At 41.6% G+C, this 109,894-nt stretch overlaps 3 protein-coding genes across 7 annotated transcripts; 1 reads left to right on the top strand and 2 right to left on the bottom strand.

The window, feature by feature from the left end:
* The first annotated feature begins 3,744 nt into the window (after positions 1–3,744).
* LOC121854744 lies at positions 3,745–16,057 on the top strand. Its single transcript, XM_042349482.1, has 5 exons — positions 3,745–4,076; positions 5,885–5,964; positions 10,284–10,425; positions 10,619–13,415; positions 16,023–16,057. Exons 1-5 carry the CDS (start codon positions 4,050–4,052, stop codon positions 16,055–16,057), a joined length of 3,081 nt encoding a protein of 1,026 aa, XP_042205416.1. The 5' UTR covers positions 3,745–4,049.
* A 1,033-nt stretch (positions 16,058–17,090) lies between these two features.
* LOC121854694 lies at positions 17,091–29,177 on the bottom strand. The gene is made up of 3 exons (XM_042349409.1): positions 29,130–29,177; positions 28,970–29,004; positions 17,091–21,469 (listed from the first exon to the last, which is right to left on the bottom strand). Exons 1-3 carry the CDS (start codon positions 29,139–29,141, stop codon positions 17,725–17,727), a joined length of 3,792 nt encoding a protein of 1,263 aa, XP_042205343.1. The 5' UTR covers positions 29,142–29,177; the 3' UTR covers positions 17,091–17,724.
* A 2,793-nt stretch (positions 29,178–31,970) lies between these two features.
* On the bottom strand, positions 31,971–66,767 carry LOC121854762 (carbohydrate sulfotransferase 11-like). Of its 5 annotated transcripts, none has more exons than XM_042349516.1 (8): positions 66,311–66,767; positions 42,923–42,973; positions 40,177–40,286; positions 39,361–39,438; positions 38,719–38,888; positions 37,643–37,725; positions 33,369–33,572; positions 31,971–32,954 (listed from the first exon to the last, which is right to left on the bottom strand). In XM_042349516.1, exons 2-8 carry the CDS (start codon positions 42,928–42,930, stop codon positions 32,588–32,590), a joined length of 1,020 nt encoding a protein of 339 aa, XP_042205450.1. In that variant the 5' UTR covers positions 42,931–42,973; positions 66,311–66,767; the 3' UTR covers positions 31,971–32,587. The 5 variants fall into 5 exon arrangements, with proteins under 5 accessions (XP_042205450.1, XP_042205449.1, XP_042205448.1 ...); XM_042349515.1 differs by lacking the exon at positions 66,311–66,767 and adding an exon at positions 44,807–45,257; XM_042349514.1 differs by lacking the exon at positions 42,923–42,973.
* Positions 66,768–109,894: the final 43,127 nt, after the last annotated feature.

The following is a 109,894-nucleotide window of genomic DNA, read 5'->3' as shown; positions in this document are numbered from 1 at the left end:
TCACACAGTCTGGCCTTCAAAATACTATATCCAACAGAAAACGCAAAAACAACACAAAGTAATTATTGTATTTTTTCGTCCGTGCTGGCGATAACTGAGCGTAGGTACAGGATGCAGCGATAAAAAACAGTAGTGTTACTCTTGTCCAGCGTCAGAAAGAATGCCAGTACAAACGAAAGAGGTGTTGGATGTGAAAGTGTGCTCTATAATCGTGATGTTACATTAAGGCCATTATGCGGTCAGTCTTAGATTAGAGGTTGGGTGTCCAGTTTTTAGTTCATTAATATGTAACTAACCGATGCAGGGGAGAGAGAGAGAGAGAGAGAGAGAGAGAGAGAGAGAGAGAGAGAGAGAGAGAGAGAGAGAGAGAGAGAGAGATTGGTACTCACACGTAACATAGATCTGAATACTGTTCCTGTTTTCCTCCGAGAGATTTCAGTCACACTAATCAAATCCTATTTTCAGCTGCGTCTTCTAGCTCTATGAATATCACACCTGACTGGTTGACTAATCATGACAACTATTTCACTCATTCTGTTGATCTCCAACCATGGTGTAGGAGCTGATCTACAGGCCTACATTGTGGCTATCTGACCCAATCTATGACACACACACACACACACACACACACACACCACCGAAGGGTCAAGACGTACCTGGCGCTCCTCTCGGAGCAGCCAGGTCAACTGTTATGTTGGCCCATACCAACTCCCTCCCCTGAACCCTCCTCCCCACCGGAATATCAACAAGTTCTCGCCAGAAGTTACAATTTCATTTAGGAAAGGAATGGAACCAATGTTAAACAGAGGTGGACATTGGTGAACAGTGCTTAAGTCAGTGAGAGCAACTCAAACGTAACAGTCGTACCCAAGTTAATCTTCACACAGTGAGGTCCCAGGTACCCAGTGATAACGGCCCGTGAGACCCAACAACAACCAGCGATGTGTTAATCCGTCTACGATAGGAAGGCCTGGGGCCACACCTCACTCATATAACACCATCTGTGAGGGAATTATTACACCACGTCAAGTCCCTCATAACACCATCTGTGAGGGAATTACTACACCACGTGATGCCCCTCATAACACCATCTGTGAGGGAGTTACTTAATCCACTACGTGAGGATGTACGAATGGACAACTGGGGCCACCAGCGAACACCATCTGTGAGGGAATTATTACACCACGTTCGTGAGCCCCTCATAACACCATCTGTGAGGGAATGTGAGGCCCCTCATAACACCATCTGTGAGGGAATTACTACACGTGAGGCCCCTCATAACACCATCTGTGAGGTAATTACTATACCACGTGGTCCCTCATAACACCATCTGTGAGGGAATTACTACACCACGTGAGGTCCCTCCTAACACCATCTGTGAGGGAGTTACTACACTACATGTTTGCTGTTCAACACCTACATTAATCTGAATGTTCACTGTATGTTCCTTTACCCATCTCTAATGAAGGCTTTTGTTAAACCACCAATGTATGTAATAAGTCATTTATGTCCAATGTATATTTTCAGCCCTCGGGCTGCAGAACTTTTTCAATAAACCGTTAATTATTATTATTATTATTATTTATTATTATTACACACACACACACACACACACACACACACAGACATACACACTCACACACACACACACACACACACACACACACACAAACTCACACATACATACACACATGACTCTCACGTTCTTGGTGAATGACAATTGTATTTCATCACCATTTCAGCAGTTTTACATCCTGTTTAGGCCATAATGGCTTAAACTGAGAAACGCTGGAATTAAATCATTGCCTGAGAAAGTGACAACCTACCTCACTGACATCTTGCTGACCTATAACTGACCTCATTCCCCAGCTGACTGAATGACCTTCTCTGGGATACAAATATGACCTCTTGGCATCACAATAATTACTCTTACAAACACATTCAGGGGCATTTAAACTTGTGTTAGGGCATTGTGATAAGCATTTGACCTGTCCAGTACATGACTTGAAAGTACACCCACAAAAGTCCTGTCGCCTCTCCCACTGCTTCACGAACCCCAAGATTCAGACTCGTGAACCCGAAGCAGTAGACACTAATACATTATTCTATCTATAAATGCTTCGGATTCACATGTTTGAATCTCGGGGTTCGTGGTTCAGGAGGAGAGGAGACAGGACTTTTGTGAGTGACTGTGAGATCAAAAGAATAGTGCTTTTATTTATCATTATTTGAGAATAGAACCAATGAAAAAAAAAGTCTCATATTCGGGGTTTTTCATTGGCTAGAGACTACACCCAGACAGTGCTTGTGGTAGAATTCATAATTACCTGGAGCTATTAATGACCTGTTTTTATTGCCATTGCGCATCAATATGTCTATTTTAATGACCTTGGTGACAGAAACTCTACTAATCTAACTATACCTGAAAACAACAACATAGCGATAAGAATTCAGTGGTTTCCGGGTCCACAAAAGTACTCCGCACACCTGAGATAACGCGTTTAACTCTACCTATGTAATCAACAGAATCAAATTATGTAAACAGAACAATATCATGTAAACAGAACAAATAATGTGTAAATAATAAAAAAAATAATTAGTGGCTTCATAATTATCCTCATTATGGTCGTGAGTGTTGACCTGTGAGGGAGAATAAGGATGGAGGGAGGGTCATGGTGCTCGGAGGATCATCTGAGGATGAGTTAAGTGTAGGGGAAGGAAGGATGACAAGTACAAGAGAAGGATGCCTGGAGGATGAGTCGAGAAATAAAACGAGACTGATTTAAGGATGAATATGACGAGGGGGAGAAGAGAAAGAGGAGGAGGAGGAGGAAGAGGTTGTGTGGTGAATTAATAGCTGTTTGGCTGAATGACACGCCTGCACCTGCACGCCCGCCCAGCACGTTACAAAGGTAGGTAGATAGATAGATAGATAGATAGATAGATAGATAGATAGATAGACACGTAGATAAATAAAAAACTGTAGATAAATACTGTAGATAGATAGATAGATAGATAGATAGATAGATTTACAGATTTTCTCAATAAAGTTGTAATAAGTTCACCTGAGCAGCATTTACTCAGACAGTACAGGTATACAGAGACAAAAGAATGAGAGAGAGAGAGAGAGAGAGAGACTACAGTATTTCATAACCTCACGTGCAGATAATTACTTTGAATTATTTAATAATCACGGCCCCACCAGCAGTAGGAGTGAGCTCAGAGTGAGTGCACAGAAACCCATATGCTCACAAATTGTCCTGTCCGCTACCACTATTTTTCTGCTATTGCTGTATTGCCCCACATCATTGCCACATTTTAATCAATGTTTAATATCGAATGTTTCTATTTTTGGTAAAATGGTATTCAGTGAACCATGTGTTATTGCAGTATACATTATGTAGTAGCCCGAGACACAGATTTACTGTCCTGTGTCTCTACCTGTAAAAATTATCTCTACATAGACGTGTCTATATATTTTAGGTCATCCATTAAATAATCAAGATTTGTAATATTAATATAAATACAAATCACAATATAAATATAGTTGTATAAAGATAAACATGAACACATAATTTCACACTTACTTCTATTACTCTGCGTAATCAATATTTAACAACAATTTCCAATGCTTCAGAGCGCCACAAAATTTCCTGTCACGCACGCTCGTGTGTCCTCCCGGAAGCCGTGAATGGATATACAGTATATAAAGCATCACGAACGTTACCGTGTGTTTCAGTCTGCTGTGGCGTTCATCGTTGAACGTATATATCCTGGCGCCAGCTTATCCAGTGACGTCACACGATGTTTATACCCGGAATGTTTTGATTGGTGCGTTCTCTGAATGGCTGCCACTCTGAGTTCTCGAAGATTGAACTTGTCAAGATTTTTAGTGATAACAAGATCATCACCAAATACTGTTAATAATTCAAAGTGACGAAACAGGTTTAGTTAATATTCCAAGTACTGTACTGTACTTATATCTGTCTTTGTCTTCTTCCTCGTATCTGATGTTGCAGTGACGTCACAAATACGCCAGGGCGTTCGTGATGTTGACGACGCATGTGGTTCTTTTAGTAAGTCTTGTTTACGGTGTTCTCCAGCTTAGCTTTAACCTGACAACAAAACGAAATTTATATATATATACATATATATATATATATATATATATATATATATATATATATATATATATATATATATATATATATATATATATATATATATATATATATATAAGCAAGAGTTTTCTACATTAATTTGCTTACCCTATTTAAACTAAAGATAGAGAAATATGCAAATGACGTACAACTTCATTCACTAAAACCACGTCTTGATGTTGTAAGTCCTCGGCCACAGATTCTCAAGACGCGTAAGTTAAGTTTTCATCTGAAGTGGAGATGTGAGGAGCCATATTACTGGTGCACTACAACACATACAACGTGGACATTATAGAGACTGTACAGCACAGTACTGTACTGTAGCTGGAAGTGTTCTCTCTTACGGGGAAACTCGACCTACAAGTCTTCGAGGGTCTGGTGTGGGAATTTGTGTTGAGAGGATGATGTGACACCTGTTATGATGTATATTGCAGATACATGGTGTGGATACATGATGTGTAAACTTTGTGGATACATAGCGTATACACAGGTAGACACAAGGTGTTGACATAGGTTGTGTACACCTGATGTGAACACATTGTGTAGACACAGGGTGTGTACACATAGTGTGAACAAACGGCATTAACATTTGATGTAGACCTATGATGTAGACATACTGTGCAGACACATAGTGTAGACATAGTACGGACAGATTGTGTGAACACATGGGAGTAGAAATATGGTCTGGCCACAAACACTGTAGATACATGGTGTAATTACTCAGCATAATACGAACGCTTGGTGTGAATGACAGATACCATTTACTAAGGATGCACTACGTGAAGCCCCAGTGTGTACGTGGTGTGTGTGTGTGTGTGTGTGTGTGTGTGTGTGTGTGTGTGTGTGTGTGTGTGTGTGTGTGTGTGTGTGTGACCACCAACATCCTCAACATCTTCCTGTCATGGTAGTAATAGCCTCCAGCACAAAACACAGCGTCTCGTCTCAGGATGTCATAAGCATATCGTAGGATGAATTCTCCACCTTAGACACAAAGGAGCGTAAGTTATATCCTTCCTTTAATTAGAGATGTGAGAATTTATCAAAGAAATCCACCTATAAGACGACATAAAGATGGATTTTCAAAGATTCTTAAGTCAAATTTTCGAATAACTGAGATTTGATAATGCATTTAGCTAGCTCATATAAATACCAATACCATAGAACTATTCTCAAAGGTTTCAAACATAATTTTTTCCCATAACGAGTTGACTTATAGTATTAGGATAAACATTGAGTCGAAACTGCAGTGAGACTCAACCCTCAGTCACGGGGAAACGCTTTTATGACTGAACTTCCGAGAATCAGGACACATGACTAGGATATCCTAAAAAAATTCATGGGTAAAAAAAAATTTCCCTCGTAGCTGGTGATGAGAGGAGTCGAGTTACAGTTGATTCTCAGTGTAATTCTCACGTTGTCTGCTGTACGTTGTCTATGTCGTAGTTAAGAGGTATTCACACATCACTATATAGAGGAGGATTTAACCTACTGACCTTTGAGAATTTGTACCCATGCAGAGGAAACTGTATATCAGCTTTATATAAAAGTATTAATAAATCCCATGTTGCCCTCTTACCTTCCACAACAATAACCTGAATTATTATAAGTACATAGATACACACGTCTACACTTGTTTATGTAAATATATATCACTTATTTGTATAATTTGCTTCATTATATAACTTTAGGACAATAATCAAAGAGAGTATGTGGCACCGTTGCAGGTGGTGACGTCATGGTCTGGGTGGTCACTCACGGAGGCGTCTGGTTCAGGAACTTCGACTGCAAGACAATACAACGTCAGGTTAGTGTAGTCTCCCCTTAAGTGATTTTCTCTAATTAAACCTATTATCAAAATATACTGTTCATTGATCTAACATTAAACGACGAAAAAAAAACCCTACAAGATTGCTGATAGAAATGAAATTGAAAGTTGTATTTTTTTGTGAATGAGAAAACGGAACAAGCCACCGACTCAGGTACGGCGCTCAATATATATTTACGTTTGAGTGCAGTGTTAGTCATATTATGCCGGGCACACACACAGGGGCTCTCAGAGGGCTACTTTATAGGACACCAACTGGCAATCCTGTGCAAGGGGAGTAGCGAAGCATTACAAGCATTCACGAGGGAACATGAGAAGTGGACAAAATAAAACCACCTCCACACAGTACACGCTCACTGACGAGTCGACTGGGTCATACAACGCCTGTGGAAATAAAGCTTTTAACAGTTAACTTGGGCTGTCCTTCCTTGAATCGATTCATGGTTTATTAGTGTTTTTGTTTTTTGACACTGTACCCGAATGCTCAACTAATGTGAACTTGTATGGCGAATCTATCTATCTATCTATCTATCTATCTATCTAATACGAGGAAAACACATTGAATATATTGCTTGTTTTTATTGTATCGATATTACTAATTAGTTGATCAGTCAATTTTGTAGAGTGGCAAACAAGAACTGGTGTTTATAAGTATCAAGGAGAGAGAGAGAGAGAGAGAGAGAGAGAGAGAGAGAGAGAGAGAGAGAGAGAGAGAGAGAGAGAATTTTTACTCAAGATCCTCGTAAAATTAAGTAAAAAATATAAACAACTTGGAAGATGCATAAACTGATTAAACTTAACTAATCTAACCTAAACCAAACTAAACCTAATCCACCTTAAACCATGAGGATGAAAGCGGTTTGGTATCATTTTGGTAACCAGTAGTGGACCTAGAAATTCCTCAAGTGGGGAAGGGGGCGATGGGAGGGGAGGGGGTAGTATCAATCCCCATAACTTCAACCTCATCAATCATCAATCATCAATCATGACGTCATTCAGATCAGCGTCATTCGGGTCCTTCGTAATATTCTGGTATGTGTCATAGAGAAATTTTCATAATACGTGTTATAATTTACCCCGTTACAAGAGATGATCGGCATTGCAACATTAAGTTTTGGGGATGGTTGTTTGACACGAGGTAGACCCCCTCCCCCCCCACCACCACCTGCGTGTAGTATTGTTAATTACTGACACGTGAGGAGTAATGTGATGCTACAGTAACGCAATTACTTGATGAAGTGTATTGATACAACGATACTGTGATACAATGACACGGTGGTATTCTGATACGTTAATGCTGTAATACTGTGATATAGGGATACTGTAATACATTGATCGTGATACATTGATATAGTGATACAATGGTGCACTGATACACTGATAGAGTAAGACAGTGATTCAGTGGTACAGACTTGTGCATATACAAGAGTTATCCTCTTTATCAGTAGTCGGTCGATCAGGACTCTATTACAAGGTCTGCATGGGCTGATGAATGTACTGTACCTGTGTCAGTGTTGGTCTGGTCTAGTTTTAAATGAGCTCACAGTCGGTGTCGTTATTTTAAACGTTCGCAACTTTTTTACTTTAAAGGAGTTCGTTCTGGCAGATTTTGTTTTTATACTTGTGGCTTCTTTAACATGATGGGCGACCACCCACTAGCTCCACATATGAACACTTGACTGAGTAATGTCCTTTTAGGTGATGATAAACTCTATTAAATCACCCTTTGCCCGTCTACAGTAGATGAAGACGTTCTAATATCTCTTGGCATGTGGGTTCAGTTTGGTAGTCCTCCTTTGGACATTCTCAACCAAACTGTCAGTCTTCAACATATTTCAGGGACCAAACAGAACGACATTATTCAAAGTGTGGGAGCACCTCACTTTTGAAGAGCCTTATGTGGGAAGAATCATCTAGGTAGGTGTGAGGCCACTATGAGCATGATTCATCTTCTCACAATTATCCGAGAACATCGGTTCATTGTCAACATAAACCACCCAGGTCTTTTTCATATATAGTTTCAGTAAATGATGTTTCCATATTACGTTGGGACATGTGATACATCTCCTTACTATTGCTATGACCAAGTTGCATCTTGCATTTAGTAACGTTGAATCTTAGCTGCCATGACTCTACCTGTATAGACAAGCAGGTAATTATATATTTATCAGGTGTGAATAAGTGAAATTAGTAAGTCTTATTTATAGAGGAATAAATATAATTTTTTTTGTTGCACGGTGAAATGTATTATGCTCAGAGCCCTGATGCGTCCACCAGTTGTAGAGTGAAAAGAGGAATGAAGCCTTACTACGATCACATTACCCGAAGACATGAAATAAATATTGGACAGCAATTTAGTAAGCTAGATTCAGCCCCGTTCTTGTATTACTTTGCATGTGTAGTTTAAGGGACTTTTTTACTCAGTGGTAAAGTGTTCCCTTTAATGAACAAATGGTCACAGGATCAACTTCCGACCAATGTAGACAGGGCTCCCTCTTGTACACGAGTCTCTGTGCAACAGTAAAAAATAAATACACTCTGGGGCGTACTAGCCCATAGTGGAACAACCCCTGGGTACTGTAGACTAGCATCCTGTCAAGATGGTGAAGTAACCCACTAGCTGCTGAATGATAAGAGTAAGGAGATCAACACCTATCCGGCCACTCAACACCATAATCGGAAAATTAGTTGTATAAATTAAAACAAATATCCACAAATTCTCATCACCGCCACAACGAGTAAACTCACCATAAGCACAACCAACAAAAACCGTGAATAAATCCATTAAATCCTCCCTAGTAACTGGAGAAATGAAAACGCATGTTAATCCTTCCTGTGACAAAAAACGTTTTCAAGTTACATATTCCCGTAGTGGAGATATGAGAGGACGTCTAGTCTACTCACTTCAGCCTAAATAGAAAACCCAAAATGTCGCCGGTATTGTGTTGAGACTATTGTAGCTTTGTGCCGTGTCTGTAGTTAGAGAAACAAGGCTACCGATTTAAATCATGAAAAAATTTGAAGCCAGCATTTGCACTTTTGATATTTCTAATGTAACTATCTATAACGTCTATCTATCTATCAATCTCTCTATCTATCAACTTATTGTCATTATTCCTCTCTCTTTTCGATATTGTTTGGATGATTGTGTACGGAGTTAAAGGAAGGGGAGGAATGTCAAGGAAAGTGGTGGAGCAGAGGTATTGGGGGTCAACAATGAGGAGGCAAGACAACATGAAGAAATATTCACACACACTCACACACTTGTTCACAAAAAAAAACCACATTCTGAGATATATGAATAATACAAATGTCTATTTAGTAAAATCGTTATACAATCTACACTGATCCAATATATACGCAGACAGTGCAAGTATACAAACAATGGTGGTAAAGAAAAACTCGATTCATCCTAAGATAGCTCATGAAAATCCTTATAAGCTTTCCACGGGGCTCTCTATCCATTTATCTTTTCCAACACTGTCAGCTTACTAGCCATTTGGGACTCAACTCGCAAAGCAGTAGAGAGGCAAGCGTACCACCACAGTACCACTAACAATAACTAGAACCCTTATGTGAGATGTGAGAATTTATGTATGAAACTATCGTACCAAACATGGCCTTCATTACACCTCTTATCGGACCAGAAAAATATATAAATTCATAAATGGGAGAGACGCTCAGTCAAAGAAAAAAACACATTAAGATTTACGGAAACTTACTGAATATGTTAAGAAGGCACAGAGCAAAATATTAAGCTCGATCATGAAAAGCAATGAAACCTATATAAACCTATATAAACAAGGCCACGGGCCACGCACTGTGCAATGATTAAGCAATAAAAGGATCAGTCAGGAGTGAAATAATTGCTGATTTGCTGAAACTTGGTACAGGAAATAATTTTCGAAACACTCACGCAGATGATGTAACCGTAAAGCATGATGTGTTACTTTTATTCTCTTCGCCACTGATCGGCTCGTTAGCAGCTTGTTCTTGGCGAGGATTGTCTGACAGCACAAACACACTCCTATTAAATAAACTCTTACTGGACAGAATACTGTCTCATAAGTATGTGTAATAATAATAATAATAATAATAATAATAATAATAATAATAATAATAATAATAATAATAATAATAATAATAATAATAATAAAAATAATTCAACACCCGAAAGCTAAGAATCAAATTACCAATGTGTCTTTGACTTCATTTTAATATTAAGTAATGTGATCATCTACTGTGCATACAGTACTGTATACTGTTTAAGAAACTGATTTTCCCCATTTCTCTTACAGTGTACCATCTGTGGATTCGCTTCAATATCCATGTTCTGTCTATAACTGCGTTTGGGTAACAAAGAAAATGATATCTAAGGAAAGCTATGGTAAACACGGGCAGTACGGAGGCGTCATCAGATCACCAAGGGAACTCAACAATGTTAGTGTAAAAATATAAATGACTACAGTTTATTTAACAACATAAACTCTATGGGATAATTAGGTTTAGGTTTAGAGACAACTGATACAAATATAGATTGCATTATGTGTTTGGGATTTAGGATGGACACGTACAACCAACCGTATATAACTTTAACATAATAATTTAGAATGTTATTTTATATTTTTTTCAGAATAACGAGATTGGTCGCGGTTCATCTGTGATTACAGTTGATGAAAATGGACACCTTAGTCATCAAAATCAGTTCCTTACATATTCCGTCCCATTACAACCTACATCCCATTCTCTGGAATACCCAATTGCTTCATCGCCTTTAGTTGACATCTCCACACCTTCTTCCGCGTACTCTTCCCTCCTCTCTCTAAGATCTTCGTCTATTACTGCTTCTCCAACTGCCACTCTCAATCCTGACTCTTCTTTTTATGCCAAGACATCATCTTCAATTACATTTTCGCCTTCGTTTCCTTATTATCCTTCTGTTTATCCATCTTCATCATCTAACTGGTTCATAAGGAGGCACCAACGATCTTCTTCTCTTTCTCCTTATTTATCTCATTTCCTGTCTCTAAACACCGAGAGACCTTCTTCATCTGTGGTGCAACCCTCGCTACTAGACCTCTCCCAAAGAGACTACACAACACAAAGTTCACCCGACACACACCAAGCCCTGAAGAGGACGCCCTTCACTTACTCTGATCTCCCGATAGACGATGATTCTGCTTTTATTCCTTCGATAGATCCTGTTGTGTCGTTTTTGACAGAATCTCCCTTGAGATCTGCTGTTTCTTCTTCGCCTTCCGTCACTTCTCATCCCATCTCAGTTCGATCGCCTCCCTCTGAGTCGTCTCACGCACCTTTGTCCTTTCCATATGCGCCTCTTTCTTCCGGTGTTAGCTATCCATTTCATCTTCTTAACATCTCTTCTCTATCAGATATTCCACATTTATTAGCTTTCACTTCTTTCCCCTCACAATTCCCTCGTCTCCCAACAGAACAGGAAGAAGATCAAGAGAATTTCAAAACTTCTGAGACCAACGCCGGGTCATCCGAGGATCATGATCCGTCACCTCCTACTGTCACTGACCAGGACTTAGTTGCAAGGCTCGCCCACCTCTTCCGCCACATCAAAACGACCCAGAATACTGAGAGAGTTATGATGAAAGAAAGTAAGACGAACATATCAACAGACACCCTAAGAGGGATTCATGCAAATGACTCTCAATTACCAAATCCTAACTCGCAAGGTGAGGCGAATCATACAGGCTACAGTAGCTTGTTAGAAGGGACAGAATGGCTTAAATTTATTAAGAGGTATTTTACGCCTCGGGACACGCAAATGAAAACTGGAGGACGACCCGAGGAAGATATGGAAGAAGTAGACAAACAGTCAAATTTAGCATCAAAATTGGCGAAGATTAAACATGACTCAGGTGAAGAAGGCGACGCACAGCAGGATACCTTAACTTTCTCTCAGTTCGACACAATGATCTCCAAGCTGACCGGAAAACCCTTGTCTCAACCACCCGAGCAGAAATATGTAGATCGAATTATGCGGAAATCCATGATGGTCGAGGATAGTGAAGACGTAAGATCAGCACGGGCCAGAGATTCGTGGGTAGCAGCAGAAATTAACATGGGGTCGATGGGTGTTCTTACCCTAGACATTGGTGATTATCTAAATAAAGAAATATATTTAGACGTAGATATTAATAAGTCGTTACATTCAAAGGGTAATACAGCTTTCAGTTCGACGAATCAAAACAGACCTGGAGCATCAGAAGATGAAGGAAATCAAACAAATATTACCACAGGTGCAGATGACGCGTTAAATTGGATGAAAGTCGACATCCTGAAACGTTTAGGATCTGACCTCAGCCCGGGAAAAGTTACGAACTTGTTTTCACCGCCTGACACGACCTCTAGCAACACCAATGCTCGTCTACGAGAAAAAAGTGCTCCTCATAGCGATGATCATTCAACACCTTTTGATATCCATATCAGATTCTCTTCCCCAATGAAGAGAAACTCACTGCTGAAGCTCTCCAACATCTTACGAATGAACAGCTCCATCGCCAACGGCCAAGACCCTAGGAATCCTCTGATACACCTGAACATCGCGTCCGGGATGGAACCACAGAACACGAATGCATCAAATAACTCACCTCTTTCAAGCCTATCACAAGCTTACTACTATTTTCATCGTCCGGGCCAGCAGGGTGTCGCTGACGATCGCCATCAACTGGATTTCCCAAGAGGTAATGAGAGCCCCAACAACCACCAAGATCGAGGACAAGCAGCAGTCAACAAAACTCAGGATGACCCCATCAACTCCACTGGTCTCTCGAAACTTATACCAGTACTAGATTTGATCTCAAACAACGAAACCATGAGTGCCCTGGACACAGGCAACAAGGTGGAAAGATTCCTAGAGACAGCAATTTCTTTCTGGGATTCTTTTATGAAGCAAACAGAATCCGACTCCTTTGATGATCTTCAGCGCCCACCCCTGCCTTCCACACGCCTCACTGCGCCAGGAGAAAGGTACACAGACACCCAGGAGACGAACGTTAATCCTCTGGAAAGATTCACGAAACCACTGGAAAAATTCCTACAACCTTTTATCCATCAACAAAGGTCGCGCGTCAGCCTGCAGACTACAGAAAACCGGCCGACAGAGACATCCATGAACATGAACAGCAGTTTCTCACACCCACCAGGTCCTCAAGACTTTGGAAGTGTGAGTCCTTATTTGTTGCCTCCTATGAACCCTAGTGAGTCGCAGCTGCTGGCGTGGAGGATCTCTGAGATGCTGGCTGACGGAGGCCCACAGCTGTATGGCGAGAGAAGGAATCGCCAGGTTATCGCTGGAGACAGAGGTGTAGATGATGATGGGGACAAAAGTGACGATGATGATGGTGGAGACAAAAGTAACGATGATGATGATGGGGGCAAAAGTAGCGATGATGATGGTGGAGACAAAAGTGACGATGATGATGATGATGGTGGAGACAGAAGTGACGATGATGATGATGGTGGAGACAGAAGTGGAGGTCTCGGTGTTAGCAAAGAGACAATTGGAAACACAGAGACCAGTGGGAAGGAGAAAGATGGTCTCCAGGTTGACGGTAAAATAAGAGCAGCCCAACAGATTAATGCAGGCAGTTTAGGAGACCCGTTTGTTGTCGTGAAGGCGCCAGATCTATCCAAAAGGCCCGTGACGTAAAAAACTGACCTTAACAGATATATCTGAAGGTGGGTTGAAAATACTGTGACATCATAAAGTGGTCTAGAAAAATCCTGACGTCATTAATTGGTCTACAAATCCTGTGACGTCATAAACGGAGCTGCATACCTCTAATAACATCTGTGACGTTATAAATACAAGACAATTTCAAAACTAAAAAACTTAACTTTGTCATGAAAAACAAGTGTACCATTTCTCATTTTAGATGTAAAACAATATCATAGTCTTCACACCTAAAGCTTTGTTTCATTAACTGTATTAATGACGAAAGCATTTCACATGGATGTTGTTCTATTGGTGTTTTGAAGCTCTGACAGATTGAACTATTTATGTTTCACTTAGAATAGATTTTAAAATTGAGTTTATTTATGCTGTATATATTTTGTACAGGGCGGCGCATAATTCAGTTTACAAAGAACAATTTGAGTGAAACTACGACTTTGGTAAAATTACTTCTGTGCCAACCTGTATATAGTTTGTTTACAGCAGGGCTTTATATCGTTAATTTGTACACGCATGTGGAATAAAGGGAAGAAATATTTGAGTGGTGGTTATTTCCTGACCGACAGTGTGGCAGCAGCTACTAATATAAACTAAGTGATGTTTTATTCCTCTGTTATATAACCCACTGTTGGAGAATGTTTCTCCCGGGTGGTGGTTGGGGCGGTCCATGGCGCCCACACTCATGACCACACCGAGACAAGTCTAGTTAGAAGTGAAAGTGAGTCTTCTCCTCCTGACAGTGCAGGTAAATGTCCAGTAAACCTACGACACACAAAGACACAGTGTGGTGGGCACTTTCACTTCCCCGTATAAAGTCAGGTACTCAAGCAAAGTTTAGATCAATGGCTGGCTATCACAAGAACTGATGACAAGGTGTACAGTATTCACAAACGTCTTTCTGTCATGGAAACTATGAATATAATTTCTGATCTTATTTCCATAAACATAATCGATTCAGTTGGACTAGATAAATTGTTTTAAAAAATCTCTTAGGAAGCGACACCTGCCTCAAGACTCACGTTGAGTGCTAGTGATGGAGTCCCTTCTCACCTCCCTGTTCATTATCAATTTATTTTGCCTCGACCAACACGCATCACTCAGTAACCACCAGCGTTATATCTCAAGCCAACAGTTTGCCTAATGTCTCGTTATATATTTATAACAATTTGTTGCATAATAAATTGTGTCTGACTTACTTAACTCTTTGAGGACGATGACCTTGAAGGGTTAAAGATGAAACAAACGAAACTTTATTCACTTCAGATAAAGATGAGGATTCAGAGATTGTGGTGATCTTACTGTTAGAGTTAACCACAACCTACCTTTAAAGGTTAATGACTCAACCATATTAGTTTTACCTCTAAACTTTGTAAGATATATACGTACTATTATCATTAAGAACCAAAGTCTAACACCCTAACTACTCCTAAAGAGAGAAATGCATAAAGCTACTTCAATAGCACAACACCTTCACCACATTTTACCGTGATCGACCCTGAAAGTTTAGTCTGAAACATTTGTGTCTTAACTGTTTCTCTGTGGCTTCAGGGGTTAACTTCAGGATAATTTTATGTTTGTTGTAAACATCTTGGCAGTAATGTTGGCCACACAGGCAGTTTCTCACTAGAGGACCAGCCGTCACCACACACTGGAGACCAGCCGTCACTACACACTGGAGGACCAGCCGTCACCACACACTGGAGGACCAGCCGTCACCACACACTGGAGGACCAGCCGTCACCACACACTGGAGGACCAGCCGTCACCACACACTGGAGGACCAGCCGTCACCACACACTGGAGGACCAGCCGTCACCACACACTGGAGGACCAGCCGTCACCACACACTAGAGGACCAGCCGTCACCACACACTGGAGGACCAGCCGTCACCACACACTGGAGGACCAGCCGTCACCACACACTGGAGGACCAGCCGTCACCACACACTTACCTGAGGACAGTTCGCCTTGTTACTAAATTCAAAGGACAAGTGAGTAGTTTGTAGGGCTTTTAAGGTAGAATGGGACAAATACTGTTGAACTGCTTGTATATGTATGTATGTATGTATGTATGTATGTATGTCATGTTTTATTGTGATATTCTCATTTTAACGGAACATAATTAATAATTCTCTTCTTAGTTGATGTTATAGCCTGTACTTACCTGATTTTTTTAATTTTTATTTACTGTATATATTCTATATAATTTACTATTGTAACTTGTTTTTACATATATTTAATTTTGTACGTTGAATAATTATATTATAATAAATAATTTTTTTCTTCATATGGTTTGCATTTTTTCAGAATTTTTTACTTTTTTGTACAGTTTGTGATGATATACCAGGACCATCTGAAGATTAGACACCCCAGTTTATTTCAACTGAAGAATAACAACATTAACCTAGGCTAACTTATCCTTACTTAACCTAATGTAATCTTCAGGTGATCAGTTTGCTATACACACAAAACTGGTAATGTTGACCGTAATTCCTATTCACTTAAAGATATTTATTAATGCTTTGGTTCTCTAAGTATTTATATACAAATAAACGTAACCTTTTCATTCTTAGTGAGTGAAACCATTACCCCGTAGAGTGTGGGACAAATGCTGTACCTTGAGTTATTAAATGCCTGTTAAACCCTTGAGTACAGCTACTTAACCACTCGAGTACTACGACTTAACCCTTCAGTACACGGTGTTGACCTTTTAAGAACGATGACTTAATCCTTTGAGTACAATGATTTAACCACTTGATTATACAATGCCTTACCTCCTTCAGTAAGATGATAACCCTTCAAGTACAGTGACTTAATCCATGTGAGTACAATGAGCTATTCCTTAAAGACAACGACCAACAACTCGAGGGATTTCTTCCTCCTACTCAAAGGGTTATTGACCTGACCTATTTGATGAAGATAATCGAATACCTTTCATTCCTTCAGGTCATTCCAGGTCTTTACTTGGGTCAGTCTCTGTACCCGGAACTAGAGACAACTCTTCATTAAGTCCTCCCACTACCTTGGTGAAAGTTGCTAGGATGGGGATTCGAACCAGTGACTTTTTGGCGAGGAGTCGTGTTCTACATCTACTCGACCATCGTATGGACAGATTGAGATTTAGGAACCCAGGGGTGCAGTAAGAACCCATGATATAAGCAGGCTGGGGGGTATGGTGGAGAACCCATGATATAAAGAGGCCGGGGTACAGTGAAGAACCCATGATACAAGCAGGCCAGGGGTGCAGTGAAGAACCCATGAAGTGAGCTGGCTGTGGGGTGCAGGATATTTGCGTTCAGTGTAACATTCAGTAAGCAAATGCAACGACCTAAGCTAATTACATTACCTATATATGCTGCTTCACAATCACACAAAACAGGACAAAGAAACAATCAAATAAGTTGTCAAATCTTTTAGTAGGATTTTACAAGTGATTCTCATATGTTAGGATATAGTTAATATAATAATATTTGTGTGGAGGAGGAAAATAATTGTATTAGTTCGTAAGATTAAGGTTAGATTTGAAGACAGATTGGATTATTTTTTTTTATTCGACCGTCACAGATAGACAGAGAGAGATAGACAGAGAGAGAGATAGACAGAGAGAGAGAGAGTTAGTTTTCGTGTTTCTGTGGTGACTTGAAGATAAGACTTGCACACGATAAATATTTCTTGAAAAGTGACAAAAGAAAATGTAATACAATCAATTAACATGAACTTGAATGTATTTAGAACACAATAAAGAATGAGAAAAATAAATCGTAATGAAAGTAATGCACCGTAAAATATGATGTAACATATGTGATAATTACTTAGGTGTGGATAAAGGAAAGGCGTTGTCAGTCTCCTGAAATAGTTTATGATGTCAATTATGTGGTGGTTGTCACTTTCTCACTACTGAAGTCACTTTTGTCATTACTGTTGTCACTACTGTTGTTACTTTTCTGACCACTCTTGTCACCTTTCTCAAAACTACAATCACTAATATTTTCCTTCCCTGACGATGCCACTGGGACCATAAAGTTATGTCCCTAGGCACTAGAGGACCTAAACACCTTTTGGAAGCCGTAAGGGTTCTGGCCGATTTTGGTGGTGTGAGAGAAGGAACTAGGGAAAGGCTGCATGGGCACTCCGTCTGAGAAGGAATAAGGGTTGACAAAAATGGTCTTCAAGGATTCGAAGGCTGTTGTAAATGCTCCGAAGTCTTCCATCTTAATGTCGATGCCGTAGGGATCGGAAGAGATGTGGCCACTTTTTTCAAAGGGAGTGTCGAGTGTCCTGGAAGCAATGGCTTCCTTTTCGATGGCCGATATAAAGCCGTAAGGATTGATATTAATCTGACTGAAGTTACTGAAGCTGGACTCGGTGTCGGGGTACTTTTCGATATGCTCAGAGAAGCCGAAGGGATTGGATTGGATTTTATCGGTCGAAGGAAGGACATCGGTGCCTTCCTTCAATTGGTGGAAAGAACTTTTGAGGTCACTTGGCTTGTAATAGTCACTCTGAATCTGATCAGAGAAGCCGTACGGGTTGTTGGCGATGTTTTCGGTCTTACCAAACGACGAGGGTTCGAGGTCAAGCTGTTCTACCTGGTCGGAAAAACCGTATGGATTTTCGGGAATGGAGTCAACGGCATCAAAACTAGAGGTACGCGTGGATGGGGAAAAAGATGAGCGTTGTATCTGGCTGGAGTATCCATAGGGATTTGCTGGGATTCTCTCGAATTCTTCGAAAGTTGATTCTGCGCTTTTCAGCTTCTCGATTTCGGAGGCGAATCCGTAAGGGTTGGTAGCAATATTGTCGAAAGTGACAAAACTTGAAGTGAGTTCCTTCTTTGACTCAGGAGCTTTTTGAATGTATTCAGAATATCCATATGGGTTGACATCGATGGCCTTGACGCTCGCAAAACCTCCTGGTAATTCGTCTATTTTCTCAAACTGGTCAGAGAAGCCATAGGGGTTGGAAGGTATTGACTTTATAGCCTGGAAACTGGATGATCTTTCTCTCTTTTTATAACTGGGGTGTTCGACAAACCTTGTGAAGCCATAAGGGTTTTCAGGAATACTTGTTACAGTCACAAATGGTGTGGGAGCATCAGGAATAGACTCCACCTTTTCTGAGAACCCATATGGGTTTTTGGATATTAAAGGATATCTTACGAAACTCGAGGGCAGACTTTTGGATGTATAGGACCCGAGAACATGTTCTGTGGAATAACCATATGGATTAATTGGGATATGTTCAGTGTTCTCGAAGGCGGTCGGGGAGGGTGACAATGTCCTTATTTTCTCTGAGAACCCGTAGGGGTTAGATGGTATTTGTTCAAAGCTTGCGAATCCAGACGATCGTGATGACGGCGTGATTGAGGCTCCCTGGATATGTTGAGAGAATCCATAAGGATTTTGAAAAATGCTTCTCATATTGGCAAAACTAGATGGAATATCATCAAGTCTAATTAAGTCATCCGTTAGTCCGTAGGGATTGGATGGAATGGAAGAAACCTTTGCAAACGAAGATGGTCGACTGCGAGGACTTGTGTGCCCTCGTTCTATTTTCTCAGAAAATCCATAAGGATTGAGAGGAATCAATCTGACAGAGTCAAAACTGCTTGGTTCATCATCTAAATTCTCAATATTTTCAGAATAACCATAAGGATTTGATACGATGCGAACAGGTGCCTTTAATCCACTTTGTAAGACACCTGCACTGTGTGCCAGTCTCTCGAAATTATTAGGGAGACTGTAAGGGTCAATTAGTTCAGGCAGACCATAAGGATTGTTTTTAATGTTACTAACTTCTTCGAAACCATGAGGTTCTTGGTTGAGGGAAACGACTTGATCTGAATATCCATATGGGTTATCTGGGATTAACTCACCAGCTGCAAAGCTTGACTGGCTATATTTTGGGCTATAATTTTCTCTTACATGTATCTCGGAGAAGCCATACGGGTTTCTGATAATTTTATCGACATTTTCATAAGCATTCTTAGCCTCATCAAGCCTTCTCAGCACTTTAGGCTGACTGCCACTGCGTTCATTGTCCTCATAAAGGGGATACCCATAGGGATTAACTGGAATAGACTCAAATGCAGAAAAACCTGTTGTACGATATTTTAGGGCGTAGGATCCCGTTTCTACTTGTTGAGAAAAACCATATGGATTTTTGGAGATCAGTTCTGACACTTCAAATCCCGAGGGAGTGTCGTCTATCTTTCTATAAACTTCCGATGTACATCCATATGGATTTGTAGGTATTGTCGCAAAGCCAGCAAATCCACTTGTCTTCTCTCGTGGGCGGTAAGGCAGTGCCTGAATCTGATCGGAGTAGCCATAAGGATTCACAGAGATCAAATCTACAGGAGCAAATGATCCTGGGATCTCCTTTAATTCTTCGATATTCTCGGAGAAGCCATAAGGATTTGTGGGAATAGCTTCTACCTTCTCAAAGCCACTGACGGCGGTCCTCATCTTGTAAGGTTTCTGCTCGATATTTTGAGAAAAGCCAAAGGGATTGGAAGCGATTATATCAAAGGTTTCAAATGCTACTGGAGCATCTCTTAGCTTCTTAATCTCAGTTGAGTATCCATAAGGATTATCAGGGATAGTTTCTACCTTCTCAAAACTGCTGCCAAAGTCTTTGACTCTGTATATATCTCTTTGAATGTTTGTAGAGAAGCCATAAGGGTTTATTGGTATCGATTCAACTTGTTCAAAGGCCTGAGGCTCCTCATCTAGCTTCGTCAGCCCTGGTGAGAAGCCATACGGGTTATCGGCAAGTACCTCTACTTCAGCAAAGCCACTGCCAAGTGTTTTTGGTACGATGTTCTCACTCTCAACATTTTCAGATAAACCATAAGGGTTCGACGCAACTGTCTCAGTAAGTTCAAAAGCCTCCGACTTGCTCCCCAGTTGTTTAATATGAATAGAATATCCATATGGATTATCAACGATAGTTCCCACATTATTGAAAGAACTACCAGCAGTTCGTGGTCTGTAGGACTCCTTCTGGATGTTTTCAGAGAAGCCATAGGGGTTCGAAGCAATGACTGGAATAGCTTCAAATGCTTCAGGCTTGTCACTTAATTTTCTTACCTCAGTTGAATATCCATAGGGATTGTCGGCGATGGTTTCTATCTTCTGGAACAAACTGCCAACATATCTAGGTCTGTAACTCTCTGTCTGAATATTCTCAGAAAAACCATATGGGTTCAAAGGAATTAAAGGAACAGCTTCGAAAGCTTCATTTTCATCAAGCTTCTTGAATTCTGTTGAGTACCCATAAGGATTCTCACTGATGTCTTCTACCTTCTCAAACACACTATCAACGTTTCTTGGACTGTATCTCCCAACTTGGATATTCTTTGAATAACCGTAAGGATTCGAGGCTATCTCCGGAACTGATTCAAATGCCTCGGCCGGATCACTTAGCTTCTCGATCTCCAAAGCATACCCGTAAGGGTTGTTAGGGATGGTCGCTATCTTCACGAAGCTGCTGCCGGCGGTTTTGGGTTTGTAGCTCTCTTTCTCCAAGTTCTCTGAGAAGCCATATGGGTTTGAAGCAATGACGCCGACAGAACTCTTGAAGACTGATGGAGACGCCCCGAGCTTCTGTACCTTAGGGTAGAGTCCATAAGGGTTGGACGCAATGGTTTTGACTGTCTCGAAGCTGGAGGAGAGGTTGAAGGGCTTAAAGTGGGCGACAAAGGTGATGCGGCCAAGGGGGTCATCACTCCCGAATGCTGCTGGTGGGGGCGCTGGGAATCCTGGGATGTCGTATCTGAGGGAGAAGAAATAAGTCTCAGCGTTACTAGACGATATAATGCCGTATATAAATAGTCACTGTGAGGTATCAAGAGAAGGTTTTAAGAAGTCTTGGAAAATGTCCTCCAAAACACACACACACACACACACACACACACACACACACACACACACACACACGCACTTATGGCATCGCTATAAGTAATGGAACAACACTAAATACTAACAACCATAACAAATGTATGTGATGGTAATTAAATAAGTTATTAAATATTTCTACACGCGATATGTGTTAACCGAAGCCTGGATGATGTTCTGGTGTAGAATTTGAGAAAGATGGATAGACTGATAGAGAGATAGTTCGAAAGATAATCAAAGATATAGATAAATATAGATTGATACACAGAAAGATAGACATATAGATATATAGAAAGATAGATAGTAAGACAGACAGACACATAGAAGCAAAGACAAACACCATCCATGGATTTTTTAATAGTAAACAACAGCAGAACTGAAATCATAGACATCACTTAGTTGAAGGTAATGTGATCTCTCGCTGCTCTTACGGTAACGAGTGAACGTAAGGTTTTATAACTATTTTTTGACCTGCACCGCGTTAAGAAAATGAAGGCAAACTGGATAAATAGAAACCTGACGTAAAAACTTAAGCCGGGTCAATCCTGGGCCACGACACCTGTACCTGCCTCAGGGGGTTCCCGGCGGTGAGGGAGTTGTGGGGGTGCAGGTGAGAAGGGAGGAGTAGAGAAGGGGGGCAAGGTGAGGGGGATGTGGGGTGCAGGTGAGAAGGGAGGAGTAGGGAAGGGGGGCAAAATGAGGGGGATGTGGGGTGCAGGTGAGAAGAGAGGAGTAGAAAAGTGGGGCAAGGTGAGGGGGCTAAGGAAGGAACGCAGTAATGATGGGGTATAGGTAAGAGTGTTTGTTTGGTGGGGGTACAGAGAGTAGGAGTGTGAGTGATAATTATGGAGGGTAAGATGGAGAGAGGAGGTGTTTGGGGGTATGGAGTTATGAGAGGTGGAAGAGTTAGTGATATGAGGGAGGTGCGGGGCAGCAGGGGAGGAGGGAAAGTTTAGAAGGTCATTGACACGCAGGTAGGGTGTTGGGCTCTTAAGCTACTCTCTCTCTCGCACCGCTGGAGTTGTAAGTGTATCTCAGGTTACGTAATTTTACACTGAGAGAAGTGATGGCGGTCAAGTGGATTGGGAACAAAGTTGCCTCCCTGTGTAACGACTGCAGGGTTGAGTGTACAGTGTGTTGTAATCCCTTTCACTATGCTGTACTGCTCTACTCACGCTATCTTACTGATAACTGTGCAAAGTACATAAATTCGTACAATCAAGGTCCAATATGCTAAAAAAAAAATCACTGAGGTGCAAACAGTCTCCCACCTCTCACGACTGACTGTTAAATATCTTCGTTACTAGGAATATCTTAGAGGAATTTCATATTTAACTTAAAATTTATGGATAACTAAGTATAAACCCACTTGTCCTACTTTATAGCCCCTTAAAACAAACGACACGTCCATAATCTATCCCTAAAAACTCAATAAAGGTAAATTTGTTATCCATTATCTAGCCCTGATAAATCCCCCTGTACTATAAAAAACCCGTCCATCCCTGACGCACCTTAAACTGGAATCAAAACACAAGAGAGATAATAATAATATATTCAGGGACAATGTTAAAGGATTGGTCCCTAATTCACATACTGTACAGCGGCGGTGTTTACTGAATTCATAGATCTGGTACCTGGATGCTGGTGAACCAAAGTATAATCGTTATGATGATTCAACCCTTTGAGGAATGTGATATACCCCATTACGGAAGATGGTTCATCGTTTCGAGGGATATGGTTTAACCCTTTGAGGACGGTGGTCAAACCCATTGATGCTATAATTAACACAGGTGAGAGAGAAGAACAGATCGTGTGGTCAGGTGATAAGTTTTTCCCGATATGGCTTATAATCCCCTAAACAATGCTTTTTATGATTGGTTGATCAGTTTCTGTGTCTATGTGATCAGTATCTATACCTGGTGGTTAGTTTCTCATACAGGCAGTGTGTTAAGAGGCCAGGTAAGTAAGTGGGTGACCTTATGTTTCACGAAGGGAGATAATTTAGGGTCTCCTTTCTTTACCGCCCACAGTCTACCCAGTTGTTTCATGTAGATCAAAGTTTATACACACACACACACACACACACACACACACACACACAAAATCCTACGTTGGCAGAATGGTAACAAATGAAGACAGGGGTTGTAATGATTAAAGAGAATAAAGTCTCATGAATTTACTATGATTTAAAAGAAGAAAACATAAACAAGTGAATTATTAGGATTTTATGATATACAAATTAACGGGGGTTTAAGATACGAGAAATATTAACCAGATGTTGTTAAGAGTGTCCATCGTGTTTTGATCCCAACTGAACATTAACGAAAGAGTATGTTTAGTAGTGAAGGAACATTGTATAACGGGGAAAATGTTACACAAAAACAGAGAGGGAATGAACAGTTCACAACAGGAAAGTGGTGACCTTAATCATGTGTGTGTGTGTGTGTGTGTGTGTGTGTGTGTGTGTGTGTGTGTGTGTGTGTGTGTGTGTGTGGGTGTGTGTGTGTGTGTCTGTGTGTGTGTGTGTGTGTGTGTGTGTGTGTGTGTGTGTGTGTGTGTGTGTGTGTGTGTGTGTGTGTGTGTGTGTGTGTGTGTGTGTGTGTGTGTGTGTGTGTGTGTGTGTGTGTATGTGTGTGTATGTGTGTGTGTGTGTGTGTGTGTGTGTGTGTGTGTGTGTGTGTGTGTGTGTGTGTGTGTGTGTGTGTGTGTGTGTATGTGTGTGTGTGTGTGTGTGTGTGTGTGTGTGTGTGTGTGTATGTGTGTGTGTGTGTGTGTGTGTGTGTGTGTGTGTGTGTGTGTGTGTGTGTGTGTGTATGTGTGTGTGTGTGTGTGTGTGTGTGTGTGTGTGTGTGTGTGTGTGTATGTGTGTGTGTGTGTGTGTGTGTATGTGTGTGTGTGTGTGTGTGTGTGTGTGTATGTGTGTGTGTGTGTGTGTGTGTATGTATGTATGTGTGTGTGTGTGTGTGTGTGTGTGTGTGTGTATGTATGTGTGTGTGTGTGTGTGTGTGTGTGTATGTATGTGTGTGTGTGTGTGTGTGTGTGTGTGTGTGTGTGTGTGTATGTGTGTGTGTGTGTGTGTGTGTGTGTGTGTGTGTGTAGGGCATGACAATAGAATGTGACCTTGTCCTGCCCACGCTTATACTCTTCCTTCCCTCTCGCTCTCCTTCCTTACCTCTCACCGTTACTCCCTCTCTTTCACCCTCCCTCCCTGTCTCAAACTCACCTCCTCCTTATCACCCCCCTTCTCTTCCTCTCACCTTCCCTTCCTCCTTCTGACCCCCTCTCGCCTTTCCTCTCTCTCTTTCACCCACCTCTTCCATTCTTTCTCATTCAGCCTCTCTCTTTTTCTCATATTTGACCTCTCACTCCCTGGAGAGAGAGAGAGAGAGAGAGAGAGAGAGAGAGAGCCTACAGAAGCAAACTATCGTCTTCAACCACCACAGACTCAACCAACATAATTAAATCCTTCGAAAATTACTTTCAACCTAATTACCCATCAACCAACAAAATCATATCACCAGGTAGAAGTAGCAACAACCAACCAAACAATCACCCAAACCCCTCGAGAATCCTGGTAGACAACGGCAAACAATGAACAAAAACATGACCAGATTCTTGAGGGACTTGATAACTATGAAGGCCAACACCGGTCATTCCTGGAACTGGAGGTTGGTACCAACTCTTACGAGACCAATATAATTATAGCAAACCGGACTGAGCGGGCTAACACAAACTGGCAGTGGTGGTGGTGAGCGACGTACAGCAAGGCATGTATCCAATTTTATTTACAGTTCTACATTAAAATCTTCCTATTGTTTATTAATCACAAGGAGAACAGATTATATATATATATATTAGAAGTCACAGTATCAAGCTGAAGGTACTTTTTATTTCTGTTCTGACATTGACCTTTAGAAGTACGACATCATAGAGGGTGAAAGTTTGTGACACGAGAAGACAATAAGCTTGACATTAACTTTAGTTTTGTCACACGAATCAAGAACAAGACTTGAGATGCACTACTCAGACTATAATTATGACGGCAAAGAGTATCACTACCTCAAAACAGGCCAATAAGTCCACTCTTACCAGACAAACGTAAAACCGTGCCTCAATAAACAACCTCAATCCGCTGGCAACAAAAATGACAAGCTGTTTAATAGGCCATAAACCTATACTCTACCACATAAAAGTATTAAAATGTTTCAATTAATCAATCAATCAAACAAACATTCTCCTGTCATTCCATCATCCCTCAAGATTCAGACACCACCACACCACTCGCCTCTAGCTCAACTAACCATGAACTATGTACTCAACTCTACACTTATATCGTACCCACACAACAACGGTGCAAGGGGACTGTCAACACCCTACCCCTGGGGCGATAAGACCTTCACAGTGCGTTCAGAAAGTTGTGGTGTAAGGTGATCAAGATATAAATGACTTCTATTTGTTCTCCCATATACAAGGCAGAGGTAAAGGTGGCTACTCCCGTCTTACCATTGAGCACCCTGAGGTGGTAGGGTGTGTTTAGGGTGAGGTAGTAGGATGAGATGGTAGGGTGTGGTAGTAGGGTGTGTCTAGGGTGTGGTAGTAAGGTGTGTCTAGGGTGTGGTAGTAGGGTGTGGTAGTAGGGTGTGAGGTAAAGGTGTATTTGACAGTTAGGATGAGATGGGACTTGGGCTATGGGTGAACCATTAACGACCCACTCACAAGAAAGATTCTAGTGAATAATGGTGACGTGTGTGGCTTTGATTTTGAGAGAGAGAGAGAGAGAGAAGGGGCGGATCCAGGAATATCAAAAGGGGGGTCCAAGAAGTTGTGGGTGGGGGAACAGGGCGAGCGCAACGAACCCACCCAACTGGGAGGGTTTGGTGGGGCGCTGTAAGTCCCCCCCCCCCCACCACGAAGATTTTTTTTCAAATCTGACCAAGATCATAGGCATTTTGAGGCCATTTTCACTTGATATTAGAAGATATTCTGAAGTCAATAGCATAAACTTTTTTACTATACAAAAATGCCTGAAAAGATGGGTCCAGACCCCCAGGACCCCGCTGGATCCGCCCTTGGAGAGAGAGAGAGGCAATCCGCAAGTCGACCCGCGACCGTGTTGCCGGCTAAGAGCTTCCAGGAAATTGTGTTGCCATACAGAGTCCCACAAAAAACCTACTATCTTTATCTTAACTAAATAATTTATTTTATGAATACTAAACCACTTACTGCTTACTTGAATAAATATTACTTTTAAAGAAACACTTCATTAAAAAAAGTAAAAAACAACAACAAGGGATAAGCACTAGATTTTAATTAGAGACACAGGGGGTAACCTGCACCTCAAGCAAGAGACAAGTTTTATTTACAGTACACCGTAAGACTCGCCTCTTGGTTTCTATTCATGCCAAATAAAATAGAATTTGAACGTCAATTTAGATTTAGATTTGGTATGTAAACATGCGTAAAGTGTGTGTAAGGGAGAGGGGAAGGGAGGGAGGGAGTTGGAGGATAAGACGTCCAGGATCCTTGAAGGAGTTAAGGTCACGGCGAAGGATATTTTTTTTTCTCCTAGGTTGAGTTTAGTCAAATTTACGATACAATATTTATTTAACCTTCACTTATCGGGCTTAATTAATTCTACCTAATCTAAGCTAATCTTCGCTGACCTTAACTACCTCTAATCTAACCTATCTTACTTAACCTACTATAATCTCATCTAACATTACATAACCTAAACTAACTTTACTTAAACTAACCTCATCTCAATCTAAGTTAACACCTGAACCTCACCAAACTTAACTTTACCATACCTGACCTAACCTAACCTAACCTAAGCTAACCTAACTTAACCAAACCCAACCTCACTTAACCTAATTTAACCCAAACTAACCTAACCTATCCTATATTAGCTGTGAATTATAGCCAGCTGGTGTAATGTTAGCTTTCATTACCGTCTGTATAGCTGACGATAGCTTTATAATGGCGTTACCTGAGAGCTATATCTGTAATCAGGGTTAAAACATACATCCATTAAGAGTAACAAGACTGTATAAACCTGAAACCCTTAGTCGGGGATTAAGGCGGGTAATGGGGGCGAGAGTAAAGAGGCAAGAGAAGGAATGTGAAAGGGAGGGAAGGGCTTTAGGGTAACTGTAACCTTGACAGAATAAGTTACGTAAGAAAAGGTTTGTGTTTTTAACCCAGATAATAGTTGTGGTGGTGGTGGTAGTAGTTGTGATTGGATAGTTATTAGTAGATAAGGTAGTTGGGGTGGATTGTGGTTGTAGTGGAAAGTATATATGGTGTGGTTGGTTGAGATAGATTGTGGTTACCTGGTTAATAATGGTAGTCGACCTTGATGGGGAGAGAGAGAGAGAGAGAGAGAGAGAGAGAGAGAGAGAGAGAGAATCAGGTGGGCTTATAAACAAGTGGACAAGTAAACTACAAAGCAATACAAATTTTATGTAACACCTCCAACACTACACAGCAACACCCCCAATACTACATAGCAATATCACCAACATTATATAACACCTCCACAACTACACAGCAACACCCCCAATACTACATAGCAATATCACCAACATTATATAACACCTCCAACACTACATTTTAACCTCTCCAACACAACACAGTAACAACTACGTAGTAACACCTCCAACACAACATACAGTAGTAGCATCACCAACACTACATAGCAACACCTCCAACACTACATAGTAACATCTCCAACACTACGTAGTAACATCTCCAACACTACATAGCAACACCTCCAACACAATATAGTAGCATCACCAACATAGCAACACCTCCAACACTACATAGTAACATCTCCAACACTACGTAGTAACATCTCCAACACTACGTAGTAACATCTCCAACACTACGTAGTAACATCTCCAACACAACACAGTAACATATCAAACACAACATAGCAACAACGCCAACATTATATAACATCTCCAACACTACATAGTAACACCTCCAACACAACATACAGTAGTAACATCTCCAACACTACGTAGTAACATCTCCAACACAACACAGTAACATATCAAACACAACATAGCAACAACGCCAACATTATATAACATCTCCAACACTACATAGTAACACCTCCAACACAACATACAGTAGTAACATCTCCAACACTACGTAGTAACATCTCCAACACAACACAGTAACATATCAAACACAACATTGCAACAACGCCAACATTATATAACATCTCCAACACTACATAGTAACACCTCCAACACTGTATACCGGTTGAATAAATGGGCACTGAATGAATGCATATCGATCAATCTATTTAACCCAGACACACACTTGTATATCCTCAACATAGATAATTAATTCATAAATGAAATACAATACTTACGATAATATTTGCCCAACCAGCGTCGTGATTAATATCTGAAAAGAAATTTGGACACGACTTAGAAACTGATATCAACATGTTTGTGATGGTTTGATGTTCATTTGTCTTCATAAATTTAAAAGTCTTTCTCAAAAATACATAATTCTAAAGGAGTACTTACAAGTAGACGCATCTTGTACGGCGGCAGCTTTGGTTCTGATGCCGTCTGCTACTCCCCACAGCCGACTCTCCTCCTCAAACTAGCCAGCCAATCACAATACGCGGGCCACATCCGATTAACCAATGGCTGAGCTTTAACCATCCACACAACCAACCAATCAGCAAACTACACTTACATACCTGGCTGACTAATAACCTGATTTGTTACTAATTCAACCAATCACGACAAGTTTCTCATTGGGGTTAGGGAATTTCACAGGTACATTCTGCACATCTTAACCAGTCACGGGTGGTATTACAAGGCAGTTAGCCATCGAGCTGTTGGGAGGGTACCTAACCTCACTGACTTGTGTCTTCACTTTCCAGGAAGCCTCGTATCTTCAGTTTCCAGGAAGCCAAGGTCTTATAAAGCTAACTTGTTCTACCTGGCTACTACCTCCTGCAGGGTACACTCATATCAAGGGGTGGTCCACGATGTTGCTTGTGTGTGAGGTGGGATGGAGTAACCCACAAGCTGTTGAATGATGGTGGAACTCCTTGTCATATATATTTCTAACTATGATGACGACCCTCGAGAGCTGCCACGGTCAAACAAAAGAGGCTGGATAGATTCATGGATGATAGAGAGTGGTAGTAACTCTCGACAGGAGCTGCCATGCACAGGACAACCGGCCTATTGCAGACTCCTTACTTTCTTATGTTCTTATGTGAAAGGTGCTACCTGCCCTGGGTTGACTTGACATCCTGGATATATGAGCAATAGTGTAAATGGGACTGCCCTATATGGGCCAATAGGCCAGCTGCAGTTTCCTCCATTCTTATGTTCTTGCAGTGGGGCTTTTCAGATACTGATAACAAACAATTATTGTACACATATGGTAGTGGTTGTGTGGTGTAGCTGAGTTCTGCATCCTTGTGTGTGTGTGTGTGTGTGTGTAATGTGCATATTTGGTGACTTAATTAAATATAAAAATATAATAATAACAATGCCAACAATACCATAAAATCATTTAAATAAACGTTTAATTGTTTTAAAAGTAAATACACAAAATCTGTACAGCATTACATACAAACACTCAGGACATAAAATACTATACTAACAATCTAGGTAAATACAATATTAAAAAAAAAAAAAAACACTCCAATCTTTGCATATCAAAAACGTGTAAAAATACCTTACATTATTATTACTTATCAATTACGTATCAATATCACAAGAATAAAAACTGTGCATATATTACGTGTAGCATCTATGTCAACATCTAAAACACGAATAATACTTTAACTTAAAACACAAAATTATTCTCATAAAATTTCTCAGGTAAATTAACAACATTGTATATAAATTAAACACAACTTACCTGTGCCTATTCCACCCCCCCCCCTTCAAAAATAGATATTTCAAATTATCTAAAGAAAAATATAATCATGTGTTCAGTTATACGTCAAGGCACACTCGTAAATCACACAGGTGTACATACCAGAGGAGAGATATAATAACTGAGGTTTGTATATTTTTAGGTTATATAATTCTCACCTTCTTAGACATTACAATAATTAGTGGTTCATAATTCATAGGCTTCATAATTCTAGGGTTCTATAATTTTATCAGACCTACAGTATAATAATAATTCACGGGTTCTATAATTATCAGAGACTACACGATAATAATTCATGTTCCATATAATTTGTAGGTTTAATTATAATCCCAGTCATTAATATAATTCCTGGTCCCTTAATTCCAGCGTCTACTCTAAATGATGGTCCATAAATAACCTCAATAACAACCCTCCGCAATAGCCACGACGTCAATAACAACCACAACTACAACAATACCAACCAACCATAACAAGTCTCTTGCAGTCACAACTATAAAAACATCAACCACAATCATAACCCTTGCAATCACGGAGACTTCAACCACTATAACCATAACAACAACAATTACAACAGTATCAATCACAACCACAACAATCAAAAGCCTTGCAATCACAGCAACTTTAACTACAATAACCAAATTACCAAAATGCTAATCAACCACAACCACTGGAATCATGGCGACGTCAGCCACAGTAATAACAACCACAGCTACAACAATAATAACAATCACAATCCTATCTATTACAACAACTACAACCAACCCTCATTACATCATACTTGTCTCTCCGAACACGCCGAGAGAGAGAGAGAGAGAGAGAGAGAGAGAGAGAGAGAGAGAGAGAGAGAGAGAGAGAGAGAGAGAGAGAGAGAGAGAGCAATCAATGGTCATGACTTCCACACTCGGACCAGAAGATACACACACACACACACACACACAGGGTAAGGACGTGTGTAGTCGGCGCTGCCCGTGAACGCTGCCGTGGCCTCTTGACCATGGAGATAGCTGCCCGTCTGGTCTGTCGGGCTCTCCCCTTCCCCATGAACAGCCCACAAGTGATATACAAAAGTGACAATTTCAACTCGAAAGAAAGAAACAAATGTTAGTGACAACTGTGCTTGACCTGACCCTCACACCCAGCCCGCGGTACACCAACACTAGATGACAACCCAAGAAACACTCCAAACTACACCAGGGGAGAAGTGAGGAACAAGAACCCTGTGTGAGCTGGAGGACCTACCCGGACCACGTGGTACATCTGCAGCTGTAGTGAGGTAGCGGCTTAACAGCCAGGCTTGGCGCCGACATCAGGTCACAAGAATGTCTACAGACCAGCTCCCACAGTACCATATCTACAGTAAATCTATATGTTGACTCTATCTGTGTTATGTATCTGTATTGAAAGCTTTTGTCAATCAAGTGACCCACTCCCCGATTCCACCATATGTAACTTATCATCTCTGTTCATTGTATATTTTCAGCCTTCGGGCTGCCATGTTATCTTAATAAACCGTTAATTATTACACACACACACACACACACACACTTAATCATCAACACTAAAATAACAATATCCAGTAATTACTATGAGATATTACAGAATATAATACTGCTGCCTGGAGAAGATACAAACAAACTTACAGATTTTAGTTGAGATCGCATTATTGTATTATTATTTTTATTACAAGAGCACCATTGTCCTCAGTTGTTGGGTCACACGAGGTCACATTCACACAGCGATCTTCATGTACATCTGTTAGGCAGGTCGTAGAGATTTGTTTTTTAAGATACCTTTATAATACTTATCAAGGTGAATCACAGCACAGATTAATCACAACTCCAGTGTTTTGAAAAAAAAAAAAAAACAAACAAACAAAATACGCTAACTATCCTGTTTGAATTACTTTTTTATCTTATTCAAGACCAAGTGAGAAGTAGAGCTTAACTCCGTCCCTCCTTCTTTCCCTTACAAGCAAGTAACTTAGCCCCTTCAACGCTCAGTGAACGCCGTAGACTGCTGAATGTTGACGGTTCCACGCCGGGGTTATCGCCTGCAGGAGGAGGAGGGTGAGGAACTGAGATCAGACGAACTCGTAGTCAAAAGCCACAAAGTCTGCGAGATATTTGTTGAAGAAGTTCATTTTCTCATTGTGACTCAGCTGATTGAAGTACTTAGGATCGTAGCGACGTGCATGGAACGGACGGTCAGACGCGGGGAAACCGTCCACCATGTCCGTAGCACCGAGCCAATCAAGGACATAATCGGCGTCAACTTTAATTGTCTCGTACTTGCCGATAAAGTCGTATTGCACGGCACACGGGTTACAAATCTCGTGCATTGATAACCAGTGTTCATTTCGCTGTTCGAAGGTGCCATGCCCTGGCTCTGAGATGAAGCGGATGAACTCAGAGAAGGTAACGTTGTCCCCGTGGCTGTCTTTCGTCCCTCTGGTGATGTGAGTGAGAGGAGAGGGAGAGGTAGAGTTAGTCAGGAGTGAGGAGGTTATGTCCGAAGGGGGGAATGGGGAGGGTGGGGTGGGGGTGGTAGGGAGACGGAGAGGGAAAGAGAGAGAGAAAGAGTAGGGTTACAAATGAGAGAGGGAGGAAGGGAGGGAGGAGGGGAGGTAACAAAGAGGGCGCTTTCTATCTTTTCAATTCTTATCTATCTTTCTACCTAATCCTTATCACATTAACAGTCTCCTGTATCCTAAATTATCCTTCCCACTTTCCTGTTTTTTCTTCGCTATCCCATTATCACCCACCCATTTCTCCCTCCCTCATCTACACTTCTTCCCAATCCTTTCTTTCCCTTCTTTCTAATCCACCTTTATCACTCTTTATCGCTAATTCTACCTCACTTACCTGTATTTCTTCTCGATCTTTTCTCCAATCTCCTTGTGGAAGTTGTAGGAGCTTTGTCTGTCGACGTTTTCCAGCTTGTCCTTGTAGGCAGACAGAACCCTGTCAAACGGATGTCGTACAAAAAGGAACTTCTTGTATGTGTTTAGTTTCTCCATACTCTCTTTAGTGGCACTGAGAAGAGGTACTCTGGTGTGGACTGTGTACCTGTAGGTGGAGAAGGAAGAGGTAAGTACATAGATAGTGGTGGGTTGAGTGTGTGTGTGTGTGTGCTGTCTGACTCTTGCTCGGGCGGCCTTCTGCAACCGTCGAGTCATCCCATAATGCAGTCGAAACAATCAAAATAATCAGATTAAGAAAGAACTTAATATTGCTACCTGGAATGTCAGAACCTTATTGGACAGAGGGGAGATAGAAAAACCAAGGAGAAAAACTGCCCTGGTCGCTAATGAACTCAAGAGATATAACATAGATATTGCTGCTCTTAGCGAAACCCGACTGAGTGGGGAGGACTCTCTGACGGAAGTGGGGGAGGGCTACACCTTTTTCTGGAGGGGGCTCCCAGAAGACACGCGCCGTGACTATGGGGTGGGTTTCTCTGTCAAACCATCGCTCCTTTGCAGCATACCTGAGACGCCTGCTGGAATAAACGAAAGGCTCATGACATGGCGCATCCCTCTGGTCAAAGGTCGCTTTGTTACCATCTTCAGCGCTTATGCACCCACTTCTATAGTATATTGGAAACTGCTCTTGCGGATGTACCACCAACTGACAAAATTCTTCTTTTAGGGGATTTCAATGCTAGAGTTGGCTCAAACTATGAAACATGGGACAAAGTTCTGGGCAAGCATGGAGTAGGGAAGATGAACAACAACGGACTCCGACTCCTTACACTGTGCTCAGAATACAATCTTACGATCACTAACACCTAGTTCCAGATGAAAACCAAATACAAGACCTAATGGAAACATCCTCGATCAAACCACTGGCACCTCCTTAACTATGTTATTAGTCGCCAAGATGACCTAAAGGAGGTGCAAATCACAAAAGCCATGAGGGGTGCAGACTGTGGCACGGACCAAAGGCTAATAAGATCCAGAATTCGAATGATAATTCGACCCCAACACCTGAGGCAAGGCCCCAGTCGTAAACTTAACATCAAAACCCTCAGTAATCCTGAAACCTCTAACTCATTAAAAAACAAGATCACCGAAAAACTCCCAGCCCATGAAATTATGGAACCTGGCACTGTGGAAGATGGCTGGAAAGAGTTGAAGACTGCAATGAGTGAAGCTGCAATGGAAACACTTGGCTTTTCTAAAACGCGACATCAGGACTGGTTTGATGAGAACTCACCTACCATCCATGATCTTCTCAAAACCCAAAAATTATCCCACGATGCAGTGCTATCAAATCCTCAATCACAAACACTGAGGGACCGGTGAACCAACATCAGGTCAGAAACACAAAGACTTACGCAGCATGGAAAATGACTGGTGGGTAAAAAAAGCACAAGAAATTCAAGCCTTTGCTGATGTCAGTAACACACACGGCTTCTATGAGGCAGTTAAGTCCATTTATGGCCCACAAAGATGAAATGTCACACCAGTAAGATCTTTAGATGGCACCACACTCTACAAAAGCAATCAAATGATTGCAGTAAGATGGGCTGAGCACTTTAGCACACTTCTAAATCAAAATAATCCAATAACACCTACAGCACTGGATAACATCCCACCCATGCCGACCCTGCACCTTCTGGATGAAGCTCCACTTCTACAAAAAGTGGAAATTGCAATACGAGGGCTGAGCAACAACAAGAGCGCTGGACCTGACGGCATTCCTGCTGAAATCTACAAACATGGAGGTCCCCATCTGACTGAGCGCCTCCATAGCCTCTTACTCACCATATGGGCCACAGAGACCATCCTCCAAGATTGGAAAGATGCAAATATCATAACAATCTATAAGAATAAAGGTGACAAATCAATCAGTGGTAACAGCAGGAGCATCTCCCTCCTTGTAGTTACTGGCAAGATCCTGTCAAAAGTCATGTCATCAAGACTTCCCCAACACCTAACAGAGAACACTCATCCTGAATCCCAATGTGGATTCAGGAAAGATCGCAGTACAATAGACATGGTCTTCGCAGCTAGGCAAATTCAAGAAAAGAGTCGAGAGCAAAATGTAGACCTTTACACCGCCTTCATTGACCTCTGCAAAGCTTTCGACACAGTAAACAAAGAACTGTTGTGGACTATGTTGGAGAGGGTCGGTGTACCACCAAGATTTTTAAACATCCTCCGCCAGATGCTTGATGGAATGCAAGCCCGGGTACGTGTGGGTGGTGTGCAGTCAGAACCATTTAGTGTCCAAATGGGCGTAAAACAGGGCTGTGTGCTGGCACCTGTGTTGTTGAACATCTTTTTACTAACTGTAACACAGTTCTCACACAATGCCCTTGGGCCTGATGCAGGTGTGAGCATACGGTACCGTCTTGACGGAAGCCTTTTTAATATTAGACGTCTGGAAGCCTACACAAGGACCTTAACAACTCAGGTCATAGAACTACAGTATGCAGATGACTGTACAATAATGTCACATAACAGAGAATCTATGCAACGTGCACTGGACTTGATCTCAGGTATTTACAGCTCGCTTGGTTTGCAAATTAACACCCAGAAGACTGAGATTTTTGTCCATCCCAATGTTCCACCAATAGAAGCATCACAATTCTATAATGGAGATTCTATCAAAATAGTAAACCAGTTTAAGTACCTTGGTAGCACTCTCACACTCACCTGCTCACTGGATATGGAAATTCAAACCAGAATCAATTTAGCCTCAGCTGCATTTGGACGTTTGAGAACAAGAGTCTTTCTCAACAATGACCTCAAATATGGAACGAAGACTGCAGTTTATCTTGCGGTCTGTATATCTACATTATTATATGCTTCAGAAACCTGGACGCCCTACAAACTCCATATCCAAATGCTGGAAAACTTCCACACTAGACGCCTTGAGCGTATCTTTGGAATATCCTGGGAAGATAGAGTGACTTGTGAAGAACTATATCGTCACTCAAACACGACCAGCAATGAAACCATGCTAGCCAAGACACTTGCGCTGGCTTGGACATGTTATCAGGATGCCAGACCACCGGCTTCCAAGACGAATATTATATAGCAAGCTCTCACATGGAAACCGCTCGGCGGGAGGACAGAAAAAGAGATATAAGGACCACTCTAAAACTCTACTCAAGTGCTGTAATATACAACCAAATTCACTGGAGCAACTAGCCTCAGACCGTTCCTTATGGCGCTCAACATGCCATAGAGGAGCGGAAACACTTGAGACCTCACTGAACCAAAAGAGAGCTACTAATCGAGCCCAACGACATCAGAGGGCTCAAGGCATAATTCCTCTCAATGAACAACATCCCTGTCACCTATACAACAAGATCTGCACCTCCAGGATTGGCCTCCATAGTCATCTACGGTGGCATCAGAGGAATAACACATAACTCATCAAACATCTCATCTGGAGCAACGTCGTCATTGACTGGGATGAACTGCCATAAGCAAGTGTGTGTACAGTATTTCAAAAGGGTGTACTGTACTGTACATTGATGGAAGAAAACCTGAATATGGTGCTCTCTGTACGTAAGCACACACACACACACACACACACACACACACACACACGGACACACAGACACACACAAACACATATACACACACACACACACACACACACAATCCAGCTACAACAACGCTCTCTCCACCCTGGAAATACCATCCCTCAGTGACCTCCACCACCAAGCACTGCAAGGTTTGGCAGTGGTCTACTGCACCACCCTCGCCACCTCCTGCCACCGGCAGTCCCCCACCCACCTCGCGCAAAATTCAGCCCATAAGAGCCCACACTGATAAGATATAAGAACAGCACCATCACATCTATTGTTAAAATAACAAACATCTCCTGATTTATGTACTGTACAGCCCTGTAGATGTACTGAACGTATATTATTATGTCTAAATCACATGTAAGTTTGTAAATTTTCAGCAACTGGCTGCAACTCTATTAATAAACCGTTTATTATTATTATTATTATTATTATTATTATTATTATTATCATTATTATTATTATTATTATTATTATTATTATTATTATTATTATTATTATTATTATTATTATTATTACTACACACACACACACACACACACACAGGTAATATAGATGGAGGAACACATATAGGTAAAGAAAATCCATTTACCTGCCAATTAAAGCCAGGTCCTGGTCAGGTGGAACTATACCTGTTGTTTTCATCCACACTCTTTTCCAGCTGGTACAGGCAACCTGTAGAGAAAGATGGAGGTGGTGAGGGAGGGAGGGAGGGGGGAGGAAGGGGAAGAAGAAAGGGAGATAGGAAAGAGGACTAGAGAGGGAGAGAAGTAAGGAGAGAAAGAGAGAAAAGCGAGAAGTGAAAGGAAGTGATGGAAAGAAAGAGGGAGAAAGAGGGAAGGAGAGGGGAAGGGAGGGGAGAAGAGAGGAAGGGAGGTAAGGAAGGAGGGCGAGAGAAAGGGAGGGTAGGGAGAGGAAAGGAATAGGTGAGGGAGGGAGGTAACGAGGGAGAGGAAAATAAGGAAGTGAGGGTATGGGGAAGGGAGGGATGGAGTAAGAGAATGATGGAGGAAGAGAGGGAGAGTGGTAGGGAGGGCAGGGATGAACAAGGGAGAAGAGAAGAAAGAGAAAGGGAGGAAAAGAAGGAAGTAGAAGGAATTATTGGAGAAGTAGAAGAGTGAGGGAATGTGGAATGGATACAGAGTTAGCGGGGAGGGAGACAAGGGAGGAAGGAAGTAGGAAGGCAAGGAAGGAGGCAAGGAAGGAGGCAAGGAAGGAGGGAAAGAAGGAGGGAATAGATAAACAAAAGTAGGATAATGTATAAGAATAACAACCTAGGCCGATTTTTTTTCATTAAATAATTTTCGTCTTTCCTCCTAAAACTGATTTATTCCATAACAACACAACAAAATATACAAGAGATGTGTGTGTGTGTGTGTGTGTGTGTGTGTGTGTGTGTGTGTGTGTGTGTGTGTGTGTGTGTGTGTGTGTGTGTGTGTGTGTGTGTGTGTGTGTGTATGTGTGTGTGTGTGTGTGTGTGTGTGTGTGTGTGTGTGTGTGTGTGTGTGTGTGTACGTTCACTTGTGTACGTTTGTGTACATTCATTTGTTTGCTTAGCATATATGTGAATCGTATCAACGTTTATCGGTATTAGAGAGAGAGAGAGAGAGAGAGAGAGAGAGAGAGAGAGAGAGAGAGAGAGAGAGACCCACACCATATTTCTCTCACCTTCGGAATAAAACAATAAATAGCCTTTCTCTTGTCATCGAAGTGCATATGAGATAACATGAAGCTGCTAATAGGGAGGGAGATATTCAGCGTCCTACAAGCATCGTTCACGTGTTTGGTAAGGGCTTTGCTCCTCTCCTTGGGTCCAGGTGTGGTCACTGATACTGTATCTGGAAAATAAATGGATCGGTGTAAGGAGAGATGAGTCTGCTATTCTCCCTCTCTCTCTCTCTGCTTGTCTGGTTTGAGGATGATGGTTTAACCCTTTAATGATGATGGTTTAACCCTTTAATGATGATGGTTTAACCCTTTAATGATGATGGTTTAACCCTATAAGGATGATGTTTTAACCCTTTAAGGATGATGGCTTAACTCTTTGAGGATAATTGTTTAACCCTTTAAGGATGATGGTTTAACCCATTAAGGATGATGGTTTAACTCTTTAATGATGATGGTTTAACCGTTTAAGGATGATGGTTTAACTCTTTAATGATCATGTTTTAACCCTTTAAGGATGATGTTTTAACCCTTTAAGGATGATGGTTTAACTCTGTAAGGATGATGGTTTAACTCTCCCCCACTCCGCCCTCTCACCCTCACCTCTTAACCACTCCCCACACCACTTCTTCCCTGTTACTTTACCGTTTTTAAAGTCACCGGGCAGCGCGTACGCTTGTAGGAACTTCAGCTGGTCTGCCGTGAAGCTTATTGCAGAGATACCTAGGGAGAAAGAGTGCAAATATGAGAGAGAGAGAGAGAGAGAGAGAGAGAGAGAGAGAGAGAGAGAGAGAGAGAGAGAGAGAGAGAGAGAGAGAGAGAGAGACTGTTATATTACAAAATTTCATATTCAAGATTGTAGTTTATTAAAATAGGATTAAATATATAATGATCATCTATTATTATTATTATTATTATTATTATTATTATTATTATTATTATTATTATTATTATTATTAAGGTAATTGAGATTATGAATTAAGAGATAAATTTTATTCTATTTATGTTAATTTTGAGAATTTAAGTCGTCGTTGTTTTCTTGTTCATTTCCGATTGATTCTCTCTTTCACCACCACACACTCCCCCCTCTGTATCACCACCACACACCCCACCACCACCACACACCCCCTCTGTATCACCACCACGCATCACCACCACACACTCTGATCACCACCACACACTCCCCTCTGTCACCACCACACCACCACCCCCCTCTGTATCACCACCACCACACCCTCTGTATCACCACCACACACTCTGTATCACCACCACCACACCCCTCTGTATCACTCCCCCTCTGTACCACACATCACCACCACCACACTCTGTATCACTCTGTATCACCACCACACACTCTGTATCACCACCACACACACCTCTGTATCACCACCACACACACGTACTCTGTATCACACACACACCCCCTCTGTATCACCACCACGCACCCCCCCTCTCACTCACCTGTTGGGTTGTCAGGGTAGAGTATGGAGTACCCCAGGAGCATCATCACCGCCACCACCAATACCATCAGCATCTGCCTCCCTCCTCGACCCACCGGCATACTGAGCGCACTGTCGGAACATACACGATTTCTGTTATACCGTCTATGTAGTTATTTATACGTATACAGTATTATACATCATACAATGTTTGTTTTTTGTTAAATAATAATAAATTTTGTTATAGTAGGTTTATCTTCCCTCGTTGTTTCATAAAATAGTTAAAATATTATAATCTTAGTTGATTTATAAACTATTTCACCAGGATTAAAGCCGGTGGATAATGTGGATCATGGATTATAAAAAAATATATAGATAAATCCACAACTTATCCATGCCAAGACACGCAATAAACTATTAATTATGACAGAAGCCCCGGCACCCACTGCTCGTGCATAAGACGCTCTACAGGTCCCGGTGGTAATATGTATGAGTCGCTCGTTATCGCTGGTAATATACAAAATAATTTCATCATCATACTGTATATAGCATAACTTTATTTCCACCTGCAGGAAATAGTTTCGTCGAACATTTATCAGTCGAGTGATTTATTCGACGTATTTGTGGAGAACTGCAGTCGAGTTGTCACTGGCCATTCTAAAAAGCTTCGGATAATAAGAAGATTCGGATAACGAGAAGCTTCGGATAATAAGAAGATTCGGATAATAATAAGTTTCGGATAATAAGAAGCCTCGGATCAAGTGTTCTGGGCTCTCAGTCATACAACTCAGCGGCTGCTCTTGTCTGTCCAACACAATCTGTTGTATATAACTGTACTGTATCTATTTAAATAATAACATACAAAAGACTCAAGTGAAGTTCAGGCGCCATCACCGCTCAAGTAAATATTCCGTACAGTGTCAGGCAGCATGTACGGGGTGGGAGGCAGACCTGGCTTTTGAATACTGTACTGTACTGTACTGTACTGCACCTGCTGAGTAAGGTTTTGATATGTAAATGAACAGGTGTTCATGTTCATTTGCATAGTTATGTATTCCCGGTATATATGTATGTATGTATGTATGTATGTTAGGCTATAGAGGGATAATCACCGATTGAACTTCAAATTTTTTTAAAGTTTTTGCCAGATAGGGATAAGTTTTTGTTTTATTGGTACTACGTAGTGGATATTAATTGGTGCAGAGAATATGGTAAAATTAACCCTGTTTTATCTGAGACGTTGTTTACCACCAGCATGCAACAAAATTATACTTAAAGTATGTAAGGTGAAGTTAGCTAACTTTAGGTTAGGATTTTTAAGAAACTTTCATTTGTACGTATTATGATGATCTAAATACGAAGTTATCGTTATTAGGAAATTATTCCTATTTTGTGTAACACACACACACACACACACACACACACACACACACAACAATGTCGTAAATATATCAGAAACTTTAATATATACAGGTAAATCAATGTAAACAGAGGTGATTATAGTTTTCAACATCAAAAACAATAATAACGAAAACAATAACAACTACTATTACTACAACAATAACAAAGCCACCTACTACTACTAATACTACTACTTCTACTACTACTAGTAATAATAAGCAAAAAGAAAAATGAAATCAAGAACAATAACTCCAACAGCAACTACTAATATTACAACAACAACAACAACAACAACAATAAGACAACTAAGGCAACACGTTAAACAACAATAACCAAAACAATAACATCTACTATTACTACAACAATAATAATGATACCTTTATCCTTATCTTTTTTATCGTGGCCTCCAGCCTCCCCAAGACTAACGACACCTACTATACTACTGCTACTTCTTTTTTTTTATTACCTTAATATTAAATATCCTAATACATAAGTAGCTAGCCTAGCAGTGTTGAATTAATTGATTTGCAGATCTATGAGGCATTCAGTGACTGTTACCTCAAAGTCGATATCTGTGACTGTTGTCGGCTTTGGGGCAGATGCTCTCGTTCCCCTGAGGCAAAGCAATGCAGACCTAAGCAGAGAGGAGTACAGTCGAGATCTTCTGGGCTGCAGCTTCTGTTCGGAGATCACCTCCGCGAGTCTGGAGTAGAAGCATCTTACACTTGGTCCCATCCCACCAGAGGTTGTGAACACTAGAGGAGTGAAGCTGCCCTGATTGACGTTCTGAATTCTCTCCCCATATGCCCTTATCTTGTCGTTCTCGTTCCTCCTGTGTGCAGCATCGAGAGCTAAGTTACGGTGACATGCGGCCATAGGGTCAAAAATCCTTATGTCAAAGAAGGCTCGCTGTCCCCGCGTCCAGAATCCTCGAGCGCTGATGTCAACACGGGCTTCGTTGGATGTGTTTGAAGTCCTGTGATAGAGGTTCTCACCGTCCTACTACTACTACTACTACTACTACTACTACTACTACTACCACCTATCATAACGATAATTCTTCCAGAGTAGCGAGAATCAGGAGGAAACAGATCATCACAACACTACAGATCATCACACACTCATTCAACATCCAGCTGTAGTCACACACACACACACACACACACACACACACACACACACACACACACACACACACGCACACACATTCCAATATCAATCTATCAGCATGCCATCAGCAGCAGTCGTCAGCACTACAGTTCTTTCCCGTTTAAACCTCCGAGGCGATGGATATCCACTCATTCACGCACACCGTTGCTGCCTGGACAATCATCACCCTTTTGCTTCTGGGTTGTTCTTCGCCTTACCCTTCCATCTCCTTTCCTTCTTGGTCTTTCCCCTTCTCCTACCATCCAACTCTGAATAGTAATAATAATTTAATTAATAGTAATATTTATAATTTCAATAAGAGAAATGAGAAAAATAATAATAATAACTGTAATACTACTACTACTACTAATAATAATATTAGCAATAAATACAATAATATAAAAATAATGAAGACCAAGAAGGAGGAGGAAAAGAAGCAAGAGGAGGAGGAGGAAGGGAAGGAGGAAGAGGAACTACAACAATAACAACAAGAGATAAACTGCTCTCGGGGTCAGTACTTAATGAGACGACTGGACAAGCTCATGGCAGACCGAAAAAATGAGTGTGTACGACACGAGAAAAATGACCCATTGTGTCCTAAGATGTTTGTTTATAAAGGGACCTGTACCCGCTAAAATGTACTCATATGGGGTATTACAAGGCACTCAGACCCTCTTACGTGCATTATACTATAAGTGCATCCCACATCAGAAAATGCCTCAACTGGGAATATGGTAATCTCTCTCTCTCTCTCTCTCACACACATACACACTATTCAAAACGTCAAACTCAAAGTCGAGATTTTCTTCTATATTATCTATACAAAGACACCCATATACACTAATGACTTAACAACAATTTGTATTTTTAAGGCTAATGTGTAAGTGTGTGTGTGTGTGTGTGTGTGTGTGTGTGTGTGTGTGTGTGTGTGTGTGTGTGAGTGTGTTTGTGTGTGTGTGTGCGTGTGTGTGTGTGTGTATGTGTCTTTTTACTGATAAGCACTTGAACAAAACTGTCACATTGTCTACTGTTGTCAGAGGTCAACCAAGTGTACTGTATGATGAAAGCCGAGAAGAACCTGGAGGTGTAACAACAATAGCAACACCAATAATAACAATAATAATAACTATGATAATAAACTAATTAATTGAAAACAAAACTATCTTACAATTTAAGAATAAACTAAACACACTAGCAGTTTCTCGCGTTTCATCGTCTACCCTGTATATAAAATGGAATCACACCAGTAGAGTCAATATTTATTTTTCTATCGTTACCAAATAGTCGTAAAAATATCTATCTGATTTTACAAATTATACTTACATAAAATTTAGATTCGTTAAAATAAATATCTAGAGATGATTACGACCGAAAATATACTAATACATGTCACCAGGTGGAAGGTTTCACAGGTGTAGCAAATGAAGGTGAATTAATACCGACACACCTGTATCCCCCCATGAATAATTACTCATAAACCTGGGCACACACACACACACACACACACACACACACACACACACACACACACACACACACACACACACACACACACACACACACACACACACACTGTACATATAAACCTTGGCTTTCTGGGTCAAAGTGTGCGTGTTCTGTAGTCGTTTCTTAGCTTCATCACTCACCCTTGACGACCGTATTCAGAACACCGTGTATAGTTCAATGATTATTGCGTCTCGGTATTATTATTATTATTATTCATCCTGATTTGCAACAGATTTTATGACATGAGTCGATATCGAAATGCGCGTTTTTCCCGTTGTTTCTCGAAGGAAATGTGTGTGTGTGTGTGTGTGTGTGTGTGTGTGTGTGTGTGTGTGTGTGTGTGTGTGTGTGTCTGTGTATTTTATTTAATTAGTATTTCCACTGATTTGCTCTCATATTCTGTTTGTACTGAAGTTACATACATACATACATACATACATACATACATACATACATACATACATACATACATACATACATACATATAATAATGGTAACATTGCAATATGTATTTACTAACAATATGTTACATGTAGAAATCCAGATGATATTAAATGTTATCTACAATAATTCCTTGAGATAAATGCACTGCATACCTGTTTAACAGCAGGTGTCACAGGTGCTCACTCGACCCAGTCATGTCAATGTTGTTGTTCTTGTTCACCCTGTATCCGTATTTTTCTGGCTAAATAAACTGTTTCGATATCAATACTAACACGGTATAAATATATTTAAATCTTCATCAATCTATTGAAACTAAATTGGTTAATAACAATAATAATGAGGAATACATCTGAAGCGTCCCTTGGTAGGCAGCTTCTCTCACAACTCTTGTCAACACGACTATTTTCAGAGGTCCAGCTGCCTACTACGTCGACCATTACTACCATTAATTGCCATGTCACAACGACCACTAATACCACAAATGCCCTGTCAAGTATAAAACAAACAAAAACTTTACTCGAATTCTACTTTGGGTATTTTTTCAAGACTAGTGAGATGGATATACAGTACTCCCTCTTAAACAAGTGGAAAGAGACTGACTAATCTTATCAACTGTGCGTAGTATTACCCACCACCAGGGTGCAGCACCATCCCCTGTGACGTCTAGATAAAGTGATGTAAATTACGGACAATTGAATACTAAATAACTTTACTCAGAACACCTGAAGAATAACTCCCTCCAAGCTTATTTCATCTTAACATTAACCACCCAAACGCTAACCTGTCCTAACCTAATATAACATAACCAAACCTAAACTAACATCACCAAACCAAACCAAACGAAACTTAACTTAACATAACCTAACCAAAACTAACTTAACCTAACTGGGGTGAGAGGGGGGAATGAACTGTTTCTCAGGCAGCGCATAATTAGCATAACACTCGAGAGGGCCACTAAGATACAACGCCTGCCTTATGTAACATCCTCTCATACCCAAACCTTCATAACGTCAATGTTTCTTAACACTGACTATCGGGTGTCTAACAGCTCTCCTCTCGAGGTGACATTTCATAGGTGGCAGGCGAGCTTAGCAGGAAATACACTTACTGGGAAGGACAGGTAAATATTTGCCAGAGTATTAAAGGAATGTAAGGAAGAGCTTAGTATGCCCTTCGCAAAGTTGTTTAACATGTCCTTAAAAACAGGTGTAGTACCAGAATCCTGGAGGATAGCGAATGTAATACCGATTTTCAAGATGGGGGATAGATCACTATCCTCTAACTACCGCCCAATCAGTCTAACATCAATAGTAGGCAAATTACTGGAAGCAATCATTTCAAACTCTATTCGAAATCACCTGGAGAAGCACCGATTGATCAATGATTCCGGCATGGCTTCACAAGCAGACGTTCATGTCTAACTAATCTATTAACATTCTTTTCATTAGTTTTCGAATAGGTGGACGAGGGGCACAATTATGATGTGGTATATCTCGACTTTAGCAAAGCCTTCGACAGAGTCCCCCACGAAAGACTAATTAGAAAGGTAGAAGCACATGGCATCAAAGGTAATATCCTTAAATGGATTAGGGCGTGGTTACAGGACAGGAAACAGAGAGTGAGCATTAATGGCACAAAGTCCCATTGGAGAACGTCACAAGTGGAGTTCCCCAAGGCTCAGTACTTGGACCATTATTATTTATTATATAGCCTACATAAACGACATAGATATCGGCATAGACAGCAACATAAGTAAATTTGCTGATGACACTAAAATAGGACGTGTTATTAAATCTGACGAGACTCCACAAAACTACAGGAAGATTAAACAAATTTTTCGAATGGTCTGAAAAATGGCAGATGAAATTCAACGTGGACAAATGTAAAGTACTCAGTATAGGATATGTAAACAGGGAAACCAGATGCCAGATGAACAACGATGCCATAGAGAAATCCGACTGCGAGAGAGATTTAGGATTAATGATAAGTAGGAACCTTAAGCCAAGTAAACAATGTGTTTTTGCTCGTAACAAGGCTAATAAAGTACTTGGGTTCATACAAAGGAGTGTTAGTTACAAGACTAGCTAGGTCATCCTAAAACTGTATCTTGCTCTTGTGAGACCACACCTGGATTACGCAGTTCAGTTCTGGTCACCGTATTACAGAATGGATATAGAATCCTTGGAAAGAATTCAGAGGAGAATGACAAGACTAATCCCGGGCATTAGGAACCTTGAGTATAGAGACAGGTTAAAGCATCTTAATTTGCACTCCCTTGAGAGACGTAGAGTGAGGGGCGACCTGATAGAGGTGTATAAGTGGAAGGCAGGGCTAAACAAAGGGGACATCACAAAGGTATTCAAACTATCCAACCAGGAGAGACAGAGAGCTCACAACCACTGAATGGGGAAGTTTACCACTTAACTAAGGGTAGCCTCCAAGTGTTACTCAGTCTCTTCCATGGAGAGGATTCACCCCTATCCTCTCAGATCTTATAAAGTGTACACAGTGCGTAACTAAAATAAACCACAGAACACACAAATAAGTTTTGACCTCAGAAGCCTGTCACTTAAGAGTTCCAGAACTTAACAGCAATAATTTGTGTTATCCAGATACTATAACAATGAGACTTGCCTACTGTACCCAGCCTACCTACTACAGCCTGTCCATGTGAATTACCAAATCTACTACAGTTAAATGCATTAACTCAAATACGGATAAAATGGCAAAATGCTGGTTAAAAATATCTCACACTTGCTATTTTACCTTCACTCCAGAGGTTCAGAATAAACCAAAACTAACACAAACTACAAAAAGGAGGAACACTTAGCCAAATTAACTCAAAGTAAAAAAAAAAAGTACAAATTACAAAAGTAATATTCTGTGTGTGTGTGTGTGTGTGTGTGTGTGTGTGTGTGTGTGTAATAATAATAATAATAATAATAATAATAATAATAATAATAATAATAATAATAATAATAATAATAATAATAATAATAATAATAATAATAATAATAATAATAATAATAATAATAATAATAATAATAATAATAATAATAATAATAATAATAATAATAATAATAATAATAATAATAATTAACGGTGTATTGAAAAAGTTCACCAGCCCGAAGGCTGAAAATATACACTGGACAAAAATAACTTATTACACGCATGGGGTAGGTGGGTCGTTTAACAAAAGCTTTCATTACTGAAAGGAGAAGGAACAATGATTGAACAGACAAATTATTATAGTTTACAGTTGATGGCCCGGGCCTGGGCTGGTCATGGAGACACCAGGTGGTGTGGTGTTCACGTGGTGTAGTAACTCGTCCTCGGGTGTTGAAATGAAGGACCTCACGTGGTCATGGGACACCGGGTGGTGTGGGGTGGTGTCACAGTACCTCGCCCTGCTGGGTGGTGTTGTGTTATCTCGTAGTCAGAAGACAGTTGTCAGTTCCCAGGGGTGCTTATCTCAGTGGTGGGTCACTGCTCTCACTGGTACTGTCTAGTGCTGAATTCACTGGCTTAAACTTCTGTTCATCACTGTTCAACACTGATCCCACTTCTTTGCGAAATGAAATTGTCACTTTTGATGATGTTGATATCCCGGTGGTGAGGATGGGTCGGGGAGAGGGACTTGGGGAATGGGCCGAGCATTGGCCAAGGGGGACAGCTGCTCAGCAGGAGCAGCGCCTGTGTGTGTGTGTGTGTGTGTGTGTGTGTGTGTGTGTGTGTGTGTGTGTGTGTGTGTGTGTGTTATACAGAATCTCCAAAATGTGATTATATTAATTTTCCTTCTATTGTTTTATTAGATATGATGAGGATGTTGGTCCTGGGTGGTTACCGGGCAAAAGTATGTGGAACTACTGGAGGAGGATCAGCTTCCATCAGTGAAGAGTTTGCTGTTCCCGGAGCCAGAACACAAGATTACAAAAGACATGACTGGTATATGTCAAAAAGCGCACTGAAAATATATTTTATCATGATCTGTATGGCACCTATGCACAATATTGTCATCTGTCAGATGGATAAGTCAAGTTCAATTGTGTATTTACATGTTAATCCATTGCACCCAATCCAGCTTGACAATTGGTTTTATTAAGTCAATATTGTTTCCAGGAAGCCGCATCTGAACAATGTGATTACATTTAAGTGATGGTGCTGATTAACTGTTTTGATAACTATCCACAAATGTTAAGGCCGAAGCGTTACGAACAGTATCAATTACGCTAAACATTGTCGTCAATATACAGAGCTCTTACTGTTATGTATGTCTCTGCAAAATAATCATGATCAGTTTATATAACATGCACATTCTTTATGTAAGATATCAGGAAATATTGGTACCACTAATTACGTATATCACAATATTAGGCTGCTACAACACCGTTCACAATGTGTATTCAACATGGAGTAATGAGGCACAGAGTTCCGATCAAGTTTCAAATTGTGTTAGTGTGGCAGCACTAACTCTGACTCGCTTAAGAGTGCCGATCACTTGTTTCGAGCACGTGTGGCCGAACCCATACACGCGCAGGGAGGAATGCCTCAGGGGCCTTCTTGAACCACTTCGTTTGTAGTGTCAGTTTGTTTCGTGCAGTAATTGTAATGGTAGTTTTTTTTACCGAGTGTTGAGTACCTCACTCTCGCTCGAGTAAAGGAGGAGAGCAGACTGGTGGAAACGCAAGAAAGGAAGGACGAGGAAGAGATGGATAAAGATGGAAAGATTAAAGAAGAAGGATTGAAAGAAGATGTGGAAGAAGAGGAGGGAACAAATAAAGAGATGTATAAATTAGAATAGAGAAGCAGTTGATGAAAATACGAGGAAAATGAATGAAAGGCGAATGAATGAAGATGAGCTAAGGAATGAACGCATGGAGACTGGTTATGGGTGAAGATAAAGATAAGAGAAGTGTTTTTAATTGGAGAAAAACGTGTTACTGTTTTATCTCATCTCAACTCCCTCGTGATAGGGTGAGGGGTGGGGGACGGGAGGAGAGGAGAGGGGATAGGGTGGAGAGGATGAAGTGCTGTCAAGTACTTTTGTTGGGCCTATCGTACTCTTAATCTTACTGTGGCCCTCAGTCTACTTGACACTCTCACTGACAACATACATAACATTCAAGAAGATCCCACAACCAAACTCATAATGTTGGGCGAGTTTAACATCCACAACACACACTGTTTGATGTACACTCCTCACACTGTCCAAATGGTTGTTGTAGTGGAGCATTTTACAGCCTTACACGGCCGGTTAACACTCCCACAGTGGTTCATCATATTGCTAACATTATCAAACAGCTCGGGAATAAAAATTAACTCAGTGATGTACAGTATAGCTTCTGTAATGGACACAGTACAGCTGATCCATCTTTCCTCACAAATCCATTCCACCATTAAACTCACATAGTAGTCTTCGCATGCTTTCTCTCTATGCTACAAATACAAAATACCTAATACAGTATTTAGTAACTGGCATGAAACTACACAATTGAAAATAAGGTGTGAGAGCATCATCATCCAAACATCACACAGGAGTGGGATTTTAGTTATTACCTGTACTTCAAGTCGTCACCTGGAAAAATTCGGGCTGGGTGTGTAGTGTTGGGGCACTGTGACATACAAAATAGATTCTAGGGCCGTTTTGGTCATGAAGGAAGAGCAGGTTTGATTCGGGCCCTATTCTCTCAAAACCTGGTACAGTAGGTTAGGTTAGGTTAGGTTCGGTTAGATTCGGTTAGGTTCGGTTAGGTTAGGTTAGGTTAGGTTAGGTTAGGTTAGGTTAGGTTAGATTAGATTGCATTAGATTACATTACATTAATTATATTAGATTGCGATAAGGGATTAGGGGTGGGGGGTTAATCACTAGATGAAATAAGCTAGGGTGTCTAATCTTCACGTGAGGTTTCAAATGATTAATATTCAACCAGCAAACAGACTTCCTCGCACGTCCGATCTGGTAAAAACCCTGACTACATCCTGCATATTCTCTCGGTACACTCTGGTATGTTGACTATTGTAACCGCTTTGTTTGTTTACCGAAGAGATGGAAACAGCAGATGGAAAATGAAAGAGACACGAAGAGAAAAGAGATGAAGAGGAAATAAGGGAAAAAGAATTAGAAGTGAAAAGAAGAAAAAAAAAAGAAAATAAGAGTATAATTACAAAATATAAATAAAAAAAGAGAGGAAAAAATTAGCATTATTGGTTACTATTAAAAGTAAAAGTAGTTCCCATACGCTTGGCAAACATCTCACTATACACTGAACCCTCCGAATACCAGACTAATTCTTGCAAACCATGTCCCTTATTGGGAGGAATCCGTTATTGAGAATATCCGCTATTGAGAAGTTCACTATTGAGCGGGTTTACTGTATTTATTAATTTATTGGGATATCTGTTATTGATAGGGTTTACTGATAGATAGATAGATAGATAGATAGATAGATATATAGAAATAAAGGTGTTTAACTAGATGGATAGATAAGAAGATAGACAGAAAATTGTGTAACCAGATAAATAGATATAGACAGGTAGATCGACTTACCTGGTATAGACAAACAGATAGACAGATAAGTAGATAATTATTTGGTAAAATGAGAATATAATATCACACTGGTTTAGTACATACCAAGAGAGTGCAGGTGTATACAATCAACGATAAACAATAGATCGATTCAACCTAACCTAACCTAACCTAACCTAACCTAACCTAACCTAACCTAACCTAACCTAACCTAACCTAACTTAACCTAACCTAACCTTAAGGATCACCCTTCACCTAAGCTTATTTCACCTGTTGATTAAATACCCTAATGCTTCCTGAAGGGGGTTAGGTTAGGTTAGGTTTGGTTAGGTTATGTTAGATTGGGTTAGATTAGGCTAGGTTAGGTTAGGTTAGGTGGGGTTAGGCTAGGTTACGTTGTGGGTCGGTGACCTGTTCCCGGGTGGACTATTCCCTTAAAAAAAAATCTTCACAAACACACCATATTAACAAACACACTACCTTAACAAACACACTACCTTAACAAACACACTACCTTAACAAACACACTACCTTAACAAACACACTACCTTAACAAAAACACTACCTTAACAAAAACACTACCTTAACAAACACACTACCTTAACAAACACACTGTCTTAACAAACACACTACCTTAACAAACACACTACCTTAACAAACACACTACCTTAACAAACACACTACCTTAACAAACACACTACCTTAACAAACACACTACCTTAACAAACACACTACCTTAACAAACACACTACCTTAACAAACACACTACCTTAACAAACACACTACCTTAACAAACACACTACCTTAACAAACACACTACCTTAACAAACACACTACCTTAACAAACACACTACCTTAACAACACACACTTAACAGGCCGCACTGCAGCCCGAACGGAGCGCACTGCAGCCGAAACAGGCCACGCTGCGGCCAACAAGACGCACTGCAGTAACAAGGCGCACTGCAGCCAAACAAGGCGCGCACTGCGTAACAGACGCACTGTCTTGACAGGCACGCTGCGGCCAACAGGCACGCTGCGTAACAGGCACGCTGCCTTAACAAAGACGCACTGCGTAACAAGGCGCACTGCAGCCCAACAAGACGCACTGCCTTAACAGGCCGCACTGCCTTAACAAGGCCACACTGCCTTAACAAACCGCACTGCGTAACAAAGAAACACTGCCTTAACAAAAGAAACACTTTGCAGCCAAACAAGACACACTGCAGCCAACAAGGCACACTGCCTTAACAGAGCACTGCAGCCAACAAGGCACTGCAGCCAAACAGAGCGCATTGCGGCAACAGAGCGCACTGCGTATGGAGCACGCTGCGGCCAACAGGCGCACTGCCTTGAGCAAAGGCACTGCAGCCGAAACAGGCACGCTGCCTTGAACAGGCACGCTGCTGGCCAACAGACGCACTGCGGCCAACAGGCGCACTGCGGCAACAGGCACGCGATGTTAACAAGACGCACTGCGTAACAGACACGCACTGCAGCCAACAAGGCACACTGCCTTGTGGAGCGCGCTGCGTAACAAGACACTGCGTAACCAGACGCGTTGCAGCCCAACAAGGCACACTGCAGCCAACAACAAGACGCACTGCGTAACAAGACACACTGCCTTCAACAAGGCACGTTGCGGCCAACAGGCGCTGCGCCCAACAGGCACGCTGTCTTAACAGGCCGCACTGCCTTAACAGGCCGCTGCCTTAACAGGCACTGCGTAACAGGTACACTGCCTTAACAGGCACGCTGCTTAACAAGGCACGCTGCAGCCCGAAGCAAGGCGCACTGCGTGAAACAGGCGCATTGCGTGAAGCAAGGCGCACTGCCCTTGAACAAGGCCGCGCTGCGTAACAGACGCGCTGCAGCCAACAGGCAGCACGTTGCGGTAACAGACGTACGCACTGCGTAACAAGGCACGCTGCGTAACAGGCCGCGCTGCGTAACGAAAGGCCGCTGCGGCAACAGGCCGCGCTGCGGCCAACAGGCCGCACTGCGTAACAGGCGCTGCCTTAACAGACGCACTGCGTAACAGGCCGCACTGCAGCCAACCAAGGCGTTGCGTAACAGGCACTGCGTAACAAGGCCTGCGGCCAACAAGGCGCACTGCCTTGGCAAAGTACTGCCTTGACAGGCACGCTGCAGCCCAACAAACACTACCTTAACAAGCACTGCCTTAACAAACCGCACCTACCTTAACAAACACACTACCTTAACAAACACACTACCTTAACAAACACGCTACCTTAACAAACACACTACCTTAACAAACACACTACCTTAACAAACACACTACCTTAACAAACACACTGTCTTAACCCACGAAAACAATTCTTTCTCAAACACTCTCTCTTCTCAGCCTCACAAACACACATACGACAATACGTTCACAAACACACAACACTTGAGGCAGATTATAGACAACCTAACCTAACCTAACCTAACCTAACCTAACCCCCCAATTTATTGATTTCCTCTTTCACATTATAACGAAAGCTTTAAATTCGACAACCATTTAAAAAAAAACACGAAAAAAAAAAAGACAGTGTGAATGGATATAATGTTTTCTGGTTGAATCTGTGAATGTTAACTTCCTGTTTCCGTCTGGCTCAAAGGGGCGTCATGCAGTTAGTTATAATACCGACGCCATAATTTACTGTTTGATAATAAATGAAATAGAGATTTGAAATATCCGTAATGACGTTATTACTTTACAAATGTTTATATTTTTACATGTATAGAGGTTTACCCGTATGATATTCAGAATGGCTCGTAAGATAGTTACAGGTGTTGTGAATTAAATATAGCACGTGAACGATAACCCGATAATTTATTTAAGATTGTGTGATATTTCGTTATATTGATATGAAAACTTCTGATAATTCACAGCATTTAATTATAATTCCTAATAAGCATGCATAACCAAATAGAAAACGCCTTAATGATAGAAGCTTGTACGCTGGTGCGCTTAATAGACTTGCTGGCGTGAGTGGTTTAATGACACGAGTGCCCAATACCTTAGGCTTTAATTAAGACCATGACCTCATTGTTTAAAGGGACACTTGTGTTTTTATAACTGGTGATAAACACTGAGCAGCTCTGATGTGTTGGATATGGTAATATTGCCTTTCAAAATATTCTGAACAACGTTATATTACACAAAATAAATGAAGATAAAGTGTGCCCTGATATCACTTGCCACACCTGGATAACTCAGTGTAATACAAGCTTCTGTTTTCACTTTACACTTGTGGTATAGATATCCAAACAGTGGCTCGTATGTAGATAATCAGCTCAAATTTTGTACCGCAGTTCATGTTATCATTTCCACCATGACTATAACAACATTAACAACTAAATGTGTCTTGTTGTTAACTGGTGGTAGAATGCTTCCCCCGCCAGTGGCTCATACACATTGTACGATTAATAAATGATATATCGCAAATCAATCAACATTTAACTGTTAAGGATACTCGGTTCTGGTTCACTTTTATGCTGAATTTGATGTCTGAAAATATTAACATTGAATATGAGTGGAAATAAAAGTTGAAAATAAAGATATGACAAACAAATTTAGGCTTTAAAGGATCATATTCCCAACTATATCTTCTCTTTTCACTAATTATTACACATATCAAGACAAATGACACCAAACAGATGATACAACAAATAATAATGATAATTTTATAAGAGTAGCAACAAGAGTGTAAACACCGCATATTCGTTGAACTGATATAGTAGCCTACTCTGTTTAACCCAGACAATCACGTTCATTTACATCACCCCTGTACTGTCCTCATTCGAATAGCCAATGTAAATCGCTAAAAGATGTAAATCATCAGAGGTGTAAATAGCCAGAGAATGTAAATAGTTGGGTATAGTAAGAAAAATGATAAACAGAGGTTGAAATATTAGCCTGTGTTTACAGTCGGGTCCGCTGACACGTGTGGCTAAACAGCGCACGACTGTTCACGTTAAGAAAGATTAGGTTAGGTTAGGTTAGGTAAGTTAGATTAGGTTAGGTTAAGTTAGGTAAGTTATTATAGGTCACTTAGGTTAGTTAGGTTAACTCTTCAACTCTGCCAAACACCTAAACCGTTGTCTTTCTTTAACACTTAACCATCGTAAATTGAGACTGCCTTGTCCCTTCCTATTTTTCACTTACACACACACACACACACACACACACACACACACACAATAGATACACAAGGCCATTGAATGCATTTATACAACCATAAACATTCATTAACATTGAAAAGCCATTTTATCACATGTTATTTGTATATTAATGGGTGCATTTATACCCCCCCAGAGCAGTGGGTGTTTGTTTACGGGGGAGGTGAAATGTTCGGCTCATTGTTGACGTAGTAAATTATCACCTTTACTGCACTAACAATAAGTGTACGTTGCAATATAACCTTGTCATTCCAATCCGTATCCTAGGCTTTTGTGTTATTTCAGGCAAATGTCGTGCCTTTCAAACTTTATTTATCACAATACATTTAAATATATCTCCTGGACTTTAGTTTGTATGTTTGTACAACTAAAGCACCACAAGAAATACTTTAGTCGCTACTATATATTAGCATATACCCAAGTATGGTGACTTTTAAACTAACATTTTATTTGTACGGAATCAAATGTCATCTGTGACCTGCAGTGTGATGGCTTGTACAACGCCTCCACACAGTGTCCGTACATGTGCCAAATAGCTTTATTGATAATCCCTATCAACGTTTATACCAACCTGACTGCAAGCGTGAGATATTCCTCTGAGTTACTGTGGAAGCAACTTCATCACAAAGAGTGCGGTGGCAGTATTAATGTATCATTCTATCGTCATGTTGATTTTGATTTATTTTTCGATGCTATTGTATTTAATTTTATGTCTTAGGTCTGATCATGACAGGTGATTTGTCGAAGCGTTACCAAATAAATGTTGCTGTTTATCCATACGCTGGTACTGTTAGTCAGCCTTCACCCATTTGTTATGTGAGGTCATGACTCCTGTCACCTCATATCTACAGTATTACTACAGTGAGCACAACAGGGAGGAAAGGATCTTCTGAAGGCAACTGCACTTATAGTTATAATTAACCTATCTTAAGCTGCACTTATTTAAATACATAACTAAAACTGAATTACATTGTTTTTCTTTTAACCTTTCCTTCTTTGGTACTGCGTATATATTCTCTATCACCCACTACATTGATTGGTGTCCTTAGAGGCAGGATCAGACACTCTACTAGTAATATTTTCTATTTGAGATAACACAGTGCAGTGTGTGGAACCAAAGATATTGTGTTTATAAAGGGTGGGAGGTACGGGAGTCAACCTGGTAACGTCAGCAGAGCTCCGCCCACCTGCGCGCGGGATGACCCTATAGACCTTGATAACAACTAATAGACGACACTGAACCAGGTGTTTTACTGAGCCAGGTTACGTTTCGGTGCTACACTTAGTTAAACTCAACATAAATTTTAGTTTTACATGTGGTCTGAAAGAGCGACCCATTTTATCGTTTGTGATCAGTTTTAACCAACACTAATACACTAGATAATACAAGACACTTGATAAGAAATGAAAATATGGTGTACTTAGTGCTAGGGAAAATATTCACATATCAGTTTCTCAGAAAAAATATGCGAGATGTAATGTGATGGCGCACGTTAGCAGTGGGAATACTACCTGAGCTAGTGCTAGACCTTGAGGCACCGATGCCCCGCTGGACAGGCTACAGCCCATCATTGGAAAGTAGGGCGACTGGACTGATTACCGAATGAATAATTTTCGTGACAACATGTATTATGCCTAATTTATGCAATCAAAAGAATAGATTCCTTGAATTATTGTTATACCTTTTTAACTGCAAATGTATACAAAAAATATTAAGTCTATATAACATAATCTCAGGAGTTAATAATAAATTATGGTCATGCTGCTTTAATTTTATTTTTCCATCTAAGCCTAATCAATGTTGTTGTGACCCACTTCTACTTGAGACGCACTCATATTAATGGTGTTGCTCACGTGTCAGTCATACTTCCATCACGTCATCCATTATTGGGGTCAAGCCAATGTTACCTGTAGTAGACCCTATGATTAGGCCATTATAATGGAGGGTGATAAGGCGTTCTCTGATAAACCAAATTATTCCTCACATTCATGCCGCGTGTTCTGGCCACCATTCTGAGGGACAATACATCTTTGGAGGATTCAGATACTGAGCCCCAGCCACCGCGACACTACTGTGAATTCTGTATCGTAAAGATTATGTCATTATTATCTAATAATGATCTAATCTATTTTGTCAAGTTATGTAAAACATAATGGGGTAAATTATTTCATGAACTTATTAAACAAAACAATGACATCCTTTCCCAGTCCTTAATGAGAAACGGAAGTACAGTGTAAAAGCTCGATTGTTGACCCGCTCGGGTGATCGTTTACGTGTTAGCGACGATGGCAGGACAGCGACAAGTGGGGCCACTGCTTAAATTTGGTTTACTAAATCTTGAAAAATTTACCCCAATCTTGAAAGCTTGAAATAAATTTTTGAAAACCTCCTATGTATTGATAAATTCGATAGTACTTTTTTTCTAAACTTCATATTATTTTTGTTGTGATATCTAAGACTCGTCGTTAACTTAGAAGTTATAATGCTATTTTGGCAAATTGTTTGCTAGGTAATTTGGCATCCCTGGACCCATGATTCGCCAATTTCGCAACTCTAAACAACATTATTCTTCCCTTTTTTTAAATAAATGTTGAATTATAATTTTTTTAGTTGTTGCAGTGTAGAAGAAACAATAAAAATTAATTACTTAGTAATTGGATATAATTTTGTCATACCTTGATTTTTTTTAACGATTTGGAAATATTCAGACACGAATCTGGTAAACTTTTTTTTCATGAGTGGGAGCACTGAAGTACTTTGTACTCACGAGGAAAGAACTAGTATACCAAGTACCAGAGAAAGAATAATTGAAGTTAACCTTATGATAGCACTAAGGCTTTGGCGTAGTGATCCAGACAAAATGGTTTCCTTAAAATTGCTATAATATACGAGTATCCGGACTGGTGAATCTAAATGGATCCAAACGACTGTTAGACCACCTGTGCAAAGGTGAGATACGACAGCACTTCCCACCACCCTGGCGGACAGTTCACTTCGATATCACAATGCCGACGTATCCGCCTAAAAAATTAATTAACCAAAGTATATATCTCTAACACACTGCCAAAGTGAGAGCTCTTGAACACATACACACTCTACAGACTGATGATAACATCACACAGACCATCTACACTGATGAGTTTCTTAACACCGCCTGTAGGAGGGGGGGGGGGGGCAATACAATTGAGAAAGGAGTTAGAATTAACAACTGGACATCCACTCTGCAAACTGAATTAGTTGACATCTTCACAGCCATTAAAATTTTTCAAAACACTGTTACTGACAGTCTCATCATAATTGATGCCCTATCTTCACTCCTTGCCCTTGACTCCTTCAACGTAACAGGCGCTTGTCTCGGAAGCCAGACACAAATATGCATAAGACAAAGACACAGTTGAATATGGAGCAGATAACAAGGTTACTAGATTACAAAATGTAACGGCTAGATTAAAATTAAGATATAAACACTGTACCTCTGGCAGTCTATCCCTCAAGCAGATGTGAACAAAACCAAATGTAAAGTGTGTGGCCAGATATGTGGCCACACTCTCCATCACTACGTCCTTGACTGTGTGAAGAAAGAATATCTTAGGGACAGGTCCAAGCACACTGTGTGTGAAATGGAACAGCACTTTATCTCCAATGACAAGATAGCCGACACATTGAGACAGTATCCACTTTTTTGCACATAATAGCTTAGTCAATTCCTATAGAACCAAACACACAATGTGCTTGAATACTTCTCACGCAAATGTGAATAACAAAGTGTGCGGCCAGACATACTGCCTCACACTCCTGCGGCCAGACATACTGCCTCACACTCAGGCAGTTGTTAATGCGTCATCATGTGTACAGAACTAAACAAACAATGTTTATTAAATATTCTACAACATTCAATACCATAATATCCTGACCACTGGGGACTGCTATACACACCCATTGTGACCTCTACTCTGTAATCCTTTTGCGCTACCGCTCACAGGATGAGTATGGGGTGCACAATAAACTAGTCGCTGTATGTGCCAAATTCAATTTCAAATTAGATAACAAAAAGGAGGCAATGACTATTAGTACAGCTACTAGTATTACTGCTACTAATAGTCTGATGTTACTGCGACTAGTAGTACCGCTACTAGTATTACTGCTACTGTGTCGATTGTCGTTTGTTACGGTGTAGCATCACTAAATGAGATTATTTAGTACCCGTAGAATATAATCTGGGAAAGGTATTGTTATTTACTGTTGCCAAGACAGGACGTATATAATATAAATTTAATATATTGTAAGATTTATTGTAAGTATTGTACAGAAAGTTCATTTCATAACTTCAGCACTAGAATATTGTGGATATACCAAATAAACATAAAAGATTAGATCCTTTCCCCAGCTTATTTCTGCCAATGATCAGACACCCTAACGCTACCTGAGGGGGTTAGATCAGACTAGGTTAGGTTAGATTAGGTTAAGTTAAGTTGGATTAAGTTAGCTTGGGTTACGTTAGATCAAGCGAGAGTGAATTACCTTAGAGTTAGACATAGTCAGATCCGGCCCAGGTAACTACCATCAATACGTTCTCCTGTGAAGATATTCCCACACCTGTTCAATTAATGACTGTATTCACAGCTTTATCTTTAAGCAACACATCTAATATACCTCACCAGACAATATACCACAGTGTAATGAAATGCAACGCAACACAAAGTAATGGAACACACCGCCACATGACACGGAGATACAGAATGACTTTTGACACCATGACTGACACACTGTATGACCTTAGCACGTTGATTCAGTAGGACTTGACACGGCGATTCAGAAAAAAAAAACCCTGACATAACTTTAACGTGTTGATTCAGAATAACCTTTGACAAGAAGCGTCACAACTACAGTACACGTGTGGTAGCGCACAGCTCCAGGATATAACTGGCACACAAACACGACTACTGCCTCCCCCTCCACTCCCCCCCCCTACCTGCACTCCACATGTTTTCATACCTTTCCACCCCTTCCACCCACCAATCCACCCCTTGTACCTTCATCCCTCTATCTCACCCTCCACCCATTTCTCCACCTTTCCTCCATACCCCTCCCTCCATTCCTTCTCCATCCCTCCCTCCCTCTCCTCCCCCTCCTTCCCTTTCCTCCTCCTCCCTCTCCCTCTTTCCCCTTCCTCGCTCCACCACTCCCTCCTCCCTCCCTCCCTCCACTACTTCCCTCCCTCCCTCCACTACTTCTCCATCCCTCCCTCCACTCCTTCTCCATCCCTCCCTCCACTGCTTCTCCATCCCTCCCTCCTCCACTCCTCCTCCCTCCCTCCCTCCACTACTTCCTCCCTCCTCCACTCCTCCTCCCTCCCTCCCTCCACTACTTCTCCCTCCCTCCCCTACACCCTGTCCATCTCTCCATTTGCTCCCATCCACCCCTACATCCACACCCCCTATCCATCCTACCTTCCTCTCCCCCTCTCCTTCCCTTATCCCTCCTTCTCCTTCCCCATTTCCTCTTACTTCCCACTCTCCTCCCTCCTTTCCTCTTACCTCCTCCCTCTTCTCTTACCTCCCTCCTCTCTCCTCTTACCTCCCTCCCTCTCCTCCCTCCCTCTCTCCTCTTCCCTCCCCTTCTCCCTCCCCCTATCTCCCTCCTCCCTCCTTCTTTCCCTTTCCCTCTCCCTCCCTCTCCCTCTTTCCCCTTCCTCGCTCCACCACTCCCTCCGTTCCTAAGCAGCACCAACAATAAACACAGGGCTAGGTGCGATCGTTACCGTAGCTAAGGTGAGGCGAGGATTTTTGTCAACAAAGTAGTGTTAGTCACATTGTACAACCGTAGAGGGAGAGGGGGAAGGAGGGAAGGAAAGGGTTGAGGAAAGGGAGAAGAGAGGGAGGGAAGGAGGGAGGAAGGGAAGGAGGGTGGAAGAAATGAGGAAGAAGGAGGGAAGGAAGAGGGGTAGAGGAAGGAAAGAAGGGGGGAGAGTAGAGGAAGGGGGAGAAGAATGGTGGATGAACTAGATTGAGGGAGGAAGGAAGGAAGGAAGGAAGGAAGGAAGTTTAATTGAAGTATAATTATCACCTCTCTCAAGTTCTTACTTTTCTTACTATATATTCTCTTTCACTTATCTCTTAGTTTACAACCCCTTCCCCAACCCCCCTCTCTCTCCCCTACCCTCTCTTTTTCCTCTTCGACCCCTCTCCTCTACCACCAACCCTCCTCCCTCTATCTTATAACCCCACCCTCCCTACCTCCACCCTCCCCTACCTCCACCCCCTCCCCTACCTCCACCCTCCCCTACTTCCACCTCTCCTACCTCACACCCTCCTCTTCCACCTCTACTCTCCACCCTCTCTCTACTCTCACCCTCTCTCCCTACCTCCACCTCTCCCCTACTTCCCACCTCTCCTACCTCCACCCCCCTCCCTACAGTCTATCGGTGTGTAATGTCCAAGGTGGACCATAGTCTTGTTCACACGCTATGGACTGTTATAGTAACGTTCCTAATGACCTACTGCGACTTGTCATTGTTGAGTGGGGAGGATTAGGTGAGGAGTGGGCGGAGGGTCGAGTGGGAGGATTAGGTGAGGAGTGGGCGGAGGGTCGAGTGGGAGGATTAGAGGAGTGGGCGGAGGGTCGAGTGGGGAGGATTAGGTGAGGGGTGGGCGGAGGGTCGAGTGGGGAGGATTAGGTGAGGGGTACTGCTATCTTTTGATTGTCGGATTTTTATCATGACTGACACACACACACACACACACACACACACACACACAATTTGTTCCATTATCACCAATAATATTTCCTTATAACAATGTAAAAATAGAATACGATACAAAATACAGAGAGAGAGAGAGAGAGAGAGAGAGAGAGAGACTAACACTATTTTCCTCTACAGTAATTTTATAAAAAAAATTCTGTCACGCTCCTCATTTCCTGGTTATCAACACACTTTCTCCTCCCCTTCCCTTCTCTCTCTCTCTCTCTCTTCACTGTCCCTTTTTTCATTTTCTCCCACTCTTTCTCTTTCTTTCTAATTCTCTCCTTGTTTTCTCCATATCATCATGCGTGAAGTCAATCGTTAATCAGTGTCGAAACTTCTGTCACCAAGATAACTGTACTGCATATCAGGCTGGAGTGACCGGTTGCACCATTCGGACAAAACTTGTTGAAAACTGGCCGCTTCATCACATTTTTCCGTGGAGTTGTGGAGGCGTCAAGTGTGTAGTTGTCGAAGACGTAACCTCGAAGCGTAATTAGGCTTACGTTTCAGTGGGGTTGATATTATTATGCAACATTGTACCTGTAACTACACTAGACGCCATCCAAAGACGTAGATGGCAATTCATGTCAACCAATCAGCTTCGTCGTTCCAGAATCAGAGTATTAGGTTTTATATCTATAAGTGTAAGTAATAAGAGTGCGGAGGTCATATTGCAACTATATCTTGCGCTAATCAGGCCGCACCTCGATTATGCTGCTCAGTTCTGGTGCCCTTATTATGGAATGGATATCAATTCACTGGAGTCGGTGCAGCGAAGAATGACGAAAATGATTCCGGGACTTAGAAACCTTCCATATCAGGATAGGTTAAAGGAACTAAACTTGCATTCCTTAGAAAGACGAAGAGAGTGCGGGAGATATGATAGAAGTATTTAAGTGGGTGAAAGGAATCAATATAGGAGATATAGTTAAAGTTCTTATAATATCCAAGCAGGATAGGACTCGTAGCAACGGAATTAAGTTGGATAAGTTTAGGTTTAGGAAGGAGATAGGAATGAATTGGTTCACAAATAGGGTGGTAGACGAGTGGAACAAGCTTTGCAGCTTTGTAGTAAGTGCTGGAACGCTGAAAAGTTTTAAAGGGAGGCTAGATAGATTCATGGATGATAGAGAGTGGTAGTAACTCTCGACAGGAACTGCCATGCACAGGTCAACCGGCCTATTGCAGACTCCTTATTTTCTTATGTTCTTATGTGCTAGAGTCATTTTAAATCTTTACTGCCAGACCGATGTTGCCAAATGAACAAATGTCAATACTACTATACAGCGCCGAGACGAATTCCTGCAGCCGACTGTACAGCACAAGTCTCAGTACATAAATTAATGGACAATTCCAAACACTTGCAAATTGACAAATTCACACATAATACAATAATGAATATGGTGGTACGCCGACACACACGGACAACAACAAACACATCCTCACAGCCTATACCGCACACGCCTCCCTGTGTGGGACTGCCTCATCGTTATTAGACATTTTAGTTTATTTTACCTGATAATAATTGATCACAATAACGCTACCTGGAAGAGAGGGTGGTAGGTAAAGGTGGGTTGGGTTAGGTTAGGTTAGGTTGGCATTAGAGTGTTTACTCATCAGGTGAAATTAGCAAGGGTGTATTCTTCAGATTAGATTAGGTTAGGTTGCATAAGCTAGGATATCTAATTATTCAAGTAATTCCAGTGCGTCACGTGGTCCTGTGGCTTCACACATCACAGGCAAGACAATGCAAGATAACAATTCCTCCTTTTATGGACTGAATAAATGTGAGCCAGTCAGATTTTTACTACTGGTCCTGACTCACACTACAAACTGGTACTGACTCATATTACTGGCACTGACTCACACCTGATGCTAACTATATTTCACCTCCTCAATGACAATTCGTACCTGCGCACAGTGGGATGATCTTCCAGTACGATAACCACCCCGCCACCGCCCCCTTTGCATTAAATTAACTGTAAACACGACGTAAATTGTAAAAAAAAAATTTCCAACTTTCTGTAAAATCGTTAAACAACTTGTAAAAACAATCATACATGACAGATAATCGATTTATATCACTAGTTAGTCACTGCCTCTCACTAGTTAGTCACTGCCTCTCACTAGTTAGTCACTGCTTCTCACTAGTTAGTCACTGCCTCTCACTAGTTAGTCAGTTGGTCACTGCCTCTCACTAGTTAGTCACTGCCTCTCACTAGTTAGTCACTGCCTCTCACTAGTTAGTCACTGCTTCTCACTAGTTAGTCACTGCCTCTCACTAGTTAGTCACTGCCTCACTAGTTAGTCACTGCCTCACTAGTTAGTCACTGCCTCTCACTAGTTAGTCATTGCCACTAGTTAGTCACTGCCTCTCACTAGTTAGTCACTGCCTCTCACTAGTCACGCCTCTCACTGAGTCACTGCCTCTCACTAGTTAGTCACTGCCTCTCACCAGTTAGTCACTGCCTCTCACTAGTTAGTCACTGCCTCTCACCAGTTAGTCACTGCCTCTCACTAGTTGGTCACTGCCTCACCTAGTTAGTCACTGCCTCTCACTAGTTAGTCACTGCTCTCACTAGTTAGTCACTGCCTCTCACTAGTTAGTCACTGCCTCTCACTAGTTAGTCCTGCCTCTCACTAGTTAGTCACTGCCTCTCACCAGTTAGTCACTGCCTCTCACTAGTTAGTCACTGCCTCTCACCAGTTAGTCACTGCCTCTCACTAGTTAGTCACTGCCTCACCAGTTAGTCACTGCCTCCTCACCAGTTAGTCACTGCCTCACTAGTTAGTCACTGCCTCTCACTAGTTAGTCACTGCCTCTTCTGCTCACTAGTTAGTCACTGCCTCTCACTAGTTAGTCACTGCCTCACTAGTTAGTCACTGCCTCACAGTTAGTCACCGCCTCACCAGTTAGTCACTGCCTCTACCAGTTAGTCACTGCCTCTCACTAGTTAGTCACTGCCTCTCACTAGTTAGTCACTGCCTCTCACTAGTTAGTCACTGCCTCTCACTAGTTAGTCACTGCCTCTCACTAGTTAGTCACTGCCTCTCACTAGTTAGTCACTGCCTCTCACTAGTTAGTCACTGCCTCTCACTAGTTAGTCACTGCCTCTCACTAGTTAGTCACTGCCTCTCACTAGTTAGTCACTGCCTCTCACTAGTTAGTCACTGCCTCTCACTAGTTAGTCACTGCCTCTCACTAGTTAGTCATTGCCTCTCTTTAGTTAGTCACTGCCTCTCACTAGTTAGTCACTGCTTCTGCTAGTTAGTCACTGCCTCTCACTAGTTAGTCACCTGCCCTCTCACTGGTTAGTCATTGCCTCTCACTAGTTAGTCATTGCCTCTCACTAGTTAGTCACTGCCTCTCACTAGTTAGTCACTGCCTCTCACTAGTTAGTCACTGCCTCTCACTAGTTAGTCACTGCCTCTCACCTAGTTAGTCTGCCTCTCACTAATTGGTCACTGCCTCTCACCTAGTTAGTCACTGCCTCTCACTAGTTAGTCACTGCCTCTCACTAGTTAGTCACTGCCTCTCACTAGTTAGTGCACCTCTCCTTCAGTTAGTCTGCCTCTCACTAGTTAGTCCTGCCTCTCACCTAGTTAGTCACTGCACTCTCACTAGTTAGTCACTGCCTCTCACTAGTTAGTCACTGCCTCTCACTGATTGGTCCTGCCTCTCACTAGTTAGTCACTGCCTCTCCTGAATTAGTCACTGCCTCTCACTGAGTAGTCACTGCCTCTCACTAGTTAGTCACTGCCTCTCACTAGTTAGTCACTGCCTCTCACTAGTTAGTCACTGCCTCCCTCACTAGTTAGTCACTGCCTCTCACTAGTTAGTCACTGCCTCTCACTAGTTAGTCATTGCCTCTCACTAGTTAGTCATTGCCTCTCACTAGTTAGTCAGTCACTGCCTCTCACTAGTTAGTCACTGCCTCTCACTAGTTAGTCACTGCCTCTCACTAGTTAGTCACTGCCTCTCACTAGTTAGTCACTGCCTCTCACTAGTTAGTCACTGCCTCTCACTAGTTAGTCACTGCCTCTCACTAGTTAGTCACTGCCTCTCACTAGTTAGTCACTGCCTCTCACTAGTTAGTCACTGTTAATCGGAATTTAGTAAATCCGTTTCTCTTAATTTTCACGTTTCTCTTTTATGTTTTATTAATTATTATTTTTTTCCACACTACTTAATTCTTCTTACCTCTTCTGCCATAACATTTCTCTCTTCATTTATCTTCCTTCTTAGCTAGTATGTTCTTCCTTCTTTAATCCTTTATTGATTCTCTCCCCTTTATCTAACTTTCTTCTTCTTTCTTTTAATCTTTTATGGTTAATTCTTTCCCCAACGCTTATTTCTTGTTCTTCATTTGTCTTCTTCTTTCAACTGTACGTCTTTTATGACATATTCTTCCTCATTACATCATTCAGTTTACTCTTTCCTTTATTACTTTTTCTGTCTCTCCTCTGGTCATGTAATCTTCTTGACTTATCAATTATTCGCTTCTTCCTCTTCTTCGACTTCCTCACACTACTTACTTCTTCTCTGTCTCTCTTTCCCCTTCGTATTGGTCATTTTTCACTTCTCATCTTCTATTTGATGAGTCTCTCAGTGTCTCTCGTTCACTACTAGAGCCGCCAGCAGGTTAGATGTCTGCAGGTGTACAGTGAGAACACTTGTGGGGCGGACAAGCATTGACTAGTTACGACTGGTTCTGCTAGTTAGTGTAGCAGGTGTTCTGTTTCACACACACACACACACAGATAGAGTGTGAGAGTGTGTGAGAGATATTAACTTTTATTAACGATCAGGTACACCACCTCTTCATTAATACTAATCATACGCTACATATAAATCATCTATTTACACACACACACACACACCATAACGTTTACTTTAATAATGGCCACATAATAAGAACAGTTTTACCCACTTCACTAATGACTCCACTATAGCTTAAAGCATTTGAAAATACCCACAATAACGTGACCCACACCAGCTTCTGACCCACGCCAGCCCATGACCTACGAAAGACCTTGACTCAAATCAATTCCTGAGATATCATCTGCGCCAGGGTCTGATCTACGCCACACCTACACTAGTGCCTGACTGACTCTAACCAGCTCCAGGCAGTTGAGATCACGAGCGTGTAAAATTGGCATGCAAGGTGATATATAAACTGGTGGGAAGTGATCCAAACGGTATATTAATTTTAATTGGTTATAACTTAATATTTAGCGTATTTAATAATCTTGATTCATACGTGTACTGTATATACATTTTTCGGCGTAATTATTTCCTTGCTTTAAGAATTGGTTAAACTGGTAATATGTATGTGCTATAACTTTAACTGGTGCAAGTCGTTGTGTCAGAAGCCAGGGGGACACAGCGACTAGGCAGGGGGACACAGTGACTAGGTAGGGGGACACAGTGACTAGCCAGGGGGACACAGTGACTAGGTGGCAGGAAATAGCGACTAGGCAGGGGGACACAGTGACTAGGCCAGGGGGACACAGTGACTAGGTGGCAGGAAATAGCGACTAGGCAGGGGGACACAGTGACTAGGCAGGGGGACACAGTGACTAGGTGGCAGGAAATAGCGACTAGGCAGGGGGACACAGTGACTAGGCAGGGGGACACAGTGACTAGGCAGGGGGACACAGTGACTAGGCAGGGGGACACAGTGACTAGGCAGGGGGACACAGTGTAATAAAAGGGACACCCACGCACGCCTACGCCTACAAGAGTCAGCCAGCCTGTGGGGCCCTGTGTGTTTATGATGCCTCTCAGGAGACAGTTACCTCAATTCGTCACCATTCGTTATCCCCCCAATGGTAACCAGATCCCTGCCTACACCAAGTGCCATGAAGATAGCTCCGCCTATAGAAATGACGTGACTACACCCATATTGTGAACCAGCCAATCAGTGGAAGACGTGCCTAAAGACTCTTTGAAAAACAGACTCTGATTAGAACTCAGAATATGCTTCTTACAGTTAATAAGATAATGTTAGATGGTGAGTAGATAGAGGCAAATGACGTAAAGCAACTTACCAGAAAGAGTACAGAATGTTGATCCTGCTCGACGACCAGCGGCTCCGGCCCTACTGATAATGGGAAGCATGTTTACAGGCCACATCTAAGGAACATAAAGTTGCCTTTGGTGTCAGGTAAAGATACGCAAATGATATCACTAACAAATTATCAATTAAACAGGAGTCGTGCAAACAATGGCTCATAGATAATTTATCCCTACATCTTGGAAAAACTGAAGCAATATCATTGTCCTACGTGGGAATAAACCCCCTCTCAACTATAACCTTGATAGTTGATCACCATGAAGCTAGGAGGTCCATGAATGATATCATTCGAAAGATTATAATAAGGCGGTATGAGGAGGGACACGTGAGTGACATGATGACAAGGCCAAGATACGGCGGCCCTCGGGTAACCTCACCAGTTGACGACCAGACCAAGCCTCCCAAACAACAGCGGGAGCCTGGACATGGGATTTACAACTCCCATGTCACACTGTCACCACGAGACGGCGGCTGTTTGAGGTGGGGCTGAACTGCCACGTTACGGCTGTGCTGACGGAAACCAACAAGGCTGTTGGGCGAACTACAGACTGAGATTCGCCCAACAGTATAGCCAATATGGCTTAGATTACTGGGAGAATGTCAGTTTCACAGATGACAAATGTTTTTCATCTATGACAGCGACTGGCAGACACTGCTGACGAATATCAAATACTCGCTACGATGCCAAGAAACATCCATGAGACGGCAAGGAGTGGCAGGGGTAACCGTCTCGTTTCATGGTTGAAATGTAGGCTGCACAAGCCGGTCAGTGGTAAAGTTGTCTATACACGAACGAAACTGTTGATGTAATATTATTATTGCACTTCCACAACTAAGGTCTTTAAGCACATAACAAGGTTAGTAATACAGTACACTAGTCCACCAACAATTAACAATTATGAGATTGAACTCTATTTGAATTAACTGTATACCTGCGTTGTCTACATATATGCCAAACTAGTTGTAATGATTCACTTGTATCATCATCATCATCATCATCATCATCATCATCATTATCATTATCATTATTATTATTAATATTATTATTATTATTATTATTATTATTATTTTTTTTTTTTTTATTATTATTATTATTATTGCTACCGTAATATTATTAGGGATGACAATCATTACTTCAAAGAGCTTTTCTAATAGCTTTCGGTCACATTTTTAAAGAAAACTATAAAACGTTTATTTCATAGAAAATGACTATTATAGCAATAACTATGACAAATGGCAATAAACATCCTCACCACCTACAGTATTTATTATCTTAAAGACAACACCAAAATAGAGAAAGAATTATTTTTGTAGAGAGATAATATACCATAAAATAGCCTATAAATACAGTAAGAAAATTCAACCACTCGGCCGAACGGCTAATAAACTGTAGTAAGACGATAAGCTAAAACATTTCTTTCTACCACCCATTAATATCTGACATCTAGTCTTAATTAGGTACATGCACAGGTACATACAGATGTTCATACAGGTATAATGACTCAAAATCTATTACGCACTGTTGGTAAGTACCGGTCATGAAACTGAGGTGTAGGGAAGTAGACTAACTGTATCTCAGAGTCAGAGACGTGACAGATCGCCCAACGGTTAACGAGCCGATACAAGTAAAAGTACAGTAATGTTCAGGTGTCGACGTATTTAACACTCACGTCTTAAGAGAGACTGATGTATTTACTGTTATTTTCTGAGGTGGAGTAGCGGTATTAGTTTATGAGGAACACCAATGTCTGTCTAAGCTAATGCACTGTATTGTTATCTGAATTTAGTTAAGATAAGCCTAAACCAATGAGTCAGGTTGTAAGAAAACAGATATTACTCCGCCCAATCAGTGAAAACCGTAACACATACATCCCACCAATGAGTCAGGTTGTAAGAAAACAGGTATTACTCCGCCCAATCAGTGAAACCGTAACACATACATCCCACCAATGAGTCAGGTTGTAAGAAAACAGGTATTACTTCGCCCAATCAGTGAAAACCGTAACACATACATCCCACCAATGAGTCAGGTTGTAAGAAAACAGGTATTACTCCGCCCAATCAGTGAAACCGTAACACATACATCCCACCAATGAGTCAGGTTGTAAGAAAACAGGTATTACTCCGCCCAATCAGTGAAACCGTAACACATACATCCCATACAAAGCATCGTATTACCAGCTACAAATCAAAGTTCATGTATTACAAACCTTTATAAAATATACAATGAATAAAGAATTATACCAAATATACGTACACTAATATCACTGAGTATAAAGTGTAATATATTAATATGACATTTAGTAAGATGATTCATATAAAGTAACATAACATTGATAACACTAAGTGAGGCGAGCTCCTTAAATCGTTGCCGAGGTTTGTTGAAATTTGTAGCTGAAGGGAAAACAACGTTGGCAATGACAGTGATCCAACACTCACAGGAAAAACAGAAATTGTGGCGAGGAAATATTGAAAACCTGAAGCACCTGAGAGAGGCCTGAGACATCACACAGCTAGTGATTTATTATGACCTAGTGATCTCCGGGACACATGAATCTTATATATGTCTATAATTACGTGTCATACAGTAGAGTTTTACTTAAAATGAAGATACCGTAGATAACCCCAGCAGACAGACGACCAAACAAAACAGCTCTGGGGGCCGTCACTTAACACAGTGATTAGAACGTCTGTCATTGCCTAGTTTATAATATATAAGGGCAAGGGGTGATTTAATAGAGGTTACTAAACACCTCACAGGACATTATTCTGCCAACTGTAGTTAGTAAGTGGCTGTCGTACCTGTCACCGTCTCACGTGAACCCCTTCCTTATGATATTTTTTTCAAAGTATTGTCCCCAAATCAAGCTTCATCCTTAAAGTATACAAAGAATTTTCTGTCATAATTCATCCTGGGAAAAATTTACACCTGCTAGCGATACATTATATGCCGAGATGTTTGGAATTGAAAATACGACGAGAGAGCATCGTGGTTATCAGTTCAAACATGGGGAGGAAGAGCTGAAATAAACTTGTTTGTCTCGAGACGTCACGAAAAAAAAAAGAACGTAAAATACTGAACCCTCGTAGGGAAAACTAGAGAGGATGATTAAATTATTAATTATCCAGGTGAGACAAGTGTGGCCGTAAACACGAGGGAGGGAAGGAGGGAGGGAGGGAGGGAGTACAGTATATAGTAAAGGGTCGGTTGAATGGTTCAGATGTTTATAGGTGAAATGACACTTATATCTGAGTCTTGTTTACACACACACACACACACACACCCATAGTGAGGTAAACCCACTAACCAATGCCACACTTGTGTAGCTGAGAGCGCTGCTGTTATCACGGTATAACAGCTGCTCTATAGCTATAGGTGAAATAATCTACTCAAAAGTCCTCCCAGCACTTGGCAGTGATCGCATTACACCATACAGTAAATATGTTAATAATATCACTGTGTTACCTGTACGACCCTTAAACACAGCCAAGAGGGTTGAGGTAAACACACAGTTACTCGGATAAGAATAAACCAATATTGACAATAACAGTCGCTGTAACACACACGGCCTATGGTCCTGAGAGGAAGAACACCACTTGTCTCAACTACGTCCAGCGGTCAACTGAGATACTGTATTACCCGGTGAGTCATCTTAGTGCAAATAACACTGACGATGCATAGTGACGTACAGTGGTGTGTGGCTGGACTCTTCTAGAGGTAATATTACAGGAAGTATTGGTACACAACATACATCTTAATACTTAAATTCAGGAAAATATGAATCTAAGCAAGTACACATATGTATTAAGTTACATACACACACACACACACAAGGTTCAGAGCTATACAGTCTCTACCACGTTAACTTCCAAAGACCTTATTAAACTTCAACCTTACACTATGCTGTCATCTTATACATTTACCACAAAGCTCTATATAATTTCTCTTAAACACCAGTAATATGATCTTACAAACAATATATATGAGACATTTTTTCCTCGTATATATATAAATATGAATATATATATAACTAACGATGATATAGCTTCCATTAAGGTATATAAATTAAGTTTGGTAACTTTTGTGTTGGTAATTTATCAGATTTAAGATTGAAAATGTACCGTAATTGTCTTTTCTCACCTTCCCTTCTTTCCCATCACATTGTCAATTCCCAAGAACTTATCTTATCATTAAACCGGTCACGCGCCCGTCTTCTGTTATTAAGGAATTGCCCATGGGAGCCAAATTGCCAATTAGGATTGTTAGCTCTTTCAATTGGTCTTAATTACCAACGTTTACCTGGAGTTTCGCGTCTCCGGATTGTTTGGGAGGTTTCCTACAAAGCATCGTTGAGATTCTGTGGGAGATGGACGGAGAATTTCGATATATGAACACCTCTTCGCTAGACAACATTTTGGAGGGGTTTCTACATTATATATTGCAGTAATTTAAATTCATCTCGAAGGTTTAAACACTATCTGAACGCTATACACCCAACAATTCACCTCCCTAAACGCTTCACGTTGCTACACAATATTCAACAATTCTCACCCGTTCACATCCGCCACCTCATCACATCCTCCAAAATACGATCCAGAAAGCCCAAAACTTGACGAATTATTCCTAAAGTTTCTACCCATCGGTTCGTGCCATATCTCTCACACACACACACACCGGTAGAAAGTGAGACATAACGACACACGGGGGCTCAGCTGAGGAAATAATTCTATAACCCACCATTAGTCCCACCTTGGGTCAGCGGGCAGCGAATCGTGGCGGGATGTGATCGAGTTACAGCTCCCCGGGTTTGTTTACACGGCACAGCTGCGGGTGAGTGTGGTCTAGCTCGCACCTCCACCTCACAGGCTACCGACAGGGCCAAGTATCGCGCTTCCCTGAGCTATTATATCGTCTTTATTAGTTTACTGGGGTGTGGTTTTAGGTGCGTAGTGCATTGAGGATCGCACGTCATGGTTGGTTCTGTCGAGTCACGAGGCAGGTATCGCATATACAGAGCGAAGGGGAGGTGGGTAACACGCCTCCTGGACATTTTATATACTGTAAATTATTTTGAGATGGCGGTGTGTGTGTGTAGGTGTGTGGGAGGACACTTTTTGGCTGCAACACACACACACACACACACACACACACACACACACACACACACACACACACACACACACACACACACACACACACACACACACACACACACACACACGTAGGCTAAATAAGCTTGTTTCAATTCCAGCTTCCAATTCAGTTTAAAAATGTCTCTAGACTCGTAAGACCTTTGTTTATTAATACTTAAACGTTTATTCATCAAGGCACAAAATCATTACCGTTTCACCAGTCCAAGATATCAGTTGAAATGAGTGACAAGTGTGGTGGTGAGTGACAAGTGTGGTGGTGCTTCAACGAGTCACTTCATAAATGATTCCACGTGATATAACTATGGAGTGAACGCATCAGTGAAACAAGACATCATAAAAAAAAAAAAAACGATTATTGATTGTTATAGCTATTTTTTTTAACAAGAACTGTACACGAGGCAAAAGGTGAATCTTATTTTTATCCTGACCAGAAGAGCAATAGCTAGCACCATGGAACTTCAACATCGTCAACACAAGCACTAAATTAACATGGAAATACTGTTCTCTTGCATACTACTTTACTACTTTAATAACCTTACTGTGCATTATTTTCTATTAGTGAGGTTAAACTTCACCTGGGTTTAGCTGTGGGACTAAGATTTACGGTTTATGTCTGTCAACAAACCGATATTTTAAACTAATATTTATTTTATTACAAACATTTGGGTCACAGTTCATTCAAGTCCAGTCTAGTTAATTTCGGTCTAATCAACTCAATTCCGATTTAGTCCAGTCCAGTCCAGTCAAGTCTGATAAATTCTAATTCAGTTAAGTAGTGTACGGTAGAATTCAATCTAGTAGTCCAGTAAAATCCAGTTGTCTAGTCCAGTAAATTTAATTTCGGTTCAGTAAAGTCCAGTCCTTTAAGTCCATTTCAGTAAAGTTCGATTCAGTAAAGTCCAGTCCGGTCTAGTCCAGTTTAATCAAATCAATTCGAACTCATCCATTTTATTTGAGTCCAGTCGAGGGCAGTCGAGTCCACTCCAGTCTTCAAATTCCGTCCTGTCCACTTCCAGTCTATTCCAATTCCAGTCAAATCCTGCCTATCACTATTGAATTCCTGGAACAAGACTCTTCCAGCAGTAGAAATAGAGTATGTGTGTGTATGTGTGTGTGTGTGTGTGTGTGTGTGTGTGTGTGTGTGTGTGTGTGTGAGTCCACTGAAGAATAAAACACACTGGTATTGTGTGTTAAGAGAGAGATTTGCGTTGACAGTAGAAATCGTCTCTCTCTCTCTCTCTCTCTCTCTCTCTCTCTCTCTCTCTCTCTCTCTCTCTTGTTTACGGTAAAAAAATCCCCACCATAAACAAACAAAGGAAAACAAACCATTCTCAACTAAAATATACAATGGTGGTTCCTGCCGATTTTTGTAAAGCTAAACTGGAATTTCAATATTATTAATGTAATTTCAATAACTGTTTCCATCATGTCATCAACTTCGAATTATGATATGAATGGGGGAGGGTGAAGGGGATGGGGATGGGGGAGGGGGTTGGGTGTGATGGAAGGGGTAGGGGGAGGTGAAGGATGGGGATGGGGAGGGGTTGGGTGTGATGGATGGGGGTAGGGAGGGTGAAGGGGATGGGGATGGGGAGGGGTTGGTGTGATGGAAGGGGTGGGGGAGTGTGAAGGGGATGGGGATGGGGAAGGGGTTGGGTGTGATGGAAGGTGGGGAGGTGAAGGGGATGGGATGGGGAGAGTTGGGTGTGATGGAAGGGGGGGGGGTGAAGGGGATGGGGATGGGGGAGGGGGTTGGGTGTGATGGAAGGGGTAGGGGAGGGTGAAGGGGATGGGGAAGGGGGTTGGGGGTTGGGTGTGATGGAAGGGGTAGGGGGAGGGTGAAGGGGATGGGGATGGGGGAGGGGGTTGGGTGTGATGGAAGGGGTAGGGGGAGGGGGGGAATATTTTTTGATGCATTAGGGTGAGTAAGTTCCCCATGTGATTTTTTTTAATAATGATATAATAATGAGTTGATAATCTTTATAACATTTGATTAGTTATTTATGTAGATTACAATATTTTCCGGAGGTAAGTTTTTCATTTTTTTTCTGGAAAGTGACATAATTTTTTGGTAAATGATGTTGTAATAGTGTGGTATTGTAACGTATATAATAATAATCTTACGTAATTTGTGTGATGGTTAGGTTAACTTAAATAAGGTTAGGTTGTTTAAGGTTAGGTTGTGTTGGGTCCACGGTCGTTAAGTTTTCTCACCCAATGTCAGAAAGCTGAGATATGATCCTTCACTATATTATATACGTGTGTGTGTGTTTCTTTACGGCGGGTCTCCATCTAAAAATTAATAAAACATTATTCCACTATAGTTTCCTTTAAGCAAACAAGTTTAATTTTTATTTAGAAATGCAAAATACAAAAATACATTTGACGCCATAACACAGTGACCTGTTGCAACACACGTACTCCGTTCCCTTGACCTGCCCTTGTATCCTGAACTCTTGCCTTGCCCTTGTACTCTAACCTCTTGACCTGCCCTGTAAACTGACCCCTGACCTTCCTTCTAACCTCTCCCTCCCCCTACATAACCTCCCCCCCCTTCCTCCCTAACCTCTCCCTCCTCCTCCCTAACCTCTCCCTCTTTTTCCTCCCTAACCTCTTTCCCTTCCTCCCTCACACCCCCCCATCTCTTTATCTACTTATCAATAGTAATCATGAAGTATCACTAACAAACTATAAGTAAATATATTTCATTAATTACAGGTAAGTGTGAGGCAGTGATATTATCCACAGGTGTAATAAAACGAATCACCTGAAGAATAGCCCCTCTAGCTTATTTTACCTGTTGATTAAACACCCTAATGGTACCTGGGGTTAGCTTAGGTTAGGTTAGGTTAGGTCAGGTTATGTTAGGTTTGGTTTAGTTAAGTCAGATCAGGTTATAACAGGTTAGGTTATTTTTGGCTAGGTTAAGTTAGGTTATGTTAGACTAGGTTATGTTAAGCTATGTTAAGTTTTGTTAGTTTTGGTTAGGTTGTGTTAGGTTATGTTAGATTAAGCAAGCGTTGGGTTAAATTTGGTGGGGTGTCAAATTTTCAGAGAGTCCCCCCTAAAAAACGCACACACAAAAACACACACACAAAAACACACATAAAAACACACACACAAAAACACACACACAAAACACACACAAAAACACACACACAAAACACACACAAAAACACACACACAAAAAACACCAACTTACATCTTCCTGTATTTAAGGCCATGATATATATACGATAATTTCCATGAATTATTGGTAACACCTACGAGATGTAAGAGGGGAAATATTGTACTTAATAGGGAAAAAATTACCACACAATCTCCGCCATTTCTTCCCTGAGGAGAAAACGATCGCTTGGGTAATTCTTAGAAACAGTTTTTGAGAATTAACGTTCAATTACGTGATTTTTTCATTCATTTTCAATTTATCTTTTTTTTTTTTATGTTTTCTTAAGGAGGAAGTTGAGTGAGGGTTTGTGAATTAGTATTTAATGAATGTATTATTACTTTTTTGGGTCGTAAGGATATTATTAATTTTATCTTTCTTAATTAAATGTAGTATATTATCTGGTTAAAATATTAATTGTCAAATGAATTTTTCCGAAGAATTTTTGCCCTACTCTGTACCCATCCCTTCTTCCTAACCTCTACCTCTCCCTTTCTCCCCCTTCCATCCTAACCCATTCCTCTCCCTTTCCTTATCCCCCTACCTCCTCTTCCTTCATATCAGGTCATGTTGTAATGACTGTGTTTTAATGGCTGGTTCTATTTAATAATAATTATGAAGACGTATAATACCACAGCAGCATAACACTCAGAGTCTTATAATATATGAAATAACTCCTTGATCTAAATCCCTCTGGTATCTGAGATTAAATTCATCTCATTCTCTCAGGTCTCTCTCTCCATCTATACTCCTCATATCTCTCTATCTCTCAGATCTCTAGGTCTCTCGCCTGTCTCTTATATCCCTCTGTCTCTCCAGCAATCACTGTCTCAAGTCGGAGAGAATCTCATCAGTTTATACACCAGGGAATAATTCTACTCAAGTCTCCCCTTTCAGGCTCTGGGTGGAAGAAAACGGGACTTAGAATAACATTTGGCAAATATTATTTTCCCGAATTGTAAACTGGAAACAGTAATCGTTTAGTGGAGAGAGGGGGGGGGTAGAGTTGGAGGGAGGGGCTGGAAAAAGGAGAAGAGGGAAAGAGAGAAATGTGAGGGAAAGAAGGAAAGAATGGGAGGGTAAGGAGGAATGGAGGGGGGAGAAAGGAGAAGAGGGAGATGGAGAGGAAGAAAGAGGTCGCTTAGGGGAGAAGAAGGAAGGAATTGGGAGTCGAGGGAAGGAAGGAGGGAGGTAGTGAAGGGGAGAGGATGGAAGGAGGAAAGAAGGGAGTTGGGGGTTAAGAAGGGAAAGGAAGGTGGTGTAGGGGAGAGGGGAAAGGAGGGAATAAAGAGGGAAAGAGGAGGAAGATAGGAAGAAGGGGAGAGAAGGAGAGAAGGATAGGAGGTAAGAGATGAAGGAGAAGCAGAGATAATTAGTGGGATGAGGAGGAAGATTATGAAATAAATGATGGGAATAAAGAAGGGAGGGAGAGAGGGAGGAAGGGCAGGAGGGGGAGAGGGGAGGAAGAAGAGAAGGAAGGGATTAAGGGAGGGCAGGGGAGAGAGAAGGAAGAGATTAAGGGGGGCATCCACTCAATTTTCTTTTCCCCTTACCGCTTCCCTTTCCATTCTCTCTCTCCCTCTCTCTCTCTCTCTCTCTCCTTCCCCTCCCATCTTTCTCTCTCTCCCTACCACCCTTCCTGTCTCTCTCTCTCTCCCTCCCTCCCTAGGCAGTATGGTTACAGGGAGAAAATCTGCATTTACATAGGTCGCCTTGGCTATTACAGGGATTTTCCCCGCTATCCTGCCCGCTGATAGGGAAATTCTGCTTGATGGTGGGGAAATGGATTGGTTGAGGGAGGGAGGGAAGGGGAAGGATAATGGAGAAGAGAGGGAGGGAGGGAAGGGGGGGGAGAAAATAGGGAGGAATGGGTAAGGATAATTGGAGGGAGGGACGGAGGAAGAGAGAGTAGGAGGGATGGGGAATGGTGATGAAAATAGGATGGAGGAAGGCAGAAGGGAGGGTAGGGAGGGGGAGGGGGAAGAAGCGAGGAAGAAGGGTGAAAGAAATGGAAGAGAGAGAGAGAGAGAGAGAGAGAGAGAGAGAGAGAGAGAGAGAGAGAGAGAGAGGATAATGTAGAGAGAAGAAGAAGAAGAAGAAGAAAAAGACAGTCATTACTCTATCTCTGTTTTCTTTCTTTCTCATTTACTCTTTCACTATCTATTTTACTTATTAATATCTCATCTCTATCCTCATCACTGGGGACTGCTATACACACCCTTTGCGAACTCTGCTCTGTAATCCTTTTGCGCTAATGCTCACATGATGAGTATGGGATGCACAATAAACTAGCCGCTGTACGTGGCAAAAAAAAATCCCATTTCCACCTATCCCACACCCCTCTCCCATCTCCCTTCTCCACTCATTCCATTTCCCCACTCCCATCCCCATCCTCACTCTACCTACCCCCTGATTCATTCTATCCTTTCTGCCCCCTCCCCGAAAGCAGTGATGCCCTGTGAGGTGTACAAGTCAATGAAATATTACAGCAGGATAATCCCACTATCATGAGGGTCGATGGGCAGCCGACGAATGACAGCGGAGGACTGGACGTGACATTGCTCTCTGCTGCTAGTTCATTGACAAAAATCTTTTTTTGGTCGAAAATATTTCTGTTTCCAGAGGCAAAATTATATTGTAAGGGATGGATATTTCCGTGTTTTTTTTTCGTCAGAGTGATGGGAGGTGTGTGGGGGGGTGGGTGATGTAGGGTGGAGGGAGATGTTGTGTAGGGGTAGGGGGTGCTGTGTGGGGTGTGTGTCTGTAGGGTATTGGTGTGTGTGTGTGTGTGTGTGTGTGTGTGTGTGTGTGTGTGTGTGTGTGTGTGTGTGTGTGTGTGTGTGTGTGTGTGTGTGTGTGTGTGTGTGTGTGTGTGTGTATTTGGCAATTTAGTGAGGCTGTACCCATACCGGAACTCTCAGCATATAAACTATGTAATCAACCTTTACAAACATACTCATGGACATTATATCATGGACTGTGACACTATGGAACTACCACACTGAATCAACAGACCTTAAAGATATTCTGGCAGTTTATCATAGATAGTCCACAGTAATTGCTCTTCATTTATAATATAACTAATGACTTATTCTATTATTTCCTCTTGTGTATGAACCTCTGTCCTATGTGGCAGTGAACAGTGATATAGCGCCCTCAGTGTCAAGACCGAACTGAACTCCTCAGATTAGACAAAATTGTACCTCAGTCTTGCCAATACCGTTTTTTTCTTATGTGTTTACTGATTTGTCATCCTTTCTTCCATTCATTTTATTCCATTTTCACCTGTGCACCCTTTCTCCTCTCCCCCTTCCATTTTCGTTCATCTAGTTATCCTTCACACCCTTTAACTAACACCTATCTACCTCTACTCTTCTCTATTTTACTTCCACCATTCCCTTTTCCCTTTACCTTCATCTCTCTTCCGTTCCCTAGTTCCATTATTTCAGTCTACTACCTCCAACATCTCTCCCTCCTACCCCTTTCACTTTTCATCAAGTTCCCTCTTTCTCACTGCTTTCATCTCTTTTCCCATTCCCTCTCACCCCCCCTCTCTCTCCCCCCCACTCCCTCCTAACCTCATATCCCTCTCGCCCTCTCTCCCCCACACCATCACAATGACTGTCAAGATTTTGATCCTACCTCTGTGATTGGTTAAAGTGGGCTCAGATTAGCCAATGAGGATGCCTTATTAATCCTCTCTACCTGCAATTAAGACTTTAATAACATATCCTTCAACAGTCGGCACAGGTAAGTGGGGATCGAACGAGTGAGCGCGAGTTGATTTAATCGCCTGGGATGCGTTCTCGTGGGGTGGGGGGGGGGGGGGGTTAAGGAGTTAGGGGAAGTATAAATGGAAGGGGGTGAGAAAGAAGGGGTGAGGCGAAGAGAGAGATGTAAAGGGGAAGGGAGAGATTGAGAGGGAGGAGTTGAGGGGTAATGGTGAGCGAGAGGGAGTGAGGGGGAAGAGATGAGAGCGAGGAGTGAGGAGGGTCAGAAAGAGGGGGTGAGGGGAGAGGGACGTCGCAAGAGTTAATAAAGGAATAAATTCTCTATATACATTATTTATTTTTGCAAATCATCGAAATTAAAGGTGAGTTTAACGTGTATTTTCTTGTTAGGACTCTCTCTCTCTCTCTCTCTCTCTCTCTTTGTGTATATGAGAGAGAGAGAGAGAGAGAGAGAGAGAGAGAGAGAGGCTAGAACAAAGATAGTGTAAAAATCCAATGACACACAAACACACCCACTAACACACAAACCCACCCACTGAGAAACAAAAACCCGCCCACTCATGTATGTGTTCGAGAAAAGGGACAATCACTGCCTCTAAACACACACACACACACACACACACACACACACACACACACACAACAAAACATCATGTGTCGCAGCTGCTGGTCGTCAACACTGGAGTTTGTCGGGAACTTTACGCTGCCGATTTTCCATTATGGTGTACGTCTGTCAATTTCGGCTTTCAAATCATAGCACCGTCGACTACAGAGGATTTAACGCTACATGACTCAGATGTTAAATTCTCACTGATGTGTTTTATAGTATTGTCGATTATAGAGAATTTAACTCCAAGTGATTCTGATGTTAATTTCTAGATGATGGGTTTTCTATTATCGTCAGCAACATGGAATTTAATGCCATGTGAATCAATGTTAAATTCTGTTAGTGTTAAATAGGGGGAATTTAAAGCTCTCATGATCTAGATAATTCTTATGTTAAAAAAATCTGTTACATTCTTATCATAAACACCATTCTCTCCCCTCTTTATCCATTACCTCCCCATACTCTTCCCATCACCCCCACATTCTCTCCTATTTATCACCCCACACTCTACCTATCACCCCACATTCTACCTATCACCCCTACACCCTCCCCATCACCCCAAAACCTCCAAATCACCCCACACCCTCCATATCACCGAGACTATCTCCATCACCTTCTCCCCTTTCCCCTCATCACCTCCCCTCTCTCCCTCCCCCACAGCATCCATCACCTCCCCCCCTAGTGCCGGGTCCATCAGCTGATCGCCTCGAGTACTATCATTCATCAACATATCCAACCAAATGTAAACACAACACAATGAGACCAAGCCAGTCCTGTCTCACACACACTGCAACCACTAGTGTCTGTCCCCGGGCGTCTGTGTCTGTCTGTCTGTTTATCTATCTCTCTTTCGATATCTGTCTCTTCTGTCTGTTTCTCTTTCTCCTTCTGTTTTATAATCTCCTTTCTCCTTTTCTCCCTAATCATCGCATATTCTCTTTTTTTACGCTCTCTCCCTCACTTAATTCTCCTCCCTTTCTCTCCCCACATCACTCCCTCATCTCCCCTATCACTCTCCCCTCCTATTCTCTCTGCCTTTATCCTCCCCATGTGTCTCTGTCTCCCCTTCCTTCCTTCTTTCCCTCTCTTACCTTCCTTACTTCCTTCCCTACACTCCACTCTCCCTCCTTATCTCACCCTTAAATACCTCTTCTCCCCACATCTCCCCCTCTCTAAATTCCCCTTTCCCCTCCCAACCCCCTAACCCTCCCTCCCCTCCCATCATCACATCCCCACATCCCTCTCCTCCCCACATCCCACCTATCCCTCTCTCTCTCCCCTCCCAACTATCCAAAACCCTCTTTATACTCCTCCTAACTTCCTATCCCTCTCACCCCCTCTCATCTCTCCCCTCACCCAGGCAGGACAGGTAATAAAGAGGGAAGGAGGGGCTGTTGTGGGCCATACCATTTACTCTTCCATTCAAACTCTCTGTTTACTAATATCCAGGTGTGCAAGGTGTGTCAAGCCCCCCCCCCTCTCTCTCTCTCTCTCTCTCTCCTGTTATTATTGTTGTTAATGTTTTTGTTATAATTGTTATTCTCGGTACAAGGTGAAACAAGAGGACAGTGCCTTTATACAACACAACACAACACAACACAACACAACACAACACAACACAACACAACACAACACAACACAACACAACACAACACACATATACTCTTGAAGTACTTTAAAGGGAAACTCAATTATTCTTAAGCTGATAAAAAGTAGTTACAGAAGACACCATTATTAGCGGTGTGAGTTCCTTCATTACCACATAAATTTATTCTAATTATGTTTATATCTCTCCTTCGTTACAGCCCAACTAATAATGAACGTAATATACCTCGCTGATCCATCCACGTAAAAAAGAATGATTATTACACCTTTAACCTGTAGGGTGGAAGGGGGAGGAGGGGGTGATGGGGAGGGGGTGATGGGTAGGGGGGAGGGAAGGGGGTTAAGGGAAGGTGGTAATAGGGAGGAGGTGATGGAGAGGGGGGGGGAGGGGATTTAAGGCTTCCATTATAAAGGTCAAATAACTAGTAGTTACAACCAACCAGCATTAATTATCTACATACTTTCTAAATATCCCTCAACCACCAGATTCTGAGATTAATTTGTCTCTTAAGTTACGAGTAAATAAGGTCGAGAATAGCGTGGTGGCGAGGCAGGTTATCAGGGCGAGGCGTCTTGCTAGTGGTAATATTTCCCTTCATGTGTATTCATTTCGGTGTCGGCGTGGATGAAACACCTTCATTCATTCTCATTAGCGCTGGGGATGTTACCTGGTTCGATCCCCCACCTCCCTCCTTCCCTCCCTCCCTCCCTCCCTGGCTCTCTCCCTCCTCGTCCACTACCAGCGCTACCATTTTTTGTTCTTTCCTCTCTCTCTCTCTCTCTCTCTCTCTCTCTCTCTCTCTCTCTCTCTCTCTCTCTCTCTCTCTCTCTCTCTCTCTCTCTCTCTCTCTCTCTCCTCGTCTCCTTCTTTCCCTCTCTATTATCATTTTCTCAATTTCTCTCTTCTTCCCTATACCCTCCACCTAACCCATTACCTCCCCTCCTCCATCTCTCCCCCACCCCTCCTCTTTCCCTACCCCCAACTCTCCCCAAGATGCCTCTACATTCCCTTCCTCCTCCCTCCACCCTCCCCTCTTCACCTCCCCTCCCTCCCTTCTTCCCCATTTCCTCCCTCCCAACCTTCCTCCACCTTCCCCACTTTACACCCCTCCTCAACCCCTCCTCCTACCCCTCCTCCCCCTCCCACCCACCTCGCCTAAATTGAATGAAGAAAAATTATGAGAGATTGTTAAGGTTGATCATGACCGTGATTACTTATTCACGGGAGGAGGGAAAGAGAGGGGTGAGGGGAGGGGAGGAGAAGAAAGGAAGGAGGGAGAAGTGAGGTGAGAAAGGAAGGAGAAAGGTTGTAAGAGGAGGAACGGGGAAGATGGTCAGAGAAAGACAAATGAAAGGGAATGGAGAAGGAAGGGTGGAGGGTGAGAGGGATAAGAGGAGGTGGGTGAGGAAAGGAGAAGAGGGCGAATGAGGAAGAGCGATATGAAGAGGAGCAAGAGGGATGAGGAAAAGTGAGAGAGATAGGAGAAGGTAGAGAGAAGGAAAGAGGTGGAGGAGAAAGAGAGAGGAGAGAAGACGTAAAAAAGAAGGAAGGGTGAGAGAAAGAGGGAAGGGGGAAGATTGAAACGGAGAGGAAGAAGTAGTGAGAGAGGGAAAATGAAGAAATGAAAGGAAAGAGGAAAAAGAGAGAAAGAGGGAGGGGAAAAAGAGACAAGACAAATAACCAAGGCATCAGAAGCATTTAAAACAATCCCTTCCAGATCTTTAGTTCACCTGTAAACAAAACACAAACATCTGTTTCGACACGCTGCTCTGTTTACATAGGCAGCGAGAGAGAGAGAGAGAGAGAGAGAGAGAGAGAGAGAGAGAGAGAGTTCTACCACACACACACACACACACACACACATACACTACACAAACACAATCACACAATCCCTACCCATCTTGACAACCATCACACCCATTACCACCATCACACACCACAACGATCCATCACACGCACCACTATCAACATCACCACCACCATCCATCACACACCATCACCACAACCATGCATCACACACCACGAACCCCCCCCCACCCCCCCCGAGACATCAAGGTCGGGACAGGCCAGGACACGAGAGCGCCAATGTTTATGTATGGTTCAGTTATTCTTATCAGTTGTGGTCTGGTCGAGGATCAGCTGACTCGTCTTGATCGAGGTCTGGTGTCTCGCTCTGCTCGGGGGGCTGCTGAGTCGACCAGATCCTACAGTGTTATGGCTCTTCCCCTCAGACCGAACAGGCGAATAAAAATAGATAATAACATATATATATATAGATATCATTCGCAGATGTACATTGTATCGTAGCCTATAATTCCGTGTTGAATCAATGAGTGAATCTGCTTCAATTTTTCTTTCAAGGAGAGCACCTGTACTCTCCCACCACAACCTGTTTCCTCCCCTCCTATCAACCCTCCCACCACCTGTACCCTCCCATGTACCTTCTCACCACCTGCTTCCTCCCATGTGTCCTCCTATGCACCCCTCCCACCACACTGTGCCCTCCCACTACCACCACCACCACCACCTGTTCCAGCTTCAACCAATAGGAGCTTCGCTGAAAGTAAATTGACTACGATTTTTCTCCCAGTCAACTTTGTTATGCTGAAGGTCGGTTTTAGTTTTATGGAAAAGTAGGAACGATTAGTGGTCATAAAATTAGACTTTAATGTACTTTTATTGGCTTCTAACTTTTGTTGGCGAGCCAGCGAGGAATAGCAATAAGACTAATTGGGTAAGTGTGTGTAATTGTGGATAATTTTCTAGGCTGTGAAAGTGTATGTGTGTGTGTGTGTGTGTGTGTGTGTGTGTGTGTGTGTGTGTGTGTACGTGTAGACATAACCACACACATACACTGTAAAACACCAACGTTACACTTAACCCCTTGTGAGTTGAATAAAATCATCTGACGTGAACCAAACAAAACATTAACAAGTAGCGTCTCTATAGTGAAGGAGTTAAGTGCTATAAATTAATGCTGTAAGTGTTGTAAGTATTAATTTGTCATACTTTACTGGTATACTTATAACATACTTCAGTAGAAACACTTATATAAATTACCACATACTGTATTTAAAGCCAAATATCTTTAACACAAACTTAACATACTTAACAAGAACACTTAGAAGAACACAACAACCTCTACCTCCAGCACCTCCACTCCGGCCTCTACCTCCAGCTCCTACACTCCGGCCTCTACCTCCAGCTCCTCCACTCTGGCCTCTACCTCCAGCTCCTCCACTCCGGCGGCCTCTACCTCCAACTCCTCCACTCTGGCCTCTACCTCCAGCTCCTCCACTCCAGGCCTCTACCTCCAACTCCTCCACTCTGGCCTCTACCTCCAGCTCCTCCACTCTGGCCTCTACCTCCAGCTCCTCCACTCCGGCCTCCTGGTAACCTTTTTTCCGACAGGTTCCTTGACTTAACTCCTTTAGAAAATCTGAATATATATTGCAACTACATGAGGAAAATATTGTGAGAATGAGCAGCCAACACTAGCGGCATCTACACTTATCACCCGATCGCGCTTAAGTCTGTGGAGAGAAGGAGGAAGGAATGGGAGGGGAAGAGGGAGGGAAGGAAGAGGAGGAGTGGAGGAGGGAGGGAAGGGAGGTAGGTGGAAGGAGGATGGGTGAGAGGGAGGAAAGGAAGGATGAGTGAAAGGGAGGTGGAGGGAAGGAAGAAGAGTGGGGGCGAGAGGGGGGGAGGGAGGAGGGAGGGTAGGAAGATTAGTGAGAGGAGGGGGGTGGAAAAATAAGGAAGTGGAGGTGAGGTTGGATGGAAGAGTCGGAGGAGGAAGAATGGAAAGAGAAGATAAGGAGAAGTAAGGGAAGGATAAGGAGAAAGGAGAAGGGCGGAAGAGAAGGAGGGATAAGGGGAGGGAAAGAAGAGGAAGGAAAAGAGGGGCGGAAGAGGAGTGAGGGAAAGGTAGAAGGAAAAGAAGAAGAAATAAGAGAGGAAGATATACTCCACAGACACATATTAAAGTAACATAATAAGTCTACGGTAAATAAACCCACATTTGACTACCATGGACTAATACAATTTACACTGTTATTTCTCTTTGTCTGTCTGTGTTCCTTTTTTATTTACTTTATCCGTATTTCTGTTGTTCTATCCTACTCCCATATTTAATTCTCTCTCTCTCTCTCTCTCTCTCTCCAAAGCCAAACCATAACAAAATCAGCTGGTACCCCGTGACGTTATGTAAACAAACAGTGATACCAATGCCAGACCTCCGCCACACGCCCATTACCGATGCAATCTTTAATGGGCTGCCAGCTGCGTCTGAGGGCGTCCTTGTGGAGCGATATGGTAACACTTGTAGCTCTGGCGGATAGGGAGGATAGGAGGGGAAGGGATGGATGGAGGGGGTAAGAGAGGTGTGGAGGAATGATGCAGAGCGGAGTACGAAGGAAGGAAGGAAGGAAGAAGGAAGATGAAAGGAGGGAGGAAGGAAAAGTGGATAGAAAATGGGGAGAGAGTGGGAAGGGGGGTGACAACCGATGGGGAGATAAATGATGTGGTGGGGAGAAAAGGGATACGGTGGGGAGGAAGGACGTGGCAGAAAGAAGTCACATAGTGGGGAGAGAAGGCAGGTGATGGGGAGATGAGAGGAATGATGGGGGAGAAATGTGAGAGAGAGAGAGAATAAGAACGGAGAGATGAAGTGGAGGGAAACAGGAAATTAAAATAAAGAAGAGAGGTGATGAGGAGCGAATGAGAGGAAGAGGAGGAGGAGGTGTTAGGGAGCAAAGTAGTGGGGAGAGAAGGTAGGAGGTGGGGAGAGGGAAGAGGGGAGAGGAGGGGAAGGAAAGGAAGGGAGGAGATGGAAAGAGAGAAGGGAAGGGAAGTGAGATTAGATTAGGTTTAGAAAAGGTAACTTAGATTAGGTTAAGTAGCTTAGGTTAGATTGGTTAGGTTAGGTTAGGTTAGAACAGATTAGGTTAGGTTAGGCTGTGTTAGGTTAGGTAGAAACAGATTAGGTTAGGGTTAGGTCAGTTAAGACTAGGTAAGGTTAGGTTAGTTAGTCAGGTAGGTCAGGTTAGGTTAGGTTAGGTTAGGTTAGGTTAGGTTAGGTTAGGATAGGTTAGGTCAGTTAAGACTAGGTTAGGTCAGGTTAGGTCAGGTTAGGTTAGGTTAGGTTAGGTTAGGTTAGGTTAGGGCTGCTTTAATGCCACACTGAGGGGGTGAGTCATCATCTCACCCCTTGACAAAGCCTTATCTAGTTTGTTTATATATACATAGATATTCTATTTCTTTCACGTATCTTTATTTCTCCCCTTCTATCTGTGTCTTTCCCTCTCCACTGTTCTTTAATCTCTCTTTCTCTCTCTCCTCGCCTCTCACCATATTCTCTCGTTTATCTTACTTCTTGTCATTCTCTCTTGTTCTGTCTCTTTAAAACTCTCTTTTTTTTATTCTAACCGACCTTTCATCCCCTCTTGAGCTCTCTTCTCCTCTTCAATCCTCACTTCACTCTCACCCTCTTAGACTTTGATTCATCTCTTAACCTCTTACCTCCTCCTCTTAAACCTCACTTCACCTCTCAAACTCTCACTTCACTCCTCATTAACTCTCACTTCACCCTCATTAACTCTCACTTCACTCACTCCTCACCACCCTCATTAACTCTCACTTCACTCTCATTAACTCTCACTTCACTCCTCATTAACTCTCACTTCACTCCTCTTAAACTCTCACTTCACTCCTCATTAACTCTCACTTCACTCCTCATTAACTCTCACTTCACTCCTCATTAACTCTCACTTCACTCCTCTCAAACTCTCACTCCTCGTAGTCTCTAACTTCACTCCTCCCTCTTGTCTGTCTCTCCCCAGCTTCAGCCGACTCAAACCTCAGTGTTTTTTATCACCAGCGAGAGATAATTAACACGAAATAAACATCAATTGGCAACTCTTATCCACAACAAACCCGCCTCCTCCCCTCCCTCCCCCCTGCTCTTCCCCACCAATGATATCCGAGACTGAGAACGTACTGGCCAATTTTCTTTCTATCTGTCTTATTCAGGCCAGAGTCTCGGATTACTTATCTCATTATGTAAATAGAATCAGCTGATTTCGCCCCAGTCTTTCGTTGTTTTTAGAATGTTTAGTCTTGTGCCTGTGATAGACTTTAAATGATTTTATCCTTAATTATGACGAATATAGTGAACATTTATCCATACTAATTAAACCTACGTGTTTCCTGGTCTTATATGGTGTTGTAATTTGATTTATAATCGGTTTTTACAGCTACGATAGACGAAATGAAACGAAATGGATCGCTCACCGTCACATTGTCTGGTCCGGACATGTGAGCTTGACTCGTGGCTTCTAAGCGTTGACCTTAGCTTTTAGCTGTAGCTCAGCGCCTTGTAGCTTAGAAAGTGTACAGCCAATCGCATTATTCTTTTTTTAGCAGTATACAGCCGTCCCTGACCCAACTAGTCTTCTCATATTATATAACGTTTAGAAGGAATTTCTTAATACTCGGTTTTTGATTCATTTGTGAGCAACGAATATACAGAGACACACACACACACACACACACACACACACACACACACACACACACCGCCAAAAAGGTGAAGGTAGAAGCACACTGTTCAACTTACGGTGTGAAGGCGTCAAAGGTGTCCATCAACATACCTGTAATGATAACAATGTGTCAGTCATGTTCATTCACTGCACTCTAACCTAACCTAACCTAACCTAACCCAACCCCTTCAGTACAGGGAGGCCACTGCAATATCTACTTACCTAATACAGTATAACAGCAGACGATTTTATTCAGCTCAGAGGGGATCCTGTACTAAGGGGTTTAGTAGATTAGTTTTCTTGACACACACACACACACACACACACACACACACACACACACACACACACACACACACACACACACACACACACACACACACACACACACACACACCACACACCACTAGGATACTTGACTTTGACATAAAACAGACAGACAGACAAAGTGAAAATAATAAATTAAAAAAATATCCGTCAACAAACGTGCGTATTCTATATCCACTCTACACATACGCTATTTTTGTCAGTGGAGAAAGAGGGGGAGAATGGGAGGGGGAGGGAAAGAAGGAAGGAGAGAGGGAGAGGGAGGAGAAGAGGAAGAAGGGAGGAGGGAGGGAAAGGGAGGAAGACGTGAAATAGGTGAGGGAAGGGGAGGAGGTAGTGAAGGAGAGGGAGAATGGGGGAGGAAGAAGAAAAGGAAATGGGATAGGGAAAGAGGAAGAATGAGAGAGAGAGAGAGAGGGAGGGGGAGACACAGAAGCAGCAGGTGTTCACGATGATCATTACCCCACCTCCTCCCTCCCGCCAGAAAAACAGATGATTATTTCAACATAGTTTATAAAAGTTTCTGGACGACTATTTTATTACACCTCTGTATGATATAAAAATTATTAATATATCTCTATCTCTTATTCTATTAACCTTTACTGAAAAAAAAATATTTATTCTTTATTTAAATATTTGGTTCTCCTAAAAATATGTATCGGTTAGTTAAAAAAAAATATCTTTATTCTTTATTGAAAAATCTTTACTCTTGACTTGAAAATAAAACAATTGGTGAAAAGAAACATTACACAACAACAATAACACCAACAACAACAACGACAAAACAAAACAACAACAATAACATCACCACCAAGGAACACAAATATTGTACAGAAATATGTAACATCAAATAGTGTTAAGTCTTTTTAATTTATAAATATTATCTTTATTTTTGCGTGTTGTGTTTAGACTCAATCCTTATACTAAAATATTGACCATTAAAAAAATAACAAATTATGTTTTATTTATTTTGTAGTTATTTATTGTGAATTTATTGATGTTAACACTACAGACAAACACAAAATAAGTATAAACGAGGACTTAATGTATAATATAAAGTGTTAGTTGAGTGTGTACTGGTGGCAGTATATAAAGTGTTAGTTGAGTGTGTACTAGTGGCAGTATATAAAAGTGTTAGTTGAGTGTGTACTGGTGGCAGTATATAAAGTGTTAGTTGAGTGTGTACTAGTGGCAGTATATAAAGTGTTAGTTAGTGTGTACTGGTGGCAGTATATAAAGTGTTAGTTGAGTGTGTACTAGTGGCAGTATATAAAGTGTTAGTTGAGTGTGTACTGGTGGCAGTATATAAAGTGTTAGTTGAGTGTGTACTAGTGGCAGTATATAAGTGTTAGTTGAGTGTGTACTGGTGGCAGTATATAAAGTGTTAGTTGAGTGTGTACTAGTGGCAGTATATAAAGTGTTAGTTGAGTGTGTACTGGTGGCAGTATATAAGTGTTAGTTGAGTGTGCTAGTGGCATTATTAAAGTGTTAGTTGAGTGTGTACTGGTGGCAGTATATAAAGTGTTAGTTGAGTGTGTACTGGTGGCAGTATATAAAGTGTTAGTTAGTGTGTACTAGTGGCAGTATATAAAGTGTTAGTTGAGTGTGTACTAGTGGCAGTATATAAAGTGTTAGTTGAGTGTGTACTAGTGGCAGTATATAAAGTGTTAGTTAGTGTGTACTAGTGGCAGTATATAAAGTGTTAGTTGAGTGTGTACTAGTGGCAGTATATAAAATTGTTAGTGTGTCTGGTGTATATAAAGTGTTAGTTGAGTGTGTACTAGTGGCAGTATATAAAGTGTTAGTTGAGTGTGTACTAGTGGCAGTATATAAAGTGTTAGTTGAGTGTGTACTAGTGGCAGTATATAAAGTGTTAGTTGAGTGTGTACTGGTGGCAGTATATAAAGTGTTAGTTGAGTGTGTACTGGTGGCAGTATATAAAGTGTTAGTTGAGTGTGTACTGGTGGCAGTATATAAAGTGTTAGTTGAGTGTGTACTGGTGGCAGTATATAAAGTGTTAGTTGAGTGTGTACTAGTGGCAGTATATAAAGTGTTGTTGTGTGTACTGGTGGCAGTATAAAGTGTTAGTTGGTGTGTACTGGTGGCAGTATATAAAGTGTTAGTTGAGTGTGTACTGGTGGCAGTATATAAGTGTTAGTTGAGTGTGTACTAGTGGCGTATATAAAGTGTTAGTTAGGTGACTAGTGGCAGTATATAAATGTTAGTTGAGTGGTACTAGTGGCAGTATATAAAGTGTTAGTTGGTGTGTACTGGTGGCAGTATGTAAGTGTTAGTTGAGTGTGTACTGGTGGCAGTATATAAAGTGTTAGTTAGTGTGTACTAGTGGCAGTATATAAGTGTTAGTTGAGTGTGTACTGGTGGCATTATAAAGTGTTAGTTGATGTGTACTAGTGGGTATATAAAGTGTTAGTTGAGTGTGTACTAGTGGCAGTATATAAAGTGTTAGTTGGTGTGTACTAGTGGCAGTATATAAAGTGTTAGTTGAGTGTGTACTAGTGGCAGTATAAAGTGTTAGTTGAGTGTGTACTAGTGGCAGTATATAAGTGTTAGTTGAGTGTGTACTGGTGGCGTATATAAAGTGTTAGGAGTGTGTACTAGTGGCAGTATATAAAGTGTTAGTTGGTGTGTACTGGGCAGATTAAAGTGTTAGTGGGTGTACTAGTGGCAGTATATAAGTGTTAGTTGAGTGTGTACTAGTGGCAGTATATATGTTAGTTGAGTGTGTACTAGTGGCAGTATATAAAGTGTTAGTTGAGTGTGTATAGTGGCAGTATATAAAGTGTTAGTTGAGTGTGTACTAGTGGCAGTATATAAAGTGTTAGTTGAGTGTGTACTAGTGGCAGTATATAAGGTGTTAGTTGAGTGTGTACTAGTGGCAGTATATAAAGTGTTAGTTGAGTGTTACTAGTGGCAGTATATAAAGTGTTAGTTGAGTGTGTACTGGTGTGTGTTTGAGTGTGACTGGTGGCAGTATATAAAGTGTTAGTTGAGTGTGTCTGGTGGCAGTATATAGTGTTAGTTGAGTGTGTCTGGTGGCAGTATATAAAGTGTTAGTTGAGTGTGTACTAGTGGCAGTATATAAAGTGTTAGTTGAGTGTGTACTGGTGGCAGTATATATAGTGTTAGTTGAGTGTGTACTGGTGTCAGTATATAAAGTGTAGTTGTGTGTACTAGTGGCAGTATATAGTGTTAGTTGGTGTGTACTGGTGGCAGTATATGGTGTTAGTTGAGTGTGTACTAGTGGCAGTATATAAAGTGTTAGTTGAGTGTGTACTAGTGGCAGTATATAAAGTGTTAGTTGAGTGTGTACTGGTGGCAGTATATAGTGTTAGTTGAGTGTGTACTGGTGTCGTATATAAAGTGTTAGTTGAGGTGTGTACTAGTGGCAGTATATAAAGTGTTAGTTGGTGTGTACTGGTGGCAGTATAAAGTGTTAGTTGAGTGTGTACTGGTGGCAGTATATAAAGTGTAGTTGAGTGTGTACTGGTGGCAGTATATAAAGTGTTAGTTAGTGTACTAGTGGCAGTATATAAAGTGTTAGTTGAGTGTGTACTAGTGGCAGTATATAAAGTGTTAGTTGAGTGTGTATAGTGGCAGTATATAAAGTGTTAGTTGAGTGTGTACTAGTGGCAGTATATAAAGTGTTAGTTGAGTGTGTACTGGTGGCAGTATATAAAGTGTTAGTTGAGTGTGTCAGTGGCAGTATATAAAGTGTTAGTTAGTGTGTACTAGTGGCAGTATATAAAGTGTTAGTTGAGGGTGGTGGGTGTGTACTGGTGGCAGTATAAGTGTTAGTTGAGTGTGTACTGGTGGCAGTATATAAAGTGTTAGTTAGTGTGTACTAGTGGCAGTATATAAGTGTTAGTTGAGTGTGTACTGGTGGCGTATATGTGTTAGTTGAGTGTACTAGTGGCGTATATAAAGTGTTAGTTGAGTGTGACTGGTGGCAGTATTGTGAGTGAGTGTACTAGTGGAGTATATAGTGTTAGTGAGTGGTACTGGTGGCAGTATATAAAGTGTTAGTTAGTGTGTACTGGTGGCAGTATATAAAGTGTTAGTTGAGTGTGTACTAGTGGCAGTATATAAAGTGTTAGTTGAGTGTGTACTGTGGCAGTATATAAAGTGTTAGTTGAGTGTGTACTAGTGGCAGTATATAAAGTGTTAGTTGAGTGTGTACTGGTGGCAGTATATAAAGTGTTAGTTGAGTGTGTACTGGTGGCAGTATATAAAGTGTTAGTTGAGTGTGTACTGGTGGCAGTATATAAAGTGTTAGTTGAGTGTGTACTAGTGGCAATATATAAAGTGTTAGTTGAGTGTGTACTAGTGGCAATATATAAAGTGTTAGTTGAGTGTGTACTGGTGGCAGTATATAAAGTGTTAGTTGAGTGTGTACTGGTGGCAATATATAAAGTGTTAGTTGAGTGTGTACTGGTGGCAGTATATAAAGTGTTAGTTGAGTGTGTACTGGTGGCAGTATATACCACTTCACAATGGACACTAGCCAAGAGCTTCACGTGAGCCAGTCCATCCATATTCTTTTGTTTACATTCTAGAGGACACAGGATCAAATGGCTCAGCGTAATGTAAATGAATTCCAAGCTTTTGTTCGTGAGATACACCCGGAGTTTATATACCTGTTTGGATTGTTGACATATATATAGCAAACTTGGATACACCCGGAGTTTATATACCTGTTTGGATTGTTGACATATATATAGCAAACTTGGATACACCCGGAGTTTATATACCTGTTTGGATTGTTGACATATATATAGCAAACTTGGATACACCCGGAGTTTATATACCTGTTTGGATTGTTGACATATATATAGCAAGCTTGGATACACCCGGAGTTTATATACGCGGAAGTAATATTTACCATATAGGAGTCAATTTGAATTCGGTTTAGAAGTCAAATACAGTAATAAGTTTTCGTTTGATATTGACACAGTTTGAGATATTAACGTCCACTGTATACAAATGGACACACTATTAACGTCTCCTGATGTAGTCAAGTTTAAAGTGTATTATAATACCTCATATCTTCTTCATTTCTTCTCTCTTCTCCCTTTTTCCTCTCTTCCTTCTTTCCTTTCTCCCTTCCCTTCTATCGCCACCTGTCTTTCGTTACCTCAATTTCGTTTCCCAATCTCTCTCTTTCCATTTCCTTCGCTCTTCCCTATTTTTTTCCTCGTCCTTCTTATCCAACCCTTACTCTCACCCTCACTCTCTCCATTCCTCTCTCTCTCTCTCTCTCTCTCCTTCTTTCTTACACCCTTACACCCTTCCTAACCTCCTTCTTTTATATTACCTTTTCTCAACCCTTCCTTTCTCCTCTTCTACGTTTCCTCTTTCTTTATTTCTCTCCCTCTTTCCTACATTCCATCCCTCCTTCCCTCCCTTCCTTCCTATCCTACACGTTTACCTACTCCCTTCCTTCCTCCCTACTTTTCTCCTTTCCCCATTCGTTCATCCTTTCCTCCTCTTGACCCCTAACCTCCCTTCCATCCCCCCTTCCTCCCACCTTTCGCCATTTCATTCTCCTTCCCTCCCACTTTTCCTCCCCACCCTCCCTTCTATACCCCCTTTCCTCCCACCCTTCCTCCCCCACTATCCCTTCCTCCTTCCTTCCCTCCCTTCCTCCTTCCCCTCACACTCTTCCTTCTCCCCTTCTCCTCACCCACCCTCCCTCCCAGCTAGCGTAGTAAAGTTTAGTTTTCAATATTTATTCTCTCTCTCTCTGTACCACAATCAAAACATCTGACATCAGCTGACTGACTCAACCATTCCCGAAGACCCGACAAGAGATAAGCAAAAAGCTGTCCAAATCGATCTTTTTCGGACAGGTTTTCCATAATGCTTCCGTCTCTCCGTCTTCCTCTTCTCTATAAGTGGCGTTTGTGGCGCGAATGAGCGAAAGGTGGAGAGAGTTTCGAGCAATAGTTTAGGAATCATTGTGGTGACTCGGGTAAAAAGAATGAATTGGACAATTTTCCGTACGAGATTTTCTTCCTTTTTGACCAACGTTGTTGTGGTTGATGTGGTGATGTTGTGGTAATGATGTTGTGGTGATGTTGTTGTGGTAATGTGGTGATGATGTGGTAATGATGTTGTGGTGATGTGGTGATGTTGTAGATGTAAGTGATGTTACAGGATGTTGTGGTGATGTTGTGGTAATGTGGTGATGTTGTGGTAATGATGTTGTGGTGATGATGTTGTGGTAATGTGGTGATGTTGTGGTAATGATGTTGTGGTGATGTGGTGATGATGTGGTGATGTGATGGTGATGCAGTGATGTTCAGTTTCATTCCTTACACTTACTCATCCTTACCTCCCCACACCCCTCACCATCACCTCCCCACACTCCCTCACCATCACCTCCCCCACACTCCCCTCACCATCACCTCCCACACTCCCTCACCACATCACCTTCCCACACTCCCTCACCATCACCTCCTACACCTCACCATCACCTCCCACACTTCACCACACCTCCCCACACCTCACCATCTCCCACACTCCCTCACCATCACCTTCCACATTATTCCCTCACCATCACCTCCCCCCACACTCCCCTCACCATTACCTCCCCCACATCTCCCTCACCATCACCTCCCCACATCTTCCCCTCACCATCACCTCCCCACACTCCCTCACCATCACCTCCCCACACATCAGTCCTCACCCTAACATATTAACCTTCCTATTCCTCAGAGATATACAGTATACTATCGTCATGTCCTGCAGGTCACACACACACACACACACACACACACACACACACACACACACACACACACACACACACACACACTAACCCATGAATAGTGATCAACCTGGTCCCCACCTTGGCAAACTTCACGCTTGAGTCCTTGGAGTAATTACTTTATTTGATGTCTAGAAAATCCAGGCTGAGTGTAAGGGGGGAAACGGCCCTCCTAATTGTGTCAGGAACAGTTGGTTGTGGGACGTGTAGCAAGGGCGGTGATTGGTGGATTGGTTGTTGATGTATCTTCTTTGAGGGCGGTGATTGGTGGTGGGACGTGTATCGGGGGCGGTGATTGGTGGTGGGTTGTTTAGCGAGGGCAGTGATTGGTGGATTAGTTGGCTGTTAATGTATCTTGTTTTAAGGCGGTGATTGGTTGTGGGACATGGAGCGAGGACGGTGATTGGTGAATTGGTTGGTGTTGTATCTTGTTTGAGGGCGATGGTTGGTGATGGGACATGGAGCGAGGACGGTGATTGGTGGATTAACTGTGGATGTACCTTGTGAAATATGTAACGAGGGTGATGATTGGTGGATTTGTATTATGAGTTATACCGGAGTTCCTGATTGGTCCGTTGTCACTCATTTACTACATAATATACCTCACACTAATTTAATCACCACTTAAAAAAAAATATATTCCCGTCGTTGGTAACTTTCAGGTAAGATAATCCAGGTAAATATTCCCCCTAAATATATTTCAATTGACGACTACAAGAAAATTTCATTGATCTTTTATGATAATTTGTCAATAAATCCTGTTTTTTTATTAATCCGTCTATACATCCGCCTTTTTCTTGTTAATCCTCTTTTAAATCCACTTTTAATCCTAACTTTATGGTGATCCTTTCCTTTGTAATCCACAAGTTCTCTGATTCATCTCTGCAGAAATAAATGTTTTTCGAATCTTTTTAAACAACAAAAACCCGAATCACTTATTATGCATAGAGAAATTAAGTTCAGTTTATACTCCAAAAATACAACATCATTAAAGTCTACTAAACACAATATATATCATAATAGTCAACTTAAGTCAAATTTTAACACAATAAACATTCCCAATTTAACAGAGGCCATTCATCATTAACATATGGTACTTGAGGAAGGGGAACAACATTTTGGGGTTAAAATTTAATGTTATTCTCTCTTGAGTTTACATTCCTCTCGCTCAACACCTCGTCGCTCTGCATCTAATTACCTTTCTATTGTTATTCTCCGCCAGCCATTACCATATGATAACGCGCCCACCCTTTCTCCATTAACAACCAAACTGTAAACATTTAGTACCCCTTATGTCACTGGGGAGTTGGACTTCATTTTAGAGGCACAATGATATATGTTTTATCTGTGTGTTGGATATATTATATTCAAAGGCCATACGAGTCCCTGTACAGTATATCAGGCAGGGTTATATAATATAATCATTTTAGACTCCCCGTGTTCCTCTGGTACCACCAACACCAATTTCCTTACTGTCTCTTCTCTTAGTAAATTTTGTTATTATATATATTAATAGAGAGTTTAGTGCCGACTGTCATGGAGAAGCTGCTCACTACAACACAACAGGAGAGTAACTATCATTGTACACGTCTGCTTTACATACAAAGTCTTCAGACAACAAATACCCGACTAGCTTCCACTCACCGGGGCTCAGGTGTATAGCGGTGTGCCTACCTGGTCCAAGCCTTTAATACAAGGCCTGACAAGGTGACGTGACGTGCCAGAGTCAACACCAACACTGGTCACTGGGAGACACACCGCTTGTTTACAGTGTGTGTTCTCTGAGACTGGGTGGCGGCAGTCGTCTCTTATGATTCCCATGTAACATCATCAACTCTCCACTGCCAACCTGAGTCCCTTGTTCTGTTCTGTTCTTAAGATAATGTTCTGTGATGTTCTGTACTGGTGAGTCTGTGGTGAACATATCTCCCATAATACTCAAGATAGGTGAAGTTGTGTACATTGAATGCGTGTATAGTTTGGGTTTTATGGGTCGACTACAGCCATAACTCCGTCTTGTCAAGCTGAAACATTACTGGTGTGTGTGTTCAGTTATAACCAGAGTCGTGACGGGAGATTTATCATCCTGGAAGGTGGTGAGGACCCACAGTCTGAGTGATCTTTGTGACAATTGTATTAGAGCTTCAGGACCACCTCACCTCTGTGTTGTGTGAGCTGCTCTTCCCACACGGTCACGAGCCAAGATGTGTAGTGAGGCTTATGACGAGACAGGTAACATGAGCACCTGTGGCAGTGTTATACAAACGTTACTGTTCACACCATCACTAAAAAAATAATAAAAACTATCGTCTACAATAACGATAAATGCCTTTGCAGTTTTATCGTGACCACAATGAATCAACAGTTAGCGCCTTGTTTACCAGTATCAGGGACACGATCACCCGCCTCAAGACAGCCACTTAGATGCCGCAGGAGACACCCATGAATATCCCTGTATTGCTGGGCTGGTGCTGAGAGATTGGCCAGAGGACCATCTCAACACTAAATCCTCCCGGCCAGATTTTTACCTCATTTATTTTATTCTGAGCTGCAATTTTCCTTCCCCTCTTATTACACCTATTGACATGTCGATTCATTTACTTTGAGTTAAATTCTCATAAAAAGTGGAAATTTGAGATTATTCTTTGTTGAGATGTTCTATGCATAATATCAGAGAGAATTACAACGTCTTCTCCGACTTTGCTGTGATGCTGTGAATGCTGTGTCACTAATACATCTTGGTGGCTGTTATGCTGTTAACGATGTGTCACTAATACATCTTGGTGGCTGTGATGCTGTGAACGCTGTGCCACTAAGACGTCTTGGAACGCCCTCAAACAGCAGATAGTCTTATTTACGTAACGCAGTAATATATGCATAATACTGTACAGCATCCTTGGAGAAAGTTATTATGATGTTGTCGTGTTGGTGCGCATCCATGACGACCATCACACACACATACACACACACACACACACACACACACACACACACACACACACACACACACACACACACACACACACACACACACACACACACACACACACACACACACACACACACACACACACACACACACACACACACACACACACACACACACACCATCACAAGGTTAAATAAGCTTTCAAACTCTACATTGTTTGTGTTTACTTTTAAGCTCGAGATTCCCGGCAGAAAATATTACTGAATTGAATTGTTAGGAAAAAAACGGTTTATTTACTTCCTAATTAAGCACTGCTGTTACCTTTGTTTATGTTTACTTTCTAGCTTAGATTTCCAGCTAAAACTATCAGCTGATGGATTTGGCGGGAATAATGTCAATAATAGTTTAAGTGTTAAGTTAGAGGATATTAAAAGGTGTTGAGTCATGATTCTTCTACCTCTGTGTGTGTGTGTGTGTGTGTGTGTGTGTGTGTGTGTGTATGTGTGTGTGTTGTAATATAGGGCTTCTACCACCAGGGGATGTTAGATGAGAGAGAGAGAGAGAGAGAGAGAGAGAGAGAGAGAGAGAGAGTTATTGGCTTATGCATATTGTTGATGAAGTCGAGTTGAAACAGGCGCAACAAATCTTATCTTCGCTTCGTAATAATTTCCTTTCCGCCGAATAACTACCGTAAGGGGAGAAGAAGAAGAAGAGAAGAAGGAAGAGGAAGAAGAGATAAGGAAGAAGAAGAAGAGGAGAAGGAAGAGGAAGAAAAGGAGAAGGAGGAAGGAAAAGAGGAGAAGGAGGAGGAAGAGGAAAAGGAAGAGGAAGAGGAGGAGAAGAAGGAAGGAGAAGAAGAGGAGAAAGAAGAGGAAGAAGAGAGAAGAAGGAAGAGGAAGAAGAGGAGGAGGAAGAGGAAGAAGAAGAGAAGAAGGAGGAAGTGGAAGAAGAGAAGGAAAATGAAGAGGAAGATGAAGAGAAGGAGAAGGAAGAGGAAGAAGAAGAGAAGAGGAGGAAGAGGAATAAGAGAAGGAGGAGGAAAAGGAGAGAAGAAGAGGAGAAGGAAGAGAAGAAGGACGAAGAGGAAGAAGGAGGAAGGAGGAAGAGGGTCCAAATTACCTACGTCTTCGTCATCTAGATATTAAAAAATGTCAGAAAAGGAGATCTGTAGTAATCTCGTGCTGTGGCTGTCTCATCGCTGCCTCAACAGATGCTACACCTTTCCTCACCTCCCTCTCTTTCCCTCTCCCATCTCTTTCCCTCTCCCATCTCTTTCCCCCTCCCATCGAAAGAGAGAGGAGAAGTAAGAAGGGAGAAAGGAAAGAAGGAAAGGTGGTCGGGAGGTAAGGGGGGGGGATGGGGAGACGTGAATGAGGGAGAAAGGGGGAAGTGAGAAATAAATAAGGGAGGGGGGAAAGGAGAGGTGATAATAGGAGAATGGAAGGGAGAGATGAATGGGGGAGGCAGGGAGGGAAGAGATAGGAAGGTAGATAGGTCGAACGATGAGATACAACAAGAACAAATGTATTTTCTTTCATAGGGTAAAAAAAAAAACACAAGAAAACAAAAACAAAAACAACAACAACAGCCAAAAAACAACAACACGTTTTTACAAGTACATTATTTCGTCACAAAAAAACTCAAAAGATTACAGTTCATTTCTTCTTCCTATGAGATTAAAAACTATATAGCCATGAGCTTAGGCATTTTCTCTAGCTATCTCTCTCTCTCTCTATCTCTCTACACGTACATAAAACCTCACATATAAGGTCAAGGAGAAAGGAATTGTCTCTCTCTCTCTCTCTCTCTCTCTCTACATTACATAAAACCTCATATAAGGCCAAGGAGAAAGATTGTCTCTCTCTCTCTCTATCTCTCTACACGTACATAAAACCTCACATATAAGGTCAAGGAGAAAGGAATTGTCTCTCTCTCTCTCTCTCTCTCTCTCTCTCTCTCTCTCTCTCTCTCTCTCTCTCTCTCTCTCTATCAACGTATATATGACCTCAGTTCTCGAGGTCACGAATATAGGATTTATTGATTTCAATTTATTATATTGTATTTAAAAGTTTCTTATCATTGTTGTTCTTAAGTTAGGTTAGATAAGGTTAGGTTAGGTTAGGTTAGGTTAGGTTGGGAGCGGATCGTTCTTAAATTCGGCTCTGATGACACCACTAAACTCACTCTATCCAATCTCTCTCTAATCTCGCCTATCTCCTAATCTGTCCCTAAACTCACCCTAATCTGCCCCCCCAAATCATCCCTAATCTGTCCCTAAACTCACCCTAATCTGCCCCCCCAAATCATCCCTAATCTGCTCCTAAACTCACCCTAATCTGCCCTTACATTCACCCTAATCTGCTCCTAATCTCACCTTAATCTTCCCCTAAGACACACCTATATATACCTGTCTTGATTATCATACTAAGAATTTAATATATCCATGTCACCATTTTTTTTAACATCAATATTTAAAAAAACGGATAAATTATAATATTTTTGGGTTATAAGAAAAAAATAAGTTATATATCAGATTATTAAAATTCTCCTATAATATATAATAACGTGTCTCCCATTTTCTATAACAAACCGAATCAGAACTCTACATAGAAAGTAATTTTATCGAGAAAACAAAAACAATCTAAATACAACAAGGAAAACAACAATACTAATAACAATAAATATAAGGATGTTGAGTATAAATTAAAAATCAGAATATTAAATGATGGAAAAATGAACTAAAAGAACAAATATAAATGAAAAAAACAATAAAAAAATGAAAAAAAATAAAAAAAAACGAAAAAAAAAACGAAAAAAATGAAAATAATAATAATAAAGAGAAAAATAGTCCCCAGCCCTCTCTCACAGGACGTCCGGTTGTCCAGGAAGAGAAAGAAAGGGACTTAAGGGGACCATGTTGCTATGAAGACAAGGCCGACGGGTCTTATGCAAATATAATGACCCAGTAAGGGGTAAAGTTTGGCCCTTGAGCCGACGTTTACAGGCGCCCTACGTGAAGATAAGAGCGTGTTTGGGAATATGGGTTACTGAGGGCTGCTGTGGGCGTATCCTTTATCCTACTGTGCTCTTAGGATGGAAGGATTGACCTATCTCTTACAGTTTAGGATGGAAGGATTCAGCTAACTTACCCTAAGCTAAACTAACCTATCCTGACCTAACTTATTCTAACCCAGTCTTAACTTTCTCATCTTGACCTATCCTATCCTACTCTATCCTGCTATAACCTAACCTAACCTAACCTAACCTAACCTAACCTAACCTAACCTAACCTATCGATCTCTTTATCAGATTTCATAGGGTTTTTTTTTATAAGCCTCTGTCAGGATTTTAGTGTACTATGATCTCAGTCAGATTTCCGATTTTCTTAAACACACACACACACACACACACACACACACACACACACACACACACACACACACACACACACACACACATACACACTGGGAGGGTCAGGCATTGTGTGTGTGTGCCTCAATGTCTTACCCATCTAATAAAGCCTTTCTTAACACGAACCCGATACCTTCAGGAGATCTATATCTGTATGTTATCTTAATATATCGTTATGTTTCACTCTTCTCTGTTTAGCTCTCTCTTCTCCTGTCTGTCTGTTTGTCTTTATCTTCAGTCTCTGCCTCTCTCTCTCTCTCTCTCTCTCTCTCTCTCTCTCTCTCTCTATCTCTCTCTCTCTCTCTCTCTCTCTCTCTCTTTCTCTCCATCAGAATTCGAACCAGTGCTAGGATAACACAGCCACCACATCTTTTTTCCTAAATGCAAAACTTTATAAACTACCCCACCCCCCAAGAAGAAAAAACAGCTCAAAAGTACAAAAAAAAAAGAAAAAAAAAGACGAAAGTTGTAAGTCTGGCGCAAGAGCGGTGGTGGGCAAAGGTTACTACTGCCCACACGACAAAAATATTCCCGGATATTACCCAAGTTCTTTAATAGGAAATGTAAATATTGTGGGTCAGTAGAAAGGAGGAGGACATTAAGGATATCTAATATTTCTGAGGTAATATTTTCAGGAATATTTAGACCCCATGAGGTAATATTTTGAGGAATATCTTGAAGGTAATATTCTGGAAACTGGGGATTTATTTCAGAAATATATTGATCCCAGACCCTCTTTTTTTTTGTCTCTGTCTCCCTATTTTCCTTCCTTCCTTCCTTCCTTCCTTCCTTCCTTCATTCCTTCTTTTCTTCTTTTCTTCCTTCCTTCTTTCCTTCTTTTCTTCTTTTTTCCTTCCTTCCTTCTTTTCTTCTTTTCTTCCTTTCTTCCTTCCTTCCTTCCTTCCTTCCTTCGCTAACTTTTTTAATCTATACTCTTTTTTAATTCCTCTTTGTCTCTTATCTTTCCTTGTCTCTTCGTTCTTCACTTCTTCTCTCTTTTCTTTCTTGTGTTTTTTTCGTTTCTTTCTTTCTCTCTCGATCTTGTTTCTCTCTTCTTTCTGTCTGTCTCATTTCTTCCATTCCCACTCTTTCTCTCTCTCTCTCTCTCTCTCTCTTTTCTCGTTATCATCTGGTCATCTCCCTTGGACGTGGCTCGGAGTTCACTGAGTCAGTCGCTAACAGAACCAGATAACACTCGGAATTTATTTAAGAAAAAACAATTTATTCCAACTCACGGAGATTTATTTCAAACCAGCCGGATTAATTTTCAAGATAGGTTTATTCCGGATTTATTACCATTGATTTGGATTTATTCTTAGACAATATGGAGAAAATCTGGATTAAATTTCCTAACTATATTCTCAAAATATATTTCACTTTACTGGATTTATTCCCATTATTTATTCTATAGTCCAGATTTTTTCCTAAATTACACGAGTTTATTCCGGATTAATTCGGGGTTTTTTTCCTGTTAATCCAGACTTAAATTCCCAATAGGTAGAATTTATTCGTTTTTTCAGAGCAACTAATTTCTTAGTTATATTTCGAAAATGTATCACTAACTGCTGAGGATTTATTCCCGGCCTGGGGATTTATTTCTCAAGTCGGCGACGACGGGGAAATAAATCCTGTTTGGGATTATTGATCCTCGGGGGTGATTTAGGGGGCGTGAGGCGGCGGTAGAGAGAGAGAGAGAGAGAGAGAGAGAAGAAGAGAGAGAGAGAGAGAAGACCATGTATAAATACAGTACTCGTGTAGAAATATTAACAAGACACAAACAAAAAAAACATTAAAACATATAAACTAAACAACACGTAAATACATCTTTCCCTCCCTTCCCTCCATCCCCCTTCCTTCCCCCTCCATACCTTCCTTCCCTCCCTTCTCTCCCCTTCCTTCCTCCCTTCCTCCACCCCCCTCGTTCCTTTACTCTCCTCCCCTCACACACACACACACACACACACACACACACACACACACACACACACACACACACACACACACACACACACACACACACACACACACACACACACACACACACACACACACACACACACACATCAGGCAGATGACCACAACTTGTGTTCTCAGACGTGAACATATCTCTCTCTGCCAGTCCTGAATGATCTCTAACCAGCTGGTACTGATGGAGTATCTCTCTCTCCTCTCTCTCTCTCTCTCTCTCTCTCTCTCTCTCTCTCTCTTTCTCTCTCTCTCTCTTTCTCTCTCTTAATATCTCCCTGTCTGTCTGTTTGTTTGTCTTTTTCTGTCTCTATCATTTTCTGTATATCTTTAAATCTTCCTCTTTCTCACTCTCTCTCTGTTTGTCTCTCTCTCTTTCTCTTCTTTTTCATATCTTATGGTTGGATTAATCTCTCTCTCTCTTTCCCTCTCTAACCTCTCCCCAACTTTCTCTATGTGCACTTATTTACATTTCCTTTTCTCTCTTTCGTATGCATCTCTTCTCTCTCTTCCTCCATCCACCTCTCATTTTGTTCTTTATTCATTCTTCTTTTATTTTATTTTTGCCTTTTCTCCCTCACTTCCCCTTTCTTTATCTTAATTCATCACCCTTCTTCTTTTTATTACTTTTTCCTCTCTTCTTTTCTTCTTCATTCTTCTCTTCTATCTCACTCTTACTCTTCATCTCCCTCTCTCTTTCTCTCATCCGTTCCTCTACTCTTCTACGTCTCTTTCTTTTCTTCCCTATTTCTTCCTTCCATCTCCTTCCTCTCATTCTCTCTTCTTCTCCCATTCCTCTTTATACCCTTTCTCTATCCTGAAGGCATAGATAGATAGATAGATAGATAGATAGATAGATAGATAGATAGATAGATAGATAGATAGATAGATGAATGATAGATAGATAGATAGATAGATAGATAGATAGATGAATGAATGAATAGATAGATAGATAGATAGATAGATGAATGAATGAATAGATAGATAGATGAATGAATGAATAGATGAATAGATAGAATATGTTTGTTTATATAAAATCACTCTTAAGAAAACATCCATTTTCTATGACCACAAACAACCTCCATTATGCCACAGAAAACGTAACTTTACATCCCATTTTCTATAACTACGGATAAACTACACAGCGCTAGAGACATAAAGCCTTAATCACATATTGTAGTGTATCTTACATAATAAATAAATAAATTATGCCACCCTCTGTCATTCTGTCTCTCTGTCTGTCGATTTCCTCTCTCTCTCTCTCAGTAACATGTAGAGTTTATGGCATTCACTTGTCCAATGTGTTAGTGAGATGTGTCCCCCCTTCCCCCTCTCCTCCCTCTTCTCCTCTCTTATCTGGGTCTTCTTCTTCCTCTTCCTCCCTTCTCCACTCCCTCTTATGTTGAGTCTTCTTCCTCCTCCTCTCTCTCCCCTCCTCCCCCTATTTGAGATTTATTCATCCTTTATTTGGCCTTCCTCCTCCCCTCTTTCTCCTATCCTTTCCTCACCCCCTCCCTATCTTTCCTCCACCCCCTCCTATCTTTCCTCACCCCCTCCCCTATCTTCCTCCACCCCTCCCTTATCTTTCCTCACCTCCCCATCTTCCTCCCCCTCCCTATCTTTCTCCATCCCTTGCCTTCCCTCTCCCCATCCTCCCCACTCCCCTCATTGCTCTTCCTCTCCCTCTCACTCTCTACCTCTAACCACTCCAATTCACCCTCCATCCTATCCCTTCTCCATCCCTCTCACTTCACCCTCCTTCACTCTCCCTCTTCTCCATCCCTCTCACCTCCCTCTGAGCCAGCATGATCCCTCCCCCTGCCATAACGCCTTCACCACCATAACACGCTGGTCGCTGCTGTAAGTTGATGTATTGCTGTAGTGAGAGAGAGAGAGAGAGAGAGAGAGAGAGAGAGAGAGAGAGAGAGAGAGAATTGTTGTAGTAGCTCAAATATTGCTACCAAAATCACCACTAACCTAACTTAACCTAACACGATTTCATCTTTACACACACACACACACACACACACACACACACACACACATTCTCGAACGCTCCCCAAGCAGTTATAAGTGACGAAAGGCCTTTGAGGTCGAGCTCGACGGTCCGGCCAGCTTGAGGTCGAGTTTCCTACAGTGGTGAAGGGAGAGAGACGCCCTTAAGCTCCCTAAATGGGTCTTGGGGGGGACGGACAGACCAATGATCCATGAGTTCTCTTCTCACAGCGAATTCCTGGAGCGTTTATCCCGCTATCACTCTGAGAGATTGAGATGACGACCTCGCCCGCCACCACAACTGAATATTCCTTTTGGGGGTGTTGGGGGGGTGGGGTGGAGGTGGGGGATGGTGAAGGTGGGGTGTATGTGGGAGGTGGGGTGGAAGGATGGTGCTGAGGTCCAATGTTAGATTTTTTTAATATTTGAGTTTTAGGACAATCTCGAATTTATTGGGTAACACACACACACACACACACACACACACACACACACACACACACACACACAGAACATCATTTAACAAGAGAGAGAGAGAGAGAGAGAGAGAGAGAGAGAGAGAGAGAGAGAGAGAGGTGACTACAATAAATACAGACATACACATAGACTTACAAAATAGACATAAAAACACAGTAGAAATCTGACGTAAAAAAAAACACACAAAAAACAGTTAATAGAGAAAAACAGAGAGAAAAACATTCCCCCAAAAAAAAAGAAAAAAACAAATGGGGTCTCTGGTATCCATCAACCCACAAACAATGATACTTAACCCACCACACTACAGCCAGAGACTAAGTTGACCACACACACACACAATATTCTAAACACACTACTAAAATGAAACCTTCCTTCAGCGTACTTAAACACCTGTTAAGTGGGGTGTTTCACAGACAGCTGGGTGGTGAGATGAGTGTGGTGGGTGTGGGATGGGTGGGGTGAGGTGGGGTGGGTGAGGTGAGTGGGTGGGGTGGGGAGGTGGGGGGTAGGATGGGGTGACGGAGGTGGGGGGTTTATATATGTTGATGGTTTCACAGATGTACGTTTGATACTTGGGAATTTTATAGGATTGTGTGTCTCTCTCTCTCTCTCTCTCTCACCCCCGTTTTTTTCTGTCTCTGTCTCTATCTCTCTGTCACCCGTCTTCTCTCTCCTTTCTCTCTCTGTCTCTTCTTTCTTTCTCTCTCTCTATGTTATCTCTATCTTTCTCTCATCCCCTTTCTTTCTCTCACCCACTACCATTAAGACGGACCTATTAGGATTGGGGCCCATTCGACCTGCAATCTTTCTCACACGTCCCTATTACCTGAGGATTAATTACGATTTCTTGAGGAAAAGTTTTAAAAAGTTTCACATGTTTTCAATAATTTTTCACTGCATTAAAGTTCGGATTATTTTTTTCCCTTCAACTTCAGCCCATTTTTAATCATTTTCCCTTTTCTTTCCGGGGAATTTATGGGGGAAACTTAACCATAAAAGCAGTAATTTATTGTTTGTTTTGATGTGTAGATAAAGACTACTTAATCACTTTACCTGTACATGTACCTGTCAACGTGTATGTAAGTTATGGGTTTAAATACACACACACACACAGACACACGTACACATATGTTCCCAGATACTGTACATATATATATACGAACACAATACATACATAATTACTCCCATACATATACATACGTAATTTTACACATACATATACATAAAAACGAGTAGAAATATACATAGAAATTAACAGGCCCCATGTTCATTTTAAGGGGGGGGTGGTACCTGTAGGGCAGGGGGGGGAAGTTGTTGGAGGGGTGGAGGAGGGGGAGTAGGGGGGTGCGAGGTATGGTTAGGGGAGTGAGATGATGTTTATGGCGCTGAGGTGAAGCTAGTGAGGAGGATCATGGGCGGAGTGAGGGAGTTATGGGGTGGTGAGAGAGGTTTATGGGGGAATGGGGGTGTTATTGATGGTGTGGTGGTGATGGGGAGTTGCTCAGTTCAGACCACACAGCTCCATAAGTTATCATCATGAGGCTTTTTGCTTCTACAACTGTCCACCGGGTTCTTTAATTACCGGTCACTAATTACACCTGTTGAAGGGGGGTAATTTGGCCTCAGGTGTCGGCATCGAGGTCATTAAAAGTGGGACATGGAGGACAACGTTAGGTTAGGTGAGGTGAGGTGAGGTGAGGTGAGGTGAGGTGAGGTGAGGCAGAGTTGTGTGAGATTTTAAGAATAGGAAGAAAAAAGAAAAAGAAGAAACAACAACAACAATAACAACGACAATACCCGTAATAATAATGATAATAATAATAATAATAATAATAATAATAATAATAATAATAATAATAATAATAATAATAATAATAATAATAATAATAATAATAATAATAATAATAATAATAATAATAATAATAATAATAATAATAAGACGAAGAAAAATTTAAACAAGAAAAAAACAGAAAATGAAGCAAAAACTAAAAGAGAAAGAAGGAGAAATAAAACAAAATGAGAGAGAGAGAGAGAGAGAGAGAGAGAGAGAGAGAGAGAGAGAGAGAGAGTATTAAAGAAGGTGAGAGGAGGCAGAGGGAATCTAAGACGAATGTTAACGGGGAGAGGAAGGAAGAGTAAATGAAGGGGAAAGTAAGATGTGAGAGTTGAAAGTGAGAGGGAGAGGATGAGAGAGGGAGAGGGAGAAGCGATGGGGAGAGGGGAGAGAGGAAGGGGGGAGATAAGTGAGGAAGAGGTGATTTCCCCCTCTAAACCTCTCACTTTGACTTCCCCCTCTAGACCTCTCACTTTGACTTCCCCCTCTAGACCTCTCACTTTGACTTCCCCTCTAGACCTCTCACTTTGACTTCCCCTCTAGACCTCTCACTTTGACTTCCCCTCTAGACCTCTCACTTTGACTTCCCTTCTAGACCTCTCCTTTGACTTCCCCTCTAGACCTCTCACTTTGACTTCTCCCTCTAGACCTCTCACTTTGACTTCTCCTCTAGACCTCTCCTTTGACTTCCCCTCTAGACCTCTCACTTTGACTTCCCCTCTAGACCTCTCACTTTGACTCCTCTAAACCTCTCACTTTGACTTCCTCTAGACCTCTCACTTTGACTTCCCTCTGACCTCCTTTGACTTCTCTAGACCTCTCACTTTGACTTCTCCTCTAAACCTCTCACTTTGACTTCCCCTCTAGACCTCTCACTTTGACTTCCCCTCTAGACCTCTCACCCTCACGTCGACCACCCACCTTCAACCTCTCCTCTGAACTCTGACCTCTTACCATCGACGACCCAACTTCACCCTTGACCTCCAACTTCACCCTCGACCTCCAACTTCACCCTCGACCACCAACTTCCTCGACCTCCTACTTGCCTCCCTCCAACTTCACCCTCGACCTCCAACTTCACCCTCGACCTCCAACCACCCTTGACCTCCAACTACCCTCGACCTCCAACTTCACCCTTGACCACCAACTTCCTCGACCACCAACTTCACCCTCGACCTCC

Source organism: Homarus americanus, unplaced genomic scaffold (assembly GCF_018991925.1).
Source record: "Homarus americanus isolate GMGI-L3 unplaced genomic scaffold, GMGI_Hamer_2.0 scaffold53233, whole genome shotgun sequence".
In the NCBI taxonomy this organism is placed as follows: Eukaryota; Metazoa; Arthropoda; class Malacostraca; order Decapoda; family Nephropidae; genus Homarus; species Homarus americanus.
This window is presented reverse-complemented; position numbering and strand designations above follow the sequence as displayed.

Coding starts and splice junctions, on each gene's coding strand:
- LOC121854744 (XM_042349482.1), top strand. CDS start 4,050: ATGTTGACGACGCATGTGGTTCTTTTA. Junction 4,077..5,884: donor CGACGCATGTGGTTCTTTTA/GTAAGTCTTGTT, acceptor GCACCGTTGCAG/GTGGTGACGTCATGGTCTGG. Junction 5,965..10,283: donor GCAAGACAATACAACGTCAG/GTTAGTGTAGTC, acceptor TTTCTCTTACAG/TGTACCATCTGTGGATTCGC.
- LOC121854694 (XM_042349409.1), bottom strand. Junction 21,470..28,969: donor CTGGTTGGGCAAATATTATC/GTAAGTATTGTA, acceptor CTTCTCCCTCAG/ATACGACATCCCAGGATTCC.
- LOC121854762 (XM_042349514.1), bottom strand. CDS start 66,339: ATGAAGAGAGAAATGTTATGGCAGAAGAG. Junction 39,439..40,176: donor CTACCCTGACAACCCAACAG/GTGAGTGAGAGG, acceptor CTTTCTCCCTAG/GTATCTCTGCAATAAGCTTC. Junction 33,573..37,642: donor GACCTGGCTTTAATTGGCAG/GTAAATGGATTT, acceptor CTCCACCTACAG/GTACACAGTCCACACCAGAG.